The sequence below is a fragment of the Vidua macroura genome, chromosome 19, assembly GCF_024509145.1.
Source record: "Vidua macroura isolate BioBank_ID:100142 chromosome 19, ASM2450914v1, whole genome shotgun sequence".
Lineage (NCBI taxonomy): Eukaryota > Metazoa > Chordata > Aves > Passeriformes > Viduidae > Vidua > Vidua macroura.
The window spans coordinates 6329243-6470785 of NC_071589.1; the positions used below are offsets into that span (position 1 = coordinate 6329243).

The window sequence follows — 141543 nt, forward strand, 5'->3', positions numbered from 1 at the left end:
TGCCTCAAGAGATGGTAACTCCATCATTGTCGTGAGCAGCCTCTGCCAGGGCTTGACAGCGCTTTCAGTGAAGAAATTTTTCCTAGTATCTACTCTAAACCTCCTCTGGTGAAACTTCTATCATACAACTTGAACTTGGGGAAATCAGTATTTTTCATTAGGTAATATCACGTGTACAACAGAGGAACCCGGTGGCCCAGCAGCAGTCCAGAAGCAAAGAAACGAAAATGTGCTTTAAAAAAGGCAGAAAGCTTGAGAAGGGGTGGAGTTTTAATTGTGGTGATTGCATTCAGCTCCACTGGAGAGCAGCAGAGCCTTGCACTTAATTTTCTCTCATTTGGACTGGTTCTAAGGCAGGAACTGTGCTTTAAATACATGTGCTGCCTTGTCTCTTCATGTACTGAGCCAGTGAGTCTGCGCAGGAATGACAAAGAAGAAAATACTCCAGCCCTGTATGTTGGATTTACTGTGAGTCTTGTTTAGACATCGTCATCCTCCCAAGCTAGTATTTAAAGTGCTATGGCCAGAGCACAGGCAGTTGAAATACTATTTATAAACATGGCAAAAGGAAAGAAAAGCTGTTTGACTTTTAATTATTACCAAAAAATGACATAATTCCAGCTAAAAAATAATTTTTAAAAGACACAATATGTACTCTCATACATATTCTCAAGTGAAATTTTCATTTAATTTATTGGAAATTATCTCTATGAAGGGATTTTTTTTTCCTGTTTCTCTTTAGCAGTTGTACACTGCCCTAGTTTGAAAGACAGGTCTCCACCAAGGAAGGTGGGAACCTCTCTTGGAATGGAAAATGTGACCCCCTTCCTTCTGAATTATTATGACTTTGTGCAAGGAACGCTGGGTTCCAGGATGGTTTGGGATGGATGGAGACGAGGGATCTCTGAAGTCAGGTCTTAGAAAATGTGGTTTATTGTAAAAGGTGAAGGCCCAGGGAGAGGAGGGAGAGAGGGTTCCAGGTGAGGATCCCAAGAGGAAGTTCCAAGAGAGCATCCGGTCCTTCAGCCACACCTGATCAGGGGGCTTCAAGGTGGGCTGGAACAGGACTTGGACCAATGGGGTTACAGATATCTGATACTTCAGGGGAGGGTTACAGGTGTGGGATGAACCATACATTGGGGGGTGAGAGAGAACATTCCATTTGACCTTTGGATCTATCTGTAGGTAAAGGGCATTGTTTAATCAGAAGGGGGTTTTCTAGTTGCTCAGTAATTAAGGTTTGGTATCTCAAATCTTGTTCTCATCTCAATATCTGTATTTTCTAAATCTTTTGCCAGGCCATCATATTTATAGGGCTTTCCTATTTCATCTTCCCCAACAACTTTGAAATTAAGGGGCTTTCAGGCAAAGATATGGGAAAAGGAATAACAGTTCTACGTATATGTATACGTATATGTATACTTATATGTATATGTATCACAAAGCAAACAAACAACAGCAACGGCAGCAACACCAAACAGAACCACAAACACGGTGACAGCCTTCTCTTGGCTGCAGGCACCTTCCCCTTCGGTGCAGTTCTGGTCACAGCCGGCAGGGGTGCTGGTGGCCCCCGTCCGGGCAGGGCAGGTGCGATGATTCCCCCGCGGCTGCACGTGGGTAACGGTGTGCGGGCCGGCGGGAGAGATAGAAAACAAACCTTTACAAACTCACAGGTGTAGCCAGTCCCAGTGCCCCTCCGGATGGCAAAATGGACTGTAGCAGGAACCTTAGAAGCAGCAAGCTGGAGCAGCAGAGGCGAGCAGACCTGAGGTGACAAAGTGTAGCAGAGACTCTGGGACCAGTGTGCTCCTGGTCCCAGCGTGGCATGCAGTGGCTCTGGACTCCCAAGCAGCAGAGAAGCAACCACCAGTCACAGTGCCAAAGGGAAAGAAAAAAAAATGGGCAGAAGCCACATGGCAACAGTATCTCTTGTCAGAGGGATAGCACTGCATGGCCACTGAGATGAAATCACCCCACCAGAAGGTTGCAACTCTCCCGCTACTCTCGCAGGAAATCCTGGGCTGGCTCTCACCCATCATGATACACTCAGAGCCGGGGAAGGGGGAGGGGTTGACAGCAACCACCCCAGACACAAAACAAAAACAAAAATGGATATGGAATAAAAAAAACAATCCCCAAGACATTCCACCCCTTATCCACCATTTGATCAATACCTAAATTAATACATTTCAACTGCAAAGATGTGTATCTATCTGTAACTCTATACATATGTGCATTACCCTAATTACATACATATATACATCTAGATCTAGATACAGGCACAGGTATGATGGACAATTTACCCCAAAACAATGTCCCCTTGAGGTATGCATCATGTCTCTCCATCCTTCTGTGTCACCCACCAGGTACAACCTGGTCCTTGAGCAAAGACAATCCCACAGACTGGTTTGTCTTTGCTCAAGGCAGAATTAATCCAAACAGTTTTTCCCAGCATACCTCTCATGTGTACATGAGGTACATATACACATGAGAGGTACATCTCTGTCACCACAGTCCCCCAGACAGGTAATAATTAGCATTGACTCAATGATTGCAGAAGGCTGATCAATTGCTTTATTGTATCATCCTATACTATATTATACTATACTTCTTAAGAAACTCAGTAACCCTTACAGCCAGTCCGATACAGCTTTGACCTAATTGGTCAATCAATCCAAACACCATCCAGTGTCCAATTAAGAAATCACCCTTTGGTAAACAAATCTCCATGATACATTCCACATGGGCACAACAGCAGGTGCAACAAGTGGAGATAAGAATTGTTTCTCATTCTTTCTCTGATCTTCTCACAGCCTTCCCTGGGAAAATGCCTGGCAAAGTCTGTGCCTGCTCTCTGTGGCCAGAGAGCTGCTGCCACACATCTCATGTGTACATGCTGGGAAATAGGTAGGGAAAAGGTATCCACTGGAACCTTATGTCCCTCTGTTGTTCTCAAGAGTTCAGACTGGGCAAGGCCTACCCAGTTAGGGGAGCTTCTGGTATTAACTAACCATGTGGCCTTTGCTAAATGCAGCTCCGGTTTTTGAAATGCAGCTGCCCCGCCCAGTGCCTTCAAGGTGGTTTTAAGCAGTCTGTTGCACTGATCAACTTTCCCGGCAGCTGGTGCATGATAAGGAATATGGTACCCCACTCAATGCCATGTTCCCTAGCCCAGGTGTTGATAAGGCTATTCTTGAAACTAGTCCCATTGTCAGACTCAATCCTCTCAGGGCTACCATGCCTCCAAAAGACTTGCTTTTAAGACCCAGGATGGTGTTCCAAGCAGTAGTGTGAGGCACAGGGTAGGTTTCCAACCATCTAGTGGTGGCTTCTACCATTGTGAGCATGTAGCGCTTGCCTTGGCAGGTTTGATGCAGTGCGATGTAGTCAATCTGCCAGGCTTCCCCATACCTGTACTTGGACCACCGCCCACCATACCATAGAGGCTTCACCCGCTTGGCCTATTTGATCACAGCACACATCTCACAATCACTGATAACCTGGGAGATACTGTCCATTGTTAGATCCACCCCTTGGTTTTGTGCCCACTTATAGGGGCATCTCTGCCCTGATGGCCTGAGGCATCATAGGCCCATCGAGCTAGGAACAACTCTCTCTTATGTTGCCAGTCCAAATCTATCTACGACACCTCTATTTTTGCAGCCTGATTTACCTATTTGTTGTTTTGCTTCTCCTTGTTAGCCCAACTTTTGGGGACATGGACATCCGCATAGCAGACTCTCAAAGGTAGCTTCTCTACCAGAGTGGCAATGTCTTGCCATTCGTCAGCAGCCTAGATTGGCTTTCCTCTACACTGCCAGTTGGCCTTTTTCCACCTTCCCAGCCAACCCCATGGAGCATTGGCTACCATCCACAAATCCATGAAAAAGTATAGCTTTGGCCATTTCTCTCTTTCAGCAATGTCCAGGGCCAGCAGGACGGCTTTGAGTTCAGCAAGTATTGACTTCACTTTTCTCCTTCAGTAGTTTCTGCAACCTGTCGTGTGGGGCTCCATACAGCTGCTTTCCATTTTTTATTTGTCCCTATGACAAGGGAGCCATTGTAGTGAAAAGAGCATAGCATGTTTCTTCTTGTGGCAGTTCATTGTATAGTGGAGCTTCCTCATCATGGGTCACCTGTTCCTGCTCCTCTTCATCAGTCAGACCAAAATTTTCCCCTTCAGGCCAATTTGTAATTATTTCCAAGATCCCAGGCAATTCAAGTTTTTAATATGGGCACACTGTGTGGTGAGGGCAATCCATTTGCTCCATGTAGCGTCAGTGGTGTGGTGGGCAGAGGGAACCTTTCCTTTAAACATCCACCCTAGTACTGGTAGTCGGGGTGCCAGATGTGCTTCCATGCTGGTCACTTCTGAGGCAGCTTGGACTCCTTCATAGGCTGCTAGGATTTCCTTCTCTGTTGGAGTGTAGTTGGCTTCAGACCCTCTGTAACTTCAGCTCCAGAATCCCAGTGGTCGGCTTCAAGTCTCTCCAGGCACCTTTTGCCAAAGGCTCCAGGACAAGCCATTGCTCTCGGCTGCAGAGTAGAGCACATTCTTTACCTCTGGTCCCATCCTTGCTGGGCCAAGGGCTAACGCATGAGTGATCTCCTGCTTGATCTGGGTAAAAGCTTGCTGCTGTTCAGGGCCCCACTAGAAAGTGTTCTTCTTGCGGGTGACCAGGTGGAGAGGGCTCATGATCTGGCTGTACTCAGGGATGTGCATTCTCCAAAAGCCTATGGCACCTAGGAAAGCTTGTGTTTCCTTCTCACTGGCTGGTGGAGAGACATCATTGTGATCTTATTGATGACCTTGGTGGGTATCTGATGCCGTCCATCTTGCCTCTTCATTCCCAGGAACTGGGTCTCTTGGGCAGGTCCCTTGACTTTATTCTTTTTGATGGCAAAGCTGGCTTCCAGGAGAATCTGAATTATTTTCTCTCCTTTCATAAATACTTCTGCTGCCATGTTCCACCACACAATGGTGTCATTGATGTAGTGCAGATGTTCTGGAGCCTCACCCTTTTCCAGTGCAGCCTGGATCAGTCCATGGCAGATGGTGGGGCTGTGTTTCCACCCCTGGGGCAGTCAGTTCCACATGTACTGCACGCCCCGCCAGGTGAAAGCAAACTGAGGCCTGCATTCTGCTGCCAGAGGAACGGAGAAAAATGCATTAACAATGTCAATAGTGGCGTACCACCTTGCTGCTTTGGACTCCAGCTCGTACTGGAGTTCCAGCATGTCTGGCACAGCAGCGCTCAGCAGTGGAGTCACTTCAATGCACAATAGTCCACAATCTCCATTCTCTCTTAGACTTGTCCACAGGTTAAATGGGACTGTTGAAGAGTGAGTGGGCCTTACTGACCATTCCTTCACTCTCCAGCTCACGGATCATGTGTGATGGCGTCTCAATTCATCCAAAACTGCCAGCAGTGCACTGTTGAGGTTGCAATTGGGACTTGTTGCTCTTCCACCTTTAGGAGTCCAAGTGCAGAAGGACTCTCTGACAGTCCAGGCAAGGTGTTCAATTGCTTAATGTCCTCTGCCTCCACAGCAGCTATTCCAAAAGTCCACCTGAATCCTTTTGGCTCTTTGAAATAGCTGCTCCAGAGGAAATCTATGCTCAGAATTCAGGGGACCTCTGGACCAGTCACAATAGGATGTTTCTGCCACTACTTCCCAGTCAAGCTCACTTCAACTTCCAACAGGGTCAACTGCTGTGATCCCCTTGTCACCCCAGCAGTAGGAACAGGTTCTGCTCCCACATGTCCTGATGGGATTAACATGTACTGCGCACCAGTATCAACCAAAGCTTTATATTTCTGTGGTTCTGATGTGCCAGGCCATTGGATCCACACAGTCCAAAAGACACAATTCTCCCATGCCTCTACCTCTGGCTAGAGGCAGTCCCCCCCTCACCCCCCCCCCCCCCCCCCCCACCAAGTAAATTGATTTGCAATTTACCAGGGAAGGAAGTCAGCCCTACGATCACTCTGGGTTTAGAAGAGTTTAACTGGCACTTTCCCAGAGGAAGAAGTTTTTGTGCAAGTTTAATTCTATAGTGGTTTGTACCTTAAAGCACAACAGAAATCAAGATAAAGACTGATAAATTATAGCAGCACACAGCTAAATGAAGAGTAGGATATCCTGGAGCAACAAAGCATGTCAGAGTGAGGACTCTGGTTACAAGGAGCAAGAGGGACACAGCACAAATTATGAGTTTTGATGAGAACTCCAAATATTCTGGGTGATACAGACAGAGGCTGTGAGCTGAGACCAGTGTAAAGCTGGGGCCAAACCAGCAAAGCTGGAGCTGTGTTAAATTCTCCTGAAGTCTGGAGACATTCACAGTCAGTTCTTTGTCTCAGGCCTGTTTTAAAAATCTCTACTGGTTTTAAGTAATGTGGAAATGGTTTGAGCTCAGCAGTTACACTTAGTGCACTCACTGAGAACTTTGGAGGTGTTTGCTTCTCTCCAATGATCAGTCCATTTTTTGGAAATTATTTGTTTAGACTCTCTACTTCTTCACATTTTAGATAAAGACGTAATTTCCAGTGTAATTAAGTGATCATGGTAAATTTGCAACCAGGAAAAGCTCATTTATACAGTAACAACTTGCTCTGCTAATCATGGATTAAACTCAAAAGTGGCAGAGTTAACTCTTATTTAATGAGGTTAAAAGACTTGGCACAGATCACAGAACAGACCTATGATAAAGCTGGAAGTCGTGCTTGCCCACTGTGAAAAAAGCCAATCACTTGGTTTTTAAAATTTTTAAAGTTTAATAATAATAAAATGGTTATAAAAATAGTAATACAATTAGAGTAATAAAAATTTAGAGTTAGGACAATTACAAGACAATAAAAAGCAAAGAATTACAGATGTCCGGGTGCTCTCGGGCACTTAAGCCACGACAAGCATGCCTTGTGAACAAAGGAATAACCTTAAAAGCAATAGCCTGTTGCATATACAAAACACTTCATGATTATGCATATATTTTATTTAAAACAAGAAATTCGTCTGGTACTTGTCAAAAAGTTTCTGTTAATTCCCAGGCGCCTTCAAGTCTAAGTCAGGCTTGAAGAAGTTCGTTTCTGTTGATAAGGAAAGCCATAAATTCCTCTCCTCTGGAAAATTTAGAGGTTTCTGTAATTGTTATCTTTGTGCGAAGAATTCCTTGATTATCCCATCTCTTTCTTGAGCTAGTTATAAAGTATCTTACATAGTATAGTTTCTATTTTAACATTGTGTTATAACCTAAAAATACATTCAAAACACTACTTGAGAGAATTAATACAGCAAAACTTTCCAACATTACACATATAATATTCATTGTAACATTTGCGAAAAGCCAATCATAAAATATGCATTTTTCACACCCACCTTAGGGCAAGTCCTAAGCTTTAATCATTAAATTACGTAGATTTAACAAGACTGTAAATAGATGTTCTCTTGCTGCTTTAAACTTGATATTTTTGTAAACATCCTATTTCTGGAGACGTTTCTTCTATTTTTATGTATTATTTTGCTATAGTGAGGAGTACAGCATTAGAGTTTGTTTAAGTAGTATGAAACATCTCAAATAAATGTGTATCAAAGCAAGAGAATAAATTGGATTGGCATTATCAGGAGACTACTCAGAAACTCTAATTCCAGAATAACCTCAAGGAGGACTTGCTAGAATGTATGACACTGTGATTTTTTAAATATCATCTGTTAAATCAGAGCTCTTGGAAAGTGTGATGGAAAAAGACCCTGAATACAAGAAAGTAAGTTGGTTGAATAGATGCTTAGGTCAGATCTGGAGTCTCTCACCAGAACTAAAAGTATCACATGGATGTGTGATGGACTGTAGTGAAGAGAAGGGATCCCAAATAAGGAAATCCAAATCAATCCAAATCCAATTCAGCTTTTTGTTACCAAAAAGGGTCTTTTGTTACCAACTTTTCCCTGTCAAGCAGCAAAGTCCTGCCTAGAGGGAAGCAAAATCTTCATTGTTTGCTTTCAAGAACAGCCAAGTGGAGCCCAGGAAGTTCATCTCAGTTTGGAAGCAAAACCAGGACAATCTGGATGGATTTCCATCCAGATGCTTTGTCCTCAATTCTCTTGAAGGCAATAAAATGCTCAAAGCAAAGCAGCTCAGTGGTAAATGGTTGAAGGGGTCGTTTGACTCAAAGAGCTAATGTAGTATAACCAGAAAAAAATCAAACAAAATTAATTACCTCCTTTAAAGAGGAAATACAAGCAGAACAGTACGATAATGAGATTTTTATTAAAATAACGTTATGTGCCTTTTGTTAAATAAAAACCGTGATCCAGCAGGCAAGACTGAAATGCTGGAAGGGCTGAGCCCGGCACCCCCGCTCTAAGGGAAGAGGCACTGGATGGGTGCGGGTGTTACCCGGGCGGGGGATCGGGGACAGGGATCGATGCCCAATCCCCACCGCGGGGACGGGGCTGGGGGCGGTAACGGCGCTCTGTACGGGCGGGAGACTGCGCTGTCGCCACGGCAACCGCTGTGCGCGGGGGGGGGGGAAGGGGGTAGGGGGGTGGGGCACAGCTAAACCGGGTGGGAACCCGCGGTGACACGGCTTGACAGAGTCACCCGCGCGGGACACTGGCTGCCAGAGCCACCGGTGAAACAGCGGGGGACACGGGCTGTGAGAGACACCCGGGGAGCAGCGGAGTATTCGGGCTGCGACACTCACCGAGGCCACCAGCGGGGGACACCACGTTTGCCACAGCCACCGGGCCGCCAGCGGGTAAGCCGAGTTGCGGGGCAGCGGGAAGGGTCCCCCTGTCCCCGGGCAGTGTCACCGCATCCCCGCGGAGCCTCCCTGCAGCCCCTGCATCCCTCACCTGCCCATTCAGGTGTGCTCCAGCGGGGGCTCAGAGCCCCTCTGGTCCTGCTGGTTTCCAGGTGAAAACTCTATGTGTGTATTAATTTATTAATTTATTGCGTGGCACTGGAAGATGGATCCGTGGTGATCATTACCTTCCTTTCCATTTAGAGTTTTTCTGATTTCAGTATTCGCTGATTGTTCCTGCACTTGGCACCCTTCCACTGCTTCAAACTCACTCCTGCAGCACTTGGGAAAACCTGTGTGTGGTCACTGGTTTGTCTAAACATTGGAGACCATGGATTACTGACCCTCAGATGCAGCAAATCTAATTACACTTATAGCAGATGGGGCTGGGATGGGCTGGGATCAAACAGTCCTGGAATAACAAATTTTATTCTCTCCCTCCTCAGAATCATGGCTGCCATTGATGAGCGCACCTTCATTGCCATCAAGCCCGACGGGGTCCAGAGGGGGCTGGTGGGGGAGATCATCAAACGCTTTGAGAAGAAAGGATTCAAACTGGTAGCCATGAAATTAATACATGTAAGCTCTCCTCAACTGCTGTGTCTGCTTTTTTATATTTGAAAGCTGTAGCCTTCAAATAGAGCAGCGTACTATAACAACAAATGTGGCCTCTGTAACATTTAAAACTGAAATTTTGAGAAGCTGTACTTGGGATGTTTTTGGAAAAGTTCCAATTCCCAGCTCTGGCTAAATGCTTTAGACGTGCTAAGCACACTAATTTTAGTAACCTGATGACCTTAGTCTGAAGAGAATATTCTTTCAGGTGCATCCTATGCCCAATAAATGCCTTTGAGTATCTTTCACAAATCCCAGGTCACATAAACTGCCTGTATTGGCAACAAAAACCTTTCTAAGTTTAGTTGTGGTTAGGCAACAGTTCAAATTCATATCAACCAAAAGTACTCCTAGGAAGGTGCTAGAAATACTGCATTTTTAAGTGTGTGCAAGTTTCAGCATTACCAGTACTCTGTGGTTTATCTCTGTGATTTCACTATGCTCTGAAGCTCTTATTGTAAGTTTTTTTCTCTGTCTGTCTGGTTTTGAAACCAGGCCTCTACGGACCTTCTGAGGGAACACTACATCGACCTCAAGGACCGGCCATTCTACAATGACCTGGTGCAGTACATGCACTCGGGACCTGTTGTAGCCATGGTGAGTTCCTGGCAAGGAAAACCACACTGCTTAATTGTCTTCCCTCCAATGAGATTGTGTCACCTGTTGAATTCTAGTTTCTTTTTAAAAGGATTTTAAAATCTGGATTCAAATAGTTTAATTAGGAAGATGTGCTGTTAACTATTTTTCTTTAATCTTTTCTCATAATCTTTCTCTCCTTTGAGTCAGTTTTTTGAGGAAGAGGGCAGGGGCAAAAAGGAATCACAACCAGGACCTTGAGAAACAGTAAACCTGCACAAAAGCCCCACCCTGAAATGCCATGTAGTAAGGAAGCTGAAAAAGGGTGGTGGAACATTTAAACTTTAGTTCTCTTTTTCTCCTTGATAATGTATTTGTAAAATAGTTGAGGCCTAGCTTTCCCATGAGCAGACAGCTCTGTGAGACTGTTTGACAAACTGAGATGGAAAATTGTTCTCTCCCCACCCTAGGTGAGGAGGGGCATTGTATATAAGGGGACTATGTGAGCAGATGCTTCAAGAATCTGACAGATTAATTTGAGATAAATTTGTCTCATTGTGACAAATATTCAGATGGTGATTTTTGCCATGATGGACAGCCCTGTCTTCTCATGGATGGTATAAGTTATCTGCTGCTAAAATTTAATAATCTGAATGAATTTTTTTTTTTTCTTTAAGGTGTGGGAAGGTCTTAATGTGATTAAGACTGGAAGAATGATGCTGGGGGAAACCAATCCATTCGATTCCAAGCCCGGCACTATTCGTGGGGACTTCTGTGTCCAAGTTGGAAAGTAAATTTTAAAACATTTGGTATCATCCAAAAGCACTAAATGCCAAGTGTTATGTCATGATATCTACAGGAACTGTGCTCCATCCTTCTCTGTCTTACACATGGAGCTGCCATTCCCTGTGCCCGTGACATATTAGTATCGAAGGATGGGGATCAAGTCATGGTTGCCCCCATTGACAAAAAATGAGCAAAGTTGGCACTGCCTATGCTGTGTCTTTTCCTACTTTACTGTTACTTAAAGCTTCTGTCTATAGTAGGAATCACTTCAAAACAAGAAGCTTACTCTACTTTAAGAATTCCTTTACTCTTTTATTCACCTTTTCTTTTCCTAGGAACATCATTCATGGCAGTGATTCTATGGAAAGTGCTGAGACAGAGATCAACTTATGGTTCACTCCTGAAGAACTGGTTGATTATAGAAGCTGTGCTCATGAGTGGATCTATGATTAACACCCAGCCCGGATCTTCTGATATTCCCATGTCCATGAGTAGCTGCCAGCCTCTAGCTATTCCAAAGAATTCCCTGGTAGAAACCTCAGAAAACAGTGAGATTGCTCTGTTGTGGATGTTAAATAGAGTCAGTGCTTGCTGCTCCTCTGACTTAAAAGCTGTCAAGTTATAAATGGAATTGCACATTTAAAAAGCTGCTTCTGGGATTGAGAGATATGAGATGAAAACACAGAACACATACCATATATTTTTCTGAAGCATTTTATAGTCATAGAGGGTATTCTGGTAAACATTAAAAAATGGGTAAAATTTATTTGGCAAATAAATACACAAATGGCTCAGAGTCAGAGGTTAACTTTGCTAAAACATTAAGAGGGCAGCTGATGGTGTGTAAATGCATTGATAATATGCTCAAATGTTGAGGATTTACTTAATACCAAGTCAAGTGTGTCCCCATTCCTAAAACAGCTGCAGAAAAAAGCCCATTTCTCTCCCCAGAACATGCTGTGCCCATAAAGAATTCAACTCTGGCTAAAATGACAACTGGCCTCCACACTGTTTCAACTCACTCTTTTTTCCTTCCACATGGGATTTCTGTAGTATTTTAAGGACAGATTAACCAGCCAGGCTTGATGAAATGTCCTTTTATGTGAAAAGAAGATTAATGTGAGGATGGATGAGGGAGATTCTACCTTTAGCCACTTCAGTGCAGCAGCTCTCTGATATTGCACAGAGCAGTAAGTGGTGTTTGCTTTGCCAGCTGAACAGCTGGTAGTTTAGTTGTGTTCTCATTAGTGTTGTTTCCTCAGTAGCTGGAACTACAAAGCAAATGGTCCTTGGATAAGTTGTTTCAGAAGTGACTTTATCACTATCATTTTGTATTTATTTAATGACGTAAAGAAGTGAGTCATAATAATGCAGAAGGTGTTTCAGTTTCAACAGTAAAAACTGGATGTACTGGAAGAGGAAGTTTGGATTGATATTATGTATTTTTTTCCCTGCAACATTTTATTCACTAAGCGCAAGAGTTTCATGGAATCAGTTGCTCAAGCTCCACGATATTTTTCCCCCACAGTGAGTTCTTGTATCTGAATACTGAACTATGCAGTGAAAGTTGAATTGAAGGCCTATGATACCTTCTGGTGGTATCAAGCTCCTAAAAAGAGATGACACAAAATAAACCAATATTTTCTGTTTCTTAAGTGAAATAAAATGAAATTTAAAATATTTTGTTTTATATTTAATTAATGAGTATAAGGAGGGGGAACAAATTCTGTAACTATGAAGCTGTAGGTGAGGCTGTGAGCTTCTCTTCTGAAAATATTCAGTGCTGTAGAAGATAACTCATTAGGTTAAAAGAAGTTGGAGGAAAGGGAATATGTGACAAACCTGAGATGAGTAGTCTCCTGTTTAATCTTTGTTTGAAAGGTTACTTGAGATGTCTCAATTCTACAAAATAGAGAAATGTGGTTTATCTGGAGGTGCTGGGGTTGTCAGGAAGCTGCTGATTAGTGTTTCTAATGTGATGTGACTGGGAAGAGGTGGAGGCCAGCATTCCTGCACGGCTGAGGTGCCTGAGCAGGTCCAGTGTGAAACCACTAACTGACCCTGTGAAGACACTAACTGGCCCCTCAATAAGAGACAATGCAAGGACTGCAGAGGTTATTTCATTGATATCCCAGCTGCAGTGATGGTGTGTGATTGTAACTTGCTCAGGTAAAGGTGCTCTATTAACTAGGAAAGGGCCAAGTAGTAAATATCATAAAAAGTAACAACACTCCCTGCTTTATATTGTGACACGGGTTCAGGGACTGTGAGGTTTTGACACTTGGCAGCTTCATCTTCCCAATAAAATTACCAATAATGTTCCTGTGTTACAGGTTCCACATCACTTTTCTGTGATAGTCTTTCGAGGAGCTGTAGCCGTGCTATGCAGTGCAGCCAGGTTGGCAGGACCAACCCTCAGGCCGCAGGGATACCTGAAAGCAGCCAACCCAGCAAAAAATTAGTAAAAAATTGTTTAGTTGTGTTAGACATCCGCCGTCGTTTCAGTGCCTTAAATGCTTAAGCTACATTTGCTGCATCTGTAAATATCCCTCGAGGAGGCGGAGGCGACAGGTGCGGCCGGGCCTGGCCAAGAGCCACCCCTCGGCCGCTGGGCCCGGCAGTGGTCACTCTCCTGTCTAGTTCCACCTCATCCCGGCCCGGCCCGGTTCCGCTTGGTGCTGGCGATCCCGGCCCCGAAGCGCCGCCGGCACGGTGACTCCTCCTCTGCGCGGGGCGGGGGATCCGCGGCGCGCACGCCTCCGCCTGGTCCTCTTCCTCCGGCGGCAGCGGCGCGGGAGGTAGCGGCGGCGGCAGCTCTAGATAGGTGAGGCCGTGCCGGGCCGGGCCGGGCCCCGCGCTCCAGGGGCATAAGGGGTGCGGGCGGAGGGGCCTGGCGGGGTTCGGCGGGGTTCGGCGGGGCCGGGCCGGGCTCGGTGGGGCCCAGGGGGACATTCCGTGGCGGTGCCGCGTGGCAGGGCGGTACCGCCATGGCCGTCACCGACCTTGAGGCCGCGCGTCCCCTCACGCCGCGCTCCCGCCCGCAGCGCCATGGGGGGGAACGGCGAGCGCACCTTCATCGCCATCAAGCCCGACGGCGTCCAGCGCGGGCTGGTCGGGGAGATCATCAAGCGGTTCGAGCAGAAAGGGTTCCGGCTCGTGGCCATGAAGTTCGTACACGTGAGTCCCCGCGCCTTGCCCCCCAACCCCGTCCTTGCCCTGCCCGAGAAGGGCTCACCACACCCACACCGAGAATCTGCCGTTGCGGCTTCTCCTGCGGCAGAACTGGGATCAGATGGCGGATGTGCTGGAGCGCGGGTCAGGCCCTTCTTCCTGCCTGGCGCACGGCTTCTACTCTTTCCAAAAACAGCGAATTTTGCTTCAGAGGTTTAATGCAGCCCGATTGAGAGCTGGAATGGCCTTGGCTGAAAGGTTGTGTTGGGTAACATCACCCCGGGATCTTGTACTCTGCTTATCGCAGAGGCTCACTGCCGTGCAAAGAAATCATATTGACAATCCCCAGCACAGCCACAAAGAACTCCTTTAATGTTACAGCAGGAGCTCCCACTGATACCAACAATAGCACTGCAGCATTGTTGGTAACATTAATTATTAGTGATCACTAATCACTAACACCATAGTCTTACATCTGTAACACCTTTTGTTCAATGATATTCAGAAAATTAAAGTTACATCTGTCCTTTTAAAGGCCTCTGAAGACCTTCTCAAACAACATTACATTGACCTGAAAGACCGCCCCTTCTTCCCTGGTTTGGTTAAATACATGACCTCTGGACCTGTTGTGGCCATGGTAAGTTGCTTGGTTTTCATTTAAGATTACCTTCTTGAATATATTTGTTTTTGCTCTGTAAATTATTAAGAATATTCACAGATATTCTGCAAACTACCTAACTCTGATAGTGGCAAAAGAAAAAATTAAGACAGTGAAATTACAATATAATAAGAAAAGTGCACATATAAAACGGGTATTAAAATGCCTAATATATAAATGTATAAAGCAACATTCCTGAAAGCAAGTCTTCTGCACCAGAAAATCTGTTTTGGGCAAAAAAGGTCAGGCTCTCTGACACAAAAACCAACTTCTGTGTCATTCATTTTTACATTCCCTCAAAACAAGGTACTTGCTCTAGTAGCATCTCCTGGTGTGATAATGAACTAGGAGAGAACACTCAGCAGGGTGTCCCTGTTCCACCACAACACAAAGGGTTGGGAGTTGGCTTTGTACATTAACCCTGAAGCTTGGTAAAGTATCTCTTTCACTCCAGTAATAATGTTGATAGTCCTTTTTACAATTACTTCCAGTTCATATGTTTTTTTCCCTTGTCACCTTTACAAGCCCAAGAGATAATCTAGGCAAGGTTAATATCTTTAATGGTAGAGCCTTTGTTTCTTTGCAAAGTATGGTAGAGCAAAGATAAATTGTCAGTATTTTGCATAAGCATGGCTGAACAGAATTTTTGTGTTTTTTATCTTAAGGTATGGGAAGGACTCAACGTGGTTAAAACTGGGAGAGTCATGCTAGGGGAAACCAACCCTGCAGACTCCAAGCCTGGCACCATCCGTGGTGATTTCTGCATTCAAGTGGGAAGGTTTGTACTCAGTCTCTTAATTGATACTAAAAACTCAACAACTCCTGCTCACTATTTACTTGCCAACACAAAAACTGTTGGCAGTCTTTTATGAAAGCCAAAATTGGTGGTAGAGACCTTAGTTTGATGGTATTTCATTTGCAGGTTACAGTGCATACCTGCTACTTAGGAAAGTGGTACAAAGCTGACTTGGTTTGCAGTCCAGCTCCTCCCCAGAGCAGCATGTAAGCTCAGGCAGCGGCTGTTGTAGAACAGTAGAGTAACCCTGATAGGCATAATTAGCTCTTGGAGGGGTGAGGGTACTGGAACACGCTACCTGAAATAACAGCTTAGTCTCCCCACTCTAGATGCTTCATTCACGTTTTTGCAAATTGAGAACAAGGCTGCTGGAAGTGAATTTTTATAGGGATCAATGTTTGTCCCCTTCCACAGGAACATCATCCATGGCAGCGATTCTGTGGAGAGTGCACAGAAGGAGATCAACCTGTGGTTCAAACCCACAGAGCTCATTGACTTCAAGCCCTGTGCATACGACTGGATCTATGAGTGATGGGTTCCCACAGTGATTTGTGCCTTCCAACACCTCATCTCATTCCAGCTGCTGCCCTGGGAGCAACCACAGTTATCTTAGTGCTGAAAGTGATTGTCAAATAAATGGGTGTGAACTACTTCCTTGTAGTGCATTCACTTACAACAGACCCCTGTTCAAATACTCATAAAAGTCATTTTAGTCATTCAGGAGCCACTAACACGTGACCCTGCCACAGCTGTTGGACTCAAGCAGTGGCACATTTGCAGAGGGACAGCTGAAAGGAGGCTGGAGCTACTTCCAACACAACTAAAAAGGGAAAAAAGGGATACCACAAAATTTTCCTCCTTACACAAATATTAGTACTAAATGAAATGAGACAGTGCAAAGCTTGCTCTCTGAAATGCTTATTTAATTCACCTTCTCTTACCAAACCCCTTACCTTGTGCTCAGGGCCCCACACAATTTGTTGTCACACCAACATACTTAAAATTCTGTAAAATACTCATGTTTTTACAGATTGTGGGTATTTTTAATAGGGTTAAGAGTGTTTTAAACAAAACAATCACTATTCAGAAAAATACTTTTAATGATTTTTATTTTGTGTAAAAAAGGCAAATTTAGTGAATTATTTTCATCTTGTACACAAAGTTATGATTTTAATGCTTTTCACATCCATGCTGAAAATCTGCAGTTTTGTAAAAATGAAAGTAACATTAATTTTTCCAAAAGCATTTTTTCACTGAGTTATGTACATTGCATGAGAAAGCTTTAAATACTCTCTCACTGACCACACAAATTACCAAGAAAATAAAAGATTAAATTTGTACAGATATTGATCTATATATCAAATACATACAGAAATTATGTAAAAACCCATTTGTTTATTCTTGATTCCTGCCCCAACATTTTCCCAGGGGCCAAAGCTGATGCCTTTTTTGTATAAATGGTTGTGGCTTTTCATTTTAAATATGAAAAAAAATCAAAAGGAAGAAAAATTCAGCTGAAATCACAGTTTTAAAAAATCCCTACCCAATAAAGGATTGTTACCAAATGTATTAGCACCATCATACAAAGATTGAGGGAGGGTATTCACATCACAGAAAACAACAATAAAAACCCCAAAACAAACACTGAAACCCGTGTTAGTATCCATAGAACAAGGAATCAATAACTGCTGTAGCTTTCCTCAGATGCAGCAAGGAACAGGTTAGAGAGTTCTACTGAAAATAATGTAATAATTAAAGATCAGCAGAAAGATCTGGAACAAGAAAAGGGGGGCAGCAACCAAGTCAGGGACAGGGCTTGGGCTGCCTCATGGTCAGAAAAACCTGCTGTGCCAAATGCCAGAATTAGTCTGACCCCATTGAAGGTTTTAGGTGTCCAACATTTGCTGCTCTCTCAGGCAGGTACCACAGCTTGAAAGCCAAGAGAAACATCCCAGAGCCACGGGAATGCTTTGTAAAGCCAGGGAGCTGCCACAGGGACACCCCCTCAGGTTCTCTGGGGATCACATCCCTGGTAGCACCTTGCTCAGGTTTTCCCTGAGCTGCTCCTCAGCAAATGACTTCTAGCAGCTCTTGCCATGGTTTGCTTAGCACAGATGTCACTGTACTTCACAATTACACAATTGAGGCATATTATGAACTCAGAGACACAAAAGGCATTTCACCAACTGCTGAAGTCACATGGGTACCCGAGAACATGCATCACCTCACAGACTTTAGTGTTTGATGAATAACAGAATATTATAAAGACTGACAGACTTTAGAACAGATTCTTATATTTCTCCCAACACAGGAAGTATTTTAAGACTAATTTTCCCTCCTGACATTTGAAGACTCCAACTCTGAAATCAGGGATGAGCCTGGGCAATACTCAGGGCAATACTCAGTTTAGTGACTGGGCAATGCACCTCACTCATTAACTAGCCCGACCGTCTACATTATGACACACTAATTAATGCAATATCTTTTCTACTGAAGTCAGAAGCTGTTGATGAGAGAAGAAAGCAAGACTGTGAGAACCTTGTTCCAGCTGATGGGACAACCTGCAAGTTGTTGCATTAAAAAAAAAGAAAAAGAAATCAACAGTGCTATACTTACCAAATGAAATAAATGCTTGCAGAGCTGGATTTTACAGCAGATTAAATTGAGAACATAGGAAAACAATCAAGGCTCAAAGTGTCACTAAAATGGTGTCTAATCCTAGTTCTCCAATATAGACTGTTCAAAATAAACATCATGGATGGGTCAGAATCTGAGATAAGCTATTGAAGACTACCAGGTCCAACAAAGTTTTTTTTATGACTATTTTAGGGAGCTAAAATGTCTTTACCATCTGAAGTTATAGATTCTTGTAATCAGATTAACAGATTCTGTCAGTAGAAAAAGCTGTTGTTAAAAAACAGGCCATTATTTAAGAAATTTTACCAGTAAGGGAGAAAAGAATTCCAGACATTCCTAACTAAACAGCACATTTTTTACTTCCAGTAGTAAATACAAAACTTTACATAATTAACCCCTCTTGCATAGAATGATGTAAACCTGTGTATATCACTGATACTATGTACCTAAAGCTGGAGTAATATTTTAGAAAATTATCAAATTGCTGGTTTTCAACTTTCTATGCACTTTTTTTTTTTAAGCTCAAACAACAATATACAAAAAATGGTCTCCTGGGGCTCTGTGGGTTGATATCCTTAAAGCATTTCTTAGGCTGTAGGATACAGATCTTAGTAATTTTTGATCAATTTTTTTTTTAAGCCCTAAATTATGGTCAAGAGTCAGATGATCATTATACTGCTCTGAAGGGGACCTGTGAAGACCCAGAAGCACTTACAGAACTTAGAATTCCTGAGAGTTTAGTTAATGAACCTTACTGGTAAAAGCAAAAGCTCTTGATGCACATTCTTCCAGTCACAGCTCTGCAGGGCTGATCAACTACCTCACTCATCAACTCCATTTAAAAAATGTACAGAAGTTAAAAATATGGAAAGATAAAATCTAAATTATTAAGAGCTCCTGCAAAAATACTTTGTGTTTAAACGGTCATCATTTTCACCCTTTTATGTGACTTTTGCCTTGTAAAAATCTGGAAGTTGACCAGTTGGGGCCAATGGGGTGCTTGATATGAGACAAGAATTCCAGGCAATAGGCAAATCCAATTTATGAATTATAGACTAAAACCATGTGATCTTGATACTGTTCTCAACTCCTATGTTACAGTATTGCAGCAAGACATGAATATTGCAAGCTATGGAGGACTGAACTAATTTTTAATCCACAATGTAGGGCTCCTTTCGGATCACCTGAAACCATGTGGCACATCAGTTCTGAACTATCAGAGATAAATATTTAAGATAGTAAAGAAACATTTAGGGCTTTCTGAATGGAAAAAAAAAAATCACAAGAATACTCACAAGTTCATTCCCACTACCAAGAGAATCCTTAGTGACTGTCCATCTAAGCTGCTTCTTCAGTCAAAATTCAGAGCTACAACTAATCTTCCAATAAGAAATTTCCAAAGTTCCAGTTTGGCATAGGGCTCTGTAAACATTTGCTGAAGCATTCCAAGAGTACAGACATTCATTTACAGACAAGAGCTTTATAGATCCAATCCAATGCCCACTGCAGTTGGCAGAGACAAGGCTACTGATATTAATGGGCACTGAATCAGACCCTAAAGAATGTTAAAAAACAAAAACCTTATATAAAAAAGGGTATTTTAAACTAAATAAAAACACCTTGAAAAGTTAAAATCTTCCTCAGGCGATGGTTCTGTTGCACCTGGGGCTACTCACTGAGTAGAGCTTTTACAGGACTGTCTTCCGTATATAATTTATGCCTTTAAATCAGGGCTTTAAAGCCTTATTTTCACAATTAAAAAAACAGAGGCGTGACCAGTGCAGTTCACAAGAGTCTAACAGTCTCCCAACTTGTACCAAAAAGGTTCATTTGTTATGACAGTTCATTTGTATTTGTAACTACATCTTCCTCCAACTGCTTCCCACAATCATGCTGAATAAACTTTAATCTTACAAAAAAATTAGAATTTCAGTTCTTGTTAACAATGCACAATAAATCTGAACTTGAAAATATTACAAAATTCTTTCAAAAGCTTCAAATACAACACAAAAGTGTCCTTTGTTTTTAATAAATTGAAAAATCTTTTTCACTAAAATAGTTTCCCCGCCCTTCCAAAAAATTCTGAACCGAGTCTAATTCATATACATTTAGCAAAGCACTGCAGGCACAGTCATCTGAACTGCATCATCCAAGTGGGAATAGAATCAGTCAGTCTTGGAGAAAGGTTCTTTTCCTATCGCCAATGCTGCGCCCCTCAATCCTGGGAGCTGCCTCAGGGTTCCTGTTTGATATAGTAGCTGGCAGAGCCGTTGCTTTCCTGGTCAGACGTTCCCTGCAGGAAGCTGTACTCCTCTCCATCCAGCAACTCCTCCTTCAGCTGTAACGAAGTCACTACAAATCAAAAATTCACATTAAACATCTATATAATTTAAATTTACTTAATATAATTGATATTGGGAGCATCCCAGATTCCCCATTTTCTTATATGCTGCATTTTAGCGATGCTTTAACGCTCAGGATAGCACAGAGAACAGACACTTTGTGAGTGCAGGTGGAATCGTAAGTTATGCTCTAATATCAACAGATTTCAAATTACTTACAATAATATATTATCTAACAGATTTTCTCAAGAACAGAGTATTTTAAACCACTTTAACTTTTAAACCACTTTGCTTCCTATTTAGTCTTTACACAAGTGAAAATGAGATTGGAAATGGCCAACAGTTAATCTACAATTCAAATTACTTAGCCCAGTTATTGCAAACAGTCTATGTGAGACAACAAAACATATTGACAAAGATTTCGCAATCTATTAATAAAATTTTAAGATCCCAGAAGTTAAGTTTCATTAAAGCAAAACATTTTTGTAGTTTTAATCTTCTCTTCTTTTGTCAAAATTAAATAGAAATGAGATTAAGATATTATCAATAGCAATGTCACAATTACTTTTCCAGTTTCACTAACAAACAGAGATGATTATCAAAATATGAGCACAATGAAAAGAACACTGAAAACAAAACATGTAAACGTTCATTAAAGGTGCAGTACCCACATTAAAGGGTTGATTATACAAAAATAAGTTATTCTCTATGACCAAATGAATGAGAAAATTATAAAAGTTTATAATTATTTAATATAAAGTTTATATACCTTGTCAATGTGTTTTGAAATGCAGAAATCTGCAGTGAAAGGAAAATACCTCAATCCAGAACTTGCTATTACTGATAGCCCTGCAGTAATTTATAAGCTATTTGATTATTCTTTTAAAAATATTCTATGTTGAAACAAACTCTTGAGCTAAATAAAAATAAAATTTATAAATTAAGATAGTAGATGATGTCAAAAGTTGCTGCAGCATAATGCAAGCTCTCCTCATCTTCCTTTAATAGACTCCTCCTTCCACTTACAGAGCCCACAATCCCTTCCTTATTTTTTTCTCCCAAATACTTTTTCCTGCATCATGCCCAACTCTGACCAAGATTCCTGATCCCTGGGGGGCAACAAAGTGCTGTCTAAATGATAAGACACACAACTGGCTACTTGGCCAGAGTAGCTGCAATGCCTTAAGCAAAGGCTACACAGAGGTCAGGGATACAAACCAACCCACCATGCACATTGTTTCCCTTCTCTCCTCTGAGCAGGAAACTCCTGCAGGTAGACAAGTAACAGCAGTTGCCATAACTTGGATTATCTCTGGCTCACTTGAACCAAAGTGCTAACATTTAGATATTTAATGATATCTTACTTTATTTGTTCCTATTATACAGCTTTTAAACTACAATTCTCCATTAGAAAAGCTTAGTTACAGCTACACACCAAATTGCTTGAAAGAAGAAAAAGGAAAACTCATGGAAGTTATCCAACTGAAGGAAAAGGAATGCATATTGGGCCAGGTACTTCCTTTTTACATCATCTCAGTGATTTGCCAGGACATAAAGACAGACTGTGTCTGATACCATGACATTCAAACTTCCCAAAAACAATACAAATAGAGCAATATGCTCCAGAATTGGGTGAATCTCTGGGAACAGTCTCCTCCTCTGCAAGGCTGGCTGTAGGTTCTTTTTAAAAATGAAGCAGTCCAACAGGTGAATTTCAGTGCTCAAGAGATTATTTCAGATGACTGAAAGATGCAAAGTACTTATACACCCTAAAGCAGCACCAGGAATTTGCTAGAGAGCAAAACCACTTCATACAAACCAAGATGAAGAGCTAAACCTTTCTCCTGTGCTCACGACAATACAAAAGGGGAAAGAATTGGGTTTGAACCCTTACTGAGATCTCCCATGGACAAGAAGTTTCAGAACAGACACTGTTTTTTTACTAATCTTCCACTGACTCCATTCAAAGCCATGCAAACATCCCCTGCACTGTGTCTGCATATGGCCTACAGCTACTCCAATATCAGGCAATGAATGATGTTGAGGAATACGCTTGTAATTAATGAGTTCTGGCCAATCTCAAACAAGTTCTAAACTGATTAGATGGTATCAAGGTGATGCCTCCTTCCAAGAGACTGAAAAGGTATGGTCTTGCTGGTTTCAATATAAACACAAACATATTTGGGCAATGACAAGGCTAGCCACACCACAAACAAAATTAATTTTGTCCGGCCTTACCAAAACACAGTGTTGAAAAGTTCCCCTCAATTAATCATAATCATCCCCTCAATTGATCACTGAGTAGCAGAAACCAAGGAACACAGGTGTTTCATAGGAACTGTGAGATCTAATGACACAGAAATTCAGACTGTGTATGTCTTTGCACTATAGAAATGCAATGCAGGTGTAGATTTGGCACAAAGAACAATTGTGCAGAAAGAGATGCTCCAGAAAACTCTCCTGTAAGCAAGGCTTCTCTTTGGCATCAAAGGCTCTGTTAAACATGGCATGTACACACCAATAGGAACATGAAGTGAAACTAAAGGGAAGAGGGTCCTGAGAGAGGACCTTGAGAGGTGTGCAGAAGAGAGTAAAATTTTCCTCAGGGCCTAAAGGTGGCATGTAGGTTCCTTTTTTCCCCAGTCTGTTAATGGATAACACATGGACAAGAGAAACTGTTCTGGATGTATTCCAGAGTCAGTAGAGAGTGCTGACAGGGCAGCCTGTGCAGACTAAGGAAAGCTTAAGGGAGTAATCAAGCAAATCTGAAGCTAAATCTGTCAACCTGGCAACTGTCCTGCAGGGAGAGCATCATCCAGCCTGTCTGACAGTTCCTATTGCCACAATGTGTTTGTTAGCAATAATTTGCTTCATTATGTTGCCAGAGATATCAGGAAAAGGGAAGAGAAAAACTACCAGATCCTTGAAGTGAACTTGTATAAATGAAGATTGATTACATTATGTAAAGTATACTTAAAGAAGTTCAAAATTTTAATCTACTTCAATATTAGCAATTATTTTTTAAGAGTTTTTCTCTGCTCACTCATACAGATGCACAATTATACTGTTTCAAATATATTTTCTTAGTAATCCACAAAATTTCAAATAACACATTCCAAAGATATTTTCCCACATAACTGCCTTTTTCTGATATAAAGACAAAAATGTTTATTTACAGCATATAGTTATTTTCTCTGCAAAGGATAATACACAATAATGACCTACTTACATCCAATATTCCCAGATCTACATCACCATTCAGTTTTACAGGGTGCATTTTTTGTATTTTAACAATCTGCAAAGCCTCTCCGGGATTCTCAGTAACCCACAACATTCTTCCTCTGAAATTCTAAACCAGCTGCAGCCCTCTGCTATGATTAATTCAATGACATGGTGAATCAGTGATAATGAAAAGCTCTCTAGCAGAAAAAATTAAACCAACTAAAATTCAAAGGAAAAAAAAGGGAAAAAAGAAAGACTGGATGAGTCAGCACATGACACCCTGGACCATAAATTCCCACACTCTGCATTGACACACTGCTGTGACCAGTTACCTGTTTGGAGGCTAGGATTGAACTTCTGGCTATTCCTGGAAGGCTGGAAGGCCTCAGTGGCTGTCTGTGCTAGAAGGGCTCAGTATGGAGGAGGAATCAACTCGTCATTCCCAGAGAAGCTCCTCCGCACCTCACCTGCCATGGGTGGGCTGGACAAACTGACAGGTTTCTTCCCAACTGGTATATTCCTCTCTAAACATCAAATCAAACTAAAATAAACGCTCGAGTTAAAGTGCATCAGGCAACTCTGACTGTTCACTGAGAAATGGCTCTGATTGATAGTCACCCAGTCTCAAAACCTAGTGCCTATACAACGAATGGCACCATTTAGTTATTATTGGGAATATTGTTCTCAACAGCCACATTGTAGCTCCCGAATTCTATAGGCTATGAGTAGGACTTCAAGGGCATTGCTTAATACCATGACCCACTTATTTCATGCTCTATCAATGCTCTAACAAGTACTGTAAATTACTTCTGCTGCAGTTACACTGCACAGTCACATACGTTCCTCTGCCTGGACACCCAAGATATCTTGGCTCAGTTTCAGGCTGCAGTTGTTTCAGTGTGTGTGGCTAAGAGTCAGAAGGATGCTTCTGGGGAAATAATCCTCTCCAGACAAAGTTTATCACCTCTAAAAATACATGCTCTTAATTCCCTTAGAATAGTATTTCCCATTTTTACAGTGGCTTACAAACACAAATAACTATTTTAACGCGTAGCAAAAAAACTTCTAAAATGCCTTCGAATTATTAAACATAAAAAAGTGTTATTGAAACATCTCCCATACAAATTACCATATTTCGCCTTTATCACTAAGATGCTCCCATTCTGTGCTCAAGGCATGTTCTCTGCGGTATTGAGGGTACAAGATTTGTGACACAAATCAATGCTTTCAGCTACATCAAAACTGTGGCTGCTGATGCTTCAGTCCTATCAGCACTATCAGATGGACAAACAAAAGCCCAGCCCTGAAAAGGTAACTGATTATGCATCTGGTAAAGATACCACCTTGCTTAAATATTCTTCTTATAAGACAACTTCAGGATGAGCCTTATAGAGAGATTAATGAGGCAGAATGGTGTCTACAGAATCACAACCTTGAAAATATAGAGGTCAGATTATCATTTCAGTAACCTTATTCTGATATACACACCCAAGAGGAAGCAGAGAATACCAGCAAATACTGCATCCTTCATTATTAATTAATTGTCTGGGCATGCTGACATGTTACCCTTCAAGAAGTCACCTGCACAGCCTTCTGAGCAGCAGGCACACAGCACAAAACCATACTCACTGAAACAAACACTATCAGAAAGGGAATTGGGGGAGATTCTCAAGTATCCACAAAAACATTCCCAAAGTTTTTACAATGCAATCAGTTCTGCTTTGAACATGTGCACTTCCACTGCTCCCAGGAAGGAGGGGACACTGCAGTAGAAATCTGCATCATTACACACAGCAAATGACTCAATGACATCCATGACATCCTGGGCTGTGTTGTGAGCACATGAGAAAAATGTGTGGAAATAACCCTGCCCTGCTAAAACTAACCTAATTTAAGACAGAGGTTTTTGTTAATAATCTGTGGTGACTTTACATGGTATCATAAAAACATCATGGCTGCATTATATGGTTTTGTGACTGAAATTCTTTAAAAAATAACTTTCTATTTTATTTACAAGTGCTGAACAAGAAAAAGTTTCAGAAGACATTTCTTGTGTTATTTCCTGTGACTCAGCACTTCCATTGCTATAACCTACTTAGGAAAAAACCCATATAGGGGGCAGCTGGCTCTAACTGTTCATGATGTCATTCTCTCATCTTCTGGTGATTAAGAGATTTCTTAGTATTGAACAAACAGTCCCAAACACAATCAGAAGTTTTCTTTGCTGCCACAGGCAACATTTACCTTAGGTTAGTAAGAAGTGAGGAACAAATTTCCCCAGACTAAATTTTCTAAAGCTATACTAAAGATTCCTATGGCACCAAGTAAGATAAATTAATTTTCCAGGTTTGGGTCATGCTTACTGTAAGACAGGTAGCAGAGGTATTACAAAAGGGATAAGGTAAGAAGTATGACAGTCTAGATGGTATGATGGTCTAGAACAGCTTGCTAAACAATATCTGCTCAGACAGTACAGAATTATCAAAATACAGGTCTTACACAAAGGTAATTAACCATTACCAGAGCTGTATTTCCCTAGCTTAAAGCAACAGCACTCACAGCTTTCCTTGGATATTCTCAAATCAGGAGTTTTCCAGTACCTGAATTCTATTTAAAAAATACTGCTGCAAAATTCTGAAAAGGATCTGGATTTTACTGTTTATTTCCTCCAACATCAGAAAGGAAAACCAGTGCAATGTTTGAGGCACTTAACAGGAGGTACTAAGAACTTCCAAGACATCTGTTTTATCTGTGGCACTCACCAGCCAACTTCTTTTCATCCCCAAAGATCAACACAGCATAGGTTGTATTCTCAATGACTGGGGAAGAAGGTTCCAATTGGCCTTAATAGATCCATTCACAAACTCACCAGGCAGGCAAGATTTTAATTCCTCACATTAGTTCAATACAACAACAAAACACTATGGAAACAGGATTAAATTAAGCAAGCTAATTTTATATTTCGACAACTTGATTCCAAGGGAATTAATTACTGTGGAAAGTATCTGAACACTGCAGATTCTTAAAAATGTCATTACCGTATTTTACTGTGACAAGAACAGCCACATACAGCAATGCTGTTTGTTTCTGAAAGTAGTAACACAAAAGCTTAATTTACATAGATGCCTAAACCAAAAAATCTGGCAAATAAGTAGCTTTTTTGTTTCAAAGAGAAGCCAGTTAGATGCTAATTTAAATTTTCTACACTGCATTCTTTCTGATCCCAGTAACTTGCCTCTTATTCCTTCATCTGTGTTACAGAGAGCAGAGGGAAAACTGTGTTGATACCTGAGTATTTTGTACAGGGCAGTACAACTACCAATACAGTACACAGCCAATATATTATTTAACTGAAATTATGTCAGAATACAAAAATATTTTAACCACTGTCATCTACAATTCATAGATTATTATTATTAGCAACATCTACCCTATCATGAGTTATAAAAAATGGTTATTCTCAATGAAGAAGTTCCTTTTGTGGCATACTGCACCTTTAAGCATAACACATGCTTAGACATAAACATTTCCAAATAGAACAGGTACTTAGGTAGAGACCACAAACTTTAAAACATCAGGTCAAGTGCAAACACTATTTTGTCACCCACTTTTCTTATGTCCTTTGTACTGTTGTGATTTAGCTTTTTTCTTCTGTTTGGATGAACTTGACTGGCTATCTCTTGATGCTGCAAAAATTAAAAATTTAAAGTTTATGCTTATTTAAAAAAAAACCTTTAAAATGTGTCAAAGCTGGTACACAGTTACAGAATTTTTCCTTAGTGACTGAACAAAGACATAAATTTACTGTGGAAAACCAATTTCCATTAAACTGCTTAACAAGAACTTGCTCATTACCCTCTTATTAAAAAACAGTTCTTGAAATGCATTTCATCAGTTATTTTCACTTGATCTGACAGGACAAGTTGTGATGTAATAAATTAGATACAGCTTCTGCAGAGGCTGAGTTCCACCAAATTCAGGAGGTGAAACAGATACATTGGCAGTCTTAAAGCAATATAAATTTTCAGCGAGCTCCTCCAGAACTGACAAGAGGCTTTTTCCCGGCATCAAATCAGCATCTTCTGGCATTGAAAAATAGTAAAAACCACTCAGAAGTACTTTAGAAATCAAAATGGGAAAGATTAGAACTGTAATTAGAACATCCAGGCATTAGCAAGAGTTTTTTTCTATTTTTGTTATGCCTGGAGACCTAAGTGGAAAAGATTAGGAAAATGAGCCCCTATTACATTAATTTTCATTATTGACAAAGCAGGACTCACACTGTGGCGCTGGAGGCTGGAGCTGGTATCCAGTGAGCTGACACCATCCCACAGGATACAGATCTGGAGACTCACAATCCACCCACTGATCATATTCATCTTCCCACCCATCGAAGTGTATCCTCAGAAGCCGGTGAATAATGCGTGTCACTGTGGCCACACACACCAGGCGAGGCTCCATCAGATCTACAGCCTCCAGTTTCATGCCAACATGAAACCCATGGTTTGGAACTTCCTGGGGAAGCAAAGGCGGCAAACATCAGTAAACAGACATGTTCATCAAAATAGTTTAAGCACAGTGCTGAAACAGGTATTTCAATCCACTTAATATAGAAAAAAGTCCAAGTATCATTGATGAAGTTTCCTGTACCTCTGCATCTGTTTAACATTTCAGAGATACCAACCTTTGTTTACTCAAATGGTTCTTATCTCTGAAAATTTTAGCTTTTCAAAACTGTATTTAACAAATGGGTCCATCCCATGCACTATGCAAAAATGTAAAGAAAGTACTAATTCCAGTACAAGCATGTATAATTTCATTACCTTATTGAAGAGCTTTACTGGTGCTGCTATTGAGTCAGTTTCCCTGAGGTAGTCAAACCATTTAAAAGGGAGTTTTGCATAACCTGTGAATTTTAAACAACATTTTCATACATTAACTGCAAACTTCATGTGTAAGAACAACAGCAAAAATAGCACATTTGGAGTGTGTTACAGATAAAAAAACAACACAAGTCAAACATCAGTAGCAGAAACTTCCACTCTCTGAGCTTTGATCTAAGGGACACAAAGCCACCTAGACATAGCCCATTTGCAACTAACATGAAGAATGAAGCACTGGGTAACATAAAAGATATCATTTAAGTTAAGATTAATCACTTAAACTGGAAGTTTTTTGTCCACACAGATTCTTATCTCTACAAATGCCGTACACAAATGACCCAGAATAGATCACAGAATTGAGAACATCCAGTTTCTTCCCTGTGGGGAAATAGCTCCACTATTGAAACACTTAAATTGTCAGAAACAGAATGGTAAGAATAAACATGGATATTTTAAAAGTTGAATAAGGGAAAAAATAGCAGTAATATATAATATGGAAAATTAGAGGATTTTTTTAAAGCTATTATAAAGGGAAGAAAATAATCTCTCAAAAAGATATGTAGCTGCTACTGAATATGCATAAAACACAGGAATATCTTTTCCTTTGAGCAACTATAACAACTGCTTAAACTAATAATTCTCTAATTCTAGCTGGAGCAACAATAGCCTGGAAGATTTCTCTGCAGCAGTGTGCAGTGATGGACATCCTGAAAATCTGCAGTGCAGTGGGCATAGTGTGGGAGCTACAGGAGAGGTCTGGATCTCACCTCTGTGGGGCCAGAGGGCTGCCACTCTCAGTACCCACAGCCCAAAAATTCAGTCCCATCCCTCAGAATACCTAACCATCTTCATAATCTACTGATTTCAGCATGGGATTAAGAAATCTGGGAGGAATAAGCTGTGCAAAGTCCAATGATTTCACAGCAACTGAAGTTATCCACAATACTAAATGCAACTTGAATAAGTGTGCTCACACTGGCTATGGAATATCTCCATGAACAGATGCAGCTAGAGAGTTAATTAATAATGGCAATAGTGTATCAGTTCTGCACATTAATGTTTTTCTTCTCAATGTAACATTCCTCTGCTACACCAATATATTTGTACTCAAGTTCATCACACACAGGAAATGTGCATATGGGCCTTGTCAGACCAGGCAGAATTAAGAAGCTGTCCATTTTCCAGCCCATAATTTGGAAAGCAAAGTACCCTCCTCGTTAGAGCTAAGGAGCTTTGATCACTTTGGTCCTATTAAAATTGCTAATGTGCATTAAGCTCTGTATTTTACTGCTAGTAATTCCTCTTCCAAATAACTTTTAGATTATTGCACATGTGATTTATAATCACCTCTCGCTGATGACACAGGACTTAGGAAAAACTGCAATAAAAGGGAAAATGTACATGGAGGTAAAGAATTAGGTTGCCATGATACAAGAAACACTATAAGTATCATAAATGTGCTAACAACAAAATCCACATTCTGAAAATAGTGTTTCAAGAGTGAAACCAAAAGGCAAGTTTTTCTCCTATTCTGTCTCATCACTTTCATATATGTATTTCTAAATTGATTGATATGTATTGATATACAAGCATTTTCTCCCATAAAAACTTTTATAGCAAGAGTCTCTGCACCTCGGATTTTTGAGGGATGCTGATGCCCATGAACTTCTAGACAAATTCACTAAATGAGCTGACTGAAAAATAAACTAAATCTGTATGACTGCACTTTCCATACACTCTAAGGTGACAGAGTTGTCACTGTACCACAACAAAAATAGTATGAAATTATTTTCTTCATGTTGCATTACACTGTAGTTATTACCTAGAAAAATAATTTATTAAATACAAGTAGAAGTCTGGAAGAATGAGAATGGAGGGAAAAAGCCATAGAAAATCATTGTCATCTGCTGTTATACAGCTATGATCCTCTTAAAATGTGCCAGACCAAGGCAAAAAATGGGAAAAGGGAGGCAAAGTCTTCCATAGGCACATGTGCTTATGAACAGACAGATTTTCCTCACAGAGGGATTTGTTTAATGTACAGTCCTAAAGCTCAAGTTTGTGTATAGCATTCCAAAAATTGACTGGTGTAGCTGTGAATTTGCCTGAAATTCTTTACAGTGTTCATTAATTGTTTTGTTGGCCAGGACTTCCCAACCAGTGACACTTTCTGAAGAGCCCTCTTAGTGACTTCCACATTTTCCATTGACTTAGTGGAATCCTCAATTTCTGACAGCAAATGCAAATTATTTCAGCCAATAATCAATCTAACTTTTTCTAAATGAAGAGTTGGTGACCTCTGCTTCAGATTACTTCAAAGTAAAGCTGTTGCATTTGTTTCAAACTTGAGAAAGTCCTAAGAAGTGACCTGAATTTTGTAGGCTGAGTTAAGAAACAAAGCATATGGCACATACAGTATCACTGAGTAGTATTCACAATAAAAGGTGTCAGAATGCTACCTGTACCTCTGGGTGGAGTTAGTTCAATCATGTTAATTTCACAGAAACCAACAGGGAAAATAGAAGGGGAAGTGGCATGGTAACAAAACCAATCAGACCCATCTGCTGCTTCTGAGCCATCAATCCCAATCATAAGATAGCCATCAGCTAACACCTTGGTAAAGAGAAACAAAATTTCACATTAAATACCTTCAGCTGGGTGAGAAAGCTAGAAAGAAAGCATGCCATGTTTCAAGAGTGAAAGCAACTCAATAATAATGGAAGCACACTTAGAGGGACATTCAATTATAACAAAAACCCTCCAAATCATACCTGTCTCTAGGACTGTGAATACAACTGTTACACGTACCTTTGAAAACTGCTAAGTTATGAGATCAACATTTTCTTTTTCTGATCTCTATTTTATTTTTCTTGTGAACATCAGCTGTACTTCTAAAGCTTTATAACTCAGTCTATTCTTCAGCTTGCGAAGATACTCAGTATACCATTACTCAAAATCATAACAATTCTCACTGGAAAGGTTAAACAATTCAGCTAAGCTGGTTTTTCCATTTTCTCTTTTAAAGCAGATTTCACATGGATTGGCTCCCTTTCAATCAAACTAAGAAAGAAGGACAGCCTTAAAATATCTTCATAGACTTCTGCAAGTCAGCAAGATGAGGCCTAATTTTGAACAGTTGCAAAACACTTGGTATAAGTAGCAGAATATTTTCCTGCAAATTCCTCTCACAAATACATTCTAATTAAAGGTAAGGCTGAATTTCCAGAGATTGAAGTCAAATTTACACGAGCACATTTTCATAGCAGTTGTATATGAACAATTGACAGACATAACCCATTCACTGTGTGAATGAGCTCTCCTAATTTTGGATTTGAGCTTCTTGTTTCAAGCCTGAATAAAGGTTAGGGGAAAAGGATTCCTCTTTGCCTCCCCAAAATGCACATTTGCTTTCTTACCTTTCTGATAGTTGCCACACATATTGCTGAAAGGTTTAGGGGGTCTATAGCTTCCAATTTCATTCCTTCTTTAAACCACTCTCCAGCTGCATCAACCTCTTTTACCTAAAGAATCACAGAACAGCAGCAAAACCAAAGAATTTAATGAGCCTGGAACAAAACATACCCCTGCACTGCCAAAGCAACAGACTGAAATATCTGTTCTACCACCTCTGCTTATATCAAGGAGGTCAGATTGGATAACACAAGCAGAAGCACTTGTGCTGGGCCAGGAGGTAAACAGAGTTTCAGGTCTGGTTTACACACAACAGGAACTAAAGGTCCTCAATGCAAAGAGTGTTTTAGCTACTCAACTCACCTTCATAAATAAGTGTGGGGGTGCATCAAAATGTCCATCCTGTTTCTTTGTAAGATCTACAAGGAATAATAGTAATACTATAATATTGTTCAGAAGTTTTGTTCACAGAGCACACAGTATGTTTTTCTGAATATGTTAATCAATACCACACAATCACTGGTGTGGGAGGCCCACAGTTTATTAGTAACACTACCATGAAAATCAGGACATAATCCATCCATTTTCCTTGCTGACTTCAACCTGAGCTGCCTCTATAAAATAAACCAAATATCCAGTATTTACAAGACCATTTGATTATGTCACAAAATTGATGGAAGTATTACATTGAAGCTTTTGCAAAAAAAACAGCAGTTAAACTACTTTTCACTATGCTATGACAGAAAATTACATTTATATATATTTTTATATAATTACATATAATCACTTTAAAATATATATATGTCTCTCTATATCTATCCGTTTATAAATTATTTCAGAGAAAGTTGAAGCATTAGGAAAATGGAAGGCCTTTCCCTGAAGGGAAGCCGTGTGGAATGCTTTACAGAAATTCTGTCTCTGACAAGGGATACCAGCTCAAAGGAACAGAGAAATAACAAAAAACCCAGACCTTTTTTTGTTTGTTTAGAAGCCTTAGCTATTTCCAATTGCAATTGCTTTTGTATTTTAGGTAGTAAAGGCCTTAATTGTGTCCCTTCTATCACATTGTCATTTCACTTTCCCAGCCTATTCCCTAACGTCCTCTAAATCATGTAAATGCTACAATATAAAATATTAGACAGTCTTTAAAGTTGCCAGTAAATAGAAATTCTGTGTCTACTAGGATACTTGTCCATGTTGTATTGTACAAAGAAGGAGTTAGATGTGAAGAAACTAGGAGCTTGTGGAGTATGGCTGTAATTCCAGATATCAGCATGAAAAGTGAAGTTTACCATGCTTGAATTGTGCAGTTAAAGGTTTTTCTGCCTACAGTTTGCTGGCTTCTGTTTATCATTGAATCTAAACACTAGAAATCAACTTAAAGCTTATTGTGGCTTTTCGACTGCTGTATAATATGCTATTTATAATTTTAACTGAAATTCCTGAGTGTCATAAAATTGGTAAAACTCCTGGGCCACATTACATAACATTTTCAAGTACCATTATTCAAGGTAGTTTGATTAATTGCATAAAGCAACAGAACTGCTTAAGCTAGACTCCTCCCAGCCAACACTACAAACATCTCTAACCCAAACCAATCTTACCAGATCTTTTGAACCTGTGTCCTATACTTCGAGACCAGCCAATATGATGAATGAGTGGGCTGTACATATGGCACCAGAAGTCATCAGTTTTGTCCTCACTCTCTTCATACACCAACCTCAGGCGGCCCCCAACAACATTATCCACCACCGCCACCCTTGTCCGGCAGAGGTGCGTCTTGTCCACTACTTCTACCCTCATGGAAGTTTTGAACGGGTACTGCATACTCTCAGACACCTTGCAACAACACAAAACATATATTCTGTAAGAATATCCTCTGGTTTTCCATTTCCTGTATTTTAAAGTACAGTATTGATGCAGTTGTCATTTAATTGAAGTACTTGTTAACCAACCTGGAGAAATGACACAAATTATTTGTCTTCTATTTCATTGTAACAAAATATTTCAGAAAACTAAGAACAGATCCTAAAATGCTTTAATTGTTTCAAGGTCATCTCTTAATATGAGCTACAATTCTCACAAAAATTCAAGGAACTTTCCATTGACATAATGGAAGTTTTTTCAGTTGTTAACAATGGGTGAAGTTACCTTGAGAAACAACTTTAACAAGAAAAATCTCACGATTTTTTGTTCTTGCTTTGTCATCCACTCAAAACACAACATTTTAAAAACGGGACTAAAATGCTTTATTTTAAGGCATGGAAAACAAACCTTCAACATAATTAAAGCTGGCCATTTACAAAAGTATTTCTTCATAATACACAAAAGAAAGGAAACAGATGTTAATCTGCTTTGTGAAAACAGACTGTATTTAAAAATCAGCATCTGTCATGTGCCATTTTCATTACCAACTCTCCAAAGGACTGAGATCTTACCATTTTAATTTGGCTTCTAACTGAGCCAATTTTTAAATAAAAATTAACGACTGCAGAAAGGCATTTTGGTTGGTTTTAAAACATTACAAGCAGTGTAAAACAACAAATTAAGTCCCATATTTCTACTAAGAACTATATACACCATCATCTCACAATATTGGCAAGTAAACTTCCAGCACACTATACAGCAGCTGCCACACCTGAAGACATGACTAAGACAGAAAGAAACCTAGTCCAGAGCAGGGAAAAAATACTAAGATTTAAAAGTATGATCTTCATTCCTTCTATATCCATGCTATGTTAACATATTCTGTTCCGTTTCTTGAAACAGTGCATGAAAAAAAATAATTCCTGAATTAGAAAAATCAGTTTTCATTTTTCTTAAATATCACAGGGTAACTCATGAGCACTTCTGGGTTTTCTGCAGATTTTTTAAATGGGGTATTTTAAAATAGACCAACTAGTTTTTACAGACAGCTATTCTTTCTAGAGCAAACAGTTTACCAAATACATACTGACAAGTGTGGACATAACTGCAGAAAGGATTCCAAAGAAAACTGTATCAAAGGGAAGAAACTACTGTACCTCCTTCACTGCAAGAGGAGCTAATGTGCCACTGTAAAATATTTCAGTTCTTCACACTGTGCTGCAGTTTTCTTTACAGAACATCATTGATACTGGGTCAGCCTTACCTTCTGAGAAAAGTCAGGAGGAAGTGTTTTGGCACCAGTAAGTCGTTTCACTAGAAAAGCTTTCCAGTTTGTGTATTTGTGTTGGATGGCTGTTGCAAATGAAGGTGAAAAAAATAAGTCACTGGTTTTTAATTGTGCCTGTTAGAGATAATATTAGAGTCTGGAATATGTAATGAAGAAATCCCAGATGACTATTAAAAAGCTTAGATGACAATAATGACAAAAAGCCTCTTTAGAGAATGAATGCTACCCAAGATTAAGTTTATGGGCCAGGGTAAACAACTTAATAACAAAGTATAAATAAAATCAGTGCATGTTCCCACCACTGATTAGCAAACTGCTGCCACCCCAATCTTAAAAGCTTTGAGTCACATCAGATGGGCTACTCCAAGAAACATGGCATCTGTCAAAAGTTAAAATTATTAATTCATAACTGTTGAAAAAGTTGTTATGGTAAAAGAATATTTTGATATCTGGACCATGACCAAATTTAGTTTAATAAAGAGTCTTTGAAATGAGTCAGTAAAACTACTATTTACATACTTCGAGGAGGAACTAAAGGCTTCCCACTGGTTGCACACCAACCAACTGGATGGATGTCAGACCCACAAATGTTGCACCAGAAGTCAAGACTTGAATCATTTTCAAATCCTTCATATCTCAGCAGAGCATTGTAGCCTGAAAGAAAGTATAAAAAAAAAATACAATAATGAAACAAGATTATAAAATATGTATGAATATTTCTTGACCAATCATCATGTACATTACATTGGTTTTCTAAATATAATTTTTAATAGCAAGTTTTTTATAGCACATTTCTGGATGCTATTAATGCACAGAGTTGATTACTTTGATAAATGTGCATGTATTACCATGTAAGTAAATTTAAATAAGATTAAAATTCTTGAACTATAAACCTTTAGAAGTTGCACAAAAGAGGACAAAATTAATTATGCACAGTATCTGCTTTTTCATATCTTAGATCTGTAACCTTGAATTTCTAACTTTTTACCAAGAAAAGTGATTTGTATAATGAGGCTTCTTGACAGCTCATACTATGTCTCCTTTCTGTTCTGCACTGCTCTGAGGCAATATTAAAAAAACCAAACCAAGGATAGGCATTCTCAAGCATCACAGCAGCCAGTGTAGAGCAGTAACAGCACTACAATGTATAACCTACAGACACAGCTCTGCCAACCTGACCAGTGTCAGAATTACTCTCAACAGGTAAACACTGACTAAAGTACTTGATCTCACCACACAGTTCTTTTGATTAATTGCAACTAAAACACATTTACCTGCTAATTTTACAATTCCAGCTATCCAGAAGACTTTGGTAGGTAGGCTGCAGTCAGTGTTTGGAACCTCCACTCGCACTCCTTCTGCAATATCACCCCAGCAAGTCCCCATGGGTGCCTGTCAAGGTTGGGGTTAAAAAGTCATCAGCTCACCATGTGAAAATATTAATTTTTTGTTATCTCAGTGTGCTACAAGCAACTTAAAAAGACAAAACATTCAATATACATATAACAAACATATGGTTAGAAACCACTGTTTCTATGAGAACCTACTTTTGTTTTGATTTGACAACTATGCATAATACTGTAATCGTATCCAATTATTCCTGTGTATTTACTGAAAAAAAACCCCATAGTATTCCAAGTTTAAACAGCAGTTAATCACAAATTGTACATTCTCAAAGGTCAGTTTTATTCTATGATGTTTCAATTAGGAAGAAACTACTGATGTTAGTAAGAATGGTGGAAATCACTATGCAATTCTACTTGCAAGAAAATCATGGTACCTGTAAGCACAGACATCAAAACCTTTAAATTCTGCAAGTCATGCATACTGCTGGAAGAATACCTAAAAATTATTTCTTTAATCTATTCTGATGATTTATTATGGTGGGGTTTATTACCCACTGGTTCACATCCTCTCAGAGGAACAGGCTTTCACATCACCTGCAAGTGATCACTCCATGGAGCAGACAAAAAGAACAGAAGGCTCTGAGTGGCACCTTTTTAATGAACACCAGGAGGAAAGGCACAGCAAGATGCCTTACACTGTCCCATGTGAGGAATATGTTAGGAACAAGAAGGAATATCCACCTGATAAACTCGTAAGGGTTTGCAGAAGCTGGTGATAGAAATTACATTTAGTTTGCCATCTCTGGAAGAACATTTTGTTGAACAGAGCATAATGAAATGTCAGTCAAAGATGGTATTGTAGATAAGAGAATGCACAGTGCTGAAGAACCTAAATTCTTAACAGTAACTCAACCGAAGTTATATTGGTAACAAGCTAGAAAATTTCTCAGTCTGCATTAAACTTGAGACTACCCAGGAGAGAGAGAGATTCATATTCTGGTTGTTTTATAACAACAGTCACATAAATGCTGAGAAAAATAATTTTTTATCAGTTCAGAGGTTACCCAGCTATCACTGGGACAACTGAAGGAGGGACCCTCTGGCTCTGCACTGTATCTCATTCACAAAGCTCTTCTCACCCAGAGAACTGAACCATTCAGTGCAAATAGCCTCCCACTCCAGAGAAGCTACAAGTGAAGAAATGTAGATTAATCCTGAATGACTGAAAATTACAATATTGGAATTTTGCTGGTAATCAGCAATTGCCATTAGCAGCACTAGAAGCTGAATTTATCTTAAAAAAAGGAAACCCTTCACTAGCTGAAGTATTTGAGGTTATACAAAACTTAAGACTAGTTTCAACTCTTAAATAATGTAAGTATGCCAGTTTCTATTCTTGAAGCCTGGTCTCTTCATGTTCTGCTATGTCCCATCTACACCAGTCTATAGACCACAGAGCTCTCTTCTGCCAACTGCAGCCAGAGAAAAATCCAACTGAAAAGATGATGGCTTATTTTCACACACAAAATAGGTAGATACAACTTAAGTCCCATTCTGTGATCACTACCCTCCCTAAACTGGCATGTGTAGGTTTTTGAATGGAATTGAGGAAATAAACTTTTCAAACTGTGTATTTTAGCAAATCTTGTTGCCTGTAAAGAGATAAAGATGAGGCCAAACAATCAAAAATAACAGTGCTGACTAATGTCATAATCCAGCTGCACTGAAGTACATTTTATTGCCTGCTCATCTATTCAGTTGATTCAGAGAGAATGGTACATCAAAACACTTCTCCTGACATCAACCTATAATAGAAATTTCATTTCCAGAGCGTGGATTGGTATAGATGGAAATAGCAGAAAGTTAAATTTGTCCTTGTCTGTGAAAACATTGGTTCTGCTAGTTCTCCTACACCAATCCATATGGCTCACCCTTTCAAGAAGGAAGCCATCCTGTGCAGCATCACTGCTGAAATGTCAGACGATACTGTCCTGAGGGATGGTTTACAGCACACCTGCTACACTGCACTATCTTAGTCTCCTTCACTCATTAGGGATATTCTTGAAGCAGGAAGACCTGGATAAACCAGGACTATGACAGCCATCTTCCTTCATCTCTCCTCTGTCTCATCTGATTAATCAATCAATGTTCGAAGAGTGCTTTTAAAAACTCAAAATGCACTAGAGAAGTGTTGAGTCTTACTTATCTGCTGGCTGGAAGGTGACTGCAGTCTGGATTGGCATAGTGTGAACTAGCAGAACCATCATTTACAGGTAAGAACAAATTTACCTTTCAGACTCATGACGAAGAGATCCACTTCACATCACTCCCAAACAAGGAAGAGCTGGTTCCTGGCTTCCTGCTCCGGGACATGACCTGGAAGGGGTCTATCTGTGAGCACCAAGGGCCTTCTCTGCAAGGTAAGGTGCAGTCAGGAAGGGCCTGTTTGACAGGAGCACCTAAAGGCCAAGTATTCCACATATGCACCTGAATAAAGAGCTCACATGGCTTAAATAAGTGGCTTCTAGAGGTTTTGGATGGTATCAACACTGCCATTATTCCAGATTTTAAATTAAATCAGGATTTTAACGGCAAACCCTGATGGTGATGCTACCAATTCCTGAATTGTACGGAATGCTGAAACCTCGTGTGTAAGCAGTGCCCCAACAACAGGTAATGCCAGAGGAGAAAACATGCAAAACGGTTTAAACAAAAACCTTCAAAGCAGAATACTGCCACCCAGTGTAGCACCCTGTAAATGCTCCCTTAAATCACTGGATATAGTTTAAAAACAGATGAAATCAAGAGAATGAAAATATTTCAGCTCAGAATAAAATTCAGGTGGAAGAAAGAACTTCAGGAAATGTGCCTCTCATTAGCAACAGAGTGAAAAGAAATAATTGCTCTTAATTGTGCATAAAATTTTCCAGTAAGTAGTACTGAGAAATAACTCAAACCACTGTAATCTGCTTTCAGTTTTAGGAATGGTTTGAACTAATAAAAGCAACTATAGAAAAGAGTAAAAAGTGTTTAGAGGAGAAAAAGTGAATGCAGGTCAGCAATGAGCTCACTGTATGTGACTAAGCTATATAACTTATAACTCAATATAAAGAACATTGAGTTTTTCTCCTTGCAGCAGCTACTGCTGTGTGCCTGATTAATGCAATTTGACAAAATAGAAAAAGAGGCTGCAAGGTGCACAAATGGGAATTCTGGCATTGTCATGGGCTTCCTGTAGGACATAAACCAAAGTAGGTCCCTACTTCAGCTTACTGAACACTGAAGTCATGGGCATGGCCACTCTATTGGCTACTGAATTTCGTTACCGTTACTCAACACCTAAGTCTGGAATAAATGCAACATGCAATCACAAAAAGCACATCAAAATACTTTGAAATTAATCCTTATCATAAAGAGAAAGAACTTCCCAAGATTTAGATACTTTAATTCTAAAATGTAGCTGTTTTAAATTGAAGAAGAAATAGCTTCCCAGGAAAAAAACAAAACCAGAAAAACTGATGTGCGAATTCGACATCAGACCTGAGATACTGAAGTATGCCAGGTTATTAAAAAAAAATAAGCAAAATCTCACATCACATAATTCCTTTAAATTTTTTTTAATATTGATCCTAATGTTCCCTATCAAATATCCATACAGATATACCCAGTATAACCAGTAAATGCAATATATTTTATTGAACAATGAATTTAAGGGTAGATATGTCATGATTTTACTGTCAACTCAAAACTTTGATCTTGAACAGAATAAGCTTTATATATTCCATCACACACATACAGGTGTATGAAATCCATAATATGGATGGTAAAGAAACATCAGCTAATACAAACTTTTACAAATCAAAGCAATACAGTATACAGAAAATAGCAATAATCTTTCCAGAAAGTCAAAAAGAATACCATTTAATTATCAATGGAGAGTGGGACAAAGAGAAGGACCTAACAAAAGAGCACTGATGTGTTTTTCAGATTCTGACTGGTCTAAATAATGTATTTTTCAAATAAATAATTACAGCAAAGTTAAATGCAAATCATACCCTTATAACACTAACTCGTATCCATCAAAGAATTAGAAATCTCCAAAGAAAACTGCAGGATTTGCATTTTACTTGTATGATAAAGGAAAATGAGGACAGAAAAGAAACAACTTTCAGGGTACTTGGTAGCACTGTGCCATTATCTTGTGAAAATTTTCGAGGTACAATGTGACCATGAGTGTGATCTTGGTTCACATTATTGGGGCACTGTGCAGCTGAGTGAATGAAGCAGTGAGAAACAAAGATACAACTGATTTTAATAAAATGTAACAACAGAGCATAATTTACAAGTGATTTGACAATTGTAGCTGTCTCTAATAGAGGATGCCACCCACCCCAAGACATTTGTAGATACAATACCACAGCCCATGTTATCAAATGATACTTTTTGATATGGACTATGAAATCACTTATTACATGTACATAGCTGTGAAAGCAAAGTGCAAACATGCTGACTCAAGCATGTGGAATTTGATACAAATTCCCCAAGTTCTCCTAATGCAAGGCTCTGTTCTGAGCAGTAGCTGAGGCCTCAGAGCATAAAGGGTACTATTCATGGAGTGTGAACTGCCAGAAGCCCTCAACTTCCACTGGTTTATGATCTGAGAGGGCTCAGCAGGAATTCCTAAGCTGGAAAGAAAATATTTCTCTTCTCTCTCACGGACAACTTCCATGAAGCAAAATGTTTGTTTTGATTACAACTTTCAGTACATAATTTAGAGCAAGACAAAAATTTTGCAATACAGTACACTTCAACTTCTCAAATGAAAAAATATGCTGAGAAAATACCTTCTGACAACTCTTTTACTTAAGAGACAGAGAGTACAGACAATATTTTAATTGTCAGTCTAATGTCTAAATACTGGAATTTTATAAACACATTAAAGACAGATGGCCCTAAATATTTTCTACAACCCCTAATTTCCTCAGTTATTAAATAACGTATTTTTGTCTGAAACTTTTGAAACTCTAAAACAAAGAAAACCAACTTTTTAAATTTCGTATTTCTAAACAGCCTTAATTTTCCCTCATACTAGACTACCTGGCAGCATGACTGACAGGGAGAATCTGATTAAAAATTAAGAAAGAAAACCCCAAATCTAAATATGTAAAGAAAAGATCAGTCCAACACAATGGAACAAGCCTGACTTAATCTAAAAAGCCTTTTGTAACTGTTTTCAGTACAGCTTGACTTGGCAGGTTTGTAACTCTGCAGTACATGAGATGATTATGTGACTTGGACATAAGAAAAACAATTCTCAAGTACGTAAAGCCTTCCTTTTTGTTTATGAGAGTGTATATACGACGAAAGTAACTGATGGTGTTCAGAATGATTTTAAAGGACAGATAAATTATCTAAAAAGTAGTCATACTCACAATTATATTTCATAGATCATGAAAAATATTTGGACATGAATGTTTTGAAAAAATGAATTCAAGAACTTCCACGGACTCCCTTATACACACACAGAGAAGGAAAGCACAAACTGAGAAATACTCACATGTTTAAAGCAGGTAACAGGAGCTGCTGTAAAGCTATTACTATTGATGTAGTTACCCCAGCTGAAACCTTCCACAGGGACAGCTGCTAAGGGAAAGTTATTTCAGTTAGGAAGCTGCTCATGAAGCACAAATCTTTCAGTGTTTTTGTTTCAGCTCCATTTATATGCTGTTACCTGCTTTTGTCTTTGCCTGGTTTTGTAAAGTTGCTTGGTACTGGGCATATGCTGCTAATTTAGCCACTAAGGGCTGTTTTTGTAGAACTTTAGCCTTCTTTGTTGGAGGTTTACCCTAAAACAAACAAAAAAAAACAACCCAAGTAAATAACATCTTTCTAAACTCTCATCAGGAAATACCCACACGTCTGCAGCTCTCTTTGACAGATTTAAACTAAAATCAGAAGTACACAGAGACTAAGTATCACACATGCATTTTTAAATAAATTTAAAAACCAGTAGTAAGGAGTGTCCAAAAGATGACTTTTGTACTACTATCCCAACTTGAACAGCACTATAGATTCACTGTTGTTTACCTGAAAAAAAGGTATCTCTTAAAAGCAGGTCAAAAGGCAGAACTTTTAATCTAACTCATAGCAATGCAATTCCTTGGCATTTGTTGCAATGAATTTGAGACAAGTTATAATGATATTTCTTGACATTTATCTTTTCTTGAATACTCAAACATGCCTGGATGATTACTTGATTAATACTTTAAATCAATGGACATATACCTATTTTGCAACTCTATAAAGAAAACCCTCAAACCCAAGAAAACTGATCTTAAAACATGCAGCCATCTGTACAAATACCCAATTTCACCACCAGAGACGACAGAAAGGATGTAAAGAAAACGGTGTCTGTACCGCTACCTGAAGCCTGGCCAGAATGCTGGCCTTCTTGGAGTTGGAGGAATAGCTTCTGGAGCACGACACGCTGCAGAAGCGCTTGGTTTTAGAGTAAAAAGCATCCCGGACACCAACCATCCCACACATCTCACATGTAGCTAATCAGAGGAGAGAAAAAAAACCTCAAAATATTAAGAATGTAGTTAAAATCACAGTAAAAATTCAGAACATAGAGGACAGAATGAAGGTCCTGGAGGTGGTACCATCAAACAGTTTCTGAGGGTTTGACCCCAAAGAAAATTGCACAGGAAAAAAATTTAAAACACCACCACTAATATCAGTGAAACAGTAAGAACCTCAAGTTCACTGGTGAAACAGTGCCTCTTTCTGCTCCCTATTAATTTCACCCCTGGTGCAAGTGAATGGCCCAGCTAAATCAGCTCAAGCTGATTTTTGGTTTTTCATTGTTCTCAAGGAAGCATCTGCTTTGAAGCTGGGCTTGCCAATCTTGGTTTCCGCTAAATATTTAATACTTCCAACCTGAAATAAAACCAGATCTACTGTCTGATTAATAACTTAGTATATCCGAAATACTCCAGCCCACCAGTGGTTTCTTTTCTGGCTAGAATCATGTTTCAGAGATGGACAGCATCGCCCACAGTGTATATGGGTCTGTAAGACTCAGAGACCAACTAATGCCAGTGAGACAACACCCAAAGTCTGCCCAGAGAGAGCTCTACACTAATCACCTGGATGTCACATAAAATATTTTTCCCTGATAAAAGAAATCTTCCCTTTCAAGTTATTTTCCTAGTATCCTCCAGCTCACAGCTAGTGAGGAGTGAACAGGTATACACTAACAGGGTTTATACAGTAGCAGTAATGAAGTTTTCCTAGTATAGGAAGAAATATTTAAACGTATTGTACGTGTAACATAAAGGGCAGAGAGAAGGCATGCCCTGGCATAGATAGAACACACTGATACTGTCCTCAAGCTCCAAGAATAAAACCAATGCACATGAGAACACACACGTGCATGTGTAAACACAACACATTTGACAGGAGGGCAGATGTTCCCATACTATTTCTTCCCTGTCAGCAGGATTCAAACCCTCTCTTATTTCAGTTTAGCAGAACCCAAAGAATTCCCCGTCCCAAAATTAACCAACCCCAACCCTTTAGCTGCTTTGGTCCCTTTTCAGTGGGACCAACATTTGGGATGGTACCCTCACAACCCAGCACAGGCTAAAATCCATCAATATCCAACTCCTTGCACTCACATAGTACATACTTACCCATGCCAGATTTGCCATCTGGATAAGTATAAACTTGCCCATTGTTCTTGATAATTGGGAGACTGGATGGTAAAGGAGCAACCTCCTCCTCACTTTCATCTGAACTGGAGCTGCTGCTGGTGTCCTCACTACAACTATCATAACCGTCAAACATCCCGAACGAGTCTTGGCGTTTCCTTTCCACTCGGGAACTATGTTCTGTCTAAAAATTAAAAATAACCAAACAACAAAAAAAACCCAAATAATAGCAGAATGTTTTGAATGGAAAGATTTCAAAGTCAAGCTTAAAAAGTTTCACAGGTCAGTCTTCAAAAGCAGATATTCTAAGGCACTGCTGTATCAGCACAGACATGAGCCATGTATTGCCAATTACATGAGCATTGGTATAATCAAAACTGGCCAATTTTTGGTGTTGTGATATACAGAAAGAAAAAAAATCTATCTCATGATCCACTGAGAATACACAGGAGCCATCCATAGATATAATTTCCTTGGTATCTTTAGAGTTCATTAAGTCTGATGAGCTGAACACTGACAGCCACACCGATCTTCTATGCAAATGAGCACATTCCAGATGGCTGCAGCCAATTCCACTAAAATTCTTTCATTTGAGAAAGCTGGGCAGAGAAAAGACAGTTCAATCAAGAAGGCACTTATACCACAGCAAAAGGAATGAGAGGTTCTCTGCTCTTATTGGCTTGTGGGGTTATCCATAAATCACTTAGCTCCCCTAGGATTCCGTGACTCCCGTGTGAAGCAGGAACACCTCTCCAGCTCACAGGGCTGTTCAGAGGATTAATACATTAACCATTATGAAGAGCTCAGTTACTATGGCAATAGGGTCTGTACAAATGCTGAAAGAGAGAAAGGTGACTAATTTGCCACTGTCATATACAAGAAACTTGTTACATAATAGTTTTTCTATAATAAAAAAATCTGAAGTAGGATAAAACCACACAATTTTACAGAAGGCATGACAGTTAAGCAATTTCCCGCAAAGACAGGAAAGAAGCAAGAGATTAACTGATGTACTTTTTCTGAGGCACATCCATCAAATGCATTTTGATAGAGTGACAGTTTTCATTTATTAATATCTTAAACAGCTCTATTGAAACAAGACTACGCCTATGTGAGCTGCCCTCATTAAGCTAAAAAAACATTTTATGTTTCATATTATTTCCATAATCTTAGTATCTACTAAGTTTGGGAGGAAATAAATAAAGAGAAAACAAAGAAATTCTATAATAAAAGCACCAGTAGGGGAGTGAAGTATAGACAAGAAAATAAGAAAAATTAAGAAAGCCTTTGGCTCAACTTCCTTTTCCAAGAGATAATTTTATTTAAAAGTCAGTGCAGAAAAAGTAATGTGATTGGGCTTTTCCTTCTTAAATTGCATTTGGATTCATAGCTTCAAGATTTCGTCACAATTCCCCAAATCCCTTTCCTAGAGCATATGCCTGAACATCTTTATTGTTCGATCTCATTCAAGCCTTTTTCTGCCATGCTGTGCCTTTATTATAATATAATCTACTTTGCAATCTAAATAAATCCAGTTACGGAAGAATTTCCTAATAGGTACAAGGGAAAACTGATTTCCACACTGACCCAAAGCAATTATTTAAGAAAAATATTCTCCAGAAACCCAGTAAGCACAAAAGGTTATGCAATAAGGCAAACACTTTAAACACACTTACAGTAGTTCTGATACAAAACAACCAAGTCAGTATAATGTTAATTATGAATGTACTCTCCAGCAAAAAAAAAAATTATATTGTATTAAATCAAATTTAGGATAGGGCATAACCTGACAACTTCCTCAAGGCACTGAAACCAGCCCATGGGATTGTTAGAGGAAACACTGAGCCACAGCTGACAAAACCCAGCCCTGACCCATGCTGTCAGCAGTGTCACCTGTCCCATCTGCCATCAACATGCATGACCAGTGGCTTGTTTGTGTGTGCACATGTGTGCAGCTTAAGGCAGAAGATGAGCACAACATTGCTGTGGATACAGTGTCCTGCCAACACTGCCAGGATTTTCAGAGTAGAAAATGAAAACTAGTCATCTTCCTCAAGATTTCAGGAACTCCTAAATATCTCACAGTATTTAAGTTCTCTTCACCACAGTCTCTGCTAAGATATAAATTGTGATTTCATATGAACCATTCCCAGCAGTACTACCAAAGCACTGTGATGCTTAGAAGGTTTTATGGACAGATACTTGTGGTGTTTCAAAGCCCAGTGAAGGATCTCCCTCTTCATGTCCTCATCCTCTAAGACAGCTAGTCCAATTTCACTAAGAGACTAGGGCCTCATCCTATACCAAGGAGTGATTTTATGGCCTCAGCCCTCTTACAGAGGCTACAGTACAAGCCTGTCTCAGGATATCCTCTTCCCACTCCAGACTGGAGAACCCTGGACCTATAGGGTCGTAACTTTGCTCAGTGGTCTTAAATGCTGTTGCCACTCAGAAGGAATTGAAGTGCAGCCCATTCCCAGTCCCTCCAACTCCCCATGCCAGCTCTGCTCCTACTGCCAGGGAAGGTGGAAGAACTGGGAAGCTGGGGGCAAGGTGAAGGACCAGAAGCTGAAGCACAGGGCAAGGTGACCACAACAGTGCACCTGGATTTTTGTTGTTCTTTTGCATCACTTCCATTTAGTATCTCACTATCACTGCTAAGCTCTCTTTGCCAAAATATCCACAGATGGGAAGGAAAACAGCTTCTCTTTATAAATGGAAAGTTGGGCGCTCAATTAGGAAAAATCATTCTTCAGTTTTATACAACTTCAAAAGTAGCAATCATCAAGTTTTTGAGTTTAACTACACTGTCAAAACAAACCTCATATATCACCTTTCTATTTACTTAATATTCAGACAAACTGTTCCAATTCAAAATTATTGAATACCAAATCTGCAATTGAAATCAATAGTTTTGCTTATAATTTTAAAATAATACTGTAGTTTTTTATAAAAAATTTGTATCCCAGCTCTTGCCAGATAATTCATGCAGGACATTCTTAATGTTAATTTGTAGTTATTACCTCGATTGCAATTGGGGAAACTATTCAAAATGTTTTGTGAGATTTCAAAAAGGTAGAGTTTGCAGGGAAAAAAACAGCAAAATACTTCATACATAAAAGTAGGTGAAAGTTAGGGAAGATGATATACAAATACCTGTGCTGGAATTTTGTTGGAACAGATCAAAACACTTCTATTTTGATAATAAACACCACAGAGGTTCTTTTTAATCCATGTTGAAACACAGCATTTGTAGGAAAAAAAGTGAACAAGAGGAAGCTTTGATAACCCTTCCTGCAGAATTCAGACGAACAAAAGAAAAGGAGCTCTAACATCTGGAAGTGAAAAAAGTAGGAGCATTGCTTGAATTCAAAGGTCAAAGACACATCCTTACAAAAAGGACAATGTATGCCTCAAACAGAATTATAACCAAGATAAAGCAGTGGCTTTGGTACAGCAGCCTGCAATTTCTGCTGAGTTCTTGCTAACTGGTTCCACCTTTTTCTTTTAAAAAGTAAGTACAAAATTTCCCCCTTTCTGATTTTCTAGGACCTCTATCTTTTTCTAGAAGCTCTCAACCATCTCATCAACAGTTCCTGAAGTGCTGGTGGCCTCTAATACCCTATGGTGAGCTTCATTAGAGATACCAGGAAATTGGAACCATCTACTTTATGCACACATTCTCTCTCCCTTTGTTGTTATCCCTCCTATCTTTGGAAAAGGCAAAAGGAGAACCCAGGAATGACAGATCAAAGAGCCTCATCTCATCCCTGGTGAGGTAACAGAACAAGCAATGTTGGAAGTCATTTCTAGCCATGTGAAGAACAAGCAATTCTTGACAAGTCCTTTTTGGCTTCACAGATGACAGCAACACCTTGTCTGTCTGAAGCACCATCTCCCCACAGCAGCTGCAGGTCCTTGGAGTCAAAACGAGGTGTGCAAAAAAAAAAACCCCAACCATTAAATCAACATAAAGCCAGCTTCCTACTCTTCAAAGCTGGACTTAGCACTAAAAATTATGCTGAGGAGATTGTCTTTTCCTCAAAACACAACCAACCCAAACCGTATTCAACTTCTAACAAAACAGGGACCAGCCTCCTGTCTATCCACAGAAACTGCTTGGAGCAGGAGCCTGGCTTGCTATAAAACAGAACCTCGCAGCTGGTTAATGCCAAAAGAGCAGCAGCTTGAGTAACTACTCCACTAATAGAGTCTATCTGTACATTAAGCAGAAGTAATGCACAAACAAAAGAACAAGACAAACTTTCAGGCATTCTGGCTAAGGCTTATTTTCCTAATAAGATTACTCCTTCCTCAACAGAGGTTTTCAGTCAGAGCACTGTGAAATGTGTCATGAACAGCACTGGCAAATTACCCCATACTGTTTGCTTGGGGCTGGGGGGCAGGGGGGTGGGGGGGGGAATTCTTGCATACTTTTCTTTATTGAAGGGATGGGTGGAGAAAGGAACCCTTAAGAACTGCTTTCTTATTCTGCCCAACTTCCCATTTTCCTATTCTTCCCCTCCTCCCTGTGAATACTTGACAATAGAATATTTTTAAGAAATACTCTTAATTAAGCATTACATAAGGCAAATGGTATGAAAAAGAACATAGAAAGAACATAGTTGAGGAAACTGGTTTCCCTGAGAGCAGGAAGGCAACTCTAAACAAATAAGAAAATAACCAGTTTCTCACTCTAAATATATATTTTAATATACATATATATACACACACATTGAATTTGATCAACACATTATAGCATACATTCTTTGAATTTAGTAACTACTCTTACCACACAAAAAAATGGGCACAAAGGGTGAGCAATCCATAGCAAAACCAGAAATCATTTCATGTTATTTAGACTTCAAACACTTACTTAGGAAATGGCTTTAGTGTCTTGATGAAGACTATGCTCAAGCATTGGCAAAATTTATGCAAAAGAGTTTTGAAGGTAAGAACTTGCAAGAAAAACACCCCATTATTGTGTAACCAAACCTATTGACCCCAGGTAAGCGAAGCTGGCCACAGGAAGAAGATCCAGAACAACCACAGAAAGGTTTCAAACTACTCCAAATGGTTGTTGTTACTTTGTAATTCAATCTGGGGCTTGAACTCAGAATGGCAGTAATTTGGAGCTAGGAGTACAAGAGCTGTAGCTCAGCAAAGGTACACCAGCACTTCAACAGAGGCATCACTTCCTATATTCAGTTCCAACCCTCCCAAACAGGACAGAACTATGCACAGATGGGTCAACAAGGTCAACAATGAGGTCACTACAACCTTCAAGCCAAGGGTCTGTCATAAGACAGATTTAGTTTAATCACATACCCTTAATGGATCCAAGGGTATTTCCAAGTTAAACTTAAATTTGATGCACAGGCTTTGTTTCCAATAGTTCATTGATGCTTTATGCTACAAACTTAGTTTCAGCTCTGGATGTTAAGGAAACACTACAATAGAACTATTTTATTACAACTCTTCTGAATGCAAGTTGGCCAAAACAATTTACAGTAGAATAGTAGCTTGTCCCTATAGAACTGAGTTGTGTTCTGAGGCCTAATTGTGCCTCAGAACATGACCAAAAAAGAAAATTCAAACATGGTACCAATTTAAAGAAAACACACTTTCAGCTTTCATTAAAAACAAACAAAGACCCCCAAAACTAAACATCTTGGGATTCCTGGAAATCAGAACCAACCAAACTTACTTTTTTATATAAGCAACTCACCTCTATCTGGAAATGTGCCTTCCACTCTTATTATAAGTAAAATCTCTGCTGGAAAATTACAGAAATGTTTTTTCCTGTCTCTTCATTTGCTATGTATGACAGCATTTTGTCTGAAGCCAGTTTCTGCTGTTTGTCAATGGTTTTGTCCATAGCCTCTTCCCCAGGGGGTTTCACACAAGAGGGGAGACTCTTTCATAAAAAAATATATCACATTAGCAGGAAATTTTGGAGGGGGGGTGTGATGATTAATCTGTGAAATATCTGAGTTTTGATAAAACTAAAAATCTGTTACAAACTCTACTATGTTTCTACAAAGCCCTTACAGGAGTATCAGGAAGAGGCAAATATTTCACTTTAAACACTGTGTTACCATTAAAACAAACAAACAAACAAACCCCCAAATAAAATAACACATTTAAATGTAAAGAACCCCAAAACCACCACCAACCCAAACCCAAAGTCTTCAACACCTGAATTCATTCCATGTGCTCAGAGCCAGGTTCAGCAAAGGACCCCACATCCCCAGAGTATACCAACTTACCTGAGAAATGAAGGAATGCAGTAGTGGTTTGCAGAAGATATGAAAAGCCTTGCAAAATTAAATCAAATTTTAGAAGGTAAGAGAAATGAAAGCCAATAAGAGGGAACTCTTGTGCACGTTACCACTGCTGCCAGAGGCACCTTGTTCTTTAGGGAACAGCGAAGGGAATTCTTACTTCCAGTTTGCAATCTTTCTGCATGTGCACAAGCTCACATATTCTCAAGAACAACATCTAAACTGTTCCTAGGAGACAAGATCCCTCTGCATAGTTTCCTACAGCCTACATTACATGCTTCCTCAAAATGATGCCTAGGCTGAAAAAATTAGTAAAGACAATTAACCTGCCAAGTTTTATTGCCTTCTTAAGGGAATATATTATTTTAGTTCTCATTGAAGGCTCCAGATCAGACTCTCATAGCCTTAATCCATTCCATTTAAGTCAAAATCAAACTGTTGAATACAATTAATAGGTCAATGCAGGTCCTTAAACCTGCAAAATAATTTTAATTTAAAATACAAGAGATTACACTTCAGCTTTCAGTTTTGACTAGGTTTAGATTTAGAAAATCACAACAGTTACCAGTCACATTTTAAAATAAATTGCTTTTTCACACACAGAATTTTTCACTGTAATCAGCATATGCTTTGTAGTAAGGGCTTCTAATTTTCAGAGCCACGCCAGGCAGAAATTGCTACACTTTCAAACATTTCCATCAACAACTTGAAAGTGAAACTGGTTTCACGAGTTTACTACTCTTCACAAAAAGAACAAAACCACAACATCAGAAGTCATAAAAATTGCACGGAGTGTGGGGGAAGCGCCGCAAAGAATTCAAAACTTTTGAAGCGCTGATAATAAAGAAAACTCTCCAGCACTTAACATGACCACACTGGAAAACTGAACTTTAAAGGCTGGAACTACGGGAGGAAGTTGCTGAAACCCGGCACTACAGCGAAGCAGGGGGAGAAGCAGATCGAGCGCTCCCGCGAAAAGCTGAAACTTTTCTCCGAGGAAGGAGAAAAGAGGGGCGAAGGACAAAACCCGACCCCGTACAGCCGGGCCGCAACAAAGGGGTACAGCCGTGCCGCTCCCACGTGCCCTGACCAGACACCCCCGCAGCTCCCCAGGACCCTCCGTGAGCAGCAGCGCCGGCCCGGCCCCTGGAGCCCCCGCCCCGGGTGGGCACAACCCCCCGCACCCCGCGGGGCCATCCCGCAACACCCGGGGATATCCCCGACTTCCTCCCACACACTGCGGCGCCGCCTCCCCCCACATGGGCACCAAGGATCGCTCAGCTCCCGCCCCCGACTCAGCCCGCGCCGCTCTCCTTCCCCCCCCCGCCCCGCCCAGGGGCTGGAGCTTCCGCGGGGCTGCTGCGGCCGCACCACCCGCGGGCTCCGGTACTCACCAGCTCCTTTGTGTTTTCCATCAGGCCCTCATGGGCAGGAGCCGCCTGCTGCCTCTGCGCGCTCGCCCCAGGGACTCGGGCGCTGCAAGTGCCCGGGGCCGGGGCTGGGCCCGGCGGGGCGGGGACAGGCCGGGCAGTTTAGCCGCTCCGAGCGCCGGGGACCGACCAGGACCGACTGCAGCCGCCGGTACATCAACAACACGAGCACACAGCTGCGCAGGCGCGGACACGCCCCCGCCGGGATCGGGCTGCGCGGAGCGGCCCCACTGCCATGTTCCTCCCCCCTCTGGGCGAATTCATTCGTTACCGGGGATGGGCGCTCCGCGCCAAGGCAGGGACTGCGGGGCGTAAGAGCAGCCGTGTCCCCCAGCGAGTGGCGGCGCGCACGGGAGGTCCCGGTGAGGGGCCGATGAGCAGCCGGTGAGGGACGCGTGTTGCCTCCCGGGTCGGGGATTTCCCCCCCCCGCGGGCTCACAATGGCGCGGCCCAGCTGGGCTGCATCACGTGGAACTCGGGGTGGGCGGGAAGCTGGGGCAAAGGGAGGTGAAAAAAGGAGTCACGTGATCACGGGTCACCGCCAGGGGCGGGGGCTTGGTCGCATGGAGCGGGGGGGGGTGGGGGGTGGGGGTGTTGGCGTCATGAGCCTATCGGAGGAGGGGAGCGGTCCAGGCGGGGGTCACGTGATCGGGTGCACGTGTTCCGGTTCCGGGTCTGGTGCGCGATGCGTGGTCCGGCGGCGGCCGCGGGGCAGGAGCGGGGGGCGGCAAAAGCTGCGAAAGCGCCCAGAATGAAGGCGGCGAAGAAAGTGTCTAAAGTGACCAGAACGGCTAAAATGACGAAACCGAAGCGGACGGCGAAGCGGCTCCTGGCCGTGGCGAATCAAGCCGCGGCCGCCGAGGCAGCGCGACGCGCCCGCCACTTGAAGGCGCTGAGCTGTGCGTCGGGCGCCGAGCGGGAGCTGGAGGAGCTGGTATTCGGCGACAGCCTCAATGCGGAGGAGGACGAGCTGCTGAGGCGCCTGGCCGGGCCCCGACGGGTACGGCACATCCAGGCCCGACCCGACAGCGGCGGCCCAGCCTGCTCGCTCCCCGGGCTCCGAGCCGTGTCGCTGGTCACACGGTCCGTTTGGTTGGTTTTAGGTTACTGCTGCAGAGGGGAAGGGCCTTCAGGAGGACTCCAGCGATTCGAGGGTGGAGAAGGAAGCGAAACGTGACTTACTGCTCAAAAATCCGGCCTGGGTAGATGAGGATGATGAAGCTGAGGAAAAGTAAGTTCAGGTTAGGTGATGGGAATTACGTATCACACTCGGTAGTGCTTGTAAGTGGTCTTGGTTTGAACGATGTTTGTGTTCTGTTTGTTTTTTCCCCTCTAGTGTTGATATGACCCATAAGTACCGGAAAGATTTCATGAAAAGTGATGCCGAGACAATGCTTACTAAGAAAAAACTAAAAAAAAGACTTGAGGAACAGTGAGTTTCACTAATGTTTTTGTGGCTGACTGTATTGACTATATTGATGTCATGATCATTGCTCTCCAAGGTGGGTGCCAGAAGGATGTTGCCAGACTCTTTTCAGTGGCACCTTGAACAGGACAAGGGGCAGTGACCATAAACTAAAACACAAAAAGTTCCATCACAACATGAAGAAGAATTTCTTTGCATGGAGGTTGACAGAGCACTGGAATAGCTGCCCAGGGAGGCTGTAGAGTCTCCCTCTGGAGATATTCCAAACACACCTGGACGTGTTCCCACCTGCTCCAGGTGACCCTGCTGTAGCGAGGGGTTGGACTGGATGATCTCCCTTCCAAGCCAACAATTTTGTAAGCTAAAATATATTTATGTGACATTCAAAGTCACTTTTCTCTTTATCCACTGTGCTGATGTGGTCTTTTTAAAGTCAGGGCTTCCTGCAGTATTTACAGTGTTTTTAAATAAGAAATTAAACTAAGAATAGTAAATAAAATGGGCATTAGTATTGTCTGGACTAATTTGTTTAATACTTGTATCAAAATGCCCAAACTAATTTGTCTTCTAGGGAATTATACAAGAAATAGTGAAATCTTAAAAATTTTTTTAGAAAATTAAAAAACTTGCATTGTGTTCTAAGTACAAGTAGTCCTGCAAAATTCTGACTTTGCTTCTTCTAAGTGCTTAACTCATAGAAGGAAATTACTGTCTCACAAAAGTTATGTTTTTTTCTCTTTCTCCTTTTCTCATAAGGTTTCAGCATGCCATGGGAGGAGTTCCTGCCTGGGCTGATCTAGAAAACAGGAAGAAATCCAAAAGGACTTTGAGTGATAGTAAATATGCCCAATGCTATTCTGATAAGTGTTTATGTGATTCCCTATTCAGCTTGCTAGAAGATAATTACTTTTGATGTCTTCTCAGTTTCAGTAGTATGATAATATGCTGGCTATGTCAGCTATGTCCTTCAGTGTGCTTTAATTTAATTCATTTCAGTGAGGAATGTGTTGATGTTGCTGTGGGTATTTGTGCAATTAGCTGATTCCATGTGCTTTGGTTTAATGAGGTGACAGTGATGAAGATGATGATCTGCTACGCAGGACTGGCAATTTCATAACGAGCTCAGAGTCTCTGCCAAGAGGGATTTTGAAGGTAAAGACAAACCTTATCCTTCCACTTCAGTTGGACTTAAGTGCACACTTTGACTCTTGTTGTGTATAAAATTAGTGATTCTTTGAATTTGTTTCTGCTTATCCTCTAGAGGATAAGCAAATTGAACAGTTCACATGAAAGCATGAAACAATAAACTGAGGTGTATTGTTTGACATAAGAATTTTCTGCACTCTAAATAGCATCTTGTAGTAGGATTTTAATTTCTGCAGAAGGAGGATGGAATTTTCCCACAGCTTTGAAGCGACTGATAGAATCTTTAAGAAGACAGCCTTAAATGAGTATTTCTCACACTATCTCCTGCAGCTATCTCAGAATGCAGCCGGTTTTACACTCAGTTTTAATGCAGAGAGAAAGGCTGGTGAATTCAGCCTGTGTTTGTATTGGAGAAGCTCTCTGAATGGGCTGTGTGTGCGCTGCTCATGTCACACTGTCCAGAACTTCATCACAGGGCTTGAGGTCTTGCAGCATAAAGAGTAAATGGCTTTTCATTCAGTATAAGTGATTGTTGGGTTTTTTTTAACTGTTTGATCTGTGCTGTAGATGAGCACCTGCCTTCCTGCAAACCAGGAACGTTTTGCCAATGGAAAACTGGTGACAGTGCAGTTTCATCCTTCAGCTCAAGTGGTGATGACAGCTGGGCATGATCGCTCTGTGTCCCTCTTCCAGGTGAAGAACTTCAGTTTGTACCCTGCTGATGGTCACTAACATAGAACCTTTTTTTTTTGAGTGTATATGAAATAGCCTGGAATGGCAGACTTTGTTTTCTCTCTTCCTCTGCACACTGTCAGTGGTTACACAATGTCTGTGGTTACAATGGAAATTCCTTGGTCAAAGGCATCTTGGAAGGAATTTCCACCTGTGACTTCACACCAAGCACATGCAGAGTACTGGCAAACTCTTTGTCTCAGAGTTTTTAGATGAAGATTTGTGTTTAGAAACGTTTGGTTTGAAGGTTTGCAAGTGACAAGTACTAACGAGGTTTTTTGTTCCTAAGTTTGGAGAGCCTGTAGTGGGGGGAGCAGCCCACTTTGCTTTGAGACTGTAAAATTGCTGTGAAATCATGTTGGGGATGGAGAGGTTGTGCTGCAGGAAGATGATGTTCATCCTGAGATACTGCCGGGCTCCTCTGGAAACTAAAGATCCTAATTTTATTTAGGAATTCTTAGCATGGCCCAGTGTCACTAGAATGGTCAGACAAGTGGAATGTGGTAGTCTCACAGAGCTGCAAGAAAACCCAAATCAAAGCAGATGTTTCCATTTAGAAAAAGCACAGTAGAAGTGATTATTTGATCAAAGCATGGCCAAGAGGTATGAGGTCTATCAGAAAGGTAGGGGAGTGCCTGTTACATGAGGTAAGGAGCTAAGAACCAGATCATTTGTTGGAGAGAGGAAGAGTTTAAGGCTTCACAGTGGTGTACCTCTTACTACTTAAGTCTCAGCTGAGAAGTTGATATGATTTTTCTCTGTAAAAGTATTTTATATATTCCTCAATATGACAGCCTGGTTTGTTGCTTTCTTTTTTGAAGGTGGACGGTATAAGGAACCCAAAAATACAAAGCATCTATTTAGAGAGTTTTCCAATTTATAAGGCTCATTTCAGTGTGGATGGAGAGCAAGTTATAGCCACTGGTACTCACCACAGCATGTTCTTTGTGTATGACATGATGGCTGGGAGTATCATCCCTATCCTAAAAGTACGAGGTATGTTTTGCAGCTCTGAGTGTGTGGGCACAGTTGAAGCTGTCCCAAATAGAGATGGCACATGAATTTGCTTTAAAACGAAGTGCAGTGGCTTGTTGGAGGTTGTATTTTTAACTTATCTTCAAGGAAGTAAAGTACCTTTAGTGTTAATTGTCTGGGATATTAATTATCACACATGAGCAAGGTTGAGTTCAGCTTCTCTGTGACAGCATATTGCAGAAATGAAGAGCTGGAATCAGGTCTTAGTCATATTCATCCTGCTTCTAAATATTGAGGCCAAAGAACAAATTGCACAAATTTCAAGTTTCTAATCTCTTTTTAAAGGTGTGGAGGAAAAATTCCTCAGAAACTTCGAACTCTCTCCAGATGGATCATTTATGCTGCTAATTGGAACTTCAGGTTACCTTCACTTGCTGTCCATGAAGGTACTTTCTCTGCATGGTTTGTGTAGCTTTGCTTCCTTGGTACCTTTTCCCTTTTGCATCTGCTTTTATCTCATCTGCAAGGCAATATAACTTTCAGCTGAAGCCAAGGTATGACACATATTGTGACAGCCCTCAAATATGTGCTGTGGAATCAACCCACTGCAGCTTTAGGGAATTATTTGGACTCTGTGAGACTTTGTTCCACAGCTCCATGGGGCTGGTGAAGCTCAGGGCAGTTCCATGGGGTTTTCAGCTTGAAGAAGTTGTGTGTCAGTGCTGTATTTCAGCTGCTTGCACAAGCACTGTGCTGGCAAGAGGAATGGAAACAGCATGGGAACAGGCACCTGGGGGTGGAAGAAATATAGGACTGCTTTTTTGGGAGTCATGCTAGTGCCTGCTGCTGTACTCTGTTCATGAATCATGCCAAACACTGATTCATAATGCATAGAGCAATCTTTCAGCTGAATTTTAAAATGCCTTATGATGGCAGGTGGATTTGTTTTAAACTTTCACAGGGAAAAATACTTTTAAAGGAGAAAGTTCAGTCTTATATAACTCAGGCCGTTCAGCGAGGGAGCAAACAAGTGTTTGTTGATCCAGCTGCAGTTAGACTCAGGAGCTTATGCTCTGCAGGCACTGAAAATGTTGGTGCTGTTCTCTGAATCTCAGGGTAGGTAACTTAAGATTTTTGTGGGACAGGAAACAACTCTTCTGTAGATTTTTGGTAGAATCTCTGTCAGCATTGTTCTTCATCCTGCAGACAAAAGAACTGATCAGCACTATGAAGGTGAATGGAAGGTGTACTGCCTCTGCTTTCACCCCAGACAGCAGTAAAATATACAGCTATTCAAGTGAGTATTGCAGCAGCTCTAGTAATAATTCCATTTAAATTGTATGAGTTCTTATAAGTCACTTATAATTTTAGAGAAATAATTTTAAAAATTTATGCTAGTATCTCTCCTAAAAATACAACCAAGTGATCAGTCATTAAAGAATGGAATTAACTATTTTAGTATGCCTATAATTCTTGGGTTTTTTTAAATATCCTATATTTGATAGCTGTAAATTAGCTTCTAGTTGTCATCTAATTATATTTTTTTTTTTTAGCAAAATGTACTAACAAAGTGATGTGTATGTGTGTTTTCTCTAACATCTTTCATTCTGCAACCAGAGGAAGGTGAAGTTTTCATTTGGGATGTGAGAAGCAGAAAGTGTCTACACAAATTTGAAGATGAAGGTTGTTTGGAAGGAAAGTGCATTGCTGTTTCAAAAAATAACCAGTATGTGGCATGTGGGTAAGTGACTGAACTTTGACAGCGTCTTCTGCTATCATTTTGAAGCTCTTCATTGAACCTATGGGTAGTGAGAGTGAGAGTATAGGAACATGGTTTGGTTCTAATAAGCTTAGAGTAGACACAAATAGATTAATATTTCCTATTTTATGGTAATAATTTACTTTTCTCCGTAAAAAAAAAAAATAATAATAAATAGTAATAAATAATAATAAATATAAAATACCATAGTACACCTAAAACAATAGGAGTGATACTAGTATTACTCTTGCCACATATGGGTTCAGCAGTTAATTTTGAAATCACAGTGACTAAAATCACAAATTCTGTAACAGGAATGTTGATTCAAGGCCTTCTCCCTTTCTAGTTCTCTTCCCTGTACTCTGAATTTGGCTTCTGCAAGGCAGCATGTTAACCTTTCGAAAGGGGCCTCAACTCAAAGCCACAAGCTGAAACTGTTTCTCCAAATTTACTGAGATGCAGTTTCAGCCAGTGTTTGGATTCTTTTAAATGAGAATAGCAAATAAATGGAGGAGTACAATATATATTTTCCTATCTCACTGTGGAAGAGGATTTTAAAGTGAGCTTATGCTACAGTTATTAAAAAAAAATATCACCTTGAAGTCATTTCAGAATATTTTGATACCAAGCTCTCCTTGCTTTGAATTCATCCTGGTAAGAGGTGGGCTCATCAAGGCTCTCCACAGTTGAGTCTCTTATATAATAAGAAAAAAGAAAATCCAATCCAGCAAAAACCTAAACTCCTCCACTAAATACTGTTATAAACTCCAAAGGAAAATCAAGCTCCAAACAAAATATTATTGCAGACTCCAGTAAATAATTGGAAATTACATTTTCAGGTGAGTAGTGGCTATAGATAACAACATTCCAGTATATACTGGAATATTACTTTTCAGTATAATCTTTGTTCATTTTGTTCTTTAGTTCATCTTCTGGAGTTGTAAATTTATACACCACTGATGCCTGCCTCAAAGAAAACCATCCTAAACCAGTTAAGGCCATAATGAACCTTGTTACTTCTGCCACCTGTGTGACTTTTAATCCCACCACAGAGATTTTGGCAGTGGCTTCCCGTGACACTGATGAGGCTGTCAAATTGGTATGTTCAGCTTCTTTATTGCAACATTTCTTTCATATCTTCCTAAAAATACCGCTAGTGACATTAAAAAAAAAAAGATATGAAGCAGATAAGATACTGCAAAAGGTGCTGGACCAACCAGATCTGGACATGGCCAAGACACTCTGCATTTACAAGAGTGTAATTTTATTTTCTTTAGTAAAGTTGCTCTGAAAAAGAACAATTTGTAGTTTAGTTTACCTTTTTTACCTTTTTAAAATGCCCTCTAAAATATCTGGAAGTGTTTGAGGCCAGGTTGGACAGGGCTTGGAGCAACCTGGTCTAGTGGAAGGTGTCCCAGCCCATGGCAGTGGGTTGGAACTTCATGAAAACTCTTAAGGCTTCTTCTAACCTAACCAGTCTGTGATTCAATTTCAGAGCTGTAAATATAGCTCAGCAACAAATGTGAGTTTTCAGGAGCTGGTAACTGTAACCATCTTACTATGGGGGGATTTTTGCCAGCCTTATCAGAATTCTGACCAACAGTGGAACTGTTGAATTAATCTGAGGATTTGTAGGCCTGAGAATTGCAGTAATTGGTTCCATGATGTGTTCCCTGCTCCTTTTCTCCAATAGAATTCTATATGTAGATTCATGTAGGGTAGGAATATAACTGAACATTTGAACTTAACATTGAGCTTCAACTATAAATTTGTAGTTTAATTTTATTTTTAGTGTTTTTTTCCGAACTTTAAATTCTGACCTATTTCTCAATAGGTGCACCTTCCTTCATATACTGTATTCTCAAACTTCCCAGTGTTCAGAAGAAAACAGATTTATCTTGCTCAATCTATGGACTTCTCTCCCAGAAGTGGATATTTCTCTGTAGCAAATAACAAAGGCAAAGCTTTGTTATTTAGGTAGGTACTAAGTTAGGTCCATTAATCCCAGATAACATGTTTATGTTCTGTAAGATGGAGCGGACGGCTGTAAGTGATAAAGTGATTCCTGATCTGAATTACACCTCATGAATTATTGGAATGTGGAGTTGGCTTTCTCTGCTGGAGAACAACCCTTATTGTTTGTCTGATTATGCAATACACCCTGTTTCCATACTTTTTGATTTCCCTCTCCTGCTGGTGTGGTCAGGGGTGAGGAGCAGGGCTAACTTTAAGTAGGAATATTTTTTTTTTCAACTCACAACTTCATGATGCTTGAAAAACTGCTTAACTTTAAGATGAGATTTTAATGATTTACCAAGACAGACAGTGAAAATTTATAGAAATATTCCTAAATATGTATAAATCTTGTTATTTGTCCTTTATTTGAAATTGAACTGCATATTATAATGGCACTTAAGTTATTCCAGGTGGATGTTTGCTATCTTTTACTACATCTATGTTTCAAATTAGCTGAGGATACTCAGTGACACTGCTGAAGAGCTATTGTTTCTTTCTGTTGTCCCCTCAAAAGATTATTGAGAAGTTTTAAATATCTCATTTTTTTTTACTTTAGGCTGAAACATTATTCATTCTTCTGAAAGAAGATAAAGGAGAAGATGAACCAGTAACTGAGGTGAAAACAGCACTAGAACTGCTCACAACATTGGCTTTAGGAGCCTCAGAATTTTCATTTTGCTGCCTCCATTTCTTTACAGATGGCAGGAAGAATTTCTTAGCCCTGTGTGATCTGTCCTGCCTGGGTCACTCATGGGCTGGAGTAGGACTGGCCTTGTCACTCTCAGCTTTTCTGATAATGCAGCAAGTTGATAGTTCAACTAAAAACTGCTGTCAGCCAGGCTGAGCTGATTATATTTAAGTCAAACTCAGCAATGTTGATAAACAGCTGCAGGCTGGCAGGGACTTGGATTGATCCTGTTCTGGAGTATTGTGAGCCCACAGAAGTCTGCATAATTTCAAATTCCCATTACAGGAATCACTGAAGTTTGAAGCATAGTTTGTTGCAGATATGATTTTATTGTGCACTTAAATGTCTTCTTGGGAAACTGGGAAAACTTGTAGCCTTGACACTAATACACTAGATTGACAAAAACTCTGTTAATGAGGGGAGGCTGAACTTCTTTAGACTGGAAGCAGCTCTGACTGCTGCATGTTAAGCTTGCATACAATTTTGTGATGTCTCGGTGTTTGGAAAATACTAACAAAATTATCTCTGCTGGTTTTTCCCCAGGTTTTGTAATCTGCAGATAAAGCAATGCTGACAAAATCAGAGCTTTCCTTTTCAATTTTTTTTTTTTATATGGAAGCCTCAAAATACTAATAGAATATATGTATTTTTAATTTTGTTTGTTTTAAATAAATGTACCTGGTAAGTTTCCAGGCAATTTGTTTCAACTTATTCAATACTTTGTGTAAGCTCACAAGTAAGGTTTTATTGCTTGGCACTCAAGCTTGTGTCTTCCAGAAGTGCTTGAATGTCTTAATTATTATAAGTATGTGAAATATTCCAGTGCTGAAACAGAAATTTTGTATAAACTGACCTCTGCTTCATGCATTTAGCAGAAGCTTTTCCATCAGCCTGGTTCATTTGAGGCTGGGTTGGAAACAGCATTTTGCTGCCTGGAGGAGCCCAGTCCCCTGAGACCCTGTTGATGTTGGTGTTGCAGTTTCAGCCCAACTTCCCTGCTGCAGCTTCAAGGTGCCCTAAACCAAGAGGTGAAAAAAACCCACCCCATTTATGCTTTCCTGCCTCCTGTGTCACAGAAACAACTGCATCTAACATGAGTTTAATTCTTAAGGAAGACCCCAGTGTTACCTTTCTGTGAAAGCAAAGAATCCTGAGTATCACATGATTTTTAAATCAGTGGTGGAATTGTAATACCAAGCAGGGAGTAGGGTAGAGGGTCTGCTGCTGCTTCTTCATCTGCTGCCAAATCCTGCACCTCTTCTCTCTTCCTGAAGTGGCTACCTCGTTCTGCTTAAATTCATGGAAAAAAAAGGTTGATTAGGGACCTGCTACAGTAAAACCCTGATTTGAGAATAAATTGTGACTCATGTCTGAACTCTTCCCACAGTGGAATTTTTTGGGAGGTAACAGCACCAGTCAAGGTGCTCCAGTAACCAGCACTGAAGTCATGAAGACTTCAGTGAAAGTGGCATCCCAGAAGATGTACTCTGAACATGAGAAAAATATAATTGTATAACCATGTTTGACAATAGATTTTGACTATAGGAGCTGTGACTCCTGTAGTGTGACTAGTTTGACTATTGGTGAATTCTTGTAATGATATTTTTAGAAATAAAATACCCTGTGTTCAGATATATTAGGATTTTGAAGTGGTTTTGCCAGTGATTCATTGTAAGATGAGAACTTGAATTCACAAATCTTGGAAAAAGCAAGAGTATGCTCTGGAGGTATTAAATTGCGTACAGTGTTTAATCTAAACCTAAACTGAAGACCCCAGGATGGAAGAGTAAAATTAAAACATAAGCACGCTGTTAAGATGCACTGATTAAGATGATGTGCTGTCCCTTCACCTACATCAACAAATAAATAAAAGGGTCTCTTGAGGTCTGGAAGACTGAGGACAGGAGCATTCACTAGTTCAGTCTTAAGGACCTTCAGTCATTCCTCATCCTCTGGGGACCACTTTAATAATCCGTCTTTGGTTAGTTTGTCATAAAGAAATTTAACCTTTCCACTGAAATTCTCTATCCATTGTCTACAGTATCCCAAAAGTCCCAATAATTGCCTTACTTGTCTTTTTGTCCGGGGAGCCTGAAGTGAAAGTATTCCCTGGACTCTTGCGGGATCCAATTTTTTTGTTCCCTTAGTCAATCTGTGTCCTAGATATTTCACCTCCTCTTCTACAAATTATAATTTAGATTTTGATACTTTTAGTCTTCTTAGGTAAGGAAATTTAGCAATTTTATACTTTCTTGCCTTACTGCTTCTTCTTCCTTTCCTGCAATTAATAAATTATCTACATATTGTATTAGAGTTGTCTCTTCCCCCAGTGTATAATCTCTTAGGATCTCTTCCAAGGCCTGTCCAAACAAATTAGGAGATTCAGTCAACCCTTGGGGGAGCACAGTCCATCTCAATTGCTGCTTCCTATGTGTGTCCAGGTCTTCCCATTCAAAAGTAAAATAATCTCTACAATTTTCCTTAAGGGGACAAGCCCAGAAAGCATCTTTCAAATCTATTACGCTATACCACTGATTCTCAGGTCCCAATTGACTTAAAAGTGTGTAGGGGTTGGCAACCACGGGAAATCTCTCAATAGTTCTCTTATTTATCTCCCTCAGATCATGTACCGACCTGTAGCTGCCATCTGGTTTCTTTACTGGTAAAATGGGGGTGTTAAAAGGGGACATACATGGTTCAAGCAATCCTTGCCTTAAGAGCCTGTCTATTTCTGGTTTCAATCCTCATCTCCCTTCATTGGATAGAGGATACTGTTTGACCCTTACTGGAACCTCAGGGTTCCTAATGGTTAGTTCAAAGGGTTCAATTTCCAATCTTCCCACCGTGTCAGGGGTATACCAAACTTCAGGGTTTATCTTTGCTTCATCCACAGCTCGTAAGGGGCACAATTTAACACTTAACCTATTTTCTATTATATCTACTCCAATTCCTAATTCTACCATTAAATCTCGCCCCAAGAGATTATAGTCTACTTCTGGAACTAGTAGGAATAAGCCCACCCCTACTTTAGAATGGGTTTCAAGAAAAACAGCTTTTATTACAGGTACTCCAAAAGGTTCCCCTTTGGCCCTGACTACCTGTATTGTTTCAGATGATATTTTGCACCCCTGGGGAAAGGTTTGGACAGTTGACCTTTCTGCTCCTGAGTCCACAAGGAACTCATACTCTTGTTGCTGGGGACCTAGTTTAACCTTTACCAGGGGCTCTGTTCTCTCCTGTGTCCCCAGCAAATAAAGCCCCTGACACTCCTAGTCTTCATGAAACTGTTTTTCATCAGCCATCCTTTGTCACATTCCCTCCTCCCACAGTAAAAGCAGGTAATTCCTCTTTCCTCCTTCCTCCCATCAATCCCATCAGTCCGCCTTGGAATTTGCTTATTTCCCCACACGGCTGCCCCCTTTTGTAAAGGGGAGGGGGCAGTTTTTTGTCCTTCCCGAACTGCCGCTACCATCATCCTAACTTGCTTTTTATGAGTTTCATCCTCCCTCCTTACATAAACTTTTTGCGCCTCTCGCAATAATTCATCCAATCCTCTTCCTTGCCAATCCTCCAATTTTGCTAGCTTCTTCCGAATGTCCACCCATGAGTTTGCTACAAAATGTATTTTTAGCAGGGCCTCCCCCCCGGGGTATCAGGGTCCACTCCAGAGTATAACTGAAAAGTTTTTCTCAACCTTTCCAACCATTCAGTGGGGTCTTAATCTTTTTTCTGCTGTTCACGAAAAACCCTGTGAATATTCTGTCCTCGAGGGACAGCTCTTCTTATTCCTTGTATTATAATGTTCTGCAAATCTGCCATATGGGCTCTGTGTTGTGGATCCTGGTTGTTCCAGTCAGGGCATTGCATAGGCCACTTGGTGTCTACGAGGGGCCCTTGTTGGTGTACATCATCCCATATTCTCATCCCTACATCTCTAATCATCCTCCTTTCCTCCAAGGTAAATAATATATCTAAAATAGATTGCATCTCATCCCAAGTATAAATGTTCGGACCCAGAAATTGGTCTAACCTTTCGGCAACTCCAAGAGGGTCCTCTAAGAGGTGTCCCATTTCTTTTTTGAACTCCCTCACATCTCCCGAGTTCAAGGGTATGGGCACATATCTAGCTCCTAAGATTTGGGCCGGTTGCCCTGGTTGTCCTGCATTAGGGTTAGGGACCATACCCATTCTTGCTTCTCGGAGTGGGAACAATCCCAATTCCTCCCACCTTTACTTAGTCTGGCTTTTAGTCACCCACTGGTTATTCCCCTGGAGCTCAGCACTCAACTCATCCCCCTCCGAGTCATCTTGTACTGGGGCAGAGGGTTCAGGATGATGTGGTGAATGTGGAGGTAGGGGTGGGTAAAGGTTCCGGGGAGGAGAATGGGGGGAGGGGGGAAGGTGGTGGAGGAGGTGGTGGAGGGGGAGGAGGTATGTAGGGTGGAGGGGTGGAATCAGGTAAGTCTGTATCCTCTTTCGATCTTTTCTTTTTCTCCCTAGTACTAAGTGCAAACAACTTAGTGCGAGTTTCCCCCACTATCCAAAGGGAGGCATACTCACTTTCCTCTAAGTTCAAGAGCTCTTTAAAATTCACATAAATATTTAAAGCCTGACATATCCAATCCTCAAATGAGCCAAACACTGGCCAATACAAATGGTCCCCTCTTATTTGTTTCCCTCCCCAAACCTCCATGCAGTAGTGCACAATTTTCACCTTGTCCTTTCCTTTCCTGGAAGGGAAGGCATCCCAATTTTTAATCATTAGTCCTAATGGGCTATCTGGCGGAATGTGGGGAAGCTTTACAGGGGTTCCCCCACCCATGGGACCAGAGGGCTTGCTTTTCCTCTGTCCCATCTTCCAGAGTGCCTTCTTACACACACCTCCACGCTTCCCTCAATTCGTGGCCCAGCCCGTCACTGGGTGTGGGAAACGCACTACTATGAGGCCCACACTCACGTCATCTCACAGAGACGTCTCACTCATCACACTCCGGGATCCCAACCCCAACCGAGAGGCTCCCGTTCCCTTTAAAAGGGGCAACCTCAGTAGCACCGAAGGACCACTGAAAGGTACTTACACAATCCTGTGTTTTCGCCCGGGACTTCATGCACAAAGATTAAGGGGTTGACGGCTATTCTTTGCTTGCCACCAAATTTGGGTTCATCGGTAAGGGTCCCAGAGGGAAGACTCCTGAGCGGGGCTCGCTGCCAAGGCAGCAAGGGTGCCTCCCTGTGAGGAGCTTCCAACGGATAGCCCTTACCTGAGTCATGGCACCAGATTTTTATAAATTGAGGCGAAAAATTTGTTCAGCCTTTTGAGAGTCAATCAGAAATTTATTGGTTACAGCAAGCAATGGCAAGCAAACAGTGCTGGGTGCAGCCGGGGAGTCAGCGCTCTGCCTACGGCTCACACCGTTTCCCCCTCCCCACAGACTTTTATACTCTTTCTTCTTCCATGTCCATGGTATTTCTGGGTGTACTCTGCACTTGCACCCTTTGTTGCTAGGGGGTCTTCTTCTATTTTCTGGTGGTCGTTTGAGGAAGGCTCCTCTCTTCCTCCTTGGTGAAAGTCCACAGCCCTGTAATGATCTTTTCCATATAAGAAAAGATGTTATGTTATATGTTATATGTGTTATATGTGCCTAAGTTCTAGTTGCACAGTCAGCTTAAGTAATCAACATACTATCTAGTTTCTGTCTTGCGGTTTTCTGTTATCTACACAAGTCTTCTCTGTTACGAATAAATTTAAGGTTTAACCATTTGTTTGGATGTTTAACCATTTGTCTGTTTCCTTTACAGTTCAAGACTGTTTGTATGTTTAATCATTTGTTTGCTTATTCCACAGTTTGAAAGTTTGCTTGAGTGTATTCACTAATTCTACCTGTTTGTATTGTCCTTACCTGATGTATTTGCCCCTATGCCCAGTTCACACTCCAGTTGTATTCCCCCAGTTTTGGTATATCTCCCTAGTGTTAACCCCTTTGTTAGAACCCCTTTATACCTAGTAAGTTGAACCCTCTTTGTCCCCTTCACGGCATTGGGTAGTTCAGCTGCTGCTCCCTGAGGTGACTTCCTGATTCCCAGAAGGCCTAGTGTATGCTGCATATTAATTGCTGGACCCCAGCAGAAGATTAAAACTGGACTCAGACCACAAACCAAAGTAGGGACTGCTCAACAATCCACATCTACAGGACAGGAAAGTCTCAGAGAATCAGAGAAAGCCTTCAATACCCCTGGAGCTAGTCGCCATGACTTAAGAGAGGTCCGAATGGAGTCACCCCCTTAGACCAAGAAGCCATAGAGGAAGTCTTTGGACGTATCCTCTGAGGGTGAAGATTCTGACCCTGCTGTAATCAGCTCCTGTGGGATGTTGACTCACCTGGGAGTAGCGGCAGTGTCGTTAACTCCGTACCCCTGCTTCCTTAGGCTATCTTTTAATAAAGGCCTTCTTTGACAAGAAAGGAGAACAAGGTCTCCTGGCCCTTTATTATTTACTTCGTTCTCCTTTCTGTCTTGCGGTTTTCTGTTATTGACACAAGTCTTCTCCTTTCTGTCTTGCAATTTCCTGTTATCTACACAGGTCTTCTCCTTTATTTGAGTTTCCTTAAGGAAGAACAGAGTCCTTTCCAGCTTATCACAGCAGGAGCTGAGAGGACTTTATTGCTGTGTTCCCAGTTCCTGTGTTGGGGAATATGGCCACATGGCCCTGGCCTCGTGGGACATATAGGGGGATGCTTTTATGGGGGGTGGAGCAGGGGGGGAGGGGGTGTCATGTGGACTGGGGAAGCCAATAGGGACATAGTAGGGGTGGTCCCGGGGCAGTCCTGGGGCGTGGCGTGGCCCGGGGCTGCCAATAGGGGCACGGCAGGGGCGGTGTCGGGGCCCAGGGCAGCCCCGTGGCCGCGGGGGGTGTGACATGGCCCAGAGGGGGCCACTGGGCACGCGGCCAGGGCTGGTACTGGGGCTGAGGCGACCCCGGCCACAGGGGAGGGGTAACGGCAGGGAAGAACCCACAGGAAGAGACAGGGGGGATGGGAGCCGGGCCCGTATGGTAAGCTAGTCCAGGAAACCGACTACCATGGGGCGGGGGGGGAACCCGGAGGACACACAGGGGTACACAGAATCTGCTAGCACACATCAGAAGCCAGATCTAAACCCAAAGTCCGGGATGCAACAGTGGAAGATTTCTCCACTCTGATGCAGATGACAGGAGAGGCAGAATGAGGGGCTCCAGGGCAATCCAAAGGAAAGTCCCTCTCCCAAGCATCTTTCGGCAGAAGAAGGACTCCGATCTCACTGTCTCCTGGAGGCAAAGAAGCGGCTACCTCGTGCACAGATCACTGGAGCGGCAGTGCTATGCTCCGGAATGCTGCTTCTGCCAAAAGACACCAGGTAGAGGCACTCTGGAGCGCTCCGGAGAACTGTATTCTGCATAGCGAGTCATCTACATCTTAGTGAAAAGTTTTTCTACTACGTAGGAGAGAGTGGACTAGCACAGCACACTCGTCCCAAACTTGCACTGAGATAATTCTTTGCTGCACATTCCAAGGTAATGGCCCTTTCTTGGGCAACCTGCAAACTGCTGTCTGATGGGAGTGCTCTCTGCCCACTCCCGCCCAGCTGCTTGAACCAGCGCGCACATTCCAGCCTGGCAAAAGCAAAAAAACAGAGAGATGTGACAGTGAATAGGAATTGCACTGAAGATGAAAATGGGCAAAGTTCACTCAGCTTCAGTAGTGGGCAATTCACTGAATGCGAAGAACGAAGAAACATTGCATCATCTTTTGTGTGCAGTGAAGGGAATTGAAACAATAAAACAACTGCTCTTTCACAAGCACAGTCAGATGTCATTTGCTTATTGGAAAACTCACCACTGCCATTCTTTTTTGCAGCTATCATCGAGATCCCTGCACCTCAAGGATTCAGGGGACGAGCAAGAATTTCCAAGGAAGGCTGCAACAGGTCTGAGTAAAAACCCAGGAAAGTTGTCCTTGAATGCTTTCCATATGCATGCTAACGTGAATTCAACAGGCAGGAGAGTGGTAGCCACCAACGTCCACCAGTCTGCAAGCTTCGCACATAAGCCCGCTTCTTTGCGGCTTCGTTCGTCGCCTCATGCAAGCTATGGCACTCTGTGTCTTCCAGAGGTGAAGGAGAGGGAACTTTGTGCACAGATCACTGGAGTGGCGGCAGAGGGACACTCCGGAGCGCTGCTTCAGCCGAAAGATGGCCAGGAACCGGCATTTAGCTTCGGAGGGCTCCGGAGTACCCTATTCTGCATCTCTAGTCGTCTCCATCTTAGCGAAAAGCTTTTCTACGATGTCTTGCAAAGAGAAAGTGGAGCAGCCCAGCAGCTTTAATCCGATCTTGCCTTGAAACGTTGATTTGCTGCTCATTCCAGCCCGGCAAAAGAAAAAGTCACGGAGATGTGACACTGTACAGCTGTCTATGTTCTTTATTCTTGGAAAACTCACCACTGCCGTCCTTTTCTGCAGATACCATCGCCTTTTCTGCATGTCTGATACTCAGGGGCCGAGTAAGAATTTCTAAGCCAGTGTGCATTAGATTTGACCTGAAGCACAGGAAAGTTGTCCTGTAGGGCCTTCCATATGCATGCTGACGTGAATTCAACAGGCAGGAGAGTGGCAGCCACCGTCTTCTAGTATTCTGAAGGCTGCGTACACAAGACCGCTTCTTTGCGACTTCGTTCTTCGCCGCACGCAAGCGACCGCGCTTTGTGTCGCCCGGAGGCGAAGAAGCGGCAACTTCAGCCACCGATCCACTGGAGTAGCGATGGGACTCTCCGGAACGCTGCTTCAGACGAAAGATGGCCAGGAGCCGGCACTTGGCTTTGGAGCGCTCCAGAGGCCCATATTTTCACCTCTAGTCTTCTCCATCTGAGCAAAAAGCTTTTCTACAACGTCTCGCAAGGAGAAAGTAGAGCAGCCCAGCATGTTTGGGATTACTGGGGGGAAAAATGGGGAATTTGAGGGGAAAAATGGGGATTTTGGGGAAAAAAATGGGGATGATTGGGGGGAAAAATGGGGATTTTAGGAAAAAAGGGGGATTTTTTTTCAAAAAAAAAGGGGGATTTTGGGGAAAAAAACGTGAATTTGGGGAAAAAAAACAGGGAATTTGGGGGGAAAATTTGGATTTTGGGATAAAAACCAGGGAATTTGGGAAAAAATGGGGATTTGGGGAAAAAATGGGAATTTTGCATGAAAATATGGGGATTTTGGGGGGAAATGGTGAATTTTGGGGGAAGACCAGGGATTTTGGGAAAAAATGGGAATTTTAACAGAAAAATGGGGATTTTTCAGGGGAAAAATGGGAATTTTGCATGAAAAATTCGGATTTTTGGGGAAAAAACAGGGAAATTGGGGGGGAAAACAGGGGGTTTGGGAAAAAAAAACCAGGGAATTTGAGGGGAAAATCGGGGATTTTGGGGGAAAAAAATGGGAATTTTAAAGGAAAAATGGGGATTTTGAATGAACAAATGGGGATTTTTAAAGAAAAAATGGGGATTTTTAAAGAAAAAATGGGGATTTTTTGGGGGGGAAAAATTGACATTTTGGGGGGGAAAAATGGGGATATTGGTGGGGAAAATGGGGATTTTAGGAAAAAATTAGGAATTTGGCGGGGAAAATGGGGATTTTGGAGGAAAATGGGGATTTTCCATTAAAAATTGAGATTTTTAAAGGTAAAATGTGTATTTTGCATGGAAAAATGGGGATTTTGGGGGAAAAAAGTGGGGATTTGGGAAAAAATGGAGATTTTCCATGAAAAAAAAGGGGATTTGGGGGGAAAAACTGAAATTTTGAATGGAAAATGGGGATTTTTTTGGGAAAATGGTGCTTTCTAAAGGAAAAATTTGAATTTTGGGGGAAATATAATGATTTTAATGAAAAAAATAGAATATTTTGAGAAAAAATGGGGATTTGGGGGAAGAATTGAATTTTTTAGGGAAAAAGTGGGAATACTGAGGAAAAAAACAAGGATTTTTAAAGTAAAAATGGAAATTTTTAGAGGGAAAATTAGGATTTTGGGGGGAAAAATGGAGTTTCTTGGGGGGAAAAATTGGGATTTTGGGTGAACAAACTGAGATTTTGGGGGAACAAATGGGAATTTTGGGTGAAAATGGGAATTTGGGAAACAGTGGGGATTTTTGGGGGAAAAAGGGGGATATTCCTGAAAAATGGGGATTTTTGTAGGAAAAAATGGGAATACAGGGGGAAAAAATGGGAATTTTGGGGCAAAAAAAGGGAATTTTGGGCTCTCAGCTCCATTTTGTGTTGCAGCCAAGCCCCACCCCTTCCCAGTTCTGGCCCTGCCCCCGCTGGACCTCCCTGAATCAAGGCCATGCCCCCTTTTCTGAAATGCTTGTCGCATGCCACGCCCCTTCCGGTGATGTCACACCCGGAGTGGCCAGTGGGTTTTCTGCCACTTCCGGGTTTGGGGAGGTCACTTCCGGTTCTGACCCCAGCCTTTCCACTGGTGGAACATTCAGTTCTGTGTGGTGACTTCCGGTGACTTCCGCTGTTGATAAACCAACTTCCGGTTCTGATATGGTGATATCCGGTGTGGAAAACTCAACTGCCGGTGCCAGCAAACACCTTTCGGTGCCAGCAAGCCCACTTCCGGTGTGGAAAAGCCCACCTCCGGTTTCGGAGATTCGAATTCCGGGGTTGAGAACTCCACTTCCGGTGCCGGGAATTTGGTCGCGGTGTTGCCAATCCCACTTCCGGGTGTGCTGGCGTGACTTCCGGGCAGGCCTCGCCCCTTCCCGTGATGTTTTGCGGCAGAGGAAGCTGCTGGAGGACGGGCGCCGCCTTGTGGCGCTCGTGAGGGTGAGGAAATTTTGACGGGAAATTGGAAAATTTTAGAGATTTTGGGGTTTTTTTTGGAATTTTTTGGGAAATTTTGGGGAATTTTGGGAGGGATCTGAGGGGAAATTGGGGAAATGTTGGGGATTTTGGGGGAAAATTTGGGTGAATTTGGGCATTTTTGGGGAAAAGCTGGTGGTTTTGAGAGATTTTTAGAGGAATTTTGCAGGATTTTGGGAAAGTTTAAAAAAAAACATGGAATTGAGGATTTTTGTCAGAAATTTGGTTGAATTTGAGGATGTTTGGGAAAATTTGGGTAAATCTGGGTATTTTTGTGGTAATTTTTGATTTATTTGGGTTTTTTGGGGGGGAAAATTTGAATGATTTGAGGTTATTTTGGGGGAATTTTTCTGGATTTTGTGAAATTTTTAAGACTTCTAATGGATTTGTGGATTTTTGTTCAGGTATTTTTGATTTGAGGATTTTTGTGGGAGATTTTGGGATTTTTCTGGGTGATTCTGCTGAATTTAGGCATTTTTGGGGAAAATTTGGGGAAATTTTTGGATTTTTTGTGGAAAGCTTTGGTTTCTTCAGTTTTTTTTGAGAAAATTTGATGGACTTGATTGTTTTTTTAGGGAATTTTTCTGGATTTGGGAAATTTAAGAGATTTTAATAGATTTGGGGATTTTTGTTCAAAGTTTCTTGATTTGGTGATTTCTCTGAGAATTTTCTGAATTTTTCTGGGAGATTGTGCTGGATTTGAGAATTTTTTTGGGGAAAGTTTTCTGGATTTGGAAAATTTAAAAAAAACTTAAGGATTTGAGTATTTTTTAGGGAAATTTTGCTGAACTTGGGAATTTTTTGGGGAAAATTCGGTGGATTTAAGAATTTCTAGGTGAAATTTTTCTGGATTTTGAAAATTTAAAAAAAATCTTGAATTTGGGAGGTTCTGTTCCATTTTATTTTGTCTGGTGATCTTTGTGGGACCTTTCAGAATTTTTGGGGGAGATTTTGCTGGATTTGGGTTTTTTTGGGGAAAATTTGGGAAATTTTTGGGACTTCTGTAGGAAATTTTGCAGAGTTTGGGGATTTTGGGCGGAAAATGGATGGATTTCAGTGATTTTTGGAGGAATTTTGAAAGATTTTCAGAAATTAAAAAAACTTTCATGGATTTGAGGATTTTTGTGGGAAATTTTGCTGAATTTGGGGAATTTTTTTTGAGAAAAGTTGATGGATTTAAGGATATTGGGGGGGAATTTTCTGGGATTTTATAAAAGTTTTAGAATTTTTCATGGATTTCGGCATTTTCGTAGAAATATTGGTGAAACTTTTTCCTTTTTCTTGAAATACACAAAATTTTGCAGGAATTTCAGTCAATTTGGGGATTTTTGTGGAAGTTTTTGCAGATTTTTTCTGGATTTTTTTCCGGAATTTTCTCTCCCCTCCCCTCCAGGTCGCCGAATCCCAGGGCCTCCCCGCCAGAAGCTCTTGGCCCCGCCCCCTTTTCTCATTTTCCTGAACCTTCTGGCTCCACCCCCGACCCTGAATCCCAAATCCAGCACTTCCGGAGCTGCCTTGGAGGGGTCCTCAAGGCCCTCCTGGGGGCGGGGTCTGAAGAAAAAGGGGGTGGGGCCTCCCTAGGGCTCTTCTCACTGGCCGAAGCTTCTGGGGCATGGCTGGAGGGGGAGGGGCAGCTTGACCACACCCACTGCATTCTGATTGGCCAGAGGAAGCAGCAGGTGAGAGGGGACGGGGCTTGGAGGTTGGGTTGGGAATGGTGGGAACTGGGGGTGGGGATTAAATATTTGGGGTAAAAATTGCAGAATTTGGGTCCAAAATGGTGGAAATTGGGTCCAAAATGGCAGAATTTGGATCTAAAATGGTGGAAATTGGGTCCAAAATGGTGGAAGTTGGGTCCAAAATGGCGGGAAAAGGGGCGGAGCTTCAACATTTGGGGGTGGGGCTTTGGCTTTGGGGTGAATTGGAGTGTGGGTGGGGCTTAAAGAGTGGGAGGGGCTAAAAGTGCCATATAAGGGCAGGGGTGGGGCTTAACGGGGTTTTGACTGGTTTGTACTGGTTTATTCTGGTTCAAGCCAAACCAAATTGGTCCAAACTGGCCTGTACTGGTCCAAATTGGTTCAGACCGGTTTGTACTAGTCCAAACTGGTTTAAACCAGTTGATACTGGTCCAAGAAGGTGGAAATCAGTCAGATTTTGGTCTAAAAAGTGGGGATTTTGGTAAATTTTGCTGGTTTTGACTGCTTTTGACTGGTTCAAACCAATCCAAACCAGTCCAAACCAATTTGTATTGGTCCGAGCTGGTTCAAACTGGTTTGTACTGGTCCACGAAGATGCAAATTAGGCAAATTTTTGTTTAAAAAGCGGCGATTTTGGTGACTTTTACTCATTTTTACTGGTTTTTACTGGTTCCAACCCATTCAAACCAGTCCAAAACAGTCTAAACCAGTCCGTGTTGGTCCGAGCTGGTCCAAACTGGTTTATACTGGTCCAAACTGGTTTATACTGGTCCAAGAAGATGCAAATTATGCAAGTTTTTGTTTAAAAAGTGGCAATTTTGGTGACTTTTACTGGTTTGGACCGGTTTATACTGGTTCCAACGCATTCAAACCAGTCCAAACCAGTCCAAACCAGTCCAGACTGGTCTGAACTGGTTTGTACTGGTACAGCTGCAGCTCCTGTCCAGCCTCGGTTTCCCTGAGCCTGGCCCCGCGGCAGCTGCACTGCAGTGGCAGTAGGGTAGCCACTAGGGGGCGCTGTGCAAGCTGCAGCAGCTGCGGCTCCGCCCCTTCCGCTCATTTCAGCAGCAGGGGGTGGAGCCCGGGCTGGACTTCAATCAGCCCGACCAGCAGGTAACTGGTTTGTACTGGGAGGGAGTGGGAGGTGGTTTGGGGTTACTGGTTTGTACTGGGAGGGACTGGGAGGGGGTTTGGGGTTACTGGTTTGTACTGGGAGGGACTGGGAGGGGCTTTGGGGTTGTACTGGGAGGGACTGGGAGAGACTGGGAGGGGGTTTGGGGTTACTGGTTTGCACTGGTTTGTACTGGTTTGTACTGGGAGGGACTGGGAGGGGGTTTGGGGTTACTGGGATGAACTGGGTGTTTGGGGGTTACTGGTTTGTTTGTACTGGTTTGTACTGGGAAGGACTGTGAGGGGACTGGGCCATACTGGTTTATACTGGGCGATCACTGGTTTGTACTGGGAGGTTACTGGGAGGGACTGGAAGGGGGTTTTGGGGTTACTGGTTTATACTGGTTTGTTCTGGGAGGGACGGGGATGAACTGGGAGTGCATTGGGGCTCACTGGACCATACTGATTTTGTGGTTTTCCTTACTGGTTTTGTTTTGCTACTGGTTTATACTGGTTTGGCTACTGGAATGAACTGGGATGAACTGGGAGGGGATTTGGGCTCACTGAGAGGGGATTTGGGCTTACTGGTTCTTACTGGTTTTGTGGTTTCTCTTACTGGTTTCATTTTTTTTCCTTACTGGTTTATACTGGTTTCTCTCCCCCCAGGCCCTCATCCATCAGATTTTGGCCACTTGCCCTGTAGCCAGCTGGGGCCAGGCATTACTGGTGGCCAGTTTGGGCTGGGAACTGGGACTGGGGTTGCTGGTGGCTCCCAGTAAGGAGCCCTTACTGGTTGAACTGGTGGAGGCCATGTGGTCCTGCCCCAACCGGGCTGTCCTGCGCAGGCGAGTGCGCCGTCTGCGGCTGGGGACTGCCGTGCCAACTGGTGAGCACTGGTTTGGACTGGTATATACTGGTTTGGACTGGGAGGGAACTGGGAGGGACTGGGAGGGAGTTAAAGGCTTAAAAATGGAGGAGAAGGAGGGAGAATGGGGATTTGGGGTTACTGGTTTATACTGGGAGGGGACTAGGATAAAATATGGGGAGTTACTGGGGCTTACTGGGTGAACTGGGATGAACTGGTTTATACTGGTTTGGTGTTTCAATGGCTGCAATTGCCTCAGTGACCACTGGGGGCAGCAGCACCATTAACCCCAATGAACTGGGATCAAACCAGATCCTTACTGGTTTATACTGGTGTGGAACTACTGGGGGCTTACTGGGATGAACTGGGACCAACTGGGAGCTACTGGGATGAACCGGTTTGATGTTTTAGTTGTTGCAGTTCCCTCGGTGACCACTGGGGCAGCAGCACCATTAACCCCAATGAACTGGGATCAAACTGGGATGAAACCAGTTCTTTACTGGTTTATACTGGTTTGTACTGGTGCAAATGCAGTGGCTGCTGCGCTACTCGTGCCCAGTGTGCCCCAAGTGCTTCCGGCTGCACTTCACAGTGGGGCTGAGGGAGAGGGGGGTGGGCGCCCTGGGCTGCCCCAGCTGCCGCAGTCCTGACCTGCGCAAAGACACCCAGCACCTCTGGTACTGGTCCACGCTGGAGCCCGCGGTACTGGTTTATACTGGTTTATACTGGGAGGGCGCTGGGTGGGCGCTGGGAGGGGTTGGGGGTAGATTGGGAGGGGTTTGGGGGTACTGGGAAGGAGTTAAAGGGTTAAAAGGGGAGGGAAAAGGCAGGAAAAAGGGGGAAAAGGGGCATTTTGGTTTGTACTGGTTTGGTACTGGTTTATACTGGTTTATACTGGGAGGACACTGGGGGGCACTGGGAGGGGTTGGGGTGGATTGGGAGGGGTTTGGGGGTACTGGGAGGGAGTTAAAGAGTTAAAAATGGGAGAAAAAGAGAGAAAAATGGGGAAAATGGAGATTTGGAGTTACTGGATTGTACTGGTTTATACTGGGAGGGCACTGGGAGGTTACTGGGACACGACTGGGAGGGATTTGAGGGCACCAGGAGGGAGTTAAAGGGTTAAAAATTGGAGAAAAATAGGGGGAAATGGGGAAAATAGGGATTTGGAGTTACTGGTTTATACTGGGAGGGCTCTGGGAGGGCTCTGGGAGGGCACTGGTTTATACTGGTTTACACTGGGAGGGGGGTGGGGGGCACTGGGAGGGGACTGGGATGAACTGGAAGGGGGTTGGAAGAAACTGGGATGAAGTGGGAGGGAGTTAAAGGCTTAAAAATGGGAGAAATTGGGATGGTTTTATACTGGTTTGTACTGGCTTGTACTGGTTTATACTGGGAGGGCACTGCAGGGCACTGGTTTGTACTGGTTTATACTGGGAGGGCACTGGGGCAAACTGGGACGAACTGGGAGGGAATTCAAGGATTAAAAAAGGGTTACATTCAGATATGGGGTTACTGGTTTATACTGGTTTATACTGGCTTATACTGGTTTATGCCGGTTTGGGCTTTTTTCCTTACTGGTTTATACTGGGAGCTCCTGGAACCCTTTAGAACTCATTGGGAGCCCCCAGTTTGATGTTCCACCTTACTGGTTTATACTGGCTTATACTGGTTTATACTGGTTGTCTGAGGCTGAGCACCAAGATGTTTCCTATTACCATCCGAGTAGCAGTTGCATCTGGACAGTTTTCCTTATCTCCTGTTAATAGGCCCATCAATGTCTTGCTGCATGACTCAGAGGTAACACTCTCCAGGAGCCAGTTCTGTTGAACAGGTGATTAAGGACACACCTCGTGACTCAGAATAACATCAGCCCATTGTGAGATGCTCCACAAGGGGGAGAAGCTAGGCATTCCCACCTGGATAAATCCAGGAATTTCTAGACAGAAAGGCAGCCTTTCCACAGGTTTCCGAGAAGACACAGCAACCACATCTGCCACTCCAAGAGGACTGCAGCCACTCCAATTTGGACTGCTACCAGCACACGGGCCAAAGCGGGTGTCAGGTTGTATTCTGACTTTGCCAGTGGTCTTCCTTTTGTATCATTGCGTGTATTTTTTGGTTTGGTTTTTTTTTTGTTGTTGTTTTTTTGTTTTTTTTTTCCCTTTTCCCAATAAATTGTATTTCTGACTTGGAGTCTCTCACTGGTTTTGCTTTCAAACCAGAACATATTTTTGGCACCCAACGTGGGGCAAGAAGGTACTGAGAGAAGTCAGAATTACAATTTTGTATTGTAGAGGGACCTATTCATTATGATGCTTAACATGCTTTTTTGGGTCTTATACCTAGCTTTCTATATTTTCCCAAACGTGGGGAATTATCTGGCAGTTGTAATGCTCATGTGTAAACCAGAGTATGGTATGAGAATTGCTTTATTGATCTATTATGTCTGTTGCATTATAACCTCCGAGGCAATGAACATGATTTGGAATATGTACTCAATTCTGTTTGCTTGTCCCAATCTAGGCTGCTACATCTGAGGCCTCGGCAACCACACCCAGCCCCTGGGGGGAGGGGTAAAGATTGATTTTTTCCAACCTTTCAGGCTTGACACAGCAGTTTTTGAAAATGTTAAGTTCCCTCTAGATGCCAAGGACAGCATAATGTTGTTGTTAGTTCTGCTTTGTCTTCTCTGCACAGTCTGCAACATGCTTAGAAAAAAAACACTACATTGTGTGATGCAGCAAAACATACATAGTGTGATGCAGCGTCTTCTTGAGGAAGAAGAAACTAGGAGCAAAGCAGCAGTGTCCGTACAAAATGCCACAACAGCATCCATGTCGACGCAGACTGTCACAGAGGAGGAAGGAAGCAAAAGCAAAACAACAGTGTCCGTGTCTATGCAGACTGTCACGGAGGAGGAAACCAAAAGCAAAGCAAGGGTGTCTATGCCTACACAGACCGACACAGAGGAGGAGGGGACCGAAAGCGCCATTAGCATCTCCACACAAACCATCACCAAACCAGAGCAGCCTGAACCAATAGTAGTTGCCCCCGTTCAGAAGAAGAAATCAAGGAGCAAATCAGTCCGCATAGTGACTGATGAGGACGCTGCAAGACCTTTGTACCCAGCGGAAGAGACAGAACCAGAGATCATCACTCGCTCTCTATCGCTGGGTGAGCTGCGTGACCTGCAGAGGGAATTCACCCGCCAGACAAATGAATCCATCCTGACCTGGCTGCTCCACATCTGGGATGCTGCAGCCAATGACACCATTCTGGATGGAAGTGAGGCCAGGCAACTGGGATCACTGTCCCAGGATGTGGTCATTGACCAGGGGATCGGGAGAACCCAAGAAACTCTCAGCCTCTGGCGGCAACTGCTTGCAAGTGTGAGGGACAGATACCTTTGTAAAGAAGACCTCCAGGTGCACCAAGGAAAATGGAACACCATGGAACAAGATATCCGATGCCTGAGGGAATTGGCTGTGTTGGAGAAAATTTTCTCAGAAGACGAGAGATTTCCTAAGAGTCCAGACTGTGTCCAGTGCACATCGCAAATGTGGTTGAGATTTGCATGGCTCGGACCAGAGATGTACTCCCGTTACCTGGCAACACTGCAGTGGAGGGAAGGCGAGGACAGGGTAGGCATCTTAGCCAATAAATTAAGAATTTACGAGGATACTGTCACCGCCCCATTTCGTACCCATGTCTCGTCTGTGGAAACAAGGTTGGCTGAGCAAGTCCGGGACTTGATTGAAGAGAGTCATCAGAAACTAAAAAAGGAACTTAAGGAAGAAGTCTACCATATTTCACCAGAACCAACAAGAGTCTCTGCCATTAGGAGCCAGCGTTCCCAAGCCAAGGAGAAAGGATACACTCCACGAGGAAACCTCTAGTTTTTTCTTCAGGAGCATGGAGAAGACATGAGGAAGTGGGATGGAAAACCCACCTCTCCCTTAGCAGCCCGGCTACGTGAACTAAAAAGAACACCTAACACAAAAAGCTCATCTAGAGTCAATGCTGCTCCAGTCTTTCACACATAGAATTCCAGACAATATAGGAATGATGATATAACTGATCCTCTTGAAGGAACCTCAAAAACCTATTTACATGAAGAGAGCAACATGTACCATGACCAGGAATAGAGGGGCCCTGCCTCTAGCCAGGTAGAGGACAGGGACAATCGGATCTATTGGACTGTGTGGATTCGATGGCCTGGCACGTCTGAACCACAAAAATATACAGATTTGGTTGACACCGGTGCCCAATGTACCCTGATGCCATCAAGATATGTAGGAGCAGAATCCATTTCTATTTCTGGGGTAACAGGAGGATCCCAGCAGCTTACTGTATTAGAGGCTGAAGTGAGTTTAACTGGGAATGGGTGGCAGAAACACCCCATCATGACTGGCCCAGAGGCCACATGCATCCTTGGCATAGACTATCTCAGAAATGGATATTTCAAAGACCCAAAAAGACATCGCTGGGCTTTTGGAATAGCTGCTGTAGAGGCAGAAGACATCAGAAAGCTGAATACTTTGCCCGGTCTCTCAGACGACCCCTCTGCTGTGGGACTGCTGAAAGTTGAAGAACAACATGTACCAATTGCCACAGCAACAGTACACTGTCGGCAATATTGTACCAGCAGAGACTCTGTGATCCCCATCCATGAGATGATTCGTAAACTCAAGAGCCAAGGGGTGGTCAGCAAGGCCCATTCACCTTTCAACAGCCCTATATGGCCGGTGCACAAGTCCAGTGGGGAATGGAGACTGACGGTGGATTACTGTGGCCTGAATGAGGTCACACCACCACTGAGCGCTGCCGTGCCAGACATGTTGGAGCTTCAGTATGAGCTGGAGTCCAAGGCAGCAAAGTGGTATGCAACCATCGATACTGCGAACGCCTTCTTCTCCATTCCTTTGGCAGCAGAATGCAGACCTCAGTTTGCCTTCACCTAGAAGGGAGTGCAGTACACCTGGAACCGACTGCTCCAGGGGTGGAAGCACAGTCCCACCATCTGCCATGGACTGATCCAGGCTGCACTGGAAAAGAATGAGGCTCCTGAACATCTACAGTATATTGATGACATCATTGTGTGGGGGAGCACAGCAGGGGAAGTCTTCAAAAAAGGAGAAAAAATTATCCAGATTCTGCTAAAAGCTGGTTTTGCCATTAAGCGAAGCAAGGTTAAGGGACCAGCTCAAGAAATTCAGTTTCTAGGAGTCAAGTAGCAAGATGGACGTCGTCAGATCCCGACAGAAGTAATCAACAAGATCACCGCTATGTCTCCACCTACCAACAAGAAGGAGACACAAGCTTTCCTAAGTGCCATAGGCTTTTGGAGGATGCACATTCCCGAGTATAGCCAGATTGTGAGCCCTCTCTACCTGGTCACCCGCAAGAAGAATGATTTCCACTGGGGCCCTGAGCAGCAACAAGCTTTCACCCAGATTAAGCAGGAAATAGCTCATGCAGTAGCCCTTGGCCCAGTCAGGACGGGACCAGAGGTAAAGAATGTGCTCGACTCTGCAGCCAGGAACCGTGGTCTGCCCTGGAGCCTTTGGCAGAAGGTGCCTGAGGAGACTCGGGGTCGACCACTGGGATTCTGGAGCCGGAGCTACAAAGGCTCTGAAGCAAACTACACTCCCACAGAGAAGGAAATCTTGGCTGCCTATGAAGGAGTTCAAGCTACTTCAGAAGTAATTGGCACCGAAACGCAGCTGCTTCTGGCACCCTGGCTACCAGTGCTGGGGTAGATGTTTAAAGGAAAGGTTCCTTCCGCACATCATGCCACAGACACCACATGGAGTAAATGGATTGCCCTCATCACTCAGCACGCCCGTATTGGAAATCCGAATCGTCCTGGGATTCTGGAAATTATAACAAACGGGCCTGAGGGGGAGACTTTTCAATTGTCTTCTGAAGAAGAGGAGCAAGTGGCATGTGCCGAAGAGGCCCCCACCATATAATGAGCTACCGGAAACTGAAAGACAATATGCCCTTTTTACGGATGGCTCCTGCTGAATGATAGGCACTAGTCGGAAATGGAAAGCTGCAGTGTGGAGCCCCACACGACAAGTGGCACAAGCTACTGAGGGACAAGGTGGATCGAGTCAGCTTGCAGAGCTTAAAGCTGTCCAGCTGGCTTTGGATATTGCTGAGGGAGAGAAGTGGCCTGTAGGAGGAGGGGCTGGGGAAGGCAGTCTAGGGTTGCCATGGGAAACAGCAGTTGTATGAGTTCTCCACCCCCTTTTGGAAGAGAATTGTACCCTCCCCCTGTCCTGTCAGTTATTGTTCAAGTCTGCCCCTTAGCCTAGAATCTTCTCTGTTCCACGTTTTCCCTTTGGTTCTTCCACTAAGAACACTCCTTTCCCTTTTCCCCACTGGTTAATGTTATATTTCCCCTCCCTTTAGCCTTCTCCCGATTGTTCCCTCATATGCTAAACCCTCCTACCCTTATACAGTTAAAAGATCCCTCACCCCGCCCCTCGGGGCTCTCGGAATCTGCCTCCCTTCTGCTTCGTTGTCTCCCTGTCTGCCCCTTCTGCGACCCTTCAATAAATGAGCAGGATTTCAGCAGCCCGAGTGTCCCTCCCATTCTTCTAGTGGACCCTCAGATGTACCAGCTATCTGAGCTTCCTGCCGAGTGGCTACAAGCCCCCCATGGCTTGGCAGTGGCCGAGGCTCTATCTCTACACCAACTCATGGATGGTAGCTAATGCTCTGTGGGGATGGCTGAGTCGCTGGAAAAAGGCCAACTGGCAGCACAGAGGGAAACCCATCTGGGCCGCCGAGATCTGGCAGGACATTGCCACCTGAGTAGAGAAGCTGACCGTGAAGATCCGACACGTGGATGCACACATACCCAAGAGTCGGGCTACTGAAGAGCATCACAACAACGAACAGGTAGACCGAGCTGCCAAGGTGAAAATATCACAAGTAGACCTAGATTGGCAGCATAAGGGATAATTATTCCTAGCTCGTTGGGCCCATGATGCTTCTGGTCATCAGGGGAGAGACGCAACATACCGATGGGCCTGCGACCAAGGGGTGGACCTTACTATAGACAACATCTCACAGGTCATACACGACTGCGAGACCTGCGCTGCAAACAGGCCAAGCGGATGAAGCCTCTATGGTATGGTGGGCGATGGCTGAAATACAGGTATGGGGAAGCCTGGCAAATTGACTATATCATGCTTCCCCAAACCCGCCAAGGCAAGCACTATGTACTGACCATGGTGGAAGCAACCACAGGATGGTTGGAAACCTACCCTGTGCCTCATGCCACTGCCCGGAACACCATCTTAGGCCTAGAAAAGCAGGTCTTGTGGAGACACGGCACCCCTGAGAGAATTGAGTCGGACAATGGGACCCATTTCAAGAACAGCTTTATCAACACCTGGGCCAGAGAACATGGCATTGAGTGGATATATCATATCCCCTATCATGCACCAGCTGCTGGGAAAGTTGAACAATGCAATGGACTGCTTAAGACCACCCTGAAGGCACTCGGTGGGGGAAACTTCAGGAATTGGGAATTGAACTTGGCAAAAGCTACCTGGATGGTCAACACCCGAGGGTCCATCAATCGAGCTGGTCCTGCCCAATCTGAACCCTTGCACACAGTGGATGGAGATAAAGTCCCTGTGGTACATATGAAAGGTATTTTAAGAAAGACTGTTTGGATTAATCCCACCCCAGGCAAAGACAAACACATCCGTGGGATTGTTTTTGCTCAAAGACCCGGTTATACTTAGTGGGTAATGCAGAAGGATGGGGAAACCCGTTGTGTACCACAAGGAAACTTAGTCTTCAGGGAGAACTATGTGTAAGGTTTCATCATGATGCAGATGGAAATAGGAAAAGGGGTGGATAAGGTCCGAGGCTGAGCACCAAGATGTTTCCTATTACCATCCGAGTAGCAGTTGCATCTGGACAGTTTTCCTTATCTCCTGTTAATAGGCCCATCAATGTCTTGCTGCATGACTCAGAGGTAACACTCTCCAGGAGCCAGTTCTGTTGAACAGGTGATTAAGGACACACCTCGTGACTCAGAATAACATCAGCCCATTGTGAGATGCTCCACAAGGGGGAGAAGCTAGGCATTCCCACCTGGATAAATCCAGGAATTTCTAGACAGAAAGGCAGCCTTTCCACAGGTTTCCGAGAAGACACAGCAACCACATCTGCCACTCCAAGAGGACTGCAGCCACTCCAATTTGGACTGCTACCAGCACACGGGCCAAAGCGGGTGTCAGGTTGTATTCTGACTTTGCCAGTGGTCTTCCTTTTGTATCATTGCGTGTATTTTTTTTGGTTTTTTTGGGGGTTTTTTTTTGGTTTTTTTTTTTTGTTGTTGTTTTTTTGTTTTTTTTTTCCCTTTCCCCAATAAATTGTATTTCTGACTTGGAGTCTCTCACTGGATTTGCTTTCAAACCAGAACACTGGTTTATACTGGTTTATACTGGTTTATACTGGTTTGGGCTTTTTGCCTTACTGGGTTGGGTTTTTTACCTTACTGGTTTATACTGGTTTATACTGGGAGCAGCTCCGGCGCTGCCTTGACCCCGAAACCTTCGGCCTCGTGACCTGGAAGTTGACGGAGCTGGAGCTGCTGACGGACCCCCAGTTCCTGTGGTGCCCCCATGTACTGGTTTATATTGGTTTATAGTGGTTTATACTGGTTTATACTGGTTTATACTGGTTTATACCGGTTTGGGGTCTGGGCTTACTGGGGTGTTACTGGTTTATAATGGGATGGGATTGGGAGGGGTTTGGGAAGGGTTGGGGGAGGGGGTTTCGGGTTATTGGCTTATACCGGTTTATACTGGTTTATACTGGTTTATACTGGTTTATACTGGTTTATACTGGTTTACAGTGCTTTTAACTGGTTTCAAGGGGTTTCAACTGGTTTATACTGGGAGGACACTGGGAGGGGCTTGGCTGTTACTGGTTTATACTGGGAGGGAAGTGGGAGGTTCCAAACTGGTTCAAACTGGTCCAAACTTGTTTTGTTTGGCACCCCCCAGTGGCCGCTGGTGTCGGATGCGCTGCCCGAGGTCCTCCCGGCCGGTAGGGGGCGCTCAAACGCGGGGGGCAGCGGATCTGGGGGAAGTTGGGGTTAATTTGGGGAATGTTGGGGATTTTTTGTAATTTTGGGGATATTTTGGGGAAGTTTGGGGATTTTCTGAGGATTTTCTGGGGGGTTTTGGGGAGATTTTGGGGGATTTTTGGGGGAATTTTGGGGGGAATATTTTGGGGGAATTTTTTGGGAGGAATTTTGGGGGAATTCTTGGGTATTTTTGGGGGGGAATTTTGGGGAATTTTGTGGAATTTTGGGGATTTTTTGAGGGATTTTTGGAGAGATATTTTGAGTTAATTTTTGGGGGATTTTTAGGAGGATTTTGGGAGAATATTTGGGGAATTTTGTGGGAATTTTGGGGGGAATTTGGTGAATTCTCTGGGCATTGTTGGGGATTTTTGGGGGAGATTTTTCGGACTTCTGGGGGAATTTTGGGGAATTTTTGGGAATTTTAGGGAATTTTTTGGGGGAATATTTGGTGGAATTTTTGGGGGACTTTTGGGAACTTTTGGGGAATTATTGTGGGATTTTGGGGGAATTTTGGGGGATTTTTGAAACTTTTGGGGCATTTTTGAGGATTTTTTTTTTGGATTCTTGGGGGTTTCTTTAAAGGGAATTTTGGGGATTTTTTTAGGTTTTTTTGGGAATTTTGGGGATTTTTGAGGATTTTTTTAAGGGATTTTTTGGGAATTTGTGGGGAAATTTTGGGGGAATTTTGGAGGAATTCTGGAGGTTTTTTAAGGGAGTTCTTGGGGATTTTTTCCAGGGAATTTGGGAGAAATTTTGGGGAAATTTGGGGGATTTTGGGGGAACTTTCGGGAATTTAGGGGGATTTTTCGGGAGGATTTGAAAGGAACTTTTTGGGGATTTTAGGGGGAATTTTGGGAAACTTTTGGAGATTTTTTGGGGGGATTTTAGGGGAATTTTGGGGAAATTTTGTAAGGGATTTTTGGGATTTTTTGAGGAATTCTTGGGGATTCTTTGGGGAATGTTTGGGGAATTTATGGGGAATTGTTGAGGGACTTTTGGGAATTATTGGGGATTATTTGGGGATTTTTGGGGGGAATTTTGGGGGAAAAAAACTCAAAAAATCCCCATAATCCCCCCAAAATTCCCCCAAAATCCCCAAAACCCCCAAATATTCCCCCCCAAAATCCCCAAAATCCCCTGAACTTCCCCAAAAATCCCCTCTGAATCTCGTCAAAATTTCCTGAAATTCCTCAAAAAATTCCCCCAAAAAATCCGCAAAATCTCTTAAAACACACCAAAAAATAAAAAAGAAACCCCCAAAACTCCCCAAAATTCCCCCTAAAATCCCCAAAAAGTTCCTTCAATTCCCCCAAAAATCCCCCAAAAATCACGAAAATTCCCCAAAGTTCACGAAAATTCCCCCACAATCCCCCCAAAATCCCCAAAATTCCCCAAAAAACTCAAAAAAATCCCCAAAATTCCCTCCAAAAAACCCCAAGACTTCCCCCAAAAAAATAATACCCAAAAGTCCCCAAAATCTCCAAATTTCCCCTAAATTCCCTCCAAAATTCCCCCAAAAAACTCCCCCAAAATTCTCCAATATTCCCAAAAATATCCCGCAAAAAATCCCAAAAATTCCTCCAAAATTCCCCCGGAAAAAATCCCCCAAAATTCCCAAAAAAAACCTTAAAAAAAATCCACAAAATTCATTCCAAAAATATCCCCAAGAATTCCCCCAAAAAGTCTCCAAAAATCCCCAAAATTCCCCCTAAAATTCCCCTTGAAAAATTCCCCCAGAATTCGCCAAAATACCTCAAAATTCCCCAAATGTTTCAAAAATCTACACAAAATTCCCCCAGAATTCCCAAATATTCCTCAAAAATCCCCACAAAAAATCCCCAAAATTCCCCAATAATTACCAAAAACATCCCCAAAAAATCTCCAAAATTCCCCCAAAATTCCCCAAAAATTCCCAAAAATCCCTCAAAAATTCCCCCAAAAATCTCCCAAAATCTCTCCCCACAAGGCCCCCAAAAATTCCTCCAAAATTCCCCCAAAACATTCCCCCCAAAAATTCCCTAAATTCCCAAAAATTCCCCCAAATTTCCATCCAAAACTCCAAAAATCCCCCCCAAAATTTCCCAACAAACTCCCCAAAATTGCTCCAAAACTCCCTCAAAACTTCCCAAAAAAATCAGCAAAATTCCCCCAAAATTCCCCAAAGGTATCCCAAAAAAATCCCCCAAAATTCCTCCAAAAATATGCCCCCCAAAAAGCCAAAGTACCTAAAAAAAAATCCCAAAAATACCCCAAAAAGAATTCCAAAATTTCCCCTAAAATCCCCGAAAATTTCCTTTCAAATCCCCCCCAAAAATACGCAAAAATTCCAGAAAATTGAGGGCGACACATAGCGCAGTCGCTTGTGTGCGGCGAAGAACGAAGTCGCAAAGAAGCAGTCTTGTGTACGCAGCCTTCAGAATACTAGAAGACGGTGGCTGCCACTCTCCTGACTGTTGAATTCACGTCAGCATGTGTATGGAAGGCCCTACAGGTCAACTATCCTGTGCTTCAGGTCAAATCTAATGCACGCTGGCTTAGAAATCCTTACTCGGCCCCGGAGTATCAGACATGCAGAAAAGGCGATGGTATTTGCAGAAAAGGACGGCAGCGGTGAGTTTTCCGAGAAACTAGAACATAGACAGCTGACAGTGCTTATGAAGGAGCAGCTCCTGGATTTTTGCAATTCCCTTCGCTGCGCACAAAAGCCCGATGCACTGGTGCTTCGTTCTTCACCTTCAGTGAGTAGCCCATGACTGAAAACGTGCGAGGCTCTTCAGCTTTGCCGCTTTTCGCCACCTGTGCTACACCTATTCACTGTTGCATCTTTTCCGGGCAGTTTTCCCTTCGCCAGGCTGGAATGCACGCGCTGGTTCAAGGTGCTGGGCAGGAGCAAGCATAGAGGACAGTCAACAGACAGCAGTTTGCAGGTTGCCTAAGAAAGAGCAGTGTCCTTGGCATATGCAGCAAATCAAAGTTTCAGGGCAAGTTCGTATAAAATGCGCTGGGCTGCTCCACTTTCTCCTATGCGAGACGTCGCAGAAAAGCTTTTGGCTCAGATGGAGAGGCCTCTTGGAAGCTACCGCGATCTCCGGCTGCCAGAGGCCAAGAAGCGGCTACTTCACGCACAGTTCACTACAGCGGCACTGGTGGGCTCCGGAGCACCACTTTTGCCAAAAGACGCCGGGAAGAGGCACTTCCCTTCGCCGAGGTGCGGAGCAGCGTATTCTGCCTTCTCTAGTCGCCTACATCTTAGCGAAAAGCTTTTCCGCTCCAGTTCTCAAGGAGAAAGTGTACCAGCACTGCTCACTTAGCCCGACCTTGCCAAGAAATTGGATTTGCTGCACATTCCAAGAACACTGCATTTTCCTGGGCAAGCTGCAACCTGCTGGCAGATGGCCGTACTCTCTGCCCACTCCTGCCCAGCTCTGGGTAGTAGCGGGCACGTTGCAGCCTGGCGAAGGCAAGAAACCTGGAGAGCTGTCACAGAGCAGAAGGGCAGCTGAGATGCTGAAAAGCAGCAAAGCTGAACAGCCTGCCTCAGCTTCAGTAGTGTGCAATTGACTGAAGGCGAAAAACCAAGCAGCAGAGCAGCGGGCTTCTGTGCGCACTGAAGGCAATTGCAAGAATCCAGCAGCTGCTCCTTGCCAAGCACAGGCAGCTGCCTAGGTTCTTGCTTCTTGACCAACTCACAGTTGCCCTTCTTTTCAGCAGCTGCCACCGTGTTCTCTGCATCTCGGAGCCTCTGGAGAGCAACAGGACTTTCCAAGGAGGGATGCATGGCGACTAGGTCAAAATCCAGGAAAGTTGTCCTGGAACACCTGCCATTGGCATGCCAAGAGTGAATTCAACAGGCAGGAGAGCAGCAGCCACCGTCCTGCAGCTGTCTGCGAGCTTCGCACACAAGCCGGCTTCTTCGCGGCTTCGTTCTTCGCCTCTTGCAAGCTACCGCGATCTCCGGCTGCCGGAGGCCAAGAACCGGATACTTCGCGCACAGTTCACTGGAGCGGCAGCGGTGCGCTCTGGAGCGCCACTTCTGCCGAAAGACGCCGGGAAGCGGCACTTGCTTTCGGCCAGCTCCAGAGCTGCCTATTCTGCCTCTCTAGTCACCTACATCTTAGCGAAAAGCTTTTCCGCTCCAGTTCTCAAGGAGAAAGTGTACCAGCACTGCTCACTCAGCCCGACCTTGCCAAGATATTGGATTTGCTGCACATTCAAATAACACTGCATTTTCCTGGGCAAACTGCAAACTGCTGGCAGATGGCCGTGCTCTCTGCCCACTCCTGCCCAGCTCTGGGTAGTAGCGGGCACGTTGCAGCCTGGCGAAGGCAAGAAACCTGGAGAGCTGTCACAGAGCAGAAGGGCAGCTGAGATGCTGAAAAGCAGCAAAGCTGAACAGCCTGCCTCAGCTTCAGTAGTGTGCAATTGACTAAAGGCAAAAAACCAAGCTGCAGAGCAGCGGGCTTCTGTGCGCACTGAAGGCAATTGCTAGAATCCAGCAGCTGCTCCTTGCCAAGCACAGGCAGCTGCCTATGTTCTTGCTTCTTGACCAACTCACAGTTGCCCTTCTTTTCAGCAGCTGCCACTGTGTTCTCTGCATCTCGGAGCCTCTGGGGAGCAACAAGAATTTCCAAGGTGGGATGCATGACGACTATGTCAAAACCCAGGAAAGTTGTCCTGGAACACCTCCCATTGGCATGCTGAGAGTGAATTCAAGAGGAAGGAGAGCGGCAGCCACCGTCCTGCAGCTGTCTGCGAGCTTCGCACACAAGCCGGCTTCTTGGCGGCTTCGTTCTTCGCCTCTTGCAAGCTACCGCGATCTCCGGCTGCCGGAGGCCAAGAAGCGGTACTTTGCGCCCAGATTACTGGAGCAGCAGCGGTGCGCTCCGAAGCGCCGCTTCTGCCGAAAGACGCCAGGAAGCGGCACTTGCTTTCGGCCAGCTCCAGAGCTGCGTATTCTGCCTCTCTAGTCACCTACATCTGAGCGAAAAGCTTTTCCGCTCCAGTTCTCAAGGAGAAAGTGTACCAGCACTGCTCACTTAGCCCGACCTTGCCAGGAAATTGGATTTGCTGCACATGCCAAGGACACTGCATTTTCCTGGGCAAGCTGCAACCTGCTGGCAGGTGGCCGTGCTCTCTGCCCACTCCTGCCCAGTTCTTGGTACTAGCAGGCACGTTGCAGCCTGGCGAAGGCAAGAAACCTCTGAAACGATCCGCGGAATAAATAAATAGACTCCATAACCTGGGGTAGTTATGAAGTGGGTATGTATGTCAGCGCCCGGCACAAGTGAGATAGCTCTCCAAAACTTGTGCCCCGAGCCTCAGTCTGACCCACACTTTTATTCTTAAAGACGTTCCATATGCAATACACTGCACGACTTTTTCATGCGTATTCAACCCCTGGCCCCGCCTGTCCTCGCTTCTCATGCTAAGTCCATGCCCTTCTGGGCATGCGTGGTTTGCTGTGGTGGTCGTACGGGGGTCTCTTGGTGGTCCTGAGGCTGAAGATTGTGGTCTTCCTCATGGCTGAACTTTTGAACTTTTCCTCTCTGCGCGTGCGCTTTTGGTCCTTTGGTGCTTATCTGAGTACATCTGTCAGTCTTGATAGGCTTGGAGACAGAGGAGCTTCTTTATCTGGGTTCTTTGCTTCCTCTGGTATTGTTCTTTATGCAAGAAGCTTCAGAAATTTGCATTTTCCTATGCCCTTTGTACTAGGCAGAGGTTTCTTAAGTAAAAGGTTGAAAATTCAACAGATAACTCTACAAGCTAAATTAGAAATGCTTAATTCATTTTGTTAACCTAACTCTAAAAATCTCTGCTTCAGTCCCCCCTTTTCTTAAAATAGAGTAAATTCTTTTACTACAGGGGTCTTGATTTAAATTCTGATCTACTATCATGACCGTCCTCTTTCAGTAAGATTCTAGGAGTTCTAGAGAGTGATGTCAGACTGGCCATGTGTTTTAACATCCTCGAATTCTACATGAGTGTTAAAGTAGACATCATTAAACTTACAGTAACTAAAATTAATAGAATTATAATTGGGTGACATAAAGTCTTCTAAACAGTGTATTTCACTAGTTATGACTTGTGTTTATTAGCTAGTGATTGGTGCTGGATACACCAAGTTAAGAGACTTAACATACAGGAGGTTAGTGACATGTCTTGGGTAGACATTCTCTTTCGCACCCCATATGGTTTTTCATAAAGCAATTCAAAGTGGTTTAGCTTTTCTTTAGTCTTGGGTTTGGTTCGGATCTGCAGTAGTGCTAATGGGAGGGATTGAGTCCATGACAAATTAGCTTCTTGTCCCAATTGTTGTTTGATCAAATGATTCATTTTTTTTACCTGACCACTTGATTGTGGGTTATATGGGGTGTGAAGTTCTCAGTCCATGTTCAAGTATTGGCTAACTTGTTGCACGAATTTTACAATAAAATGTGGTCCTCTATTTGAGGAGATTGTGGCCAGGACTCTAAAGCGTGGTATGTTTTCTTGTACCAATACCTTAGTTACTTCTTGAGCTTTAGAAGTCCTGGTGGGGAATGCTTCTGGCCATCCTGAAAAGGTATCTGTTAGCACCAGGAAAAACTTATACCCCCCTTTTCTTGGCAATTCTGTACAATCAATCTGCCATTGCTGCTCCGGCCCATGACCCTTCCTAATCTGGCTAAGCTTTGGTTTGGGAGTATTTTTGGGGTTGGTCTGGAGGCAAAGGTCACATTGTCGAGCTGTAAATGTCTAGTTATGCTAGAGCATCAATACCCCAATGGTTTTCTGGTGTTCTTCCTTTATTAGGGACCATAATAAATAGGAGGGTAGAACTAATTTTCCTTCTATGGTGGCCCATCCCTCTTGGTTATAGTCTCCTTTTTGCTCATAGATTAATTTTTTTTCTAGTTTGTTGTATCTTGGCTTACCTTTAGGGGAAATTTGCCCGTCTGGAATCAGGGCTGCCTCAGTTATTACCTCAATTCTTGCTGCTTCTTTTGCTTCCCTATCCGCCAGCTCGTTTCCTTCTTCCAATTCTGAGTTTATCTTCTGATGTGCCTTAATGTGCATGATCGCTACTTTCTCTGGCAACTGGACTGCTTCTAGAAGTCGCAGTACTTCTGATGCATCTTTAATATTTTTCCCTTGAGAGTTCAGCAGTCCTTTCTCTTTCTAAATGGCTCTGTGAGCATGCACTACTCCAAATGCATACTTCGAGTCCGTGTATATGTTTATTTCTTTCCCTCTTGCCAATTCTAGGGCCCGAGTTAGAGCAATTATCTTGGCCTTCTGTGCACAGGTATTTGTTGGCAGGGGCCCAGATGATATTACTTCCTTGCACGTTGGAACTGCGTACCCGGCGTGCCGTTTTCCACTGATGATATAACTGCTTCCATCAGTAAACGAGACTTCTGCATTCTCGAGAGGGGTGTCCTTCAAGTCAGGGCAGCTGGAGTAGGTGGCTTCAATGGTCTCCAGGCAGTCATGTTCCACTGGTTCCCCTTGGTTTCTACTGAGGAAGGAGGCTGGATTGACAATGTTAGTCACTACTATCTCTACATCATCTTGCTCCACTATGATAGCTTGGTATCTCAGGAGCCGTTGTGGGGAAAGCCAATGCCCACCTTTTACCTCTAGCACTGCAGACACTGTGTGAGACACTAGCACAGTTCTTTTCTGGCCTAGGGTGAATTTGTGTGCCTCTTGGATGTTCAGGACGACTGCTGCAACAGCTCTGAGGCACCCAGGCCACCCTTTAGCTGCTGTATCCAATTGCTTAGAGAAGTAAGCCACTGCTCTCCGATATGGGCCGAGGTCCTGTGCTAGTATTCCTAAGGCGATTCCTTGCTTCTCATGGGAGAATAAAAGGAAAGGCTTACTCACGTCCGGCAATCTCAGGGCTGGAGCTGACATGAGGGATTTTTTTCAGCTGGTTGAAAGCTTGCGTAGCTTCCTTTGTCTCTTGGATGTTCCTGCTTTCAGTTGCAATCAGTTCATAGAAGGGCTTAGCAAACAGTCCATAGTTATAGTTCCATAACCTGCACCACCCTGTCATCCTCAGGAAAGTTCGTAGTTCCTTTACAGTCTGAGGTTTTGGGCTCTGGCATATTGCCTCCTTCCGGCTTTGGCCCAAGGTACGTTGTCTAGCACTGACTTCGTAGCCCAGATAAGTTACTTTCTGTTTTACTACTTGGGCTTTTTTCTTTGATACTCGGTACCCTTGGAGCCCCAAAAAGTTCAAGAGGCTTATCGTCCAGGCCATGCATGCTTCCCTTGTCCGTGTGGCTATCAGGATGTCATCTACGTACTCTAGCAACTTCCCTTCCTCTGGAGGAGCTTCTCAGGTCTCTAATTCTTTTGCAAGTTGTTCTCCAAACAAAGTGGGTGAGTTTTTGAATCCTTGTGGGAGTCTGGTCCATGTCAGTTGAGTTCTTCGCCCGCTCTTAGGATTTTCCCATTCAAATGCAAAAATTTTCTGGCTTCGTGGATAGGAAGGCAAAAGAAGGCATCTTTTAAATCTAAAACGGTAAACCAAGTTAGCTCGGCTGTTAAGCAAGTTAATAACGTGTAGGGATTGGCCACCACAGGATACAGATCCTCAGTGACCTTGTTTATGGCCCGCAGATCCTGTACTAACCGGTATGACCCATCAGGTTTACCAACTGGTAGGATAGGGGTATTAACACTTACATAACATAAGTTGGAACAAGGTATTATAGACAATATCATGGTCATCAATGGAAGCAATATTTGATTGAACTTTTTCAGTTCTGAGGGTTCGTAACTTGTGTTTGTCGGTGACAGCAGGGAAGCACAGTGAGGCTGCTTAACAGGGCAGGATGCATACATATACTTTCCTTCGTCTACATTCACTTAACTTTATTTTTACTTACTCTTACACATAACAAAACAACCACAACAACAAGGTACCTTTTCTTTTTCAACACACCTATTACACTTGTAGGTGTCCCTGGCTAGTCCCAGTGTTCTTGGATACCCCTCAATCTAGCTGTGTGGTTCCCAACTCTAGATCCTGTCAGACTTCTCTTCAAACTGGCAAAATTTTTACTCAGTCTTGGGTGCTCTCAACAACCCAGCAAATTTAATTCTGGGTGCTCTTGGAATGTTAATCCCTCAACCCAGCAGGTTTGACTTAACCCTGGATGCTCTTGGAACATTAATCCCTCAATCCAGCAGGTTTGAATCAACCCTGGATGCTCTTGGAATATTAATCCCTCAATCCAGCAGGTTTGATCTTGGATGTTCTTGGGCATTCTTATCCCTCAATCCAGCAGAATTTTTAGGGGCCCCTCCTACACGTTTTACCTTTTATTTTTCCCCAATAGATTATGCCAAGAAAACCCTCTTTTTACCTTTTAATTAATTTTTTTTTCTAATTAATTACCTTTTACTCCCCCCCCCCCACACTATAAGGGGTCCCACTCTTTCTCCGAGACCCAGTCCCAGGGGGGGTTCTCTCACTCTTTTTATCACTCGCTTCGTCTTTTTACTGGCCGCTTTTCTCGCGAAAAAGACGGAAACGCAGCATGGGAGGCTGCCGCTCTCGCTTAGCAGGTCTGGGGTAACCAGCCCGCCTCTCATTCACACACATTCATCCCCCCTTTATTCGCCCTGTAATGCAAAGGATCTCCCAGTTTTCGAGCCGTGGGGGCTTTTAGCCACTCGGCACGAAGCTCGGATAGCTGGTACATCTGAGGGTCCACCAGAAGAACGGGAGGGACACTCGGGCTGCTGAAATCCTGCTCGTTGATTGAAGGGTCGCAGAAGGGGCAAACAGGGAGACAACGAAGCAGAAGGGAGGCAGATTCCGAGAGCCCCGAAGGGCGGGGTGAGGATTCTTTTAACTGCGTAGGGGTAGGAGGGTTTAGCATTCGAGGGTACAATCTGGAGAAGGCTAAAGGGAGGGGAAATATAACATTAACCAGTGGGGAAAAGGGAAAGGAGTGTTCTTGGTGGAAGAACCAAAGGGAAAACGTGGAACAGAGAAGATTCTAGGCTAAGGGGCAGACTTGAACAATAACTGACAGGACAGGGGGAGGGTACAATTCTCTTCCAAAAGGGGGTGGAGAACTCATACAACTGCTGTTTCCCATGGCAACCCTAGACTGCCTTCCCCAACCCCTCCTCGTTTTTATTTATTAAATAAGCACTTCCCAACCTTTTAAGCAACATACGTCTAAACAAAAATAAAGCAACCGAGATCATGAACATTATCAGAAAGATCCAAAAGAGCCCCCTGAGGATCATAGCAACCCACCCTGGGACACCCCATTGAGACAGCAGTTTATTCACAGGATCTACAGTCGAGGTCTCAGTCTTGAGGTCATCAACTTGCTCTCGGATCCGCTGGATATTAGCTTGGATGGATGTGCTCTTTGATGCCAGATTGAAGCAGCATATTCCTTCCAAGTCCTCACAGCCATGGCCATGGGCGAGCAGTAAGAAGTCAATAGCAGCCCTATTTTGCAGTGTGGCGTGCCGGGAGACTTCTTCGTCCGCTAGCAAGTCGGAAAGGGCAGCGGACCTGGCGTTGACCTGCTTACTGAGCCAACACTTGAGGTGAGAAAGCTCACCGAGGGCCTTTGCTGTGGCATACCATGGTAAAAATATGGATACCGTGACTCTCTTCGTCTTTCCCCAATTGTAAATTTTTGAATCACAATTTTCGTCGAATTGGTTATAGGATCTCTTTTTGCGAGCCAATTTATTTTCGTTTTTCCAATTTAAAATTTGGGTTTTGTTCGGTGTCAGTGTGGTAAACTGCCCAAGGCTGCAGGGGCCTCCCTGGATTTGGGAGGGAATCCCTGCCCACACCCTGTGGCCGCAGATGAGAAAAACCCCCCTGGGGAGCACCCTGGGAACTGAGGAGGACCTAGATACCATGGTCGAGGTGTAATTGCACCAATTTGCTGCATGGTATCTCCGATCGTGGGGAGATACATCGTGTCTTTTTACTTCTTGGGTACCAGCGGGGTGGAGTTTAGCCATTTGATCCCAGTCTTTCTGGGAGGGCTGGTACCTAAACCTGACACAATATGTTGCCTGAGAGGAGCCCAATAGGTCCAATTCTTGGGGCTCCTGTGGTGCATGTGGCAGAATCCTCGTCCACTCATCCCAGGTGTCCACAGGATTAGGTTTTTTTCCTGCATATGGATAGTCGTTTGGCGACAGGGGGACTCCTACCAGGCACGTGGATAACGGATTGCCCACACTTCCCATGGCCATGCAGAAGTTGTCCTGCTTCAAGGACTTCGCCAGCGTGACCCATATGTTTTCTCTCGGCTGTGGGACTATCCAGCTCCTGACCGGTGTCAGCCAGATGATGGCGATCAGGAGCATCAGATATTTCAGAGGTGTCCTCAAGGCGGCAGTCATCCTCAGCGTCTTGTGATAAAAGAAAGCATAACTTGAATGATAAATTTTCTTCAGTGGTCCCTCCCCAACCTCCCCCATTTTTATTTATTAAATAAGCACCAAATAAAATTAGAGAAAAGGGGTAAGGATTGAGGGAAAGGGGAGGTTAGGGGAAAGGAAAGGGCACAGGGGGTGATGGGGTAATTGGGTACGTAGAGTTCAGCGGGGGAAAATATCTTCGGGTAATCATGACACGTGTGACGATATTGGGAGGAACGGTCTTTCTTCTCCTCCTCTTCCAGGCAGTGGAAACTCCGTCCAGCGATGAGGTGTTCTCGGTGGTTTGCACCAGGGACACGTTGTCTTGCTGAGCTGGCACCTCTACGAAGGGCTTGACATATTTCCCCGGAATCCATCTTGGTCCTTTATCTGTAGAAACACAGGCATACCCTCTCCCCCAGGTTATTAGAGGGAAAGGGCCCTGGATAGCTTTGGATTCTGGGTCCTTTATCAAGACTGGTGGCCTCTCGGCGAGTTGCGCTCTGGTGTTATTGTGAAAATGGCGGATAATAGGAGGGTCAGGCTCCCTTTCTGAGCAGTTTAAAAAATTCAGGACATACAGGGCCTTACATAACCTTTTGGCTGGGCTCACTGTAATGTCCGGGTTATGTTGTTGTTCAAGGAGCCTTTTTAGATTTCTGTGGGCCCTCTCTATTATCGCCTGTCTTGTAGGATTGTGGGGAATTCTGGTGGTATGGGAAATTCCCCACTGTTGCGCAAACTCAGCGAAGCGCTTTGACGCATAGCATGGGCCATTATCAGTTTTTATGTGAGATGGGACTCCCAACGTAGAGAATGCCATGAAAAGATGTTTAATGGCATCCCTGGTTTTTTCGCCTGCATGGACGGAGGCAAACACTGCGCCGGAAAACGTGTCAATAGAGACATGTGTGTATTTCATCCGACCAAACGGCTTAAAGTGTGTTACATCTGTCTGCCATATCTCTAGCGCTCCCAACCCTCGGGGATTTGTCCCCGAAATGAGGGAAGGAAGAGCGAAAGACTGGCAGCTCGGGCAGGTAGAAACAATGGTTCTTGCCTGTGCTATCGAGATCTTAAATTGTCGCACAAGAGCCGGGGCATTCTGGTGGTAAAATGCACGGCTGAGCCGCGCTTGCCGGAGTATGTCTGGTAAGGTGGTTGAAGCGGTTGCAGATATTTGTGTTGACATGGCTAGGAGGTCCGCTTTCTGATTACCCTCAGTGATCTCTCCGGGTAAATCGGTGTGTGCCCTTACGTGCATGATATGATAAGGTTGCTCTCTATGGGAAAGTAGCCAAATGAGATCAGAGAGTAAACTGTATAAATTTTTGTTTGAAACTTCTTTGAGGAGGGCACCTTCGGCCCTTTCTGCTAGCCCAGCGACATAGGCCGAATCAGTGACCACATTCAGAGGCTGTTGAAATTTTTTGAATGCTCTCACGACTGCGGCAAGTTCCGCCATCTGGGGGGAACCCTCAACCACTTGGACGTCAGACTCCCACTTCTGACTGTCCGGGTCCTTCCAAGTGATCACCGATTTGCGGGATCTGCCCGACCCATCGGTGAACACCGTGAGAGCACCTGGAATTGGTGTTTTACTTTTAAACATTCTTGGGGCCAAATGCAATGTATCCTTAAACAATTTATGCTTAGGATAGTGAACCGAAATTTGTCCGGGGAAGCTGTCCAGAGCAATGAGCAAATTTTCATTAGTTTGCAACAACGAGTCCAATTGATCTAATGTAACAGGTAAGTAAATGCACTCAGGCTCACACCCTGCGAGGGTTCGGAGGCGGTGTCGTGCCTTCATTATTAAAGTGGCTAGCAATTCTGCAGGGGTCGTGATCGTCCTAGAGGGCTGGTGTGGTAGGAAGAGCCACTCTAAGATGACTAGGGGATCAGATGCTCTGTTATCCCACTGGAAGAGAAGTCCATGGAGGTGGGGGCACTTACCCAACACCGCGAAGTTCACGGGAAGGGTCCGGACCACGCGGTGTGCCTGGCGAGACTTCAGAGCAACAGCAACCCGTTGCAGGGCTTCCCGCGCGGCAGGTGTCAGCTCGCGTGGTGAGGCGAGGTCTCCGTCGCCTCGAAGCAGACAGAAGAGAGGTGACAGCTCCTCAGTCGTCAGTCCCAGGAGGGGGCGGATCCAGGCGATCGTTCCGCACAGCTGCTGAAGGTCTCGCAGAGTCTTCGGATCCTCGTTGATGGTCAGTGTCTGTGGCGTCACTGTCCTTCCCGTGATGAGGAATCCAAGGTACCTCCATGGTGCTGAGAATTGGATCTTCTCTTCTGCTATCTGGAGCCCTGCAGCTTTGATAGCCTTAATAGTCTTGTCCAGTGTTGCCTTTAGGTATGTCGAGTCGGAAGCACAAACTAGCACATCATCCATGTAATGCAGGATGATGGCCTCAGGGAAAAGCCGGTGCACAGGTGATAAAATCTGCGCTACAAAAGTCTGACAGAGCACAGGGGAATTTTTCATCCCCTGAGGCAGGGATGTCCAATGATATCTTTTAAAAGGTTCAGCCCTATTCAATGATGGTACAGAAAAGGCGAACCTGGGAGCATCCCCGGGGTAGAGCGGAATGTTAAAAAAGCAGTCTTTGATGTCTATCACTGCTAGCTGCCAGTCTCTGGGGAGCATAGAAGGTGACGGAAGGCCTGGTTGAATGGGACCCATATCTTCTATCACATCATTAACCCTTCGCAGGTCTTGGAGCAGGCGCCACCTGTCTGTGCCAGGTTTTCTAATTACAAAGACAGGGCTATTCCAAGGGCTGGTAGAAGGTGTTAAATGCCCAAGTTTCACCTGCTCCTCTACTAATTTATGAAGCGCACTCAATTTTTCTGATGGAAGGGGCCACTGATCCACCCAGACCGCTGTGTTGGTTTTCCAGGTCAGGGGTGGGGAAGTGCGCTCTGCAGTGGCCCACACTAAAAATCCCACAAAGGGCTAGGGATGTCGAGGCGGGCTCCCCATTGGCATAAAACATCCCTTCCTAATAATAGTATGTTTGAAGAGACAACAAAAGGTCTCACCGTTGCCAATTGTCCTTCCGGACCTTCCACGCACACAAGATGCCTACTCCTCAGAGAGTGGACCGCTCCGCCCACACCGGAGATCCTGCCGCAAGGGGGCACAAGCTCCCAGTCGCTGGGCCACCTCACCTGGGGGATGATGGTCACGTCAGCTCCTGTGTCTGCCATGAGCCGCATCTGCACCGACTTTCCCTGGAAAGAAAGTTTGGCATCAATTAATGGTCTTTCTTTACATACATTTTGGGTGAAGAAAACATGTCTCTCTGTGTCCGGGTCATCGTGGGTGTCCAGTACGTAAAGCAAAGCAAAAGGATCGCCTTTCCTTAAAGTAAATGGCGGGTGGTTACAAATGACGGAGACGGTGATCTCCTCTCCTGGTGGAAAACACACTACCTCAGGTAAGATGGTGATTTCATTTGGTGTGTTGAAGGAGTCTTCTAAGATGAGCACGGTGGTGTCCCGACAGTCGTGAAGGGGGCCCAGGAACCCAGCAGGAATTCTCGTCAGGTCCTCATCCTGGAGAGAGATGGTGACGCTGCTGCGGAGGACCTGACGATTGCCCTGATTTAGGGTACCTGTCCGGCGGAAGAGGCGGAGTCCGTCCTCGTGGCTGCGCTGAACTGCTGGACTTGGCCGCGCGGCCACTTGTCCTCCCTGATGGTCGGGAGGCTGGGATGCTGAGAAGGGCCACTTGGTGTCGTCGCGCGGCCCTTCCTCGCGCTTCGCCGCCAGTTTCCCGCTGGCTGGTACCCTTGTCGCTGTAGATGAAACTGGTGATCTTGATAAAATGGGTTCCTAGGATATGGTCTTGGGGGGGGCAAGATAGGTTGTTGAATCTGTGGCCAGTGGGGACAGTTCACCTGGATGTGACCCAGCTGACCACAGTTAAAACAGCGCGTATTTTGTAAGTTTATCATGGCCTCTCCCACCCCTTTGCTGACAGCCAGGGCCACCGTGTGCTCCATTGACATTGCCTTTGTGCAAGCCTCCACCATCTGAGAGATGGTGGGCTCGGGGTCCTGAGGTAGTGCACGGAGAATCTTTTTTGTTTCCGAATTAGAGTTAGAAATGGCCATCTTTCGTAGAAGCTCTGCACGAGCTTCTGCGTTGTCTATTTGTCTCTCAATGGCCTCTTTCAGTCTATCAACAAAAGTAATAAAAGTCTCCTCAGGCCCTTGCATGATAGAAGAAAAGTTTTGGAGGGGGGTCTTACCATCCGGTATCTTCAGGAGTGCCTCCTTTCCCGCTGCTGCTATGTCCTGAAGCAGCTCCTGTGCTAGTAGAATTTGGTCCTCCGGACTGCTGAACTCCCCTTCTCCAGCAAGGGCTTCCATTGCCTCGTCCCCCTCTCCCACCACCTCTGCGAGATCATACTTGCGCAGGAGTGGTTTCAACAGTTTTTTCCAATGAATCTCCCAGAGGTCGCATTCGGTGGGAGAAAACAGTGCCTTAGCAATATACCTTAAATCATGGGGGACTAGCAAACGTCCAGCAAATGTTAAGTCCAGCACATTTTTAAAGAAAGGCGAGTTTCTGCCATAATCTTTGGCAGCCTTCCTTAACTCCTTCACCTCAGCGTATGGAATTTGCTCCCACTTTGGCTCCCTCCCCCGCCGGAGGATGACCGGTGCCGCAAAGCTGCCCAAGTCCCGCGCCAATTCCAAATTCCCATCCTTAATTGCCTCCTCTCTGATCTTTGCCCAACCCCCTCCTCGACTTGTTGGAATGCTGGGGACTGCCACTCTCCTCATCCTCTTCCGAGGATGAAGCAGGCTGGGTTAGGGCACGGTGCCTCCCCCTGGCCGGTGGGTCCCGGAGACCGTGCGTCCGACAGGCCAGGACGGCCTGCTTCTGGCCGGGCTTCTTCCTGGTTCCGGTACTGGCAGTGGCAGGAGAGGAGGAGGCATGTCCCGACCCACCCACTGGGGCGTGACTTTCTGGTGGGGGGTTCTCACCCACGGGGGCTGGGCCCACTTGGGGGCTGGTCCCAGCCACAGAGGGCCCACCCAGGGGTGTGGTCAGAGGGAAGGAGGGGACGGGTCCCGACACAGGGGCGGCACTCGACGGAGGTGGGGGAGGAGGCGGGGGCGAGATGTCAGGAATTTTCTGGCGTGAAGGAGAAGGAGGGGCGCCATCTTGGGGCTGGTCTTTTTTCGCCATGAGGCAGGCGCCATTTTGTCCTATTTGTTCAGTTAAGTCCTCTAAAGAGCAATAGGGTTTCAAACTAGGATTAGGGTCTCTGGTATAGAGGGAACAGGAATGACATGTGTTGGGGTGGCCAGTCCCAACACACGAATGGGACAGGGAGGATCGGGAAGCAGCAGAGAGACGGCAGCAGCTCTGTGCCGATGTATGGCAGGATCTGTCTCCCGATCCGCCCTTAGGGGAAGAGGGAATAGGATTGGGGGGGAGGAACACGAGGTAGGTGAAGTGGGGACCCAACTCTCTCTCTTCTTTTTTAACAAATTAAGAATGGAATGAAAAAGCGGAAAAAAACGACCGACTGAAATCCTCCCCTGAACTTGTAAATCGTAAATCTTTCTCCCAACTCTTCCCCAGAGATCAGGCACCAAAACATCTTCCCGTGTAGTAGCAGGAAAATGTTCAAAAATAAATTTAACAAAAGGCCTTAAATCTCTCTTATTAAAAGAAATGTTCCTTAAAACAAGGTGGGACTTAATTTGGATCTAAAACTCCCGTTGAGCTGGAGACAGGCGGTTACCCATTATATCAGGTCTCACAGCTAAATCACCCTCTTCGAAAAGGAAAAAAAAACCAAAAAGAAACAAAAAAGGGAGGTGAAGCCTAGTCAGGCCCCACTAGGGTGAGGCGCCCCACCGCCTTTTTGCGGTGGACCTTAGGGGGGGCTTCCTCCTTGGGCCTTTACCGACGAACCTAAAACTCAGTAGCAAGCAAAGTTACCCCCGTTAATCTTTGTGCATGAAGAACCGCGGAAGAGTGAACACGCAGGAAGCGTAAGTAGCCCCCGGTGGGTGGTGGGCCTCCTTTTTCCAGGGTTGATTCAAACCTGCTGGATTGAGGGATTAATATTCCAAGAGCATCCAGGGTTGATTCAAACCTGCTGGATTGAGGGATTAATATTCCAAGAGCATCCAGGGTTGATTCAAACCTGCTAGATTGAGGGATTAATATTCCAAGAGCATCCAGGGTTGATTCAAACCTGCTGGATTGAGGGACTAATGTTCCAAGAGCATCCAGGGTTGGGGGACGTAGGAGGGGGGGAGCTGCACCCCCCTCGGCGTCGAGTTACCCTCGGTGGGGAGGCTCCTGGGTTAGGAGGAGAGCAAGCGGGCCTAACCCAGACGCGGAGGTGGACTGCGTCAAAGTTCCTGGGGCGGGGGATCCCCGGAGAAACTTCCCCAAGTTTCGGCTTACTAATTTAGTAGAAGTGTATGTGCTCGGTGGGCCCCGGACAAGCGGGCTCCGGAATGCGTGTGCGTGTGAAAAAGACGGTGGGCCCCGTACAAGCGGGCTCCGGAGTGCATGTGAAAGGGACAAAGCCTCGACCCCGGAAACGGGGTCTTTAAGAGTCGTTTAGGGGTGTGTAGTCCCGGGGTGATTGAGGTGAATAAGAAGACACACAGGGCGAAGCCCCGGTCGAGAAACGGAGGCGCCGGAAAGACGTGAGTAGTCCGGTCTGCTCGGTCACTCGGTCAGGGGTGGGAGTCCTTGAGTGTAGCGAATGCGAATGTGTGTGTGAGAGGGGAACTGGCAGCTCAGATTCCCCAAGTGAGTGTGGACCCCATAGTAGTGCGTTTCCCATATCCGGCGACGGAGTGGGCCACGGAGTGGGGGAAGCGACTGTCGTATTGTTTGTGTTGAGTGGGAGAAGGCACTCTAGAAGATGGGTCAGAGAAAAAAGTAAATCTGCTGAACCCATGGGTGGGAGAATCTCGGTAAAACTTCCACTAGGCTTAACGGTAAAGTATTGGGATGCCTTTCCTTCTAGAAAAGGAAAAGATAGGGTTAAAATGATCCATTATTGTATGAAAATTTGGGGGGAGTAAACGGATAGGGGGAGACCAGCTGTATTGGCCCGTGTTTGGGTCGTTTGAGGATTGGATCTGTCAAGCTCTAAATATATATATATATTAACTCCAAAGAGCCCTTTAACCAAGAGGAGAGCGAATATGCAGCTCTTTGGATAGTGGGAGAGATTGAAGAAAGCTTTCCAGTTGTATTCAGGGGTGGACCCCAATACCCCAGAGGGTGAGACACTTTTGAAGGTGCATTTTGTGGTCGATTCTTGGGTGGACATTCGGAAGAAGTTGGAGAGGTTGGAGGGATGGCAGGCGAGAGGATTGGATGAGTTGTTGTGAGAGGCTCAAAAGGTGTGTGTTGGGAGAGAGGATGAGAGTTTTAAAAAGCAGTCTGGAATCGTGTTAGCAGCAGTGGGGGGGGACAGCGGAGTCCCCGGGGTGGGGGGAACTGGAGGTCAGTCCAGAGGTCGGACTGACGTCCAGCGAAGATGGTTTGAAGGGAAGTCGAGAGTTGGTTTGAAGGGAAGTCGAGAGGTGGAGAGAGCATTGTCTGTTTCTATTGTGGGAAGAAGGGACACATGAGGAGAGAGTGTCGGCAGAAGATTGCTGATGAGGAACAGTTCAAAGAAGATTAAGGGGGTCGGGGGCTCTATCTACTGGGGACAAGAGAAAGAACAGAGCCCCTGGTAAAATTAAAAACAAGAATATGAGTTCCTTGTGGACTCAGGGGCGGAGAGATCAACCGTCCAGACCCTTCCCCAAGGGTGTAAGGTTTCACCTGAAATAATACAGGTGACTGGGGCCAAAGGGGAACCCTTTGGAGTACCTGTAATTAAGGATGTACTCTTAGAAAGTGATTCTAAATTAGGAATTGGGTCATTTTTACTAGTTCCAGAAGCAGATTATAATCTATTAGGGAGAGATTTGATGGTCGAGTTGGGGATAGGGATAGAGGCAAAAAAGGGAGAACTAACAGTAAAACTATATCCTCTCTGGGCTGAAGACGAGAAAAAGATTAACCCAGAAGTTTGGTATACCCCCGACAGTGTGGGGAAATTAAATATTGAACCCTTTGAGGTAACTATCAGGAACCCAGAAATCCCTGTCAGGATTCGGCAATATCCCATACCCAAAGAGGGGAGGGAAGGACTAAAAACAGAAATAAAGAGACTTTTGGAAAAGGGACTTTTAGAACCCTGCATGTCCCCTTTCAATACCCCCATTCTGTCGGTAAAGAAACCGAATGGCAGTTACAGATTGGTGCATGACTTGCGGGAAATCAATAAAAGAACACTTGAGAGATTCCCGGTCGTAGCCAATCCACATACTATTTTAAGCCAACTTGGCCCAGAAAACCAGTGGTATAGTGTAATAGATCTTAAAGATGCTTTTTGGGCCTGTCCCCTTAAGGAAACTTCTAGAGATTATTTTGCTTTTGAATGGGAAGACCCGGATACACATAGAAAACAACAATTGAGGTGGACAGTCCTTCCCCAGGGGTTTACAGAATCCCCAAATTTGTTTGGGCAAGCTCTGGAACAAATATTGGCAGAATATTCACAGGGGGAGGGGATTGTGCTTCTGCAATACGTAGATGATTTATTAATTGCAGGGAAAGAAGAAGAAAAAGTAAGGGAAGAAACTATAAAACTCCTAAATTATTTAAGCCTTAAGGGACTCAAAGTTTCAAAGTCGAAATTACAATTCGTGGAAGAGGAAGTTAAGTACCTCGGACACTGGCTGACTCAGGGGACTAAGAAATTGGATACTGATAGAGTCCAAGGAATACTTTCCCTGGAAGCTCCAAAAACTAAAAGGCAGGTTCGACAGTTACTGGGACTTTTTGGGTATTGCAGACAATGGATTGAAAATTTTAGTGGGAAAGTTAAATTTCTGTATGAAAAATTAACAACAGATGGGCTATTAAAGTGGAGCTCTGAGGATGAGACCCGGTTAAAATCATTGAAAACTGAATTGGTCAATGCCCCGGTTCTCAGCCTCCAGGATCTAAAAAGACCATTCTTTTTATTCATTTATGTCAATGAAGGGGTGGCATACGGGGTGTTAGCCCAGGAATGGGCTGGCGGAAAGAAACCAGTGGCATATCTTTCAAAGCTTCTTGACCCTGTTAGTCGAGGGTGGCCTGCCTGTTTGCAATCAATAGTGGCTGCTGCCCTTTTGGTAGAAGAAGCAGGAAAGATAACTTTTGGGAGTGAACTGAAGGTTCTATCTCCTCATAACATCCGTGGAGTACTACAACAAAAAGCGGATAAATGGATAACAGATGCCAGCCTCCTAAAGCATGAAGGCATCCTAATTTCTTCTCCTAGGTTAAGTATTGAAACCACAAGCTTACAAAATCCAGCCCAGTTTCTATATGGGGAACCAGTTGTGGGACTAACTCATGATTGTCTTTTGCAAATAGAGGAACAAACAAAAATAAGACCAGACCTCAAAGAGGAGGAATTAGAAGAAAGATATCGATATTATGTAGATGGATCCTCTCGGGTCCTTGAAGGGAAAAGGAAATCTGGGTATGCTATTGTGGATGGGAAGATTCTTAAGAAAATAGAATCTGGTCCTCTTAGTCCCAGCTGGTCAGCACAAGCATGTGAATTGTATGCAGTGCTCAGAGCTTTAGAACTGCTAAGAGGAAAGGTTGGGACCATTTATACTGATTCAAAATATGCTTATGGGGTGGTTCATACATTTGGTAAAATCTGGGAAGAAAGGGGACTTATCAATTCACAGGGAAAGGGGTTGATACATGGGGAATTAATTCGGAAAGTGCTCCAGGCCTTGAGAGGTCCGGAAAGAATAGCTATTGTTCATGTAAAAGGACATCAAGTGGGGATGGGAAACTCAGTACAGGGAAATAACTTAGCCGACCAGGAGGCGAAAAAGGCAGCTCTAATGAGTTTAAAACCATATAAGGGGGGGGTCGCACAAAGGGAAAATTGCTCCACTTGTGGAGCTGACTTAGAGGAAGAACCATGTTGGGCTTGTTGGGATGCATACGGAATTGATTCGATACAGTGTGCCTGTGATAACCCCCAAAAGGAACATTGATGGTGCCACGGACTCATTAATCATGAGTGTGCCTGTGAAGACCCCCAAGAGAAACATTGCCGGTTCCATGGACCCATTAACCATGTGTTAGCCTTCACGGTACAGGAAAAACAAAAACTAAACCAAATGGGGGTGAAGGAAAAAGAGGGAGGCAAGTGGATACTACCGGACAGGCGGGAGGTACTCCCAAAAGGAATGGCAATGAGGGTCCTGCAAGCAATCCATGAGAAAACCCACTGGGGAACTCAAGCCCTGGTTGACCAATTTGCAATTAAATATATGTGTATAGGGGTCTATAATCTTGCAAAACAGGTAACCCAACAATGTTTAACCTGTCAAAGAATAAATAAACAACAATTAAGAGAAATACCAATGGGCAGAAGGGAACTGGTACAACGACCCTTTTCACATATACAAATAGATTTTACAGAATTACCAAAAGTGGGGAGGTATAAATATTTATTGGTACTGGTAGACCACTTAACCCATTACGTGGAAGCTTATCCTACGGCCCGAGCTACTTCGAACACTGTGGTAAAAGTATTATTAGAGCAAATTATCCCCCGGTATGGATTAATTGAGTGTTTAGACTCAGACCGGGGACCCCATTTCACCTCTAAAATTGCAAAAGATGTCCTGACAGATTTGGGAACTCAATGGAAATATCACACCCCATAGCATCTACAGAGCTCGGGAGGGTGGAAAGGATGAATGGAGAAAAAAAACAAAAAAAACAAAAAAAAACCCAAAACAAAAAAAAAACAAAACAAAAACAAAAACAAAAACAAAAACAAAAACAAAAACAAAAACAAACAAAAAAAAAAAAACAAAAACAAAAAACCAAAAAAAAACCTCACAAAGTTAATGCTGGAAACAAAAATGTCATGGGTTAAGTGTCTACCTCTTGCCTTATTGAACATTCGAACTCAACCCCGAACTAATGTGGGAATCTCTCCATTTGAAATGTTATTTAGAATGCCCAAAGACCACCCCTGCCTAAAAGATTCTCATATTAAATTTTACATCACCCAAATTATGAGCAGAAGGCAGGAATTGAGGAAGAAAGAAGTGTTGGCACAGAGACCACCAATCCATAAGATAAAACCAGGAGATCAAGTATCACAGAAACGGCAGTCAAGACGGCCGAAAAGGGGTGGACTCACGCCAGCCGAGTGAAAGGCCCGGTTGCCACAAATAACCAGTGGAGAGTGACTAGCCAGCCTGGGAACTTGAAAGTGACTCTTAAGAAAAACTAATGATCTCTGTGGACATCATCCAAATCAACCATAAGGGGAAGCAAAGGGATACAATTACAAACTAGCTAAAGACTATATAGTGATTTGTAACAAGGAAGGTTGTGGAGATTGTTATCCTTTTGTGTGCTTTATATGTAAAATTTTGCCAAGAACGGTGGTGGGTCCATTGCCAGAGGGGAAGACCACCAATTGGGGTTTGTACTGAGTGCTATAAAACTCAGCGAAAACGAACTGAAACTGTGCTAAGGATAGGAGAATTGGAAAATCGGTGGGTCAGTTTTGGATCTGAGTGGTGGGAAATATTTACCAAGGGAGTATACCCTGAGTATTTTTGTTTTCATACTAACGAGCCCACTCCATTTGCTGCTCAGATAATAAAAGGGTGTTGTCGAAAGGAACTGAAGGGGATTCCTTGCAACCCACTTCTGGTCAAAGATAAGAACTGGGAACAGTACAAGGCTAGGCAGGAGCGGAAAAGGGGACGCTCAGGCGAGTACTGCTGCTGCCGAGAAGATGGTTTACCTCGCGGCTCGAAGCACCCGAGTCGGCGAGCGAGGCAGAGAGGAAAAGGCCAAGCCCCCCCTAAGTGGAACAATGCTGAAATGCTCCAACTATTGCCAGCCGAGTACTAGGATCCCTCAAAGGACCAGTCTGAGTGCCTCCGAAACACCAAGGGAGCAGCAAGCCAAAAAGGGGAAAACAGGATATTACAAAACAAAATCAAGGCTAGGACTCCACCCTTATTGGCGAATTATTAGTTTTCTATTGCTCTGTCCTAGTGGTGTTTCTAGTCAGGACAATGCTAAACACTTTACTTCTAGCCTACGAAACAGCAAAGCGATTTGATGAACGAAATGGTAAAAGAGAAAATGGGGGATTGCGATAAACTGTGGTAACTTGTTTGTTCATCAAAGGAATTGGAATATTAAAGGAGGAAAAATAAAATTAAAGTATGAGGGACTAGCTTGCTTGTTAGGAGATAGGGGAAGCATCTGTGAAGTTGGGAAACAGCAACTTGTGGTTTTACTAAAAAAAGGACAATAAAGAAGCAACTGCTACAAACCGCAAGGCTATAGGCATATTGCAAGGCTATAGACATATTGCAAAACGCAAGACCACATGTATGATTAATCACCATTTAGGGAGCTTTTCTTAGCTTCTCTTGCAGACACAGGCTAAGGATGTTGGGGGATGGCCGGAGCTGATTATGAAATCAGCGACCACCGGACTAGACAACGTAGGAGTGCTCCGGGTACGCCCATCACTGTCCGGAACCGATTGTGAAACCAACGATCACCTGCCTCGACACAACGCAGACACGATGCAGAGGGATGCTCAAGCTACGCCCACCGTTATCGCAAGAGACGCGAATGAAGAAACCTCCAAGAAACTATAAAAGAGACTGAATAAGGGGGGTGGGGTGTGGGGCACTGCAGTGTGGGACACTGCAGGAGGGGCGGTTAGGAGACCCCTACCCACCCAGCGCTGTTTTGCTTGCTACTGCTTGCTGTAATTAATAAAATTCTAATTGACCTTAAAAAGGCTGAATCAAATTATTCGCCTCAATTTATCACAGGGAGAAGGCTAAAGGGAGGGGAAATATAACATTAACCAGTGGGGAAAAGGGAAAGGAGTGTTCTTGGTGGAAGAACCAAAGGGAAAACGTGGAACAGAGAAGATTCTAGGCTAAGGGGCAGACTTGAACAATAACTGACAGGACAGGGGGAGGGTACAATTCTCTTCCAAAAGGGGGTGGAGAACTCATACAACTGCTGTTTCCCATGGCAACCCTAGACTGCCTTCCCCAACCCCTCCTCCTACACCAGTGACAGCTTTTAACACTGAAGGGCAGTGCTATTGTATAACAAACACTTAACTCTTAGCCCAGCCGGGCTTGCTGGCTACTTTTGCAAGCTTTTTACCAACTAGCGATGCTTGTAAGCGGTGCTTGTAACTCCTAGCTTGTACCACGCTCCCACTAGCTGTGCTATCAGCTAGCGGCGTTCAAAGCAGCTCCTCAAACCGCGGCTTGTGCCCGCGCGCCCGCTGCGCTATCAGTTGGGCTGCGCCTAAAGCACCTTTGCAAGCCCCGACTTAAGCCCCGCGCTGCGCTCCCCCAGCTCGCCAGAGACAGCCCGTGCCACGCATGCGCACCACCCGCTCTATCAGGTAGAGTGCGCACTACCCGCACGATCAGGTAGTGTTGCTGAGAGCTGCCCTGCGCATGCGCTCCCACCCGCTCTATCAGGTAGAGTGGCTGCTAGCCGCCCCGCGCATGCGCACTACCCGCACTATCAGGTAGTGTGGGCTGAGAGCTGCCCTGCGCATGCGCTCTCTAGCACCGCCGCGCCGCGTCTCTGTATCTTAGCAATGCCGCACTGCGCTTCACCGTTCCACTCACACATACACACACACGCACAAGCACGCACGTCCGGACGTAACAGACACACTACACTGCAATCGGGACACACACCACACACTGAAATGGCGATTTCGCCCTCCCCGAGCCGCGCTATCAGCTGGGGAGGTCCTCCCGCCGCCGGCCTCTCCCCCGATGGCGGTCTGCTTGCAAGCCCCTAGGCAAACCTGCGCGCAAAAACATCTTTTTGCGACTTATCAGTGCCAACCTTAAGAAAATAAATTAATACATACCGCTTTCATCCGCTAGTCGACGGGCCGTGGTCTGCTCCCCGCAGTGTACAGCCGAGGCGCAGAGGCCCTCCGGGGAAAAGCCCCGTGGTGCCTGAGGGTGTCGGCTCCCAACCGGACCTGTGGGTGAGCAGAGCAGTCCCTTCGTGGTCGCCAACTGAAACGATACGCGGAATAAATCAATAGACTCCATAACCTGGGGTAGTTATGAAGTGGGTATGTATGTCAGCGCCTGGCACAAGTGAGATAGCTCTCCAAAACTTGTGCCCCGAGCCTCAGTCTGACCCACGCTTTTATTCTTAAAGACGTTCCATATGCAATACACTGCACGACTTTTTCATGCGTATTCAACCCCTGGCCCCGCCTGTCCTCGTTTCTCATGCTAAGTAAGTCCACGCCCTTCTGGGCATGCGTGGTTTGCTGTGGTGGTCGTACGGGGGTCTCTTGGTGGTCCTGAGGCTGAAGATTGTGGTCTTCCTCATGGCTGAACTTTTGAACTTTTCCTCTCTGCGCGTGCGCTTTTGGTCCTTTGGTGCTTATCTGAGTACATCTGTCAGTCTTGATAGGCTTGGAGACAGAGGAGCTTCTTTATCTGGGTTCTTTGCTTCCTCTGGTATTGTTCTTAATGCAAAAAGCTTCAGAAATTTGCATTTTCCTTTGCCCTTTGTATTAGGCAGAGGTTTCTTAAGTAAAAGGTTGAAAATTCAACAGATAACTCTACAAGCTAAATTATAAATGCTTAATTCATTTATAATTAATTTAATTAATTAATTAATTAAAATAACCCTGGGACGTGCTGCCAACACTTGACGAGTCCTGAAGACTCCACGACGACACCATGGAACCCTGCTGATGAAGATCTTTCGAGGGCAATCGTCAGTCACGGGGTGGTGTAAGAGCCCGTCTGAAGCCCCTCATTTTCCATTCTGCCTTCCGATTGCCACAAGAAAGAATCCCTTCCCCCACTGCAGTTCCGGCTCAGAACAGGACACAGCACAGGTGGAACCACTGAACCGTCACGCTGGCTGTTCCCAACAAGGCCTGGTAAGAACTTGGCAAGGACTTGGCAAAGACCTGACATGGAGCCAGCACGGGACCGCCTGATGCGCGGCCTGCTTCTCTTCTAATCTCCGTTCTTAAGCCGAATGAACTTTTGGGGTGACTCCCGTGGTCCTTCATTGAAGACCCTTCATCTGCCTCGTTACCACTGTGACAAAGAAAGAATGAGAACCCTCCTCCCAAGGGCTGAGACTGAGACCCCTACTACAGGGAGGAGGGGAAATTGGTGGTCTGACCACTAATGACATGACCTGTTTCCCTTCAGTAATTTTAACGGACTTATTCTTCATTGGATTCGTCTTGCTTTGGTGGTTTCTGTGGACTCACCTGTTCCCGCGTGGCGATTACAATGGACTTTCATTGTTACACTTGTTCCCCCCTCTTTCCTCTGTGGACTATAACTGGAGCCCCGAGTCGACCAGAACTTCGGAGACTCCCCCGACACGACAGACGGATCCCCATCGTCCGGACCACTGAGGATCTCGCCTGTGTTGGTAGCTATTCCCATGCCCCTCTTCTCTCTCTCTATCCTTCTATCTCCTTCCTAATCCCCCACTATGGCATTTACTCTTTTGGCCCCTAATAAAGGTGCATTTCTTCTGATTAACTGACAGTCCCTTGTTGTTTGCCTTTGTTGCACTTTTGGGATCGGTGAAAAGAACCGTCACGACACCCCGCAAGAAGCGGATCGTGACATTAAAATTGGCGTCACGGACAGGATTTCTGTCTAGACAGAAGGGTTGCAGCTGAAAAGGCACCCACACTGTCTTTGGCAATTCATAAAGGATCCCTTAGTGCAAAAGGCAGGACACTGTTGTTTTGTTGTTGTTGTGTGTATGTGGTCTGGGAAGGAAGGGACAACTTGAAGCAACTAAGCAGAGCCTGCCAGGCAGATTATTGTCCTTTCACCCACCCAGGGAAGCGAAGGGCGACACAGCGAGGGCTGTGCAGTTTTGTGGAACTTAAGTTTGTAGCTCCCTGTCGTGGTTTTGGTCCCTTCACAAAATGAGTGACAATCTTAGCCTTGAAATTAAAGCTGAATTTTATGCACTACTAGCCAAACACAATGCCAAACCTTCTACGGAAGGAGAAAAATGGGCACAGAGTAATTGGTTGAACTTAGAAAATGTTATTGATAGAGTGTGTTCATTACAACATGAAACAAAATTCAAATTGGGCAAAAATAAAATGATCTTATGCTCAGTTTTGGGAGCTTGTCTTACGGCAGCTATAGAAAATGGCTTCGAGCGAAGAAGTGAGGAACATGCTAGAATAGACTCCCTTCAAAATCTAGTTGAAATTTTGCAAAAACAGTTCTATGAAGCAAAAAATGTGATCTATGCATTGCGAGCTGCCTTAACAGAGGAACATGTTAACAAATCACATCGTGCTGATTCCTCTACAGAGCCTGAGGAGAAGGAAACTCCTCACAGTAAACAAATCTATCCTCATCAAGAACTTGAAGCAGCAAGTAACTGTGGGGAACATTGCTGCCATCACTTGAGACCCTTGATTAAAACGATCTCAGTGTATAACTATCTCAGTGATGATGATCTCCAACCTCACATCACAACCAAACACATACCACCACAAGTAAACACTGCCACCGAGCTAGCTAAGCTTAAAAGGGAATACGGACAGCCTCCACATGAATCAGAAACAGAATATGTTTTCCGGGTGTCCCTCACTGGTGGTGATCAAATTCAATTAACTGAACAGGAAGCCAGTGGGTATTGGGGACATGGTGTCTTCTTAACAACAGGAGAGAAAGGTGACACATGGTCCCTGACACAGCGTGCAGCTTTTTGGGCCGGGGGAACAAGCCCCTTGGAAAGGGGAGATCCCATAGCTAGAATTAGTACCCCCGATGAACTCTTGGAAAATGTGCACAAAGCTGCTTGCCTGCAAATGACTCACAAAAAGAAATGAATTCCTGGCTTGGAATCCCTGATGCAATGACCTGTGAAGCCCGAAATAATGACCCCTTTAATTTGTGGGCTTCCAGAATCACTCAAACCTACAGCAATTCTCCTTCCAAAAACGATAGCAGCTGTATCTCCTGTAGAAAGACCAGATAGATTTCCTAGTAACCAGAAGGACCCATTTGTTCCCCTTTATGACTTGTTGAGGAAAGGGGTGAAATGGGATTGGAGTCTTTCTCAGGAGTCAGCATTGCAATTGCTGATTTTTGAAGCAACAGCTCATCAAGCACTGGGCCCTATCCATCCTACCGATCCTTTCCAGGTGGAATGGGCATTTGCCTCCTCAGGGCTGTCAGTACACATATGGCAGCGGGGTCCTGAGGGTCCGACAAGACCTGTTGGTTTTTATTCCCGTGGTTCCAAAGATGCTGAGAAAAGATACACTACCTGGGGAAAAGGATTGCTTATGGTTATCTTAGCTTTCCTAGAAGTAGAAAAAATTGCACGAAAACAACCAATTGTATTGAGAGGCCCCTTCAAGGTTATCAAGACAGTCACTAGTGGGACCCCCCCTCCTGACGGGGTGGCCCAGAGGGCCTCAGTTAGAAAACGGTATGCTCAGGTTGAACATTACTGCAACTTTTTCTCAAGGACAGAAGGAACTTTAGCAGTCCAAGAAACGGAGAGCTTGGACAAACTTGCCTCTGTAATCAAAGTAACCCCTCCTTTCTGCCCCGAACAATCAGCAAAGTCTTGGTTTACTGATGCTTCTGCTAAAGGGGAAGGAAAAGTATGGAGATATAGGGCAGAAGCCCTCCACTTTTCCTCTGGTGAGCAAATGATTACAGAGGGAGAAGGTAGTGTACACGTTGGGGAGCTGATAGCTGTCTGGAGTGTTTTTCAACGAGAAGCACAGAATTCCTCTTTGGTCTGCATCTACACTGACTCCTATGCTCTCTACCAAATGATCCTAATAATCCAGCTCATGACCCTGGCCAACCTGTTCTGGTGGACCTCTCTTACTATAGGACTAGTAGCACTTGTGCTAAAACCCCCTCTGAAGAAATATGCATGGGAAGCCTCTGGTGCTCTAGGCAAAGAGCATTGGACAAATACATGCTGGATAATTCCATCACTCTAACTTTTCTGCCTCTCGGCAGCAGAATCCTGTTGTGTTCACTTTTTCAGAAGAACTCCGAGGGACCACCTCAAAGACCACCTAATCCATGATAAAACTGGTAATATTTTTCTGCATCCTACCACAACCCCATGGCCAGAAAGCAGCTGAGTGGCCGTGGTCTGAACTAATTGTGGTAGCATGCAGAAAAAGTGAAAGGATCTCTTGAAGCACAAAAAGGTTTGTACGCAGCCAAGCATACAGGATTGTTGGCGCAATTTCACATTACCACAAACTGTAGAAGTAGTTTGGTTTTGGTCCAAAAATACTGAAGCACTTTTTTTTGTTTGTTTGTTTGTTTGTGTTTGTTTGTTTGTTTTTGTTTTTGTTTTTTAAGTTTAAAGTATTGATTCAAATACTGGAGTAGGACTTGATGTTAATGTTGTGACACCTACCACCCAACCACTGGTTACGCTTAGCCCGAAAATTTTTGGAATTGGACCATATATAATCAGGAAAACTGGCCAACAACAGATCTTGTTTAATCTGTTATGGTCTCTTAAACAAGTCAAATTGCTGATGCAAAACAATATCTGAGAAATACAACCAGCTTGTTCACCCTTTTTGCAGACCTCTTTTCAGGCTTGGACAACCTGGCTGCGACAGTGGAAGCCTCCTAAAAACCGGCTGCCAAGAGACATAACTGGTGTTGTGGGAACAGGATTGGGAATCCTAAATAGTATTGATTCAGAAGTATGAATGAATAAATTGGCTTCCACGACTCAAGATTTAAGCAAAATACAACAACCACTGCAATTGTCCTTATCGGCCTTGGGAACACATCAGTGGTTGCTATCAAACATTCTAGCAAATAGGGAAAAGGTAAATAGGAAAGACCACAAATTGATAATTGATGCACTTAATGCCACGCAAAGCAATGTTTCCTTAGCTCTTAGCTGCATCCAGGCTCAATTGTGGATGCAGTCAGTTGCTGCCGCAATTGTAAGAGAAAGTGAAGAAGGCACTTTTCCGACTGAAATTAGGAAAATAGTCTGGGACAGTGCCACTGACTTTGAAAGAGATTTCCAATCCTGGTGGAATTTAGTGAATTTTACCTATGACCCCAGCATTTCTGCTGACCATAAGTAATGCCTCAGTGCATTTGATATTCCCTAGCATCGCATTAGGATTAAATCATGATGGACCCACTTTCTATCCTTCTGAACACAGAGAATGGGCTCGTCAAATTGATGACAAATGGCAAACTGTCAATTTAGAGTCCTGTACCATTTGAGAACAACTAGGGTTTATCTGTGAAGGTAATGCAATTGTAGCTCAAGATATTTGTCTGGAGACAGAACAAAATAGCTGTCATTTTGATATTCATCCTAACGAGACTTCTGAAACAGTCCTTGTATCTACAGGCAATGGGTGTGCCTGCTTCAGAACCGCTTGTGATACTGTGTTTATACAAAGTACAGTAGTAGCTACTAAAAATCATTCAAATTTTTGTGCTTGCAACTTTACTAAAATTGCAGGATGTGATTTTTCTTTTGTAGCTCCAGTTACTTCACGTGAACTTTTAGAATCCAATCTCACCATGATTCACAAGCTATTGCCTACTCCCATTGGGATGAACCTTACTCTGGTAAAGCAATTATTACTTCATCAAGATCTAATAGAGATCCTAGGAAAAATCAAGGGGAATGGACAGAAAACTCTGGTAACTGTTCATCATAATGTGCAAGAAATACATCGTGTTGTAGAAAGGGTGAAAAGTGATGCCGAGCACAGGTGGTGGGATACCCTTTTCGGGTGGTCGCTTACCGCCACCGGTGTCCTGAACAAATTGTGTCATCCCATTGTTGTTCTTTGGATTTTAGTTATGACTGGTTTTGTTTTATCAGTAATCTTGCTTATTGTGAATTGGAGAATGATGAAACGACTAACAAAATTGACATCTCTAATTAATGCACACCACTTGGCCGACATTCTTTACACGATAGATGTTCCCAGGACTGTAGACAGAAGAAGATGATAAGGTTAGAAGATATGTTTTACATAATTTTCTCTTATGATTTGTTCTAATCACTGTTTTAAATTATTTTTTGTTTCTTGATTATAAAATTGTACTGAGTAATATCGATTATTGTTTAATATTGATTATACTGGTTTATTATTTGATCAATCTATTGTTTAATTGATTCATATTGATTATTATCTCAATAATTTATTGTTTAACTAGTATGGATTTAATGAATACTGATTGTATTTTGCTTATTGATTAATTCTAATTTGTTTACTAATATGTTGTGATTGTTTTCGTTTTCCTGTTTCTTCTTTCCCTTTTCCTCTTCTCTTTTCCCTGGGACGTGCTGCCAACACTTGACGAGTCCTGAAGACTCCACGACGACACCATGGAACCCTGCTGATGAAGATCTTTCGAGGGCAATCGTCAGTCACGGGGTGGTGTAAGAGCCCGTCTGAAGCCCTTCGTTTTCCATTCTGCCTTCCGATTGCCACAAGAAAGAATCCCTTCCCCCACTGCAGTTCCGGCTCAGAACAGGACACAGCACAGGTGGAACCACTGAACCGTCACGCTGGCTGTTCCCAACAAGGCCTGGTAAGAACTTGGCAAGGACTTGGCAAAGACCTGACATGGAGCCAGCACGGGACCGCCTGATGCGCGGCCTGCTTCTCTTCTAATCTCCGTTCTTAAGCCGAATGAACTTTTGGGGTGACTCCCGTGGTCCTTCATTGAAGACCCTTCATCTGCCTCGTTACCACTGTGACAAAGAAAGAATGAGAACCCTCCTCCCTCCCAAGGGCTGAGACTGAGACCCCTACTACAGGGAGGAGGGGAAATTGGTGGTCTGACCACTAATGACATGACCTGTTTCCCTTCAGTAATTTTAACGGACTTATTCTTCATTGGATTCGTCTTGCTTTGGTGGTTTCTGTGGACTCACCTGTTCCCGCGTGGCGATTACAATGGACTTTCATTGTTACACTTGTTCCCCCCTCTTTCCTCTGTGGACTATAACTGGAGCCCCGAGTCGACCAGAACTTCGGAGACTCCCCCGACACGACAGACGGATCCCCATCGTCCGGACCACTGAGGATCTCGCCTGTGTTGGTAGCTATTCCCATGCCCCTCTTCTCTCTCTCTATCCTTCTATCTCCTTTCTAATCCCCCACTATGGCATTTACTCTTTTGGCCCCTAATAAAGGTGCATTTCTTCTGATTAACTGACAGTCCCTTGTTGTTTGCCTTTGTTGCACTTTTGGGATCGGTGAAAAGAACCATCACGACACCTCGCAATAAGCGGATCGTGACACTTGCCATGCACACGCAACTGCCTAGGTTCTTGCTTCTTGACCAACTCACAGTTGCCCTTCTTTTCAGCAGCTGCCACCGTGTCCTCTGCATCTCGGAGCCTCTCGGGAGCAACAAGAATTTCCAAGGTGGGATTCATGAGGACTACGTCAAAACCCAGGAAAGTTGTCCTGGAACACCTTCCATTGGCATGCCAAGAGTGAATTCAAGAGGCAGGAGAGCAGCAGCCACCGTCCTGCAGCTGTCTGCGAGCTTCGCACACAAGCCGGCTTCTTGGCGGCTTCGTTCTTCGCCTCTTGCAAGCTACCGCGATCTCCGGCTGCCGGAGGCCAAAAAGCGGCTACTTCGCGCAGAGATCACTGGAGGGCAGCGGTGCGCAGCGGATCGCCGCTTCTGCCGAAAGTGCCGGGAAGCGGCACTTTCTTTCGGCCAACTCCGGACCTCCCTATTCTTTCTCTCTAGTCGCCTACATCTTAGCGAAAAGCTTTTCCGCTCCAGTTCTCAAGGAGAAAGTGTACCAGCACTGCTCACTTAGACCTACCTTGCCAGGAAATAAGATTTGCTGCACATTCCAAGGAGACTGCATTTTCCTGGGCAAGCTGCAACCTGCTGACAGATGGCCGTGCTCTCTGCCCACTCCTGCCCAGCTCTGGGTAGTAGCGGGCACGTTGCAGCCTGGCGAAGGCAAGAAACCTGGAGAGCTGTCACACAGCAGAAGGGCAGCTGAGATGCTGAAAAGCAGCAAAGCTGAACAGCCTGCCTCAGCTTCAGTAGTGTGCAATTGACTGAAGGCGAAAAACCAAGCAGCAGAGCAGCGGGCTTCTGTGCGCACTGAAGGCAATTTCAAGAATCCATCAGATGCTCCTTGCCAAGCACAGTCAGTTGCCTAGGTTCTTGCTTCTTGACCAACTCACAGTTGCCCTTCTTTTCAGCAGCTGCCACCGTGTCCTCTGCATCTCGGAGCCTCTGGAGAGCAGCAGGACTTTGCAAGGAGGGATGCATGACGACTATGTCAAAACCCAGGAAAGTTGTCCTGGAACACCTGCCAGTGGCATGCCAGGAGTGAATTCAACAGGCAGGAGAGCAGCAGCCACCGTCCTGCAGCTGTCTGCGAGCTTCGCACACAAGCCGGCTTCTTGGCGGCATCGTTCTTCGCCTCTTGCAAGCTACCGCGATCTCCGGCTGCCGGAGGCCAAGAAGCGGTACTTTGCGCCCAGATTACTGGAGCGGCAGCGGTGCGCTCCGAAGCGCCGCTTTTGCCGAAAGACGCCGGGAAGCGGCACTTGCTTTCGGCCAGCTCCGGAGCTGCGTATTCTGCCTCTCTAGTCGCCTACATCTTAGCGAAAAGCTTTTCCACTCCATTTCTCAAGGAGAAAGTGTACCAGCACTGCTCACTTAGACCTACCTTGCCAGGAAATAAGATTTGCTGCACATGCCAAGGACACTGCATTTTCCTGGGCAAGCTGCAACCTGCTGACAGATGGCCGTGCTCTCTGCCCACTCCTGCCCAGCTCTGGGTAGTAGCGGGCACGTTGCAGCCTGGCGAAGGCAAGAAACCTGGAGAGCTGTCACAGAGCAGAAGGGCAGCTGAGATGCTGAAAAGCAGCAAAGCTGAACAGCCTGCCTCAGCTTCAGTAGTGTGCAATTGACTGAAGGCGAAAAACCGAGCAGCAGAGCAGCGGGCTTCTGTGCGCACTGAAGGCAATTGCAAGAATCCAGCGGCTGCTCCTTGCCAAGCACAGGCAGCTGCCTAGGTTCTTGCTTCTTGACCAACTCACAGTTGCCCTTCTTTTCAGCAGCTGCCACCGTGTCCTCTGCATCTCGGAGCCTCTGGGGAGCAACAAGAATTTCCAAGGTGGGATGCATGAGGATTATGTCAAAACCCAGGAAAGTTGTCCTGGAACACCTGCCAGTGGCATGCCAAGAGTGAATTCAAGAGGCAGGAGAGCAGCAGCCACCGTCCTGCAGCTGTCTGCGAGCTTCGCACACAAGCCGGCTTCTTGGCGGCTTCGTTCTTCGCCTCTTGCAAGCTACCGCGATCTCCGGCTGCCGGAGGCCAAGAAGCGGTACTTTGCACCCAGATTACTGGAGCGGCAGCGGTGCGCTCCGAAGCGCCGCTTTTGCCGAAAGACGCCGGGAAGCGGCACTTGCTTTCGGCCAGCTCCGGAGCAGCGTATTCTGCCTCTCTAGTCGCCTACATCTTAGCGAAAAGCTTTTCCAATCCAGTTCTCAAGGAGAAAGTGTACCAGCACTGCTCACTCAGCCCGACCTTGCCAGGAAATAAGATTTGCTGCACATTCCAAGGAGACTGCACTTTCCTGGGCAAGCTGCAACCTGCTGACAGATGGCCGTGCTCTCTGCCCACTCCTGCCCAGCTCTGGGTAGTAGCGGGCACGTTGCAGCCTGGCGAAGGCAAGAAACCTGGAGAGCTGTCACAGAGCAGAAGGGCAGCTGAGATGCTGAAAAGCAGCAAAGCTGAACAGCCTGCCTCAGCTTCAGTAGTGTGCAATTGACTGAAGGCGAAAATCCAAGCAGCAGAGCAGCGGGCTTCTGTGCGCACTGAAGGCAATTTCATGAATCCAGCAGCTGCTCCTTGCCAAGCACAGGCAGCTGCCTAGGTTCTTGCTTTTTGACCAACTCACAGTTGCCCTTCTTTTCAGCAGCTGCCACCGTGTTCTCTGCATCTCGGAGCCTCTGGGGAGCAACAAGAATTTCCAAGTTGGGATTCATGACGACTACCTCAAAACCCAGGAAAGTTGTCCTGGAACACCTGCCAGTGGCATGCCAAGAGTGAATTCAAGAGGCAGGAGAGCAGCAGCCACCGTCCTGCAGCTGTCTGCGAGCTTCGCACACAAGCCGGCTTCTTGGCGGCTTCGTTCTTCGCCTCTTGCAAGCTACCGCGATCTCCGGCTGCCGGAGGCGAAGGAGCGGCTACTTCGCGCACAGTACACTGGAGCGGCAGCGGTGCGCTCCGAAGCGCCGCTTCTGCCGAAAGACGCCGGGAAGCGGCACTTGCTTTCGGCCAGCTCCGGAGATGCGTATTCTGCCTCTCTACTCGCCTACATCTTAGCGAAAAGCTTTTCCAATGCAGTTCTCAAGGAGAAAGTGTACCAGCACTGCTCACTCAGCCCGACCTTGCCAGGAAATAAGATTTGCTGCACATTCCAAGGAGACTGCACTTTCCTGGGCAAGCTGCAACCTGCTGACAGATGGCCGTGCTCTCTGCCCACTCCTGCCCAGCTCTGGGTAGTAGCGGGCACGTTGCAGCCTGGCGAAGGCAAGAAACCTGGAGAGCTGTCACAGAGCAGAAGGGCAGCTGAGATGCTGAAAAGCAGCAAAGCTGAACAGCCTGCCTCAGCTTCAGTAGTGTGTAATTGATTGAAGGCGAAAAACCAAGCAGCAGAGCAGCGGGCTTCTGTGCGCACTGAAGGCAATTGCAAGAATCCAGCCTCTGCTCCTTGCCAAGCACAGTCAGTTGCCTAGGTTCTTGCTTCTTGACCAACTCACAGTTGCCCTTCTTTTCAGCAGCTGCCACCGTGTCCTCTGCATCTCGGAGCCTCTGGAGAGCAGAAGGACTTTGCAAGGAGGGATGCATGACGACTATGTCAAAACCCAGGAAAGTTGTCCTGGAACACCTGCCAGTGGCATGCCAGGAGTGAATTCAACAGGCAGGAGAGCAGCAGCCACCGTCCTGCAGCTGTCTGCGAGCTTCGCACACAAGCCGGCTTCTTGGCGGCTTCGTTCTTCGCCTCTTGCAAGCTACCGCGATCTCCGGCTGCCGGAGGCCAAGAAGCGGCTACTTCGCTCACAGTACACTGGAGCGGCAGCGGTGCGCTCCGGAGCGCCGCTTTTGCCGAAAGACGCCGGCAAGCGGCACTTGCTTTCGGCCAGCTCCGGAGCAGCGTATTCTGCCTCTCTACTCGCCTACATCTTAGCGAAAAGCTTTTCCACTCCATTTCTCAAGGAGAAAGTGTACCAGCACTGCTCACTTAGCCCGACCTTGCCAGGAAATAAGATTTGCTGCACATTCCAAGGAGACTGCACTTTCCTGGGCAAGCTGCAACCTGCTGACAGATGGCCGTGCTCTCTGCCCACTCCTGCCCAGCTCTGGGTAGTAGCGGGCACGTTGCAGCCTGGCGAAGGCAAGAAACCTGGAGAGCTGTCACAGAGCAGAAGGGCAGCTGAGATGCTGAAAAGCAGCAAAGCTGAACAGCCTGCCTCAGCTTCTGTAGTGTGCAATTGACTGAAGGCGAAAAACCGAGCAGCAGAGCAGCGGGCTTCTGTGCGCACTGAAGGCAATTGCAAGAATCCAGCGGCTGCTCCTTGCCAAGCACAGGCAGCTGCCTAGGTTCTTGCTTCTTGACCAACTCACAGTTGCCCTTCTTTTCAGCAGCTGCCACCGTATCCTCTGCATCTCGGAGCCTCTGGGGAGCAACAAGAATTTCCAAGGTGGGATGCATGAGGATTATGTCAAAACCCAGGAAAGTTGTCCTGGAACACCTTCCATTGGCATGCCAAGAGTGAATTCAAGAGGCAGGAGAGCAGCAGCCACCGTCCTGCAGCTGTCTGCGAGCTTCGCACACAAGCCGGCTTCTTGGCGGCTTCGTTCTTCGCCTCTTGCAAGCTACCGCGATCTCCGGCTGCCGGAGGCCAAGAAGCGGTACTTTGCACCCAGATTACTGGAGCGGCAGCGGTGCGCTCCGAAGCGCCGCTTTTGCCGAAAGACGCCGGGAAGCGGCACTTGCTTTCGGCCAGCTCCGGAGCTGCGTATTCTGCCTCTCTAGTCGCCTACATCTTAGCGAAAAGCTTTTCCAATGCAGTTCTCAAGGAGAAAGTGTACCAGCACTGCTCACTCAGCCCGACCTTGCCAGGAAATAAGATTTGCTGCACATTCCAAGGAGACTGCACTTTCCTGGGCAAGCTGCAACCTGCTGACAGATGGCCGTGCTCTCTGCCCACTCCTGCCCAGCTCTGGGTAGTAGCGGGCACGTTGCAGCCTGGCGAAGGCAAGAAACCTGGAGAGCTGTCACAGAGCAGAAGGGCAGCTGAGATGCTGAAAAGCAGCAAAGCTGAACAGCCTGCCTCAGCTTCAGTAGTGTGCAATTGACTGAAGGCGAAAATCCAAGCAGCAGAGCAGCGGGCTTCTGTGCGCACTGAAGGCAATTTCATGAATCCAGCAGCTGCTCCTTGCCAAGCACAGGCAGCTGCCTAGGTTCTTGCTTTTTGACCAACTCACAGTTGCCCTTCTTTTCAGCAGCTGCCACCGTGTTCTCTGCATCTCGGAGCCTCTGGGGAGCAACAAGAATTTCCAAGTTGGGATTCATGACGACTACCTCAAAACCCAGGAAAGTTGTCCTGGAACACCTGCCAGTGGCATGCCAAGAGTGAATTCAAGAGGCAGGAGAGCAGCAGCCACCGTCCTGCAGCTGTCTGCGAGCTTCGCACACAAGCCGGCTTCTTGGCGGCTTCGTTCTTCGCCTCTTGCAAGCTACCGCGATCTCCGGCTGCCGGAGGCGAAGGAGCGGCTACTTCGCGCACAGTACACTGGAGCGGCAGCGGTGCGCTCCGAAGCGCCGCTTCTGCCGAAAGACGCCGGGAAGCGGCACTTGCTTTCGGCCAGCTCCGGAGCTGCGTATTCTGCCTCTCTAGTCGCCTACATCTTAGCGAAAAGCTTTTCCAATGCAGTTCTCAAGGAGAAAGTGTACCAGCACTGCTCACTCAGCCCGACCTTGCCAGGAAATAAGATTTGCTGCACATTCCAAGGAGACTGCACTTTCCTGGGCAAGCTGCAACCTGCTGACAGATGGCCGTGCTCTCTGCCCACTCCTGCCCAGCTCTGGGTAGTAGCGGGCACGTTGCAGCCTGGCGAAGGCAAGAAACCTGGAGAGCTGTCACAGAGCAGAAGGGCAGCTGAGATGCTGAAAAGCAGCAAAGCTGAACAGCCTGCCTCAGCTTCAGTAGTGTGTAATTGATTGAAGGCGAAAAACCAAGCAGCAGAGCAGCGGGCTTCTGTGCGCACTGAAGGCAATTGCAAGAATCCAGCCTCTGCTCCTTGCCAAGCACAGTCAGTTGCCTAGGTTCTTGCTTCTTGACCAACTCACAGTTGCCCTTCTTTTCAGCAGCTGCCACCGTGTCCTCTGCATCTCGGAGCCTCTGGAGAGCAGAAGGACTTTGCAAGGAGGGATGCATGACGACTATGTCAAAACCCAGGAAAGTTGTCCTGGAACACCTGCCAGTGGCATGCCAGGAGTGAATTCAACAGGCAGGAGAGCAGCAGCCACCGTCCTGCAGCTGTCTGCGAGCTTCGCACACAAGCCGGCTTCTTGGCGGCTTCGTTCTTCGCCTCTTGCAAGCTACCGCGATCTCCGGCTGCCGGAGGCCAAGAAGCGGCTACTTCGCTCACAGTACACTGGAGCGGCAGCGGTGCGCTCCGGAGCGCCGCTTTTGCCGAAAGACGCCGGCAAGCGGCACTTGCTTTCGGCCAGCTCCGGAGCAGCGTATTCTGCCTCTCTACTCGCCTACATCTTAGCGAAAAGCTTTTCCACTCCAGTTCTCAAGGAGAAAGTGTACCAGCACTGCTCACTTAGCCCGACCTTGCCAGGAAATAAGATTTGCTGCACATTCCAAGGAGACTGCACTTTCCTGGGCAAGCTGCAACCTGCTGACAGATGGCCGTGCTCTCTGCCCACTCCTGCCCAGCTCTGGGTAGTAGCGGGCACGTTGCAGCCTGGCGAAGGCAAGAAACCTGGAGAGCTGTCACAGAGCAGAAGGGCAGCTGAGATGCTGAAAAGCAGCAAAGCTGAACAGCCTGCCTCAGCTTCAGTAGTGTGCAATTGACTGAAGGCGAAAAACCGAGCAGCAGAGCAGCGGGCTTCTGTGCGCACTGAAGGCAATTGCAAGAATCCAGCGGCTGCTCCTTGCCAAGCACAGGCAGCTGCCTAGGTTCTTGCTTCTTGACCAACTCACAGTTGCCCTTCTTTTCAGCAGCTGCCACCGTATCCTCTGCATCTCGGAGCCTCTGGGGAGCAACAAGAATTTCCAAGGTGGGATGCATGAGGATTATGTCAAAACCCAGGAAAGTTGTCCTGGAACACCTTCCATTGGCATGCCAAGAGTGAATTCAAGAGGCAGGAGAGCAGCAGCCACCGTCCTGCAGCTGTCTGCGAGCTTCGCACACAAGCCGGCTTCTTGGCGGCTTCGTTCTTCGCCTCTTGCAAGCTACCGCGATCTCCGGCTGCCGGAGGCCAAGAAGCGGTACTTTGCGCCCAGATTACTGGAGCGGCAGCGGTGCGCTCCGAAGCGCCGCTTTTGCCGAAAGACGCCGGGAAGCGGCACTTGCTTTCGGCCAGCTCCGGAGCTGCGTATTCTGCCTCTCTAGTCGCCTACATCTTAGCGAAAAGCTTTTCCACTCCATTTCTCAAGGAGAAAGTGTACCAGCACTGCTCACTTAGACCTACCTTGCCAGGAAATAAGATTTGCTGCACATGCCAAGGACACTGCATTTTCCTGGGCAAGCTGCAACCTGCTGACAGATGGCCGTGCTCTCTGCCCACTCCTGCCCAGCTCTGGGTAGTAGCGGGCACGTTGCAGCCTGGCGAAGGCAAGAAACCTGGAGAGCTGTCACACAGCAGAAGGGCAGCTGAGATGCTGAAAAGCAGCAAAGCTGAACAGCCTGCCTCAGCTTCAGTAGTGTGCAATTGACTGAAGGCGAAAAACCGAGCAGCAGAGCAGCGGGCTTCTGTGCGCACTGAAGGCAATTGCAAGAATCCTGCGGCTGCTCCTGGCCAAGCACAGGCAGCTGCCTAGGTTCTTGCTTCTTGACCAACTCACAGTTGCCCTTCTTCTCAGCAGCTGCCACCGTGTCCTCTGCATCTCGGAGCCTCTGGGGAGCAACAAGAATTTCCAAGGTGGGATGCATGAGGATTATGTCAAAACCCAGGAAAGTTGTCCTGGAACACCTTCCATTGGCATGCCAAGAGTGAATTCAAGAGGCAGGAGAGCAGCAGCCACCGTCCTGCAGCTGTCTGCGAGCTTCGCACACAAGTCGGCTTCTTCGCGGCTTCGTTCTTCGCCTCTTGCAAGCTACCGCGATCTCCGGCTGCCGGAGGCGAAGGAGCGGCTACTTCGCGCCCAGATTACTGGAGCGGCAGCGGTGCGCTCCGAAGCGCCGCTTCTGCCGAAAGACGCCGGGAAGCGGCACTTGCTTTCGGCCAGCTCCGGAGATGCGTATTCTGCCTCTCTAGTCGCCTACATCTTAGCCAAAAGCTTTTCCAATCCAGTTCTCAAGGAGAAAGTGTACCAGCACTGCTCACTCAGCCCGACCTTGCCAGGAAATAAGATTTGCTGCACATTCCAAGGAGACTGCACTTTCCTGGGCAAGCTGCAACCTGCTGACAGATGGCCGTGCTCTCTGCCCACTCCTGCCCAGCTCTGGGTAGTAGCGGGCACGTTGCAGCCTGGCGAAGGCAAGAAACCTGGAGAGCTGTCACAGAGCAGAAGGGCAGCTGAGATGCTGAAAAGCAGCAAAGCTGAACAGCCTGCCTCAGCTTCAGTAGTGTGCAATTGACTGAAGGCGAAAATCCAAGCAGCAGAGCAGCGGGCTTCTGTGCGCACTGAAGGCAATTTCATGAATCCAGCAGCTGCTCCTTGCCAAGCACAGGCAGCTGCCTAGGTTCTTGCTTTTTGACCAACTCACAGTTGCCCTTCTTTTCAGCAGCTGCCACCGTGTCCTCTGCATCTCGGAGCCTCTGGAGAGCAGAAGGACTTTGCAAGGAGGGATGCATGAGGATTATGTCAAAACCCAGGAAAGTTGTCCTGGAACACCTGCCAGTGGCATGCCAGGAGTGAATTCAACAGGCAGGAGAGCAGCAGCCACCGTCCTGCAGCTGTCTGCGAGCTTCGCACACAAGCCGGCTTCTTGGCGGCTTCGTTCTTCGCCTCTTGCAAGCTACCGCGATCTCCGGCTGCCGGAGGCCAAGAAGCGGCTACTTCGCTCACAGTACACTGGAGCGGCAGCGGTGCGCTCCGGAGCGCCGCTTTTGCCGAAAGACGCCGGCAAGCGGCACTTGCTTTCGGCCAGCTCCGGAGCAGCGTATTCTGCCTCTCTACTCGCCTACATCTTAGCGAAAAGCTTTTCCACTCCAGTTCTCAAGGAGAAAGTGTACCAGCACTGCTCACTTAGCCCGACCTTGCCAGGAAATAAGATTTGCTGCACATTCCAAGGAGACTGCACTTTCCTGGGCAAGCTGCAACCTGCTGACAGATGGCCGTGCTCTCTGCCCACTCCTGCCCAGCTCTGGGTAGTAGCGGGCACGTTGCAGCCTGGCGAAGGCAAGAAACCTGGAGAGCTGTCACAGAGCAGAAGGGCAGCTGAGATGCTGAAAAGCAGCAAAGCTGAACAGCCTGCCTCAGCTTCAGTAGTGTGCAATTGACTGAAGGCGAAAATCCAAGCAGCAGAGCAGCGGGCTTCTGTGCGCACTGAAGGCAATTTCATGAATCCAGCAGCTGCTCCTTGCCAAGCACAGGCAGCTGCCTAGGTTCTTGCTTTTTGACCAACTCACAGTTGCCCTTCTTTTCAGCAGCTGCCACCGTGTTCTCTGCATCTCGGAGCCTCTGGGGAGCAACAAGAATTTCCAAGTTGGGATTCATGACGACTACCTCAAAACCCAGGAAAGTTGTCCTGGAACACCTGCCAGTGGCATGCCAAGAGTGAATTCAAGAGGCAGGAGAGCAGCAGCCACCGTCCTGCAGCTGTCTGCGAGCTTCGCACACAAGCCGGCTTCTTGGCGGCTTCGTTCTTCGCCTCTTGCAAGCTACCGCGATCTCCGGCTGCCGGAGGCGAAGGAGCGGCTACTTCGCGCACAGTACACTGGAGCGGCAGCGGTGCGCTCCGAAGCGCCGCTTCTGCCGAAAGACGCCGGGAAGCGGCACTTGCTTTCGGCCAGCTCCGGAGCTGCGTATTCTGCCTCTCTAGTCGCCTACATCTTAGCGAAAAGCTTTTCCAATGCAGTTCTCAAGGAGAAAGTGTACCAGCACTGCTCACTCAGCCCGACCTTGCCAGGAAATAAGATTTGCTGCACATTCCAAGGAGACTGCACTTTCCTGGGCAAGCTGCAACCTGCTGACAGATGGCCGTGCTCTCTGCCCACTCCTGCCCAGCTCTGGGTAGTAGCGGGCACGTTGCAGCCTGGCGAAGGCAAGAAACCTGGAGAGCTGTCACAGAGCAGAAGGGCAGCTGAGATGCTGAAAAGCAGCAAAGCTGAACAGCCTGCCTCAGCTTCAGTAGTGTGTAATTGATTGAAGGCGAAAAACCAAGCAGCAGAGCAGCGGGCTTCTGTGCGCACTGAAGGCAATTGCAAGAATCCAGCCTCTGCTCCTTGCCAAGCACAGTCAGTTGCCTAGGTTCTTGCTTCTTGACCAACTCACAGTTGCCCTTCTTTTCAGCAGCTGCCACCGTGTCCTCTGCATCTCGGAGCCTCTGGAGAGCAGAAGGACTTTGCAAGGAGGGATGCATGACGACTATGTCAAAACCCAGGAAAGTTGTCCTGGAACACCTGCCAGTGGCATGCCAGGAGTGAATTCAACAGGCAGGAGAGCAGCAGCCACCGTCCTGCAGCTGTCTGCGAGCTTCGCACACAAGCCGGCTTCTTGGCGGCTTCGTTCTTCGCCTCTTGCAAGCTACCGCGATCTCCGGCTGCCGGAGGCCAAGAAGCGGCTACTTCGCTCACAGTACACTGGAGCGGCAGCGGTGCGCTCCGGAGCGCCGCTTTTGCCGAAAGACGCCGGCAAGCGGCACTTGCTTTCGGCCAGCTCCGGAGCAGCGTATTCTGCCTCTCTACTCGCCTACATCTTAGCGAAAAGCTTTTCCACTCCAGTTCTCAAGGAGAAAGTGTACCAGCACTGCTCACTTAGCCCGACCTTGCCAGGAAATAAGATTTGCTGCACATTCCAAGGAGACTGCACTTTCCTGGGCAAGCTGCAACCTGCTGACAGATGGCCGTGCTCTCTGCCCACTCCTGCCCAGCTCTGGGTAGTAGCGGGCACGTTGCAGCCTGGCGAAGGCAAGAAACCTGGAGAGCTGTCACAGAGCAGAAGGGCAGCTGAGATGCTGAAAAGCAGCAAAGCTGAACAGCCTGCCTCAGCTTCAGTAGTGTGCAATTGACTGAAGGCGAAAATCCAAGCAGCAGAGCAGCGGGCTTCTGTGCGCACTGAAGGCAATTTCATGAATCCAGCAGCTGCTCCTTGCCAAGCACAGGCAGCTGCCTAGGTTCTTGCTTTTTGACCAACTCACAGTTGCCCTTCTTTTCAGCAGCTGCCACCGTGTTCTCTGCATCTCGGAGCCTCTGGGGAGCAACAAGAATTTCCAAGTTGGGATTCATGACGACTACCTCAAAACCCAGGAAAGTTGTCCTGGAACACCTGCCAGTGGCATGCCAAGAGTGAATTCAAGAGGCAGGAGAGCAGCAGCCACCGTCCTGCAGCTGTCTGCGAGCTTCGCACACAAGCCGGCTTCTTGGCGGCTTCGTTCTTCGCCTCTTGCAAGCTACCGCGATCTCCGGCTGCCGGAGGCGAAGGAGCGGCTACTTCGCGCACAGTACACTGGAGCGGCAGCGGTGCGCTCCGAAGCGCCGCTTCTGCCGAAAGACGCCGGGAAGCGGCACTTGCTTTCGGCCAGCTCCGGAGCTGCGTATTCTGCCTCTCTAGTCGCCTACATCTTAGCGAAAAGCTTTTCCAATGCAGTTCTCAAGGAGAAAGTGTACCAGCACTGCTCACTCAGCCCGACCTTGCCAGGAAATAAGATTTGCTGCACATTCCAAGGAGACTGCACTTTCCTGGGCAAGCTGCAACCTGCTGACAGATGGCCGTGCTCTCTGCCCACTCCTGCCCAGCTCTGGGTAGTAGCGGGCACGTTGCAGCCTGGCGAAGGCAAGAAACCTGGAGAGCTGTCACAGAGCAGAAGGGCAGCTGAGATGCTGAAAAGCAGCAAAGCTGAACAGCCTGCCTCAGCTTCAGTAGTGTGTAATTGATTGAAGGCGAAAAACCAAGCAGCAGAGCAGCGGGCTTCTGTGCGCACTGAAGGCAATTGCAAGAATCCAGCCTCTGCTCCTTGCCAAGCACAGTCAGTTGCCTAGGTTCTTGCTTCTTGACCAACTCACAGTTGCCCTTCTTTTCAGCAGCTGCCACCGTGTCCTCTGCATCTCGGAGCCTCTGGAGAGCAGAAGGACTTTGCAAGGAGGGATGCATGACGACTATGTCAAAACCCAGGAAAGTTGTCCTGGAACACCTGCCAGTGGCATGCCAGGAGTGAATTCAACAGGCAGGAGAGCAGCAGCCACCGTCCTGCAGCTGTCTGCGAGCTTCGCACACAAGCCGGCTTCTTGGCGGCTTCGTTCTTCGCCTCTTGCAAGCTACCGCGATCTCCGGCTGCCGGAGGCCAAGAAGCGGCTACTTCGCTCACAGTACACTGGAGCGGCAGCGGTGCGCTCCGGAGCGCCGCTTTTGCCGAAAGACGCCGGCAAGCGGCACTTGCTTTCGGCCAGCTCCGGAGCAGCGTATTCTGCCTCTCTACTCGCCTACATCTTAGCGAAAAGCTTTTCCACTCCAGTTCTCAAGGAGAAAGTGTACCAGCACTGCTCACTTAGCCCGACCTTGCCAGGAAATAAGATTTGCTGCACATTCCAAGGAGACTGCACTTTCCTGGGCAAGCTGCAACCTGCTGACAGATGGCCGTGCTCTCTGCCCACTCCTGCCCAGCTCTGGGTAGTAGCGGGCACGTTGCAGCCTGGCGAAGGCAAGAAACCTGGAGAGCTGTCACAGAGCAGAAGGGCAGCTGAGATGCTGAAAAGCAGCAAAGCTGAACAGCCTGCCTCAGCTTCAGTAGTGTGCAATTGACTGAAGGCGAAAAACCGAGCAGCAGAGCAGCGGGCTTCTGTGCGCACTGAAGGCAATTGCAAGAATCCAGCGGCTGCTCCTTGCCAAGCACAGGCAGCTGCCTAGGTTCTTGCTTCTTGACCAACTCACAGTTGCCCTTCTTTTCAGCAGCTGCCACCGTATCCTCTGCATCTCGGAGCCTCTGGGGAGCAACAAGAATTTCCAAGGTGGGATGCATGAGGATTATGTCAAAACCCAGGAAAGTTGTCCTGGAACACCTTCCATTGGCATGCCAAGAGTGAATTCAAGAGGCAGGAGAGCAGCAGCCACCGTCCTGCAGCTGTCTGCGAGCTTCGCACACAAGCCGGCTTCTTGGCGGCTTCGTTCTTCGCCTCTTGCAAGCTACCGCGATCTCCGGCTGCCGGAGGCCAAGAAGCGGTACTTTGCGCCCAGATTACTGGAGCGGCAGCGGTGCGCTCCGAAGCGCCGCTTTTGCCGAAAGACGCCGGGAAGCGGCACTTGCTTTCGGCCAGCTCCGGAGCTGCGTATTCTGCCTCTCTAGTCGCCTACATCTTAGCGAAAAGCTTTTCCACTCCATTTCTCAAGGAGAAAGTGTACCAGCACTGCTCACTTAGACCTACCTTGCCAGGAAATAAGATTTGCTGCACATGCCAAGGACACTGCATTTTCCTGGGCAAGCTGCAACCTGCTGACAGATGGCCGTGCTCTCTGCCCACTCCTGCCCAGCTCTGGGTAGTAGCGGGCACGTTGCAGCCTGGCGAAGGCAAGAAACCTGGAGAGCTGTCACACAGCAGAAGGGCAGCTGAGATGCTGAAAAGCAGCAAAGCTGAACAGCCTGCCTCAGCTTCAGTAGTGTGCAATTGACTGAAGGCGAAAAACCGAGCAGCAGAGCAGCGGGCTTCTGTGCGCACTGAAGGCAATTGCAAGAATCCTGCGGCTGCTCCTGGCCAAGCACAGGCAGCTGCCTAGGTTCTTGCTTCTTGACCAACTCACAGTTGCCCTTCTTCTCAGCAGCTGCCACCGTGTCCTCTGCATCTCGGAGCCTCTGGGGAGCAACAAGAATTTCCAAGGTGGGATGCATGAGGATTATGTCAAAACCCAGGAAAGTTGTCCTGGAACACCTTCCATTGGCATGCCAAGAGTGAATTCAAGAGGCAGGAGAGCAGCAGCCACCGTCCTGCAGCTGTCTGCGAGCTTCGCACACAAGTCGGCTTCTTCGCGGCTTCGTTCTTCGCCTCTTGCAAGCTACCGCGATCTCCGGCTGCCGGAGGCGAAGGAGCGGCTACTTCGCGCCCAGATTACTGGAGCGGCAGCGGTGCGCTCCGAAGCGCCGCTTCTGCCGAAAGACGCCGGGAAGCGGCACTTGCTTTCGGCCAGCTCCGGAGATGCGTATTCTGCCTCTCTAGTCGCCTACATCTTAGCCAAAAGCTTTTCCAATCCAGTTCTCAAGGAGAAAGTGTACCAGCACTGCTCACTCAGCCCGACCTTGCCAGGAAATAAGATTTGCTGCACATTCCAAGGAGACTGCACTTTCCTGGGCAAGCTGCAACCTGCTGACAGATGGCCGTGCTCTCTGCCCACTCCTGCCCAGCTCTGGGTAGTAGCGGGCACGTTGCAGCCTGGCGAAGGCAAGAAACCTGGAGAGCTGTCACAGAGCAGAAGGGCAGCTGAGATGCTGAAAAGCAGCAAAGCTGAACAGCCTGCCTCAGCTTCAGTAGTGTGCAATTGACTGAAGGCGAAAATCCAAGCAGCAGAGCAGCGGGCTTCTGTGCGCACTGAAGGCAATTTCATGAATCCAGCAGCTGCTCCTTGCCAAGCACAGGCAGCTGCCTAGGTTCTTGCTTTTTGACCAACTCACAGTTGCCCTTCTTTTCAGCAGCTGCCACCGTGTCCTCTGCATCTCGGAGCCTCTGGAGAGCAGAAGGACTTTGCAAGGAGGGATGCATGACGACTATGTCAAAACCCAGGAAAGTTGTCCTGGAACACCTGCCAGTGGCATGCCAGGAGTGAATTCAACAGGCAGGAGAGCAGCAGCCACCGTCCTGCAGCTGTCTGCGAGCTTCGCACACAAGCCGGCTTCTTGGCGGCTTCGTTCTTCGCCTCTTGCAAGCTACCGCGATCTCCGGCTGCCGGAGGCCAAGAAGCGGCTACTTCGCTCACAGTACACTGGAGCGGCAGCGGTGCGCTCCGGAGCGCCGCTTTTGCCGAAAGACGCCGGCAAGCGGCACTTGCTTTCGGCCAGCTCCGGAGCAGCGTATTCTGCCTCTCTACTCGCCTACATCTTAGCGAAAAGCTTTTCCACTCCAGTTCTCAAGGAGAAAGTGTACCAGCACTGCTCACTTAGCCCGACCTTGCCAGGAAATAAGATTTGCTGCACATTCCAAGGAGACTGCACTTTCCTGGGCAAGCTGCAACCTGCTGACAGATGGCCGTGCTCTCTGCCCACTCCTGCCCAGCTCTGGGTAGTAGCGGGCACGTTGCAGCCTGGCGAAGGCAAGAAACCTGGAGAGCTGTCACAGAGCAGAAGGGCAGCTGAGATGCTGAAAAGCAGCAAAGCTGAACAGCCTGCCTCAGCTTCAGTAGTGTGCAATTGACTGAAGGCGAAAATCCAAGCAGCAGAGCAGCGGGCTTCTGTGCGCACTGAAGGCAATTTCATGAATCCAGCAGCTGCTCCTTGCCAAGCACAGGCAGCTGCCTAGGTTCTTGCTTTTTGACCAACTCACAGTTGCCCTTCTTTTCAGCAGCTGCCACCGTGTTCTCTGCATCTCGGAGCCTCTGGGGAGCAACAAGAATTTCCAAGTTGGGATTCATGACGACTACCTCAAAACCCAGGAAAGTTGTCCTGGAACACCTGCCAGTGGCATGCCAAGAGTGAATTCAAGAGGCAGGAGAGCAGCAGCCACCGTCCTGCAGCTGTCTGCGAGCTTCGCACACAAGCCGGCTTCTTGGCGGCTTCGTTCTTCGCCTCTTGCAAGCTACCGCGATCTCCGGCTGCCGGAGGCGAAGGAGCGGCTACTTCGCGCACAGTACACTGGAGCGGCAGCGGTGCGCTCCGAAGCGCCGCTTCTGCCGAAAGACGCCGGGAAGCGGCACTTGCTTTCGGCCAGCTCCGGAGCTGCGTATTCTGCCTCTCTAGTCGCCTACATCTTAGCGAAAAGCTTTTCCAATGCAGTTCTCAAGGAGAAAGTGTACCAGCACTGCTCACTCAGCCCGACCTTGCCAGGAAATAAGATTTGCTGCACATTCCAAGGAGACTGCACTTTCCTGGGCAAGCTGCAACCTGCTGACAGATGGCCGTGCTCTCTGCCCACTCCTGCCCAGCTCTGGGTAGTAGCGGGCACGTTGCAGCCTGGCGAAGGCAAGAAACCTGGAGAGCTGTCACAGAGCAGAAGGGCAGCTGAGATGCTGAAAAGCAGCAAAGCTGAACAGCCTGCCTCAGCTTCAGTAGTGTGTAATTGATTGAAGGCGAAAAACCAAGCAGCAGAGCAGCGGGCTTCTGTGCGCACTGAAGGCAATTGCAAGAATCCAGCCTCTGCTCCTTGCCAAGCACAGTCAGTTGCCTAGGTTCTTGCTTCTTGACCAACTCACAGTTGCCCTTCTTTTCAGCAGCTGCCACCGTGTCCTCTGCATCTCGGAGCCTCTGGAGAGCAGAAGGACTTTGCAAGGAGGGATGCATGACGACTATGTCAAAACCCAGGAAAGTTGTCCTGGAACACCTGCCAGTGGCATGCCAGGAGTGAATTCAACAGGCAGGAGAGCAGCAGCCACCGTCCTGCAGCTGTCTGCGAGCTTCGCACACAAGCCGGCTTCTTGGCGGCTTCGTTCTTCGCCTCTTGCAAGCTACCGCGATCTCCGGCTGCCGGAGGCCAAGAAGCGGCTACTTCGCTCACAGTACACTGGAGCGGCAGCGGTGCGCTCCGGAGCGCCGCTTTTGCCGAAAGACGCCGGCAAGCGGCACTTGCTTTCGGCCAGCTCCGGAGCAGCGTATTCTGCCTCTCTACTCGCCTACATCTTAGCGAAAAGCTTTTCCACTCCAGTTCTCAAGGAGAAAGTGTACCAGCACTGCTCACTTAGCCCGACCTTGCCAGGAAATAAGATTTGCTGCACATTCCAAGGAGACTGCACTTTCCTGGGCAAGCTGCAACCTGCTGACAGATGGCCGTGCTCTCTGCCCACTCCTGCCCAGCTCTGGGTAGTAGCGGGCACGTTGCAGCCTGGCGAAGGCAAGAAACCTGGAGAGCTGTCACACAGCAGAAGGGCAGCTGAGATGCTGAAAAGCAGCAAAGCTGAACAGCCTGCCTCAGCTTCAGTAGTGTGCAATTGACTGAAGGCGAAAAACCGAGCAGCAGAGCAGCGGGCTTCTGTGCGCACTGAAGGCAATTGCAAGAATCCAGCGGCTGCTCCTTGCCAAGCACAGGCAGCTGCCTAGGTTCTTGCTTCTTGACCAACTCACAGTTGCCCTTCTTTTCAGCAGCTGCCACCGTATCCTCTGCATCTCGGAGCCTCTGGGGAGCAACAAGAATTTCCAAGGTGGGATGCATGAGGATTATGTCAAAACCCAGGAAAGTTGTCCTGGAACACCTTCCATTGGCATGCCAAGAGTGAATTCAAGAGGCAGGAGAGCAGCAGCCACCGTCCTGCAGCTGTCTGCGAGCTTCGCACACAAGCCGGCTTCTTGGCGGCTTCGTTCTTCGCCTCTTGCAAGCTACCGCGATCTCCGGCTGCCGGAGGCCAAGAAGCGGTACTTTGCGCCCAGATTACTGGAGCGGCAGCGGTGCGCTCCGAAGCGCCGCTTTTGCCGAAAGACGCCGGGAAGCGGCACTTGCTTTCGGCCAGCTCCGGAGCTGCGTATTCTGCCTCTCTAGTCGCCTACATCTTAGCGAAAAGCTTTTCCACTCCATTTCTCAAGGAGAAAGTGTACCAGCACTGCTCACTTAGACCTACCTTGCCAGGAAATAAGATTTGCTGCACATGCCAAGGACACTGCATTTTCCTGGGCAAGCTGCAACCTGCTGACAGATGGCCGTGCTCTCTGCCCACTCCTGCCCAGCTCTGGGTAGTAGCGGGCACGTTGCAGCCTGGCGAAGGCAAGAAACCTGGAGAGCTGTCACACAGCAGAAGGGCAGCTGAGATGCTGAAAAGCAGCAAAGCTGAACAGCCTGCCTCAGCTTCAGTAGTGTGCAATTGACTGAAGGCGAAAAACCGAGCAGCAGAGCAGCGGGCTTCTGTGCGCACTGAAGGCAATTGCAAGAATCCTGCGGCTGCTCCTGGCCAAGCACAGGCAGCTGCCTAGGTTCTTGCTTCTTGACCAACTCACAGTTGCCCTTCTTCTCAGCAGCTGCCACCGTGTCCTCTGCATCTCGGAGCCTCTGGGGAGCAACAAGAATTTCCAAGGTGGGATGCATGAGGATTATGTCAAAACCCAGGAAAGTTGTCCTGGAACACCTTCCATTGGCATGCCAAGAGTGAATTCAAGAGGCAGGAGAGCAGCAGCCACCGTCCTGCAGCTGTCTGCGAGCTTCGCACACAAGTCGGCTTCTTCGCGGCTTCGTTCTTCGCCTCTTGCAAGCTACCGCGATCTCCGGCTGCCGGAGGCGAAGGAGCGGCTACTTCGCGCCCAGATTACTGGAGCGGCAGCGGTGCGCTCCGAAGCGCCGCTTCTGCCGAAAGACGCCGGGAAGCGGCACTTGCTTTCGGCCAGCTCCGGAGATGCGTATTCTGCCTCTCTAGTCGCCTACATCTTAGCCAAAAGCTTTTCCAATCCAGTTCTCAAGGAGAAAGTGTACCAGCACTGCTCACTCAGCCCGACCTTGCCAGGAAATAAGATTTGCTGCACATTCCAAGGAGACTGCACTTTCCTGGGCAAGCTGCAACCTGCTGACAGATGGCCGTGCTCTCTGCCCACTCCTGCCCAGCTCTGGGTAGTAGCGGGCACGTTGCAGCCTGGCGAAGGCAAGAAACCTGGAGAGCTGTCACAGAGCAGAAGGGCAGCTGAGATGCTGAAAAGCAGCAAAGCTGAACAGCCTGCCTCAGCTTCAGTAGTGTGCAATTGACTGAAGGCGAAAATCCAAGCAGCAGAGCAGCGGGCTTCTGTGCGCACTGAAGGCAATTTCATGAATCCAGCAGCTGCTCCTTGCCAAGCACAGGCAGCTGCCTAGGTTCTTGCTTTTTGACCAACTCACAGTTGCCCTTCTTTTCAGCAGCTGCCACCGTGTTCTCTGCATCTCGGAGCCTCTGGGGAGCAACAAGAATTTCCAAGTTGGGATTCATGACGACTACCTCAAAACCCAGGAAAGTTGTCCTGGAACACCTGCCAGTGGCATGCCAAGAGTGAATTCAAGAGGCAGGAGAGCAGCAGCCACCGTCCTGCAGCTGTCTGCGAGCTTCGCACACAAGCCGGCTTCTTGGCGGCTTCGTTCTTCGCCTCTTGCAAGCTACCGCGATCTCCGGCTGCCGGAGGCGAAGGAGAGGCTACTTCGCGCACAGTACACTGGAGCGGCAGCGGTGCGCTCCGAAGCGCCGCTTCTGCCGAAAGACGCCGGGAAGCGGCACTTGCTTTCGGCCAGCTCCGGAGCTGCGTATTCTGCCTCTCTAGTCGCCTACATCTTAGCGAAAAGCTTTTCCAATGCAGTTCTCAAGGAGAAAGTGTACCAGCACTGCTCACTCAGCCCGACCTTGCCAGGAAATAAGATTTGCTGCACATTCCAAGGAGACTGCACTTTCCTGGGCAAGCTGCAACCTGCTGACAGATGGCCGTGCTCTCTGCCCACTCCTGCCCAGTTCTTGGTACTAGCGGGCATGTTGCAGCCTGGCGAAGGCAAGAAACCTGGAGAGCTGTCACAGAGCAGAAGGGCAGCTGAGATGCTGAAAAGCAGCAAAGCTGAACAGCCTGCCTCAGCCTCAGTAGTGTGCAATTGACTGAAGGCGAAAATCCAAGCAGCAGAGCAGCGGGCGTCTGTGCGCACTGAAGGCAATTGCAAGAATCCAGCGGCTGCTCCTTGCCAAGCACAGGCGGCTGCCTAGGTTCTTGCTTCTTGACCAACTCACAGTTGCCCTTCTTTTCAGCAGCTGCCACCGTGTCCTCTGCATCTCGGAGCCTCTGGAGAGCAGCAGGACTTTGCAAGGAAGGATGCATGACGACTACCTCAAAACCCAGGAAAGTTGTCCTGGAACACCTGCCAGTGGCATGCCAGGACTGAATTCAACAGGCAGGAGAGCAGCAGCCACCGTCCTGCAGCTGTCTGCGAGCTTCGCACACAAGCCGGCTTCTTGGCGGCTTCGTTCTTCGCCTCTTGCAAGCTACCGCGATCTCCGGCTGCCGGAGGCCAAGAAGCGGCTACTTCGCGCACAGTTCACTGGAGCGGCAGCGGTGCGCTCCGAAGCGCCGCTTCTGCCGAAAGACGCCGGGAAGCGGCACTTGCTTTCGGCCAGCTCCGGAGCTGCGTATTCTGCCTCTCTAGTCGCCTACATCTTAGCGAAAAGCTTTTCCGCTCCAGTTCTCAAGGAGAAAGTGTACCAGCACTGCTCACTCAGCCCGACCTTGCCAGGAAATAAGATTTGCTGCACATTCCAAGGAGACTGCACTTTCCTGGGCAAGCTGCAACCTGCTGACAGATGGCCGTGCTCTCTGCCCACTCCTGCCCAGCTCTGGGTAGTAGCGGGCACGTTGCAGCCTGGCGAAGGCAAGAAACCTGGAGAGCTGTCACAGAGCAGAAGGGCAGCTGAGATGCTGAAAAGCAGCAAAGCTGAACAGCCTGCCTCAGCTTCAGTAGTGTGCAATTGACTGAAGGCGAAAATCCAAGCAGCAGAGCAGCGGGCTTCTGTGCGCACTGAAGGCAATTTCATGAATCCGGCAGCTGCTCCTTGCCAAGCACAGGCAGCTGCCTAGGTTCTTGCTTTTTGACCAACTCACAGTTGCCCTTCTTTTCAGCAGCTGCCACCGTGTTCTCTGCATCTCGGAGCCTCTGGGGAGCAACAAGAATTTCCAAGTTGGGATTCATGACGACTACCTCAAAACCCAGGAAAGTTGTCCTGGAACACCTGCCAGTGGCATGCCAGGAGTGAATTCAAGAGGCAGGAGAGCAGCAGCCACCGTCCTGCAGCAGTCTGCGAGCTTCGCACACAAGCCGGCTTCTTGGCGGCTTCGTTCTTCGCCTCTTGCAAGCTACCGCGATCTCCGGCTGCCGGAGGCCAAGAAGCGGCTACTTCGCGCACAGTTCACTGGAGCGGCAGCGGTGCGCTCCGAAGCGCCGCTTCTGCCGAAAGACGCCGGGAAGCGGCACTTGCTTTCGGCCAGCTCCGGAGATGCGTATTCTGCCTCTCTAGTCGCCTACATCTTAGCGAAAAGCTTTTCCAATCCAGTTCTCAAGGAGAAAGTCTCCCAGCACTGCTCACTTAGACCTACCTTGCCAGGAAATTGGACTTGCTGCACATGCCAAGGAGACTGCATTTTCCTGGGCAAGCTGCAACCTGCTGGCAGGTGGCCGTGCTCTCTGCCCACTCCTGCCCAGTTCTTGGTACTAGCGGGCATGTTGCAGCCTGGCGAAGGGAAGAAACCTCTGAAACGATCCGCGGAATAAATAAATAGACTCCATAACCTGGGGTAGTTATGAAGTGGGTATGTATGTCAGCGCCCGGCACAAGTGAGATAGCTCTCCAAAACTTGTGCCCCGAGCCTCAGTCTGACCCACACTTTTATTCTTAAAGACGTTCCATATGCAATACACTGCACGACTTTTTCATGCGTATTCAACCCCTGGCCCCGCCTGTCCTCGCTTCTCATGCTAAGTAAGTCCATGCCCTTCTGGGCATGCGTGATTTGCTGTGGTGGTCGTACGCGGGTCTCTTGGTGGTCCTGAGGCTGAAGATTGTGGTCTTCCTCATGATTGAACTTTTGAACTTTTCCTCTCTGCGCGTGCTCTTTTGGTCCTTTGGTGCTTATCTGAGTATGTCTGTCAGTCTTGATAGGCTTGGAGACAGAGGAGCTTCTTTATCTGGGTTCTTTGCTTCTTCTGGTATTGTTCTTTATGCAAGAAGCTTCAGAAATTTGCATTTTCCTTTGCCCTTTGTACTAGGCAGAGGTTTCTTAAGTAAAAGGTTGAAGATTCAACAGATAACTCTACAAGCTAAATTAGAAATGCTTAATTCATTTTGTTAACCTAACTCTAAAAATCTCTGCTTCAGTCCCCCCTTTTCTTAAAATAGAGTAAATTCTTTTACTACAGGGGTCTTGATTTAAATTCTGATCTACTATCATGACCGTCCTCTTTCAGTAAGATTCTAGGAGTTCTAGAGAGTGATGTCAGACTGGCCATGTGTTTTAACATCCTCGAATTCTACATGAGTGTTAAAGTAGACATCATTAAACTTACAGTAACTAAAATTAATAGAATTATAATTGGGTGACATAAAGTCTTCTAAACAGTGTATTTCACTAGTTATGACTTGTGTTTATTAGCTAGTGATTGGTGCTGGATACACCAAGTTAAGAGACTTAACATACAGGAGGTTAGTGACATGTCTTGGGTAGACATTCTCTTTCGCACCCCATATGGTTTTTCATAAAGCAATTCAAAGTGGTTTAGCTTTTCTTTAGTCTTGGGTTTGGTTCGGATCTGCAGTAGTGCTAATGGGAGGGATTGAGTCCATGACAAATTAGCTTCTTGTCCCAATTGTACAATTTGTTGTTTGATCAAATGATTCATTTTTTTTTACCTGACCACTTGATTGTGGGTTATATGGGGTGTGAAGTTCTCAGTCTATGTTCAAGTATTGGCTAACTTGTTGCACGAATTTTACAATAAAATGTGGTCCTCTATTTGAGGAGATTGTGGCCAGGACTCTAAAGCGTGGTATGTTTTCTTGTACCAATACCTTAGTTACTTCTTGAGCTTTAGAAGTCCTGGTGGGGAATGCTTCTGGCCATGCTGAAAAGGTATCTGTTAGCACCAGGAAAAACTTATACCCCCCTTTTCTTGGCAATTCTGTACAATCAATCTGCCATTGCTGCTCCGGCCCATGACCCTTCCTCATCTGGCTAAGCTTTGGTTTGGGAGTATTTTTGGGGTTGGCCTGGAGGCAAAGGTCACATTGTCGAGCTGTAAATGTCTAGTTATGCTAGAGCATCAATACCCCAATGGTTTTCTGGTGTTCTTCCTTTATTAGGGACCATAATAAATAGGAGGGTAGAACTAATTTTCCTTCTATGGTGGCCCATCCCTCTTGGTTATAGTCTCCTTTTTGCTCATAGATTAATTTTTTTTCTAGTTTGTTGTATCTTGGCTTACCTTTAGGGGAAATTTGCCCGTCTGGAATCAGGGCTGCCTCAGTTATTACCTCAATTCTTGCTGCTTCTTTTGCTTCCCTATCTGCCAGCTCCTTTCCTTCTTCCAATTCTGAGTTTATCTTCTGGTGTGCCTTAATGTGCATGCTCGCTACTTTCTCTGGCAACTGGACTGCTTCTAGAAGTCGCAGTACTTCTGATGCATCTTTAATATTTTTCCCTTGAGAGTTCAGCAGTCCTTTCTCTTTCTAAATGGCTCTGTGAGCATGCACTACTCCAAATGCATACTTCGAGTCCGTGTATATGTTTATTTCTTTCCCTCTTGCCAATTCTAGGGCCCGAGTTAGAGCAATTATCTCGGCCTTCTGTGCACAGGTATTTGTTGGCAGGGGCCCAGATGATATTACTTCCTTGCACGTTGGAACTGCGTACCCGGCGTGCCGTTTTCCACTGATGATATAACTGCTTCCATCAGTAAACGAGACTTCTGCATTCTCGAGAGGGGTGTCCTTCAAGTCAGGGCAGCTGGAGTAGGTGGCTTCAATGGTCTCCAGGCAGTCATGTTCCACTGGTTCCCCTTGGTTTCTACTGAGGAAGGAGGCTGGATTGACAATGTTAGTCACTACTATCTCTACATCATCTTGCTCCACTATGATAGCTTGGTATCTCAGGAGCCGTTGTGGGGAAAGCCAATGCCCACCTTTTACCTCTAGCACTGCAGACACTGTGTGAGACACTAGCACAGTTCTTTTCTGGCCTAGGGTGAATTTGTGTGCCTCTTGGATGTTCAGGACGACTGCTGCAACAGCTCTGAGGCACCCAGGCCACCCTTTAGCTGCTGTATCCAATTGCTTAGAGAAGTAAGCCACTGCTCTCCGATATGGGCCGAGGTCCTGTGCTAGTATTCCTAAGGCGATTCCTTGCTTCTCATGGGAGAATAAAAGGAAAGGCTTACTCACGTCCGGCAATCTCAGGGCTGGAGCTGACATGAGGGCTTTTTTCAGCTGGTTGAAAGCTTGTGTAGCTTCCTTTGTCTCTTGGATGTTCCTGCTTTCAGTTGCAATCAGTTCATAGAAGGGCTTAGCAAACAGTCCATAGTTCTAGATCCATAACCTGCACCACCCTGTCATCCTCAGGAAAGTTCGTAGTTCCTTTACAGTCTGAGGTTTTGGGCTCTGGCATATTGCCTCCTTCCGGCTTTGGCCCAAGGTACGTTGTCTAGCACTGACTTCGTAGCCCAGATAAGTTACTTTCTGTTTTACTACTTGGG

The 141543-nt window shown here is 45.5% G+C and overlaps 6 protein-coding genes across 20 annotated transcripts; 4 read left to right on the plus strand and 2 right to left on the minus strand.

Annotated features, from left to right (window-relative positions):
- Positions 1 to 8566: 8566 nt before the first annotated feature.
- On the plus strand, positions 8567 to 12464 carry LOC128817021 (nucleoside diphosphate kinase-like). The gene is made up of 5 exons (XM_053995104.1): positions 8567 to 8762; positions 9254 to 9386; positions 9918 to 10019; positions 10676 to 10788; positions 11120 to 12464. The coding sequence occupies exons 2-5, from the start codon at positions 9258 to 9260 to the stop codon at positions 11235 to 11237; spliced, it is 462 nt and encodes a 153-aa protein (XP_053851079.1). The 5' UTR covers positions 8567 to 8762; positions 9254 to 9257; the 3' UTR covers positions 11238 to 12464.
- Positions 12465 to 13167: 703 nt separating this feature from the next.
- On the plus strand, positions 13168 to 16059 carry LOC128817010 (nucleoside diphosphate kinase). The gene is made up of 6 exons (XM_053995076.1): positions 13168 to 13182; positions 13340 to 13608; positions 13829 to 13961; positions 14491 to 14592; positions 15279 to 15391; positions 15824 to 16059. Exons 1-6 carry the CDS (start codon positions 13168 to 13170, stop codon positions 15939 to 15941), a joined length of 750 nt encoding a protein of 249 aa, XP_053851051.1. The 3' UTR covers positions 15942 to 16059.
- A 442-nt stretch (positions 16060 to 16501) lies between these two features.
- MBTD1 (mbt domain containing 1) lies at positions 16502 to 52266 on the minus strand. Of its 15 annotated transcripts, none has more exons than XM_053995097.1 (17): positions 51795 to 52266; positions 49845 to 50033; positions 44099 to 44300; positions 42822 to 42961; positions 42136 to 42250; positions 41962 to 42047; positions 36333 to 36450; positions 35578 to 35712; positions 35035 to 35123; positions 33509 to 33743; positions 32268 to 32323; positions 31910 to 32014; positions 30953 to 31106; positions 28434 to 28516; positions 27891 to 28125; positions 27219 to 27296; positions 16502 to 20398 (listed from the first exon to the last, which is right to left on the minus strand). In XM_053995097.1, the coding sequence occupies exons 3-17, from the start codon at positions 44250 to 44252 to the stop codon at positions 20280 to 20282; spliced, it is 1902 nt and encodes a 633-aa protein (XP_053851072.1). In that variant the 5' UTR covers positions 44253 to 44300; positions 49845 to 50033; positions 51795 to 52266; the 3' UTR covers positions 16502 to 20279. The 15 variants fall into 15 exon arrangements, with proteins under 15 accessions (XP_053851072.1, XP_053851071.1, XP_053851074.1 ...); XM_053995096.1 differs by having other exon boundaries at positions 49845 to 50433; positions 51795 to 51820; XM_053995099.1 differs by lacking the exon at positions 51795 to 52266 and adding an exon at positions 50386 to 51507.
- Positions 52267 to 52432: 166 nt separating this feature from the next.
- UTP18 (UTP18 small subunit processome component) lies at positions 52433 to 61279 on the plus strand. The gene is given in 15 exon segments (XM_053994685.1): positions 52433 to 52483; positions 52486 to 52830; positions 52934 to 53061; positions 53167 to 53262; positions 54013 to 54092; positions 54323 to 54408; positions 54970 to 55095; positions 55956 to 56130; positions 56455 to 56555; positions 57316 to 57406; positions 57727 to 57850; positions 58793 to 58967; positions 59703 to 59845; positions 60441 to 60500; positions 61116 to 61279. Coding segments are annotated over 14 exon segments (1746 nt in total). The 3' UTR covers positions 60466 to 60500; positions 61116 to 61279.
- Positions 61280 to 75466: 14187 nt separating this feature from the next.
- Positions 75467 to 83847, plus strand: LOC128816744 (E3 ubiquitin-protein ligase RNF31-like). The gene is made up of 2 exons (XM_053994637.1): positions 75467 to 75829; positions 83682 to 83847. The coding sequence occupies exons 1-2, from the start codon at positions 75656 to 75658 to the stop codon at positions 83802 to 83804; spliced, it is 297 nt and encodes a 98-aa protein (XP_053850612.1). The 5' UTR covers positions 75467 to 75655; the 3' UTR covers positions 83805 to 83847.
- Positions 83848 to 94771: 10924 nt separating this feature from the next.
- On the minus strand, positions 94772 to 100355 carry LOC128816743 (uncharacterized). The gene is made up of 4 exons (XM_053994635.1): positions 99904 to 100355; positions 98820 to 99448; positions 97602 to 98106; positions 94772 to 95636 (listed from the first exon to the last, which is right to left on the minus strand). Exons 1-4 carry the CDS (start codon positions 100022 to 100024, stop codon positions 95383 to 95385), a joined length of 1509 nt encoding a protein of 502 aa, XP_053850610.1. The 5' UTR covers positions 100025 to 100355; the 3' UTR covers positions 94772 to 95382.
- Between the last annotated feature and the right edge of the window lie 41188 nt (positions 100356 to 141543).

Bases quoted from the DNA above. Each gene is read 5' to 3' on its own strand.
- LOC128817021 (XM_053995104.1), top strand. From the start codon at position 9,258: ATGGCTGCCATTGATGAGCGCACCTTCATTGCCATCAAGCCCGACGGG. The intron at 9,387-9,917 runs GTAAGCTCTCCT...TTTTGAAACCAG, and splicing joins TAGCCATGAAATTAATACAT to GCCTCTACGGACCTTCTGAG. The intron at 10,020-10,675 runs GTGAGTTCCTGG...TTTTTCTTTAAG, and splicing joins CGGGACCTGTTGTAGCCATG to GTGTGGGAAGGTCTTAATGT.
- LOC128817010 (XM_053995076.1), top strand. The intron at 13,609-13,828 runs GTGAGGCCGTGC...TCCCGCCCGCAG, and splicing joins GCGGCGGCAGCTCTAGATAG to CGCCATGGGGGGGAACGGCG. The intron at 14,593-15,278 runs GTAAGTTGCTTG...TTTTATCTTAAG, and splicing joins CTGGACCTGTTGTGGCCATG to GTATGGGAAGGACTCAACGT.
- MBTD1 (XM_053995088.1), bottom strand. From the start codon at position 51,815: ATGGAAAACACAAAGGAGCTG. The intron at 42,962-44,098 runs GTAAGTATGTAC...TCCTCTGATTAG, and splicing joins AGATGGCAAATCTGGCATGG to CTACATGTGAGATGTGTGGG. The intron at 35,124-35,577 runs GTATGTAAATAG...CATTTGCAACAG, and splicing joins GCCTTTAGTTCCTCCTCGAA to CCATCCAACACAAATACACA.
- LOC128816744 (XM_053994637.1), top strand. From the start codon at position 75,656: ATGCAGTGGCTGCTGCGCTACTCGTGCCCAGTGTGCCCCAAGTGCTTC. The intron at 75,830-83,681 runs GTACTGGTTTAT...TACTGGGAGCAG, and splicing joins GGTCCACGCTGGAGCCCGCG to CTCCGGCGCTGCCTTGACCC.
- LOC128816743 (XM_053994635.1), bottom strand. From the start codon at position 100,024: ATGGAAGCCCTTGCTGGAGAAGGGGAGTTCAGCAGTCCGGAGGACCAA. The intron at 98,107-98,819 runs GTGAGGTGGCCC...GTGCTCTGTCAG, and splicing joins ACGTGACCATCATCCCCCAG to ACTTTTGTAGCGCAGATTTT. The intron at 95,637-97,601 runs GTAAGTGCCCCC...TTTTATCACAAG, and splicing joins CGTGAACTTCGCGGTGTTGG to ACGCTGAGGATGACTGCCGC.